The sequence below is a fragment of the Camelus dromedarius genome, chromosome 8 (genome assembly GCF_036321535.1).
Source record: "Camelus dromedarius isolate mCamDro1 chromosome 8, mCamDro1.pat, whole genome shotgun sequence".
Lineage (NCBI taxonomy): Eukaryota > Metazoa > Chordata > Mammalia > Artiodactyla > Camelidae > Camelus > Camelus dromedarius.
Window position 1 is genome coordinate 11881690 of NC_087443.1, and position 144179 is coordinate 12025868.

Sequence of the window (144179 nt, forward strand, 5' to 3'; positions counted from 1 at the left end):
CCCGTATGTCACCTAGATTGTAGAGAACACAAAGTTCCTTTTCAGTTGCAAACTACACTCCATACATATATATGGGGAATTACTAGCTCCAACTCGGTTTTACAGTGAAACCTGCAGGAACTTCAATTAGGCAGTAGGAAAAACACTGAGAAACCAGGGAAAAAGTTTCCCCTGCAAACCGTTCCCATTGTGCTAGAAGAACGAACATCTCTCCACATGCTCAGTTCTGAGTGATAATAGTGTGTGAAAGCCGTCCTTCACCTAGATTGTTGGAAACACAAAGTTCCTTTTCAGTTGCAAACTGCATTCCGTACATATATATATGGGGAGGTACTAGCTCCAACCCTGTTTTACAGTGAAAACTGCAGGAAATTCTAACCGGCAGTAGGAAACAGACTGAGAAACCAGAGTAAAAGTTTCTCCTGCAACCCGTTCCCGTTTTGCTAGATGAACGAACGTCTCTCCACATGCTCAGTTCTGGGAGATAAGTGTGTGTGAAAGCCGTCCTTCACCTAGATTGTTGGGAACACTAAGTTCCTTTTTAGTTGCAAACTAAATTACATACATATATATGGGGTGACACTAGCTCCATCTCTGTTTTACAGTGAAAACTGCAGGAATTTCATACCGGCACTAGGAAATAGACTAAGAAACTAGAGTAAATGTTTCTCCTGCAACCAATTCCCTTTGTGCTAGATGAACGAACGTCACTCCACATGCTCAGTTCTGAGAGATAATTGTGTGTGAAAGCCGTCCTTCACCTAGATTTTTGGGAACACAAAGTTCCTTTTCAGTTGCAAATTATATTCCTTACATATATATGGGGAGGTACAAGCTCCAACTCGGTTTTACCGTGAAGACTGCAGGAACTTCAAACCGGCACTAGGAAACAGACTGAGAAACCAGAGTAACAGTTGATCCTGCAACCCGTTCCCTTTGTGCTAGATGAACGAACTTCTCTCAACATGTTCATTTCTGAGAGATAATTGTGTGTGAAAGCCGTCCTTCACCTAGCTTGTTGGGAACACAAAGTTCCTTTTAAGTTACAAATTATAATCCATACATATATATGGGGACGTACTATCTCCAACACGGTTTTACAGTGAAAACTGCAGGAACTTTAAACCGACAATAGGAAAAATACCTAGAAACCTGAGTAAAAGTTTCCCCTGATACTTTTCCCGTTGTTCTAGATGAACGAACGTCTCTCCATATGCTCATTTCTGAGAGATAAGTGTGTGTGAAAGCCGTCCTTCAACTAGATTGTTGGGAACACAAAGTTCCTTATCATTTGCAAACTACAGTCCATACATATATATGGGGAGGTACTAGCTAAAACTCGGTTATACAGTGAAAACTGCAGGAATTTCAAACCGGCACTATAAAACACACTGAGAAACCAGAGTAAAAGTTTCCACTGCAAACCTGTCCCTTTGTGTTAGATGATCAAACGTCTTTCCACATGCTCAGTTCTGATAGATATGTGTGTGTGAAAGCCGTCCTTCACCTAGATTGTTGGGAACACAAAGTTCCTTTTCAGTTGCAAACTACATTCTATACATATATATAGGGAGGTAAGAGTTCCAACTCAGTTTTACAGTGAAAACTGTAGGAACTTCAAACCGGCACTAGGAAACGTACTGAGAAACCAGAGTAAAATTTCTCCTGCAACCCGTTCACTTTGTGCTGGATGCACGAACGTCACTCCACATGATCAGATCTGAGAGATAAATGTGTGTGAAAGCCGTCCTTCACCTAGAATGTTGGGAACACAAAGTTCTTTTTATTTGCAAACTAAATTCCATAAATATATATGGGGAGGTACTAGCTCCAACTCTGTTTTACAGTGAAAACTGCAGGAAGTTCAAACAGGCACTAGGAAATAGACTGAGAAACCAGAATAAAAGTTTCTCCTGCAACCCGTTCCATTTGTGCTAGATGAACGAACGTCTCTCCACATGCTCAGTTCTGAGAGATAAATGTGTGTGAAAGCCGTCCTTCACCTAGATTGTTGGGAACACAAAGTTCCTTTTCAGTTGCAAACTACAATCCATACATATATATTGGGAGGTACTAGCTCCAACTCGGTTTTACAGTGAAAACTGCAGGAAATTCAATCATGCGCTAGGAAAAACACTGAGAAACCAGGGTAAAAATTTCCCCTTCAAACCGTTCCCTTTGTGCTAGATGAACGAACGTCTCTCCACATGCTCAGTTCTGAGAGATAAGTGTGTGTGAAAGCCGTCCTTCACCTAGATTTTTGGGAACACAAAGTTCCTTTTCAGTTGCAAACTACAATCCATACATATATAAGGGAAGGTACTAGCTCCAACTCGGTTTTACAGTGAAAACTGCAGGAACTTCAAACCAGAACTAGGAAACACACTGAGAAACCAGAGTAAAATTTCTCCTGCAACCCCTTCCCTTTGTGCTAGATGAACGAAAGTCTCTCCACATGATCAGTTCTGAGAGGTAAGTGTGTGTGAAGCCGCCCATCTCCTGGATTGTTGGGAACACAAAGTTAATTTTCAGTTGCAAACTGTATTCAATACATATATATGGGAAGGTACTAGCTCCAAACCGATTTTACAGTGAAAACTGCAGGAACTTCAAAAAGGCCCTAGGAATAAGACTGAGAAACCAGAGTAAATTTTATCTTGCAAACCGTTCCCTTTGTGCTAGATGAACGAACGTCTCTCCACATGTTCAGTTCTAAGAGATAACTGTGTGTGAAAGCCGTCATTCACCTAGATTGTTGGGAACACAAAGTTCCTTTTCAGTTTAAACTACACTCCATACATATATATGGGGAGGTACTAGCTCCAACTCGGTTTTACAGTGTAAACTGCAGGAACTTCAATCAGGCACTAGGAAAAACTCTGAGAAACCAGGGTAATCTTTTCCCCTGCAAACCGTTCCCTTTGTGCTAGATGAACGAACGTCTCTCCACATGCTCAGTTCTGAGAGATATGTGTGTGTGAAAGCCGTCCTTCACAAAAATTGTTGGGAACACAAAGTTCCTTTTAGGTTGCAAACTACATTCCATACATATATATGGGGTGGTACTAGCTCCAACTCGGTTTTACAGTGAAAACTGCAGGATCTTCAAACCGGCATTAGGAAACAGGCTGAGAAAACAGAGTAAAAGTTTCTCCTGCATCGCATTCTCGTTGTGCTAGATGAACGAACGTCTCTCCACATGCACATTTCTGAGAGAAAGTGTGTATGAAAGCCGTCCTTCACCTAGATTGTTGGGAACTCAAAGTTACATTTCAGTTGCAAACTACACTCCATACATATATATGGGGAGGTTCTAGCTCCAACTCGGTTTTACAGTGAAAACTGCAGGAACTTCAAACCGGCAATAGTAAACAGACTGAGAAACCAGAGTAAAATTTTCCCCTGCGAACCGTTCCCTTTGTGCTAGATGAACAAACGTCTCTCCACATGCTCAGTTCTGAGAGATAAGTGTGTGTGAAAGCCGTCCTTCACAAAAATTGTTGGGAACACAAAGTTCCTTTTAGTTTGCAAACTACACTCCATACATATATATTTGGAGATACTAGCACCAAATCGGTTTTACAGTGAAAACTGCAGGAACTTCAAACCGGTCTAAGAAAGAGACTGAGATACCAGAGTAAAAGTTTCTCCTGCAACCAGTTCCCTTTGTTCTAGATGAACGAACGTCTCTCCACATGCTCAGTTCTGAGAGATATGTGTGTGTGAAAGCCGTCCTTCACAAAAATTGTTGGGAACACAAAGTTCCTTTTAGGTTGCAAACTACATTCCATACATATATATGGGGTGGTACTAGCTCCAACTCGGTTTTACAGTGAAAACTGCAGGTTCTTCAAACCGGCATTAGGAAACAGACTGAGAAACCAGAGTAAAAGTTTCTCCAGCATCGCTTTCTGGTTGTGCTAGATGAACGAACGTCTCTCCACATGCTCATTTCTGAGAGATAAGTGTGTATGAAAGCCGTCCTTCACCTAGATTGTTGGGAACTCAAAGTTACTTTTCAGTTGCAATCTACACTCCATACATATAAATGTTGAGGTTCTAGCTCCAACTCGGTTTAAAAGTGAAAACTGCAGGAACTTCAAACCGGCAATAGTAAACAGACTGAGAAACCAGAGTAAGAGTTTCCCCTGCGAACTTTTCCCTTTGTGCTAGATGAACAAACGTCTCTGCACATGCTCAGTTCTGAGAGATAAGTGTGTGTGAAAGCCGTCCTTCACAAAAATTGTTGGGAACACAAAGTTCCTTTTAGGTTGCAAACTACACTCCATACATATATATGGGGAGGTCCTAGCTCCAAATCGGTTTTACAGAGAAAACAGCAGGAACTTCAAACAGGCACTAGGAAACATACTGAGAAACAAGACTAAAAGTTTCTCCTGCAACCCGTTCCCTTTGTGCTAGATGAAGGAAAGTTTATCCACATGCTCAGTTCTGAGAGCTAAGAGTGTGTGAACGCCGTCCTTCACCTAGATTTTTGGGAACACAAAGTTCCTTTACAGTTGCAAACTACATTCCATACATATATATTGGGAGGTACTAGCACCAAATCGGTTTTACATTGCAAACTGCAGGAACTTAAAACCGGCATAGGAAAGAGACTGAGAAACCAGAGAAAAAGTTTCTCCTGCAACCAGTTCCCTTTGTGCTAGATGAACGAACGTCTCTCCACATACTCATTTCTGAGAGATAAGTGTGTGTGAATGCCGACCTTCACCTAAATTGTTGGGAACACAAAGTTCCTTTTCAGTTGCAAACTACACTCCATACATATATATGGGGAGTAACTAGCTCCAACTCGGTTTTACAGTGAAAACTGCAGGAAATTCAGTCATGTACTAGGAAAAACACTGAGAAACCAGGGTAAAATTTTCCCCTGCAAACCGTTCCCTTTGTGCTAGATGAACGAACGTCTCTCCACATACTCAGTTCTGAGAGATAAGTGTGTGTGAATCCCGTACGTCACCTAGATTGTAGAGAACACAAAGTTCCTTTTCAGTTGCAAACTACACTCCATACATATATATGGGGAATTACTAGCTCCAACTCGGTTTTACAGTGAAACCTGCAGGAACTTCAATTAGGCAGTAGGAAAAAAACTGAGAAACCAGGGAAAAAGTTTCCCCTGCAAACCGTTCCCATTGTGCTAGAAGAACGAACATCTCTCCACATGCTCAGTTCTGAGTGATAATAGTGTGTGAAAGCCGTCCTTCACCTAGATTGTTGGAAACACAAAGTTCCTTTTCAGTTGCAAACTGCATTCCGTACATATATATATGGGGAGGTACTAGCTCCAACTCTGTTTTACAGTGAAAACTGCAGGAAATTCTAACCGGCAGTAGGAAACAGACTGAGAAACCAGAGTAAAAGTTTCTCCTGCAACCCGTTCCCGTTTTGCTAGATGAACGAACGTCTCTCCACATGCTCAGTTCTGGGAGATAAGTGTGTGTGAAAGCCGTCCTTCACCTAGATTGTTGGGAACACTAAGTTCCTTTTTAGTTGCAAACTAAATTACATACATATATATGGGGTGACACTAGCTCCATCTCTGTTTTACAGTGAAAACTGCAGGAATTTCAAACCGGCACTAGGAAATAGACTAAGATACTAGAGTAAATGTTTCTCCTGCAACCAATTCCCTTTGTGCTAGATGAACGAACGTCACTCCACATGCTCAGTTCTGAGAGATAATTGTGTGTGAAAGCCGTCCTTCACCTAGATTTTTGGGAACACAAAGTTCCTTTTCAGTTGCAAATTATATTCCTTACATATATATGGGGAGGTACAAGCTCCAACTCGGTTTTACCGTGAAGACTGCAGGAACTTCAAACCGGCACTAGGAAACAGACTGAGAAACCAGAGTAACAGTTGATCCTGCAAGCCGTTCCCTTTGTGCTAGATGAACGAACTTCTCTCAACATGTTCATTTCTGAGAGTTAATTGTGTGTGAAAGCCGTCCTTCACCTAGCTTGTTGGGAACACAAAGTTCCTTTTAAGTTACAAATTATAATCCATACATATATATGGGGAGGTACTAGCTCCAACTCGGTTTTACAGTGAAACCTGCAGGAACTTCAAACCTGCACTAGGAAACAGACTGTTAAACCAGAGAAAAGTTTGTCCTGCAAACCTTTCCCGTTGTGCTAGATGTACAGACGTCTCTCCACATGCTAAATTTTGAGAGATAAGTTTGTGTGAAAGCCGTCCTTCACGTAGCTTGTTGGGAATAAATAGTTCATTTTCAGTTGAAAAATACACTCCGTACGTATATAAGGGGAGGTAATAGCCCCAACTCAGTTTTACAGTGAAAAATGCAGGAACTTCAAACCGGCACTAGGAAACAGACTGAGAAACCAGAGAAATAGTTTCCCCTGCAAACAGTTCCCTTTTTGCTAGATTAACGAACGTCTCTCCAAATGCTCAGTTATTAGAGAGAATTTTGTGTGAAAGCCGTCCTTCACCTAGCTTGTTGGGAACACAAAGTTCCTTTTCAGTTGCAAACTACACTCCATACATATATATTGGGAGGTACTAGCTCCATATCTGCTTTACAGTGAAAACTGCAGGAACTTCAAATCGGCACTAGGAAACAGACTGAGAAACCAGCGTAAAAGTTTCCCCTGCAACCCGTTCCCTTTGTGCTAGAGGAACGAACGTCTCTCCAAATGCTCAGTTCTGAGAGATATGTGTGTGTGAAAGCCGTCCTTCACCTAGATTGTTGGGAACACAAAGATCCTTTTCAGTTGCAAACTGCACTCCATGCATATATATGGGGAGGTACAAGCTCCAACTCTGTTTTACAGTGAAAACTGCAGGAACTTCAAACCGGCACTAGGAAAAAGACTGAGAAACCAGAGTAAAGTTTCTCCTGCAACCCATTCCCGTTTTGCTAGATGAACGAACGTCTCTCCACATGCTCAGTTCTGGGAGATAAGTGTGTGTGAAAGCCGTCCTTCACCTAGATTGTTGGGAACACTAAGCTCCTTTTTAGTTGCAAACTAAATTACGTACATATATATGGGGAGGTACTAGCTCCAACTCTGTTTTACAGTGAAAACTGCAGGAATTTCAAACCGGCACTAGGAAATAGACTATGTAACTAGAGTAAATGTTTCTCCTGCAACCAATTCCCTTTGTGCTAGATGAACGAACGTCACTCCACATGCTCAGTTCTGAGAGATAAGTGTGTGTGTGAGCCGTCCTTCACCTAGAGTGTTGGGAACACAAAGTTCCTTTAGTTGCAAATTACACTCCATACATATATATGGGGAGGTACTAGCTCCAACTCGGTTTTACAGTGAAATCTGCTTTAACTTCAAACAGGAAGTAGGAAACAGACTGAGAAACCAGAGTAAAATTTCTCCTGCAACCCGATCGCTTTCTGCTAGATGATCGAAAGTCTCTCCAAATGCTCAGATCTGAGAGATAAGTGTGTGTGAATGCCGTCCTTCACCTAGAATGTTGGGAACACAAAGTTCCCTTTCAGTTGCAAATTATAGTCCTTACATATATATGGGGATGTACTAGCTCCAACTCGGTTTTACAGTGAAAAATGCAGGAACTTCTAACCGGCACTAGGAAACAGACTGAGAAACCAGAGTAAAAGTTTCTCCTGCAACCCATTCCCGTTTTGCTAGATGAACGAACGTCTCTCCACATGCTCAGTTCTGGGAGATAAGTGTTTGTGAAAGCCGTCCTTCACCTAGATTGTTGGGAACACTAAGCTCCCTTTTAGTTGCAAACTAAATTACGTACATATATATGGGGAGGTACTAGCTCCAACTCTGTTTTACAGTGAAAACTGCAGGAATTTCAAACCGGCACTAGGAAATAGACTATGTAACTAGAGTAAATGTTTCTCCTGCAACCAATTCCCTTTGTGCTAGATGAACGAACGTCACTCCACATGCTCAGTTCTGAGAGATAAGTGTGTGTGTGAGCCGTCCTTCACCTAGAGTGTTGGGAACACAAAGTTCCTTTAGTTGCAAATTACACTCCATACATATATATGGGGAGGTACTAGCTCCAACTCGGTTTTACAGTGAAATCTGCATTAACTTCAAACAGGAAGTAGGAAACAGACTGAGAATCCAGAGTAAAAGTTTCCCCTGCAAACCGTTCCCTTTGTGCTAAATGAACGAACGTCTCTCCACATGCTCAGTTCTGAGAGATATGTGTGTGTGAAAGCCGTACTTCACCAAGCTTGTGGGGAACACAAAGTTCCTTTTCAGTTGCAAACTACACTCCTTACATATATATGGGGAGGTACTAGCTCCATCTCTGTTTTACAGTGAAAACTGCTTGAACTTCAAACCGACACTAGGAAACAGACTGAGAAAACAGAGTATAAGTTTCTCCTGCAAACATTTTTCCGTTGTGCTAGATGAACGAACGTCTTTCCACATGCTCATTTCTGAGAGATAATTGTGTGTGAAAGCCGTCCTTCACCTAGCTTGTTGTGAACACAAAGTTCCTATTCAGTTGCAAACTACATTCTATACATATATATAGGGAGGTAAGAGTTCCAACTCAGTTTTACAGTGAAAAATGTAGGAACTTCAACCCGGCAATAGGAAACAGACTGAGATACCAGAGTAAAATTTCTCCTACAACCCGTTCCCATTGTGCTAGATGCACGAACGTCACTCCACATGATCAGTTCTGAGAGATAACTGTGTGTGAAAGCCGTCCTTCACCTAGAATGTTGGGAGCACAAAGATCATATACAGTTGCAAACTGCACTCCATACATATATATGGGGAGGTACTAGCTCCAACACTGTTTTACAGTGAAAACTGCAGGAACTTCAAAACGGCACTAGGAAACACACTGAGAAACGAGAGTAAATGTTTCTCCTGCAACCCGTTCCCTTTTTGCTAGTTGAAGGAACGTCTCCCAAATGCTCAGTTCTGAGAGATAAGTGTGTGTGAAAGCCGCCCTTCACCTAGATTGTTGGGAACACAAACTTCCTTTCAGTTGCAAACTACACTCCATACATATATATGGGGAGGTACTAGCTCCAACTCGGTTTTACAGTGAAAACTGCAGGAAATTCAAACCGGCAATAGGAAACAGATTGAGAAACCAGGGAAAAAGTTTCTCCTGCTACGCGTTCCCTTTGTGCTAGATGAATAAACGTCTCCCCTCATGTTCAGTTCTGAGAGATAAGTGTGTTTGAAAGCCGTCCTTCACCTAGCTTGTTTGGAACACAAAGTTCCTTTCAGTTGCAAACTACACTCCATACATATATATGGGGAGGTACTAGCTCCAACTCGATTTTACATTGAAAACTGCAGGAACTTCAAACCGGCCCTAGGAAACACACTGAGAAACCAAATTAAAAGTTTTTCCTGCAAACCGTTCCTGTTGTGCTAGATGAACAAACGTCTCTTCACATGCTAATTTCTGAGAGAAATCTGTGTGTGAAAGCCGCCCTTCACCTAGCTTGTTGGGAACACTATGTTCCTTTTCAGTTGCAAACTACACTCCATATATATATATGGGGAGGTACTAGCTCCAAATCGGTTTACAGTGAAAACTACAGGAACTTCAATCCGGCACTAGGAAACAGACTGATAAACCAGAGTAAAAGTTTCTCCTGCAACCAGTTCCCTTTGTGCTAGATGAACGAACGTCTCTCCACATGCTCATTTCTGAGGGATAAGAGTGTGTGAAAGCCGTCCTTCACTTGGATTGTTGGTAACAAAAAGTTCCTTTTCAGTTACAAACTACACTACATACATATATATGGGGAGTTACTAGCTCCAACTCGGTTTTACAGTGAAAAACGCAGGAACTTCAATCAGGCACTAGGAAAAACACTGAGAATCCAGGGCAAAATTTTCCCCTGCAAACCGTTCCCATTTTGCTAGATGAACGAACGTCTCTCCACATGCTCAGTTCTGAGAGATAAGTGTGTGTGAAAGCCGTCCTTCACTAAAATTGTTGGGAACACATAGTTCCTTTTAGGTTGCAAACTACACTCCATACATATATATGGGGAGGTACTAGCTCCAACACGGTTTTACAGTGAAAACAGCAGGAACTTCAAACCGGCACTAGGAAACATACTGAGAAACAAGACTAAATGTTTCTCCTGCAACCCGTTCCCTTTGTTCTAGATGAAGGAACGTCTCTCCACATGCTCAGTTCTGAGAGATAAGAGTGTGTGAAAGCCGTCCTTCACCTAGATTTTTGGTAACACAATGTTCCTTTTAGGTTTCAAACTACACTCCATACATATATATGGGGAGGTACTAGCTCCAACTCGGTTTTACAGTGAAAACTGCAGGATCTTCAAACCGGCACTAGGAAACAGACTGAGAAACCAGAGTAAAAGTTTCTCCTGCATCGCTTTCCCGTTGTGCTGGATGAACGAACGTATCTCCACATGCTCATTTCTGAGAGATAAGTGTGTGTGAAAGCTGTCCTTCACCTAGAAGGTTGGGAACACCAAGTTCCTTTTCAGATGCAAACTACACTCCATACATATACATGGGGAGTTACAAGTTCCAACTCGGTTTTACACTGAAAACTGCAGGAACTTCAATCAGGCACTAGGAAATACACTGAGAAACCAGGGTAAAAGTTTCCCCTGCAAACCTTTCCATTTGTGCTAGATGAACGAACGTCTCTGCACATGCTAAGTTCTGAGAGATTAGTGTGTGTGAAAGCCGTACTTCACCTAGATTTTTGGGAACACAAAGTTCCTTTTCAGTTGCAAACTACACTCCATACATATATATGGGGAGGTACTAGCTCCAACTCGGTTTACAGTGTAAACTGCAGGATCTTCAAACCAGCACTAGGAAACACACTGAGAAACCAGAGTAAAAGTTTCTCCTGCAACTCGTTCCCTTTGTGCTAGATGAACGAACGTCTCTCCACATGCTCAGGTCTGAAAGATAAGTGTGTGTGAAGCCGTCCTTCACCTAGATTGTTGGGAACACAAAGTTAATTTTAAGTTGCAAACTGTATTCAATACATATATATGGGAAGGTACTAGCTCCAAACTGAATTTACTGTGAAAACTGCAGGAACTTCAAACAGGCCCTAGGAAGCAAACTGAGAAACCAGAGTAGAAGTTAAAATTGCAAACCGTTCCCTTTGTGCTAGATGAACGAACGTCTCTCCACATGCTCAGTTCTGAGAGATAAGTGTGTGTGAAAGCCGTCATTCACCTAGATTGTTGGGAACACAAAGTTCCTTTTCAGTATAAACTACACTCCATACATGTATATGGGGAGTTACTAGCTCCAACTCGGTTTTACAGTGAAAACTGCAGGAACTTCAATCATGCACTAGGAAAAACACTGAGAAACCAGGGTAAAAGTTTCCCCTGGAAACCGTTCCCTTTGTGCTAGATGAACGAACGTCTCTCCACATGCTCAGTTCTGAGAGATAAGTGTGTGTGAAAACCGTCCTTCAAAAAAATTGTTGGGAACACAAAGTTCCTTTTAGGTTGCAATCTACACTCCATACATATATATTGGGAGGTACTATCTCCAACTCGGTTTTACAGTGAAAACTGCAGGATCTTCAAACCGGCACTAGGAAACAGACTGAGAATCCAGAGTAAAAGTTTCTCCTGCATCGCTTTCCCGTTGTGCTAGATGAAGGAACGTCTCTCCACATGCTCATTACTGAGAAATAATTGTGTGTGAAAGCCGCCCTTCACCTAGATTGTTGGGAACACAAAGTTCCTTTTCAGTTGCAAACTACACTCCATATATAAATATGGGGAGGTACTAGCTCCAACTCGGTTTTACAGTGAAAACTGCAAGAACTTAAACCCGGCAATAGGAAACAGACTGAGAAACCAGACTAATAGTTTCCCCTGCAAACGGTTCCCTTTGTGCTAGATGAACGAACTTCTCTCCACATGCTCAGTTCTGAGAGATAAGGGTGTGTGGAAGCCGTCCTTCAGAAAAATCGTTGGGAACACAAAGTTCCTTTTAGGTTGCAAACTACACTCCATACATATATATGGGGAGGTACTAGCTCCAACTCGGTTTTACAGTGAAAACTGCAGGATCATCAAACCGGCAATAGGAAACAGACTGAGAAACCAGAGTAAAAGTTTCTCCTGCAACGCTTTCCCGTTGTGCTAGATGAACGAACATCTCTCCACATGCTCATTTCTGATAGATAAGTGTGTGTGAATGCCATCCTTCACCTAGATTGTTGGGAACACAAAGTTCCTTTTCAGTTGCAAACTACACTCCATACATATATATGGGGAGGTACTAGCTCCAACTCGGTTTTACAGTGAAAACTGCAGGAACTTCAACCCGGCAATAGGAAACAGACTGAGAAACCAGAGTAAAATTTTCCCCTGCAAACCGTTCCCTTTGTGCTAGATGAAGGAACGTCTCTCCACATGCTCAGTTCTGAGAGATAAGAGTGTGTGAAAGCCGTCATTCACCTAGATTTTTGGGAACACATAGTTCCTTTAACGTTGCAAACTACACTGCATACATATATATGGGGAGGTACTAGCTTCAAATCTGTTTTACAGTGAAAACTGCAGGAACTTCAAACCGGCACTAGGAAACAGACTGAGAAACCAGCGTAAAAGTTTCTCCTGCAACCACTTCCATTTGTGCTAGATGAACGAACGTCTCTCCACATGCTCATTTCTGAGAGATAAGTGTGTGTGAAAGCCGCCCTTCACCTAGATTGTTGGGAACACAAAGTTCCTTTTCAGTTGCAAACTACAATCCATACATATTTATGGGGACATACTAGCTTCAACTCGGTTTTACAGTGAAAACTGCAGGATCTTCAAACCGGCAATAGGAAACAAACTGAGAAACCAGAGTAAAAGTTTCTCCTGCATCGCTTTCCCGTTGTGCTAGATGAACGAACATCTCTCCACATGCTCAGTTCTGATAGATAAGTGTGTGTGAATGCCGTCCTTCACCTAGGTTGTTGGGAACACAAAGTTCCTTTTCAGTTGCAAACTACACTCCATACATATATATGGGGAGGTACTAGCTCCAACTCGGTTTTACAGTGAAAACTGCAAGAACTTCAACCCGGAAATAGGAAACAGACTGAGAAACCAGAGTAAAAGTTTCCCCTGCAAACCGTTCCCTTTGTGCTAGATGAAAAAACGTCTCTCCACATGCTCAGTTCTGAGAGATAAGTGTGTGTGAAAGCCGTCCTTCACAAAAATTGTTGGGAACACAAAGTTCCTTTTAGGTTGCAAACTACACTCCATACATATATATGGGGAAGTACTAGCTCCAACTCGGTTTTACAGTGAAAACAGCATGAACTTCAAACCGGCACTAGAAAACTTACTGATAAACAAGAGTAAAAGTTTCTCCTGCAACCCGTTCCCTTTTTGCTAGATGAAGGAACGTCTCTCCACATGCTCAGATCTGAGAGATAAGTGTGTGTGAAAGCCGTCCTTCACATAGATTTTTGGGAAAACAAATTTCCTTTTCAGTTGCAAAGTACAATCCATACATATATATGGGGAGGTACTAGTTCCAAATCGGTTTTACAGTGAAAACTGCAGGAACTTCAAACCGGCACTAGGAAACAGACTGAGAAACCAGAGTAAAAGTTTCTTCTGCAAACAGTTCCCTTTGTGCTAGATGAACGAACATCTATCCACATGCTCATTTCTGAGAGATATGTGTGTGTGAAAGCCGTCCTACACCTAGAATGTTGGGAACACAATGTTCCTTTTCAGATGCAAACTGTATTCTATACATATATATGGGAAGGTACTAGCTCCAAACCGATTTTACAGTGAAAACTGCAGGATCTTCAAACAGGCCCTAGGAAACAGCCTGAGAAACCAGAGTAAAAGTTTACCTTGCAAACCGTTCCCTTTGTGCTAGATGAACGAACGTCTCTCCACATGCTCAGTTCTGAGGGATAAGTGTGTGTGAAAGCCGTCATTCACAAAAATTGTTGGGAACACAAAGTTCCTTTTTTATTATAAACTACACTCCATACATATATATGGGGAGGTACTAGCTCCAACTCGGTTTTACAGTGAAAACTGCAGGATCTTCAAACCGGCACTAGGAAACAGACTGAGAAACCAGAGTAAAAGTTTCTCCTGCATCGCTTTCCCGTTGTGCTAGATGAAGGAACGTCTCTCCACATGCTCATTTCTGAGAGATAATTGTGTGTGGAAGCCGCCCTTCACCTAGATTGTTGGGAACACAAAGTTCCTTTCCAGTTGCAAACTACACTCCATAAATATATATGGGGAGGTACTAGCACCAACTCGGTTTTACAGTGAAAAGTGCAAGAACTTCAACCCGGCAATATGAAACAGACTGAGAAACCAGGGTAAAAGTTTCCCCTGCAAACCGTTCCCTTTGTGCTAGATGAACGAACGTCTCTCCACATGCTCAGTTCTGAGAGATAAGTGTGTGTGAAAGCCGTCCTTCTCAAAAATTGTTGAAACACAAAGTTCCTTTTAGGTTGCAAACTACACTCCATACATATATATGGGGAAGTACTAGTTCCAACTCGGTTTTACAGTGAAAACATGAGGATCTTCAAACCTGAACTAGGAAACATACTGAGAAACAAGACTAAAAGTTTCTCCTGCAACCCGTTCCCTTTGTGCTGGATGAAGGAACGTCTCTCCACATGCTCAGTTCTGAGAGATAAGAGTGTGTGAAAGCCGTCCTTCACCTAGATTTTTGGAAAAACAAAGTTCATTTACAGTTGCAAACTACACTCCATACATATATATGGGGAGGTACTAGCTCCAACTCGGTTTTACAGTGAAAACTGCAGGATCTACAAACCAGCACTAGGAAACAGACTGAGAATCCAGAGTAAAATTTCTCCTGCATCGCTTTCCCGTTGTGCTAGATGAAGGAAGTTCTCTCCACATGCTCATTTCTGAGAAATAATTGTGTGTGAAAACCGCCCTTCACCTAGATTGTTGGGAACACAAAGTTCCTTTTCAGTTGCAAACTACACTCCATACATATATATGGGGAGGTACTAGCTCCAAATCGGTTTTACAGTTTAAACTGCAGGAACTTCAAACCGGCACTAGGAAACAGACAGAGAAACCAGAGTAAAAGTTTCTCCTGCAACCACTTCCTTTTGTGCTAGATGAACGAACGTCTCTCCACATGCTCATTTCTGAGAGATATGTGTGTGTGAAAGCAGTCCTTCAAATAGATTGTTGGGAACACAAAGTTCCTTTTCACTTGCAAACTACACTCCATACATATTTAAGGGGACATACTAGCTTCTACTCGGTTTTACAGTGAAAACTGCAGGAACTTCAACCCGGCAATAGGAAACAGACTGAGAAACCAGAGTAAAAGTTTCCCCTGCAAACCGTTCCCTTTGTGCTAGATGAAAGAACTTCTCTCCACATGATCAGTTCTGAGAGATAAGTGTGTGTGAAAGCCGTCCTTCACAAAAATTGTTGGGAACACAAAGTTCATTTTAGATTGCAAACTACACTCCATACATATATATGGGGAGGTACTAGCTCCAACTCGGTTTTACAGTGAAAACTGCAGGAACTTCAAACCGGCACTAGGAAACATACTGAGAAACAAGACTAAATGTTTCTCCTGCAACCCGTTCCCTTTGTGCTAGATGAAGGAACGTCTCTCCACATGCTCAGTTCTGAGAGATAAGAGTGTGTGAAAGCCGTCCTTCACCTAGATTTTTGGGAAAACAAAGTTCATTTACAGTTGCAAACTACACTCCATACATATATATAGGGAGTTACTAGCTCCAACTCGGTTTTACAGTGAAACATGCAGGAACTTCAATCAGGAAGTAGGAAAAACTCTGAGAACCCAGGGTAAAAGTTTCGCCTGCAAGCCGTTCCCATTGTGCTAGATGAACGAACATCTCTCCACATGCTCAGTTCTGAGAGATAAGTGTGTGTGAAAACCGTCCGTCACAAAAATTGTTGGGAACACAAAGTTCCTTTTAGGTTGCAAACTACACTCCATACATATATATGGGGAGGTACTAGCTCCAACTCGGTTTTACAGTGAAAACTGCAGGATCTTCAAACCGGCACTAGGAAACAGACTGAGAATCCAGAGTAAAAGTTTCTCCTGCATCGCTTTCCCGTTGTGCTAGATGAAGGAAGGTCTCTCCACATGCTCATTTCTGAGAAATAATTGTGTGTGAAAGCCGCCCTTCACCTAGATTGTTGGGAACACAAAGTTCCTTTTAAGTTGCAAACTACACTCCATACATATATATGGGGAGGTACTAGCTCGAAATCGGTTTTACAGTGAAAACTGCAGGAACTTCAAACCGGCACTAGGAAACAGACTGAGAAACCAGACTAATAGTTTCACCTGCAAACGATTCCCTTTGTGCTAGATGAACGAACGTCTCTCCACATGCTCAGTTCTTAGAGATAAGTGTGTGTGAAAGCCGTCCTTCACAAAAATCGTTGGGAACACAAAGTTCCTTTTAGGTTGCAAAATACACTCCATACATATATATGGGGAGGTACTAGCTCCAACACTGTTTTACAGTGAAAACTGCAGGATCTTCAAACTGGCACTAGGAAACAGACTGAGAAACCAGAGTAAAAGTTTCTCCTGCATCGCTTTCCTGTTGTGCTAAATGAACGAACGTCTCTCCACATGCTCAGTTCTGAGAGATAAGTATGTGTGAAAGCTGCCCTTCACCTAGATTGTTGGGAACACAAAGTTCCTTTTCAGTTGCAAACTACACTCCATACATATATATGGGGAGGTACTAGCTCCAACTCGGTTTTACAGTGAAAACTGCAGGAACTTCAACCCGGCAATAGGAAACAGCCTGAGAAACCAGAGTAAATGTTTCCCCTGCAAACCGTTCCCTTTGTGCTAGATGAACAAACGTCTCTCCACATGCTCAGTTCTGAGAGATAAGTGTGTGTGAAAGCCGACATTCACAAAAATTGTTGGGAACACAAAGTTCCTTTTAGGTTGCAAACTACACTCCATACATATATATGGGGAGGTACTAGCTCCAACTCGGTTTTACAGTGAAAACTGCAGGAACTTCAAACCGGCACTAGTATACATACTGAGAAACAAGACTAAATGTTTCTCCTGCAACCCGTTCCTTTGTGCTAGATCAAGGAACGTCTCTCCACATGCTCAGTTCTGAGAGATAAGAGTGTGTGAAAGCCGTCCTTCACCTAGATTTTTGGGAACACAAAGTTCCTTTACAGTTGCAAACTACACTGCATACTTATATATGGGGAGGAACTAGCTCCAAATCGGTTTTACAGTTAAAACTGCAGGAACTTCAAACCGGCACTAGGAAACAGACAGAGAAACCAGAGTAAAAGTTTCTCCTGCAAACACAACCCTTTGTGCTAGATGAACGAACGTCTCTCCACATGCTCATTTCTGAGAGATAAGTGTTTGTGAAAGCCGTCCTTCACCTAGATTGTTGGGAACACAAAGTTCCTTTTCACTTGCAAACTACACTCCATACATATTTAAGGGGACATACTAGCTTCAACTCGGTTTTACAGTGAAAACTGCAGGAACTTCAACCCGGCAATAGGAAACAGACTGAGAAACCAGAGTAAAAGCTTCCCCTGCAAACCGTTCCCTTTGTGCTAGATGAACGAACTTCTATCCACATGCTCAGTTCTGAGAGATAAGTGTGTGTGAAATCCGTCCTTCACAAAAATTGTTGGGAACACAAAGTTCATTTTAGATTGCAAACTACACTCCATACATATATATGGGGAGGTACTAGCTCCAACTCGGTTTTACAGTGAAAACAGCAGGAACTTCAAACCGGCACTAGGAAACATACTGAGAAACAAGACTAAATGTTTCTCCTGCAACCCGTTCCCTTTGTGCTAGATGAAGGAACGTCTCTCCACATGCTCAGTTCTGAGAGATAAGAGTGTGTGAAAGCCGTCCTTCACCTAGATTTTTGGGAAAACAAAGTTCATTTACAGTTGCAAACTACACTCCATATATTTATAAGGGGAGGTACTAGCTCCAAATCGGTTTACAGTGAAAACTGCAGGAACTTAAATCCGGCACTAGGAAACAGACTGAGAAACCAGAGTAAAAGTTTCTCCTGCAACCAGTTCCCTTTGTGCTAGATGAACGAACGTCTCTCCACATGCTCATTTCTGAGGGATAAGTGTGTGTGAAAGCCGTCCTTCACCTAGATTGTTGGGAACACAAAGTTCCTTTTCAGTTGCAAACTACACTACATACATATATATGGGGAGTTACAAGCTCCAACTCGGTTTTACAGTGAAAACTGCAGGAACTTCAATCAGGCACAAGGAAAAACACTGAGAAACCAGGGTAAAAGTTTCCCCTGCAAACCGTTCCCTTTTTGCTAGATGAACGAATGTCTCTCCACATGCTCAGTTCTGAGAGATAATTGTGTGTGAAAGCCGTCCTTCACCTAGATTGTTGGGAACACAAAGTTCCTTTTCAGTTGCAAACTAAATCCATACATATATATGGGGAGGTACTAGCTCCAACTCGGTTTTACAGTGAAAACTGCAGGATCTTCAAACCGGCACTAGGAAACAGACTGAGAAACCAGAGTAAAAGTTTCTCCTACAACCAGTTCCCTTTGTGCTAGATGAACGAACGTCTCTCCACATGCTCATTTCTGAGAGGTAAGTGTGTGTGAAAGCCGTCCTTCACCTACATTGTTGGGAACACAAAGTTCTTTTTCAGTTGCAAACTACACTCCATACATATTTATGGGGACATACTAGCTCCAACACAGTTTTACAGTGAAAACAGCATGAACTTCAAACCGGCACTAGGAAACATACTGAGAAACAAGAGTAAAAGTTTCTCCTGCAACCCGTTCCCTTTGTGATAGATGAAGGAACGTCTCTCCACATGCTCAGTTCTGAGAGATAAGTGTGTGTGAAAGCCGTCATTCACTTAGTTTTTTGGGAACACAAATTTCATTTTCAGTTGCATACTACACTCCATTCATATATATGGGGAGGTACTAGTTCCAAATCGGTTTTACAGTGAAAACTGCAGGAACTTCAAACCGGCACTATGAAACAGACTGAGAAACGAGAGTAAAAGTTTCTCCAGCAACCCGTTCCCTTTGTGCTAGATGAACGAACGTCTCTCCACATGCTCAGTTCCGAGAGATAATTGTGTGTGAAAGCCGTCCTTCACCTAGATTGTTGGGAACACAAAGTTCCTTTTCAGTATAAACTACACTCCATACATATATATGGGGAGGTACTAGCTCCAACTCGTTTTTACAGTGAAAACTACAGGATCTTTAAACCGGCACTAGGAAACAGACTGAGAAACCAGAGTAAAAGTTTCTCCTGCATCGCTTTCTCGTTGTGCTAGATGAACGAACGTCTCTCCACATGCTCATTTCTGAGAGATAAGTGTGTGTGAAAGCCGTCGTTCACATAGATTGTTGGGAACACAAAGTTCCTTTTCAGTTGCAAACTACACTCCAAACATATATATGGGGAGGTAATAGCTCCAACTCGGTTTTACAGTGAAAACTGCAGGAACTTCAAACCGGCATTAGGAAACAGACTGAGAAACCAGAGTAAAAGTTTCCCCTGCAAACTGTTCCCTTTGTGCTAGATGAACAAATGTCTCTCCACATGCTCAGTTCTGAGAGACAAGTGTGTGTGAAAGCCGACCTTCACAAAAATTGTTGGGAACACAAAGTTCCTTTTAGGTTGCAAACTACACTCCATACATATATATGGGGAGGTACTAGCTCCAACTCGGTTTTACAGCGAAAACAGCAGGAACTTCAAACCGGCACTAGGAAACAGACTGAGAAACCAGTGTAAAAGTTTCTCCTACAACCAGTTCCATTTGTGCTAGATGAACAAATGTCTCTAAACATGCTCAGTTCTGAGAGACAAGTGTGTGTGAAAGCCGACCTTCACAAAAATTGTTGGGAACAGAAAGTTACTTTTCAGTTGCAAACTACACTCCATACATATATATGGGGAGTAACTAGCTCCAACACTGTTTTACAGTGAAAACTGCAGAAACTTCAATCATGCACTAGGAAAAACACTGAGAAACCAGGGTAAAAGTTTCCCCTGCAAACCGTTCCCTTTGTGCTAGATGAAGGAACGTCTCTCCACATGCTCAGTTCTGAGAGATAAGTGTGTGTGAAAGCCGTACTTCACCTAGATTTTAGGGAACACAAAGTTCCTTTTCAGTTGCAAACTACAATCCATACATATATATGGGGAGTTACTAGCTCCAACTCAATTTTACAGTGAAACCTGCAGGAACATTAATCAGGAAGTAGGAAAAACTCTGAGAAACCCGTGTAAAAGTTTCCCCTGCAAGCCGTTCCCATTGTGCTAGATGAACGAACATCTCTCCACATGCTCAGTTCTAAGAGATAAGTGTGTGTGAAAACCGTCCTTCACAAAAATTGTTGGGAACACAAAGTTCCTTTTAGGTTGCAAACTACACTCCATACATATACATGGGGAGGTACTAGCTCCAACACGGTTTTACAGTGAAAACTGCAGGATCTTCAAAACGGCACTAGGAAACAGACTGAGAATCCAGAGTAAAAGTTTCTCCTGCATCGCTTTCCCGTTGTGCTAGATGAAGGAACGTCTCTCCACATGCTCATTTCTGAGAAATAATTGTGTGTGAAAGCCGCACTTCACCTAGATTGTTGGGAACACAAAGTTCCTTTTCAGTTGCAAACTACACTCCATACATATATATGGGGAGGTACTAGCTCCAAATCGGTTTTACAGTGAAAACTGCAAGAACTTCAACCCGGCAATAGGAAACAGACTGAGAAACCAGACTAATAGTTTCCCCTGCAAATGGTTCCCTTTGTGCTAGATGAACGAACGTCTCTTCACATTCTCAGTTCTGAGAGATAAGTGTGTGTGAAAGCCGTCCTTCACAAAAATCGTTGGGAACACAAAGTTCCTTTTAGGTTGCAAACTACACTCCATACATATATATGGGGAGGTACTAGCTCCAACTCGGTTTTACAGTGAAAACTGCAGGATCTTCAAACCGGCACTAGGAAACATACTGAGAAACCAGAGTAAAAGTTTCTCCTGCATCGCTTTCCCGTTGTGCTAGATGAACGAACGTCTCTCCACATGCTCAGTTCTGATAGATAAGTATGTGTGAAAGCCGTCCTTCAACTAGATTTTTGGGAACACAAAGTTCCTTTTCAGTGGCAAACTACACTCCATACATATATATGGGGAGGTTCTAGCTCCAACTCGGTTTTACAGTGAAAACTGCAGGAACTTCAACCCGGCAATAGGAAACAGACTGAGAAACTAGAGTAAATGTTTCCCCTGCAACCCGTTCCCTTTGTGATAGATGAAGGAACGTCTCTCCACATGCTCAGTTCTGAGAGATAAGTGTGTGTGAAAGCCGTCCTTCACTTAGTTTTTTGGGAACACAAATTTCATTTTCAGTTGCAAACTACACTCCATACATATATATGGGGAGGTACTAGTTCCAAATCGGTTTTACAGTGAAAACTGCAGGAACTTCAAACCGGCACTATGAAACAGACTGAGAAACCAGAGTAAAAGTTTCTCCTGCAACCCGTTCCCTTTGTGCTAGATGAACGAATGTCTCTCCACATGCTCAGTTCCCAGAGATAATTGTGTGTGAAAGCCGTCCTTCACCTAGATTGTTGGGAACACAAAGTTCCTTTTCAGTATAAACTACACTCCATACATATATATGGGGAGGTACTAGCTCCAACTCGATTTTACAGTGAAAACTGCAGGATCTTTAAACCGGCACTAGGAAACAGACTGAGAAACCAGAGTAAAAGTTTCACCTGCATCGCTTTCTCGTTGTGCTAGATGAACGAACGTCTCTCCACATGCTCATTTCTGAGAGATAAGTGTGTGTGAAAGCCGTCGTTCACATAGATTGTTGGGAACACAAAGTTCCTTTTCAGTTGCAAACTACACTCCATACATATATATGGGGAGGTACTAGCTCCAACTCGGTTTTACAGTGAAAACTGCAGGAACTTCAAACCGGCATTAGGAAACAGACTGAGAAACCAGAGTAAAAGTTTCCCCTGCAAACAGTTCCCTTTGTGCTAGATGAACAAATGTCTCTCCACATGCTCAGTTCTGAGAGACAAGTGTGTGTGAAAGCCGACCTTCACAAAATTGTTGGGAACACAAAGTTCCTTTTAGGTTGCAAACTACACTCCATACATATATATGGGGAGGTACTAGCTCCAACTCGGTTTTACAGCGAAAACAGCAGGAACTTCAAACCGGCACTAGGAAACATACTGAGAAACAAGACTGAAAGGTTTTCCTGCAACCCCTTCCCTTTGTGCTAGATGAAGGAAAGTCTATGCAAATGCTCAGTTCTGAGAGATAATAGTGTGTGAAAGCCGTACTTCACCTAGATTTTTGGGAACACAAAGTTCCTTTACAGTTGCAAACTACACTCCATACATATATATGGGGAGGTACTAGCACCAAATCGGTTTTACAGTGAAAACTGCAGGAACTTCAAACCGGCACTAGGAAACAGACTGAGAAACCAGTTGTAAAAGTTTCTCCTACAACCAGTTCCATTTGTGCTAGATGAACGAAAGTCTCTCCACATGCTCATTTCTGAGAGATAAGTGTGTGTGAAAGCCGCCCTTCACCTAGATTGTTGGGAACAGAAAGTTACTTTTCAGTTGCAAACTACACTCCATACATATATATGGGGAGTAACTAGCTCCAACTCTGTTTTACAGTGAAAACTACAGGAACTTCAATCATGCACTAGGAAAAACACTGAGAAACCAGGGTAAAAGTTTCCCCTGCAAACCTTTCCCTTTGTGCTAGATGAAGGAACGTCTCCCCACATGCTCAGTTCTGAGAGATAAGTGTGTGTGAAAGCCGTACTTCACCTAGATTTTAGGGAACACAAAGTTCCTTTTCAGTTGCAAACTACAATCCATACATATATATGGGGAGTTACTAGCTCCAACTCAATTTTACAGTGAAACCTGCAGGAACATTAATCAGGAAGTAGGAAAAACTCTGAGAAACCCGTGTAAAAGTTTCCCCTGCAAGCCGTTCCCATTGTGCTAGATGAACGAACATCTCTCCACATGCTCAGTTCTAAGAGATAAGTGTGTGTGAAAACCGTCCTTCACAAAAATTGTTGGGAACACAAAGTTCCTTTTAGGTTGCAAACTACACTCCATACATATACATGGGGAGGTACTAGCTCCAACACGGTTTTACAGTGAAAACTGCAGGATCTTCAAACCGGCACTAGGAAACAGACTGAGAATCCAGAGTAAAAGTTTCTCCTGCATCGCTTTCCCGTTGTGCTAGATGAAGGAACGTCTCTCCACATGCTCATTTCTGAGAAATAATTGTGTGTGAAAGCCGCACTTCACCTAGATTGTTGGGAACACAAAGTTCCTTTTCAGTTGCAAACTACACTCCATACATATATATGGGGTGGTACTAGCTCCAAATCGGTTTTACAGTGAAAACTGCAAGAACTTCAACCCGGCAATAGGAAACAGACTGAGAAACCAGACTAATAGTTTCCCCTGCAAATGGTTCCCTTTGTGCTAGATGAACGAACGTCTCTTCACATTCTCAGTTCTGAGAGATAAGTGTGTGTGAAAGCCGTCCTTCACAAAAATCGTTGGGAACACAAAGTTCCTTTTAGGTTGCAAACTACACTCCATACATATATATGGGGAGGTACTAGCTCCAACTCGGTTTTACAGTGAAAACTGCAGGATCTTCAAACCGGCACTAGGAAACATACTGAGAAACCAGAGTAAAAGTTTCTCCTGCATCGCTTTCCCGTTGTGCTAGATGAACGAACGTCTCTCCACATGCTCAGTTCTGATAGATAAGTATGTGTGAAAGCCGTCCTTCAACTAGATTTTTGGGAACACAAAGTTCCTTTTCAGTGGCAAACTACACTCCATACATATATATGGGGAGGTTCTAGCTCCAACTCGGTTTTACAGTGAAAACTGCAGGAACTTCAACCCGGCAATAGGAAACAGACTGAGAAACTAGAGTAAATGTTTCCCCTGCAACCCGTTCCCTTTGTGATAGATGAAGGAACGTCTCTCCACATGCTCAGTTCTGAGAGATAAGTGTGTGTGAAAGCCGTCCTTCACTTAGTTTTTTGGGAACACAAATTTCATTTTCAGTTGCAAACTACACTCCATACATATATATGGGGAGGTACTAGTTCCAAATCGGTTTTACAGTGAAAACTGCAGGAACTTCAAACCGGCACTATGAAACAGACTGAGAAACCAGAGTAAAAGTTTCTCCTGCAACCCGTTCCCTTTGTGCTAGATGAACGAATGTCTCTCCACATGCTCAGTTCCCAGAGATAATTGTGTGTGAAAGCCGTCCTTCACCTAGATTGTTGGGAACACAAAGTTCCTTTTCAGTATAAACTACACTCCATACATATATATGGGGAGGTACTAGCTCCAACTCGATTTTACAGTGAAAACTGCAGGATCTTTAAACCGGCACTAGGAAACAGACTGAGAAACCAGAGTAAAAGTTTCACCTGCATCGCTTTCTCGTTGTGCTAGATGAACGAACGTCTCTCCACATGCTCATTTCTGAGAGATAAGTGTGTGTGAAAGCCCTCGTTCACATAGATTGTTGGGAACACAAAGTTCCTTTTCAGTTGCAAACTACACTCCATACATATATATGGGGAGGTACTAGCTCCAACTCGGTTTTACAGTGAAAACTGCAGGAACTTCAAACCGGCATTAGGAAACAGACTGAGAAACCAGAGTAAAAGTTTCCCCTGCAAACAGTTCCCTTTGTGCTAGATGAACAAATGTCTCTCCACATGCTCAGTTCTGAGAGACAACTGTGTGTGAAAGCCGACCTTCACAAAATTGTTGGGAACACAAAGTTCATTTTAGGTTGCAAACTACACTCCATACATATATATGGGGAGGTACTAGCTCCAACTCGGTTTTACAGCGAAAACAGCAGGAACTTCAAACCGGCACTAGGAAACATACTGAGAAACAAGACTGAAAGGTTTTCCTGCAACCCCTTCCCTTTGTGCTAGATGAAGGAAAGTCTATGCAAATGCTCAGTTCTGAGAGATAATAGTGTGTGAAAGCCGTACTTCACCTAGATTTTTGGGAACACAAAGTTCCTTTACAGTTGCAAACTACACTCCATACATATATATGGGGAGGTACTAGCACCAAATCGGTTTTACAGTGAAAACTGCAGGAACTTCAAACCGGCACTAGGAAACAGACTGAGAAACCAGTTGTAAAAGTTTCTCCTACAACCAGTTCCATTTGTGCTAGATGAACGAAAGTCTCTCCACATGCTCATTTCTGAGAGATAAGTGTGTGTGAAAGCCGCCCTTCACCTAGATTGTTGGGAACAGAAAGTTACTTTTCAGTTGCAAATTACACTCCATACATATATATGGGGAGTAACTAGCTCCAACTCTGTTTTACAGTGAAAACTACAGGAACTTCAATCATGCACTAGGAAAAACACTGAGAAACCAGGGTAAAAGTTTCCCCTGCAAACCTTTCCCTTTGTGCTAGATGAAGGAACGTCTCCCCACATGCTCAGTTCTGAGAGATAAGTGTGTGTGAAAGCCGTACTTCACCTAGATTTTAGGGAACACAAAGTTCCTTTTCAGTTGCAAACTACACTCCATACATATATATGGGGAGTTACTAGCTCCAACTCAATTTTACAGTGAAACCTGCAGGAACTTTAATCAGGAAGTAGGAAAAACTCTGAGAAACCCGTGTAAAAGTTTCCCCTGCAAGCCGTTCCCATTGTGCTAGATGAAGGAACGTCTCTCCACATGCTCATTTCTGAGAAATAATTGTGTGTGAAAGCCGCACTTCACCTAGATTGTTGGGAACACAAAGTTCCTTTTCAGTTGCAAACTACACTCCATACATATATATGGGGAGGTACTAGCTCCAACTCGGTTTTACAGTGAAAACTGCAAGAACTTCAACCCGGCAATAGGAAACAGACTGAGAAACCAGACTAATAGTTTCCCCTGCAAACGGTTCCCTTTGTGCTAGATGAACGAACGTCTCTTCACATTCTCAGTTCTGAGAGATAAGTGTGTGTGAAAGCCGTCCTTCACAAAAATCGTTGGGAACACAAAGTTCCTTTTAGGTTGCAAACTACACTCCATACATATATATGAGGAGGTACTAGCTCCATCTCGGTTTTACAGAGTAAACAGCAGGAACTTCCAACCGGCACTAGTATACATACTGAGAAACAAGACTAAATGTTTCTCCTGCAACCCGTTCCCTTTGTGCTAGATGAAGGAACGTCTCTCCACATGCTCAGTTCTGAGAGATAAGAGTGTGTGAAAGCCGTCCTTCACCTAGATTTTTGGGAAAACAAAGTTCATTTACAGTTGCAAACTACACTCCATACATATATAAGGGGAGGTACTAGCTCCAAATCGGTTTACAGTGAAAACTGCAGGAACTTCAATCCGGCACTAGGAAACAGACTGAGAAACCAGAGTAAAAATTTCTCCTGCAACCAGTTCCCTTTGTGCTAGATGAACGAACATCTCTCCACATGCTCATTTCTGAGGGATAAGTTTGTGTGAAAGCCGTCCTTCACCTAGATTGTTGGGAACACAAAGTTCCTTTTCAGTTGCAAACTACACTACATACATATATATGGGGAGTTACAAGCTCCAACTCGGTTTTACAGTGAAAACTGCAGGAACTTCAATCAGGCACAAAGAAAAACACTGAGAAACCAGGGTAAAAGTTTCCCCTGCAAACCGTTCCCTTTTTGCTAGATGAACGAACGTCTCTCCACATGCTCAGTTCTGAGAGTTAATTGTGTGTGAAAGCCGTCCTTCACCTAGATTGTTGGGAACACAAAGTTCCTTTTCTGTTGCAAACTAAATCCATACATATATATGGGGAGGTACTAGCTCCAACTCGGTTTTACAGTGAAAACTGCAGGATCTTCAAACCGGCACTAGGAAACAGACTGAGAAACCAGAGTAAAAGTTTCTCCTGCAACCAGTTCCCTTTGTGCTAGATGAACGAACGTCTCTCCACATGCTCATTTCTGAGAGGTAAGTGTGTGTGAAAGCCGTCCTTCACCTAGATTGTTGGGAACACAAAGTTCTTTTTCAGTTGCAAACTACACTCCATACATATTTATGGGGACATACTAGCTCCAACACGGTTTTACAGTGAAAACAGCATGAACTTCATACCGGCACTAGGAAACATACTGAGAAACAAGAGTAAAAGTTTCTCCTGCAACCCGTTCCCTTTGTGCTAGATGAAGGAACGTCTCTCCACATGCTCAGTTCTGAGAGATACGTGTGTGTGAAAGCCGTCCTTCACATAGTTTTTTGGGAACACAAATTTCCTTTTCAGTTGCTAACTACACTCCATACATATATGTGGGGAGGTACTAGTTCCAAATCGGTTTTACATTGAAAACTGCAGGAACTTCAAACCGGCACTAGGAAACAGACTGAGAAACCAGAGTAAAAGTTTCTTCTGCAAAGAGTTCCCTTTGTGCTAGATGAACGAACATCTATCCACATGCTCATTTCTGAGAGATAAGTGTGTGTGAAAGCCGTCCTTCACCTAGATTGTTGGGAACACAAAGTTAATTTTCAGTTGCAAACTGTATTCTATACATATATATGGGAAGGTACTAGCTCCAAACCGATTTTACAGTGAAAACTGCAGGAATATCAAACAGGCCCTAGGAAACAACCTGAGAAACCAGAGTAAAAGTTTAGCTTGCAAACCGTTCCCTTTTTGCTAGGTGAACGAACGTCTCTCCACATGCTCAGTTCTGAGGGATAAGTGTGTGTGAAAGCCGTCATTCACCTAGATTGTTGGGAACACAAAGTCCCTTTTCAGTATAAACTACACTCCATACATATATATGGGGAGGTACTAGCTCCAACGCGGTTTTACAGTGAAAACTGCAGGAACTTCAAACCGGCACTAGGAAACAGACTGAGAAACCAGTGTAAAAGTTTCTCCTACAACCAGTTCCATTTGTGCTAGATGAACAAATGTCTCTCCACATGCTCAGTTCTGAGAGAAAAGTGTGTGTGAAAGCCGACCTTCACAAAAATTGTTGGGAACAGAAAGTTCCTTTTCAGTTGCAAACTACACTCCATACATATATATGGGGAGTAACTAGCTCCAACTCTGTTTTACAGTGAAAACTGCAGAAACTTCAATCATGCACTAGGAAAAACACTGAGAAACCAGGGTAAAAGTTTCCCCTGCAAACCGTTCCCTTTGTGCTAGATGAAGGAACGTCTCTCCACATGCTCAGTTCTGAGAGATAAGTGTGTGTGAAAGCCGTACTTCACCTAGATTTTAGGGAACACAAAGATCCTTTTCAGTTGCAAACTACACTCCATACATATATATGGGGAGTTACTAGCTCCAACTCAATTTTACAGTGAAACCTGCAGGAACATTAATCAGGAAGTAGGAAAAACTCTGAGAAACCCGTGTAAAAGTTTCCCCTGCAAGCCGTTCACATTGTGCTAGATGAACGAACATCTCTCCACATGCTCAGTTCTAAGAGATAAGTGTGTGTGAAAACCGTCCTTCACAAAAATTGTTGGGAACACAAAGTTCCTTTTAGGTTGCAAACTACACTCCATACATATACATGGGGAGGTACTAGCTCCAACACGGTTTTACAGTGAAAACTGCAGGATCTTCAAACCGGCACTAGGAAACAGACTGAGAATCCAGAGTAAAAGTTTCTCCTGCATCGCTTTCCCGTTGTGCTAGATGAAGGAACGTCTCTCCACATGCTCATTTCTGAGAAATAATTGTGTGTGAAAGCCGCACTTCACCTAGATTGTTGGGAACACAAAGTTCCTTTTCAGTTGCAAACTACACTCCATACATATATATGGGGAGGTACTAGCTCCAACTCGGTTTTACAGTGAAAACTGCAGGAACTTCAAACCGGCATTAGGAAACAGACTGAGAAACCAGAGTAAAAGTTTCCCCTGCAAACAGTTCCCTTTGTGCTAGATGAACAAATGTCTCTCCACATGCTCAGTTCTGAGAGACAAGTGTGTGTGAAAGCCGACCTTCACAAAATTGTTGGGAACACAAAGTTCCTTTTAGGTTGCAAACTACACTCCATACATATATATGGGGAGGTACTAGCTCCAACTCGGTTTTACAGCGAAAACAGCAGGAACTTCAAACCGGCACTAGGAAACATACTGAGAAACAAGACTGAAAGGTTTTCCTGCAACCCCTTCCCTTTGTGCTAGATGAAGGAACGTCTATGCAAATGCTCAGTTCTGAGAGATAATAGTGTGTGAAAGCCGTACTTCACCTAGATTTTTGGGAACACAAAGTTCCTTTAGAGTTGCAAACTACACTCCATACATATATATGGGGAGGTACTAGCACCAAATCGGTTTTACAGTGAAAACTGCAGGAACTTCAAACCGGCACTAGGAAACAGACTGAGAAACCAGTGTAAAAGTTTCTCCTACAACCAGTTCCATTTGTGCTAGATGAACGAAAGTCTCTCCACATGCTCATTTCTGAGAGATAAGTGTGTGTGAAAGCCGCCCTTCACCTAGATTGTTGGGAACAGAAAGTTACTTTTCAGTTGCAAACTACACTACATACATATATATGGGGAGTTACAAGCTCCAACTCGGTTTTACAGTGAAAACTGCAGGAACTTCAATCAGGCACAAGGAAAAACACTGAGAAACCAGGGTAAAAGTTTCCCCTGCGAACCGTTCCCTTTTTGCTAGATGAACGAACGTCTCTCCACATGCTCAGTTCTGAGAGTTAATTGTGTGTGAAAGCCGTCCTTCACCTAGATTGTTGGGAACACAAAGTTCCTTTTCTGTTGCAAACTAAATCCATACATATATATGGGGAGGTACTAGCTCCAAACCGATTTTACAGTGAAAACTGCAGGAATATCAAACAGGCCCTAGGAAACAACCTGAGAAACCAGAGTAAAAGTTTACCTTGCAAACCGTTCCCTTTTTGCTAGGTGAACGAACGTCTCTCCACATGCTCAGTTCTGAGGGATAAGTGTGTGTGAAAGCCGTCATTCACCTAGATTGTTGGGAACACAAAGTCCCTATTCAGTATAAACTACACTCCATACATATATATGGGGAGGTACTAGCTCCAACTCGGTTTTACAGTGAAAACTGCAGGAACTTCAAACCGGCAATAGGAAACAGACTGAGAAACCAGAGTAAAAGTTTCCCCTGCAAACGGTTCCATTTGTGCTAGATGAACATACGTCTCTCCACATGCTCAGTTCTGAGAGATAAGAGTGTGTGAAAGCCGTCCTTCACCTAGATATTTGGGAACACAAAGTTCCTTTACAGTTGCAAACTACACTGCATACTTATATATGGGGAGGTAAGAGTTCCAAATCGGTTTTACAGTGAAAACTGCAGGAACTTCAAACCGGCACTAGGAAACAGACTGAGAAACCAGAGTAAAAGTTTCTCCGGCAACAACTTCCCTTTGTGCTAGATGAAAGACCGTCTCTCCACATGCTGATTTCTGAGAGATAAGTGTGTGTGAAAGCCTCCTTCACCTAGATTGTTGGGAACACAAAGTTCCTTTTCACTTGCAAACTACACTCCTTACATATTTAATGGGACATACTAGCTTCATCTCGGTTTTACAGTGAAAACTGCAGGAACTTCAACCCGGCAATAGGAAACAGACTGAGAAACCAGAGTAAAAGTTTCCCCTGCAAACCTTTCCCTTTGTGGTAGATGAACGAACTTCTCTCCACATGCTCAGTTCTGAGAGATAAGTGTGTGTGAAAGCCGTCCTTCACAAAAATTGTTGGGAACACAAAGTTCATTTTAGATTGCAAACTACACTCCATACATATATATGGGGAGGTACTAGCTCCAACTCGGTTTTACAGTGAAAACAGCAGGAACTTCAAACCGGCACTAGGAAACATACTGAGAAACAAGACTAAATGTTTCTCCTGCAACCCGTTCCCTTTGTGCTAGATGAAGGAACGTCTCTCCACATGTTCAGTTCTGAGAGATAAGAGTGTGTGAAAGCCGTCCTTCACCTAGATTTTTGGGAAAACAAAGTTCATTTACAGTTGCAAACTACACTCCATACATTTATAAGGGGAGGTACTAGCTCCAAATCGGTTTACAGTGAAAACTGCAGGAACTTCAATCCGGCACTAGGAAACAGACTGAGAAACCAGAGTAAAAATTTCTCCTGCAACCAGTTCCCTTTGTGCTAGATGAACGAACGTCTCTCCACATGCTCATTTCTGAGGGATAAGTGTGTGTGAAAGCCGTCCTTCACCTAGATTGTTGGGAACACAAAGTTCCTTTTCAGTTGCACACTACACTACATACATATATATGGGGAGTTACAAGCTCCAACTCGGTTTTACAGTGAAAACTGCAGGAACTTCAATCAGGCACAAGGAAAAACACTGAGAAACCAGGGTAAAAGTTTCCCCTGCAAACCGTTCCCTTTTTGCTAGATGAACGAACGTCTCTCCACATGCTCAGTTCTGAGAGATAATTGTGTGTGAAAGCCGTCCTTCACCTAGATTGTTGGGAACACAAAGTTCCTTTTCAGTTGCAAACTAAATCCATACATATATATGGGGAGGTACTAGCTCCAACTCGGTTTTACAGTGAAAACTGCAGGATCTTCAAACCGGCACTAGGAAACAGACTGAGAAACCAGAGTAAAAGTTTCTCCTGCAACCAGTTCCCTTTGTGCTAGATGAACGAACGTCTCTCCACATGCTCATTTCTGAGAGGTAAGTGTGTGTGAAAGCCGTCCTTCACCTAGATTGTTGGGAACACAAAGTTCTTTTTCAGTTGCAAACTACACTCCATACATATTTATGGGGACATACTAGCTCCAACACGGTTTTACTGTGAAAACAGCATGAACTTCATACCGGCACTAGGAAACATACTGAGAATCAAGAGTAAAATTTCTCCTGCAACCCGTTCCCTTTGTGCTAGATGAAGGAACGTCTCTCCACATGCTCAGTTCTGAGAGATACGTGTGTGTGAAAGCCGTCCTTCACATAGTTTTTTGGGAACACAAATTTCCTTTTCAGTTGCAAACTACACTCCATACATATATATGGGGAGGTACTAGTTCCAAATCGGTTTTACATTGAAAACTGCAGGAACTTCAACCCGGCACTAGGAAACAGACTGAGAAACCAGAGTAAAAGTTTCTTCTGCAAAGAGTTCCCTTTGTGCTAGATTAACGAACATCTATCCACATGCCCATTTCTGAGAGATAAGTGTGTGTGAAAGCCGTCCTTCACCCAGATTGTTGGGAACACAGAGTTAATTTTCAGTTGCAAACTGTATTCTATACATATATATGGGAAGGTACTAGCTCCAAACCGATTTTACAGTGAAAACTGCAGGAACATCAAACAGGCCCTAGGAAACAACCTGAGAAACCAGAGTAAAACTTTACCTTGCAAACCGTTCCATTTTTGCTAGGTGAACGAACGTCTCTCCACATGCTCAGTTCTGAGGGATAAGTGTGTGTGAAAGCCGTCATTCACCTAGATTGTTGGGAACACAAAGTTCCTTTTCAGTATAAACTACACTCCATATATATATATGGGGAGGTACTAGCTCCAACTCGGTTTTACAGTGAAAACTGCAGGAACTTCAAACCGGCAATAGGAAACAGACTGAGAAACCAGAGTAAAAGTTTCCCCTGCAAACGGTTCCCTTTGTGCTAGATGAACATACGTCTCTCCACATGCTCAGTTCTGAGAGATAAGTGTGTGTGAAAGCCGTCCTTCACAAAAATCGTTGGGAACACAAAGTTCCTTTTAGATTGCAAACTACACTCCATACATATATATGGGGAGGTACTAGCTCCAACTCGGTTTTACATTGAAAACTGCAGGATCTTCAAACCGGCACTAGGAAACAGACTGAGAAACCAGAGTAAAAGTTTCTCCTGCATCGCTTTCCCGTTGTGCTAGATGAACGAACGTCTCTCCACATGCTCAGTTCTGATAGATAAGTATGTGTGAAAGCCGTCCTTCACCTAGATTGTTGGGAACACAAAGTTCCTTTTCAGTTGCAAACTACACTCCATACATATATATGGGGAGGTACTAGCTCCAACTCGGTTTTACAGTGAAAACTGCAGGAACTTCAACCCGGCAATAGGAAACAGACTGAGAAACCAGAGTAAAAGTTTCCCCTGCAAACCTTTCCCTTTGTGGTAGATGAACGAACTTCTCTCCACATGCTCAGTTCTGAGAGATAAGTGTGTGTGAAAGCCGTCCTTCACAAAAATTGTTGGGAACACAAAGTTCATTTTAGATTGCAAACTACACTCCATACATATATATGGGGAGGTACTAGCTCCAACTCGGTTTTACAGTGAAAACAGCAGGAACTTCAAACCGGCACTAGGAAACATACTGAGAAACAAGACTAAATGTTTCTCCTGCAACCCGTTCCCTTTGTGCTAGATGAAGGATCGTCTCTCCACATGCTCAGTTCTGAGAGATAAGAGTGTGTGAAAGCCGTCCTTCACCTAGATTTTTGGGAAAACAAAGTTCATTTACAGTTGCAAACTACACTCCATACATATATAAGGGGAGGTACTAGCTCCAAATCGGTTTACAGTGAAAACTGCAGGAACTTCAATCCGGCACTAGGAAACAGACTGAGAAACCAGAGTAAAAATTTCTCCTGCAACCAGTTCCCTTTGTGCTAGATGAACGAACATCTCTCCACATGCTCATTTCTGAGGGATAAGTGTGTGTGAAAGCCGTCCTTCACCTAGATTGTTGGGAACACAAAGTTCCTTTTCAGTTGCACACTACACTACATACATACATATGGGGAGTTACAAGCTCCAACTCGGTTTTACAGTGAAAACTGCAGGAACTTCAATCAGGCACAAGGAAAAACACTGAGAAACCAGGGTAAAAGTTTCCCCTGCAAACCGTTCCCTTTTTGCTAGATGAACGAACGTCTCTCCACATGCTCAGTTCTGAGAGATAATTGTGTGTGAAAGCCGTCCTTCACCTAGATTGTTGGGAACACAAAGTTCCTTTTCAGTTGCAAACTAAATCCATACATATATATGGGGAGGTACTAGCTCCAACTCGGTTTTACAGTGAAAACTGCAGGATCTTCAAACCGGCACTAGGAAACAGACTGAGAAACCAGAGTAAAATTTTCTCCTGCAACCAGTTCCCTTTGTGCTAGATGAACGAACGTCTCTCCACATGCTCATTTCTGAGAGGTAAGTGTGTGTGAAAGCCGTCCTTCACCTAGATTGTTGGGAACACAAAGTTAATTTTCAGTTGCAAACTGTATTCTATACATATATATGGGAAGGTACCAGCTCCAAACCGATTTTACAGTGAAAACTGCAGGAACATCAAACAGGCCCTAGGAAACAACCTGAGAAACCAGAGTAGAAGTTTACCTTGCAAGCCGTTCCCTTTTTGCTAGGTGAACGAACGTCTCTCCACATGCTCAGTTCTGAGGGATAAGTGTGTGTGAAAGCCGTCATTCACCTAGATTGTTGGGAACACAAAGTTCCTTTTCAGTATAAACTACACTCCATACATATATATGGGGAGGTACTAGCTCCAACTCGGTTTTACAGTGAAAACTGCAGGAACTACAACCCGGCAATAGGAAACAGACTGAGAAACCAGAGTAAAAGTTTCCCCTGCAAACGGTTCCATTTGTGCTAGATGAACATACGTCTCTCCACATGCTCAGTTCTGAGAGATAAGTGTGTGTGAAAGCCGTCCTTCACATAAATCGTTGGGAACACAAAGTTCCTTTTAGGTTGCAAACTACACTCCATACATATATATGGGGAGGTACTAGCTCCAACTCGGTTTTACATTGAAAACTGCAGGATCTTCAAACATGCACTAGGAAACAGACTGAGAAACCAGAGTAAAAGTTTCTCCTGCATCGCTTTCCCGTTGTGCTAGATGAACGAACGTCTCTCCACATGCTCAGTTCTGATAGATAAGTATGTGTGAAAGCCGTCCTTCACCTAGATTGTTGGGAACACAAAGTTCATTTTCACTTGCAAACTACACTCCATACATATATATGGGGAGGTACTAGCTCCAACTCGGTTTTACAGTGAAAACTGCAGGAACTTCATACCGGCAATAGGAAACAGACTGAGAAACCAGAGTAAATGTTTCCCCTGCAAACAGTTCCCTTTGTGCTAGATGAACAAACGTCTCTCCACATGCTCAGTTCTGAGAGATAAGTGTGTGTGAAAGCCGACCTTCACAAAAATTGTTGGGAACACAAAGTTCCTTTTAGGTTGCAAACTACACTCCATACATATATATGAGGAGGTACTAGCTCCAACACGGTTTTACAGTGAAAAGAGCAGGAACTTCAAACCGGCACTAGGATACATACTGAGAAACAAGACAAAATGTTTCTCCTGCAACCCGTTCCCTTTGTGCTAGATGAAGGAACGTCTCTTCACATGCTCAGTTCTGAGAGATAAGAGTGTGTGAAAGCCGTCCTTCACCTAGATATTTGGGAACACAAAGTTCCTTTACAGTTGCCAACTACACTGCATAATTATATATGGGGAGGTAATAGTTCCAAATCGGTTTTACAGTGAAAACTGCAGGAACTTCAAACCGGCACTAGGAAACAGACTGAGAAACCAGAGTAAAAGTTTCTCCGGCAACAACTTCCCTTTGTGCTAGATGAAAGACCGTCTCTCCACATGCTAATTTCTGAGAGATAAGTGTGTGTGAAAGCCGTCATTCACCTAGATTGTTGGGAACACAAAGTTCCTTTTCACTTGCAAACTACACTCCTTACATATTTAATGGGACATACTAGCTTCATCTCGGTTTTACAGTGAAAACTGCAGGAACTTCAACCCCGCAATAGGAAACAGACTGAGAAACCAGAGTAAAAGTTTCCCCTGCAAACCTTTCCCTTTGTGGTAGATGAACGAACTTCTCTCCTCATGCTCAGTTCTGAGAGATAAGTGTGTGTGAAAGCCGTCCTTCACAAAAATTGTTGGGAACACAAAGTTCATTTTAGATTGCAAACTACACTCCATACATATATATGGGGAGGTACTAGCTCCAACTCGGTTTTACAGTGAAAACAGCAGGAACTTCAAACCGGCACTAGGAAACATACTGAGAAACAAGACTAAATGTTTCTCCTGCAACCCGTTCCCTTTGTGCTAGATGAAGGAACGTCTCTCCACATGCTCAGTTCTGAGAGATAAGAGTGTGTGAAAGCCGTCCTTCACCTAGATTTTTGGGAACACAAAATTCCTTTTCAGTTGCAAACTACACTACATACATATATATGGGGAGGTACTAGGTCCAACTCGGTTTTACAGTGAAATCTGCAGGAACTTCAAACCAGCACTAGGAAACAACCTGAGAAACCAGAGTAAAAGTTTACCTTGCAAACCGTTCCCTTTGTGCTAGATGAACGAACGTCTCTCCACATGCTCAGTTCTGAGAGATAAGTGTGTGTGAAGCCGTCCTTCACCTAGATTGTTGGGAACACAAAGTTAATTTTCAGTTGCAAACTGTATTCTATACATATATATGGGAAGGTACTAGCTCCAAACCGATTTTACAGTGAAAACTGCAGGAACATCAAACAGGTCCTAGGAAACAACCTGAGAAACCAGAGTAAAAGTTTACCTTGCAAACCGTTCCCTTTGTGCTAGATGAACGAACGTCTCTCCACATGCTCAGTTCTGAGGGATAAGTGTGTGTGAAAGCCGTCATTCACCTAGATTGTTGGGAACACAAAGTTCCTTTTCAGTATAAACTACACTCCATACATATATATGGGGAGGTATTAGCTCCAACTCGGTTTTACAGTGAAAACTGCAGGAACTTCAACCCGGCAATAGGAAACAGACTGAGAAACCAGAGTAAAAGTTTCCCCTGCAAACGGTTCCATTTGTGCTAGATGAACATACGTCTCTCCACATGCTCAGTTCTGAGAGATAAGTGTGTGTGAAAGCCGTCCTTCACATAAATCGTTGGGAACACAAAGTTCCTTTTAGGTTGCAAACTACACCCCATACATATATATGGGGAGGTACTAGCTCCAACTCGGTTTTACAGTGAAAACTGCAGGATCTTCAAACCGGCACTAGGAAACAGACTGAGTAACCAGAGTAAAAGTTTCTCCTGCATCGCTTTCCCGTTGTGCTAGATGAACGAACGTCTCTCCACATGCTCAGTTCTGATAGATAAGTATGTGTGAAAGCCGTCCTTCACCTAGATTTTTGGGAACACAAAGTTCCTTTTCAGTTGCAAACTACACTCCATACATATATATGGGGAGGTACTAGCTCCAACTCGGTTTTACAGTGAAAACTGCAGGATCTTCAAACCGGCACTAGGAAACAGACTGAGAAACCAGAGTAAAATTTTCTCCTGCAACCAGTTCCCTTTGTGCTAGATGAACGAACGTCTCTCCACATGCTCATTTCTGAGAGGTAAGTGTGTGTGAAAGCCGTCCTTCACCTAGATTGTTGGGAACACAAAGTTAATTTTCAGTTGCAAACTGTATTCTATACATATATATGGGAAGGTACCAGCTCCAAACCGATTTTACAGTGAAAACTGCAGGAACATCAAACAGGCCCTAGGAAACAACCTGAGAAACCAGAGTAGAAGTTTACCTTGCAAGCCGTTCCCTTTTTGCTAGGTGAACGAACGTCTCTCCACATGCTCAGTTCTGAGGGATAAGTGTGTGTGAAAGCCGTCATTCACCTAGATTGTTGGGAACACAAAGTTCCTTTTCAGTATAAACTACACTCCATACATATATATGGGGAGGTACTAGCTCCAACTCGGTTTTACAGTGAAAACTGCAGGAACTACAACCCGGCAATAGGAAACAGACTGAGAAACCAGAGTAAAAGTTTCCCCTGCAAACGGTTCCATTTGTGCTAGATGAACATACGTCTCTCCACATGCTCAGTTCTGAGAGATAAGTGTGTGTGAAAGCCGTCCTTCACATAAATCGTTGGGAACACAAAGTTCCTTTTAGGTTGCAAACTACACTCCATACATATATATGGGGAGGTACTAGCTCCAACTCGGTTTTACATTGAAAACTGCAGGATCTTCAAACATGCACTAGGAAACAGACTGAGAAACCAGAGTAAAAGTTTCTCCTGCATCGCTTTCCCGTTGTGCTAGATGAACGAACGTCTCTCCACATGCTCAGTTCTGATAGATAAGTATGTGTGAAAGCCGTCCTTCACCTAGATTGTTGGGAACACAAAGTTCATTTTCACTTGCAAACTACACTCCATACATATATATGGGGAGGTACTAGCTCCAACTCGGTTTTACAGTGAAAACTGCAGGAACTTCATACCGGCAATAGGAAACAGACTGAGAAACCAGAGTAAATGTTTCCCCTGCAAACAGTTCCCTTTGTGCTAGATGAACAAACGTCTCTCCACATGCTCAGTTCTGAGAGATAAGTGTGTGTGAAAGCCGACCTTCACAAAAATTGTTGGGAACACAAAGTTCCTTTTAGGTTGCAAACTACACTCCATACATATATATGAGGAGGTACTAGCTCCAACACGGTTTTACAGTGAAAAGAGCAGGAACTTCAAACCGGCACTAGGATACATACTGAGAAACAAGACAAAATGTTTCTCCTGCAACCCGTTCCCTTTGTGCTAGATGAAGGAACGTCTCTTCACATGCTCAGTTCTGAGAGATAAGAGTGTGTGAAAGCCGTCCTTCACCTAGATATTTGGGAACACAAAGTTCCTTTACAGTTGCCAACTACACTGCATAATTATATATGGGGAGGTAATAGTTCCAAATCGGTTTTACAGTGAAAACTGCAGGAACTTCAAACCGGCACTAGGAAACAGACTGAGAAACCAGAGTAAAAGTTTCTCCGGCAACAACTTCCCTTTGTGCTAGATGAAAGACCGTCTCTCCACATGCTAATTTCTGAGAGATAAGTGTGTGTGAAAGCCGTCATTCACCTAGATTGTTGGGAACACAAAGTTCCTTTTCACTTGCAAACTACACTCCTTACATATTTAATGGGACATACTAGCTTCATCTCGGTTTTACAGTGAAAACTGCAGGAACTTCAACCCCGCAATAGGAAACAGACTGAGAAACCAGAGAAAAGTTTCCCCTGCAAACCTTTCCCTTTGTGGTAGATGAACGAACTTCTCTCCTCATGCTCAGTTCTGAGAGATAAGTGTGTGTGAAAGCCGTCCTTCACAAAAATTGTTGGGAACACAAAGTTCATTTTAGATTGCAAACTACACTCCATACATATATATGGGGAGGTACTAGCTCCAACTCGGTTTTACAGTGAAAACAGCAGGAACTTCAAACCGGCACTAGGAAACATACTGAGAAACAAGACTAAATGTTTCTCCTGCAACCCGTTCCCTTTGTGCTAGATGAAGGAACGTCTCTCCACATGCTCAGTTCTGAGAGATAAGAGTGTGTGAAAGCCGTCCTTCACCTAGATTTTTGGGAACACAAAATTCCTTTTCAGTTGCAAACTACACTACATACATATATATGGGGAGGTACTAGGTCCAACTCGGTTTTACAGTGAAATCTGCAGGAACTTCAAACCAGCACTAGGAAACAACCTGAGAAACCAGAGTAAAAGTTTACCTTGCAAACCGTTCCCTTTGTGCTAGATGAACGAACGTCTCTCCACATGCTCAGTTCTGAGAGATAAGTGTGTGTGAAGCCGTCCTTCACCTAGATTGTTGGGAACACAAAGTTAATTTTCAGTTGCAAACTGTATTCTATACATATATATGGGAAGGTACTAGCTCCAAACCGATTTTACAGTGAAAACTGCAGGAACATCAAACAGGTCCTAGGAAACAACCTGAGAAACCAGAGTAAAAGTTTACCTTGCAAACCGTTCCCTTTGTGCTAGATGAACGAACGTCTCTCCACATGCTCAGTTCTGAGGGATAAGTGTGTGTGAAAGCCGTCATTCACCTAGATTGTTGGGAACACAAAGTTCCTTTTCAGTATAAACTACACTCCATACATATATATGGGGAGGTATTAGCTCCAACTCGGTTTTACAGTGAAAACTGCAGGAACTTCAACCCGGCAATAGGAAACAGACTGAGAAACCAGAGTAAAAGTTTCCCCTGCAAACGGTTCCATTTGTGCTAGATGAACATACGTCTCTCCACATGCTCAGTTCTGAGAGATAAGTGTGTGTGAAAGCCGTCCTTCACATAAATCGTTGGGAACACAAAGTTCCTTTTAGGTTGCAAACTACACCCCATACATATATATGGGGAGGTACTAGCTCCAACTCGGTTTTACAGTGAAAACTGCAGGATCTTCAAACCGGCACTAGGAAACAGACTGAGTAACCAGAGTAAAAGTTTCTCCTGCATCGCTTTCCCGTTGTGCTAGATGAACGAACGTCTCTCCACATGCTCAGTTCTGATAGATAAGTATGTGTGAAAGCCGTCCTTCACCTAGATTTTTGGGAACACAAAGTTCCTTTTCAGTTGCAAACTACACTCCATACATATATATTGGGAGGTACTAGCTCCAACTCGGTTTTACAGTGAAAACTGCAGGAACTTCAACCCGGCAATAGGAAACAGACTGAGAAACCAGAGTAAAAGTTTCCCCTGCAACCGTTCCCTTTGTGCTAGATGAACAAACGTCTCTCCACATGCTCAGTTCTGAGAGATAAGTGTGTGTGAAAGCCGTCCTTCACAAAAATTGTTGGGAACACAAAGTTCCTTTTAGGTTGCAAACTACACTCCATACATATATATGAGGAGGTACTTGCTCCAACTGGGTTTTACAGTGAAAAGAGCAGGAATTTCAAACCGGCACTAGGATACATACTGAGAAACAAGACAAAATGTTTCTCCTGCAACCCGTTCCCTTTGTGCTAGATGAAGGAACGTCTCTCCACATGCTCAGTTCTGAGAGATAAGAGTGTGTGAAAGCCGTCCTTCACCTAGATATTTGGGAACACAAAGTTCCTTTACAGTTGCAAACTACACTGCATACATATATATGGGGAGGTAATAGTTCCAAATCGGTTTTACAGTGAAAACTGCAGGAACTTCAACCCGGCAATAGGAAACAGACTGAGAAACCAGAGTAAAAGTTTCCCCTGCAAACCTTTCCCTTTGTGGTAGATGAACGAACTTCTCTCCACATGCTCAGTTCCGAGAGATAAGTGTGTGTGAAAGCCGTCCTTCACAAAAATTGTTGGGAACACAAAGTTCATTTTAGATTGCAAAATACACTCCATACATATATATGGGGAGGTACTAGCTCCAACTCGGTTTTACAGTGAAAACAGCAGGAACTTCAAACTGGCACTAGGAAACATACTGAGAAACAAGACTATATGTTTCTCCTGCAACCCGTTCCCTTTGTGCTAGATGAAGGAACGTCTCTCCACATGTTCAGTTCTGAGAGATAAGAGTGTGTGAAAGCCGTCCTTCACCTAGATTTTTGGGAAAACAAAGTTCATTTACAGTTGCAAACTACACTCCATACATATATAAGGGGAGGTACTAGCTCCAAATCGGTTTACAGTGAAAACTGCAGGAACTTCAATCCGGCACTAGGAAACAGACTTAGAAACCAGAGTAAAAATTTCTTCTGCAACCAGTTGCCTTTGTGCTAGATGAACGAACGTCTCTCCACATGCTCATTTCTGAGGGATAAGTGTGTGTGAAAGCCGTCCTTCACCTAGATTGTTGGGAACACAAAGTTCCTTTTCAGTTGCACACTACACTACATACATATATATGGGGGGTTACAAGCTCCAACTCGGTTTTACAGTGAAATCTGCAGGAACTTCAATCAGGCACAAGGAAAAACACTGAGAAACCAGGGTAAATGTTTCCCCTGCAAACCGTTCCCTTTTTGCTAGATGAACGAATGTCTCTCCACATGCTCATTTCTGAGAGATAATTGTGTGTGAAAGCCGTCCTTCACCTAGATTGTTGGGAACACAAAGTTCCTTTTCAGTTGCAAACTAAATCCATACATATATATGGGGAGGTACAAGCCCCAACTCGGTTTTACAGTGAAAACTGCAGGATCTTCAAACCGGCACTAGGAAACAGACTGAGAAACCAGAGTAAAAGTTTCTCCTGCAACCAGTTCCCTTTGTGCTAGATGAACGAACGTCTCTCCACATGCTCATTTCTGAGAGGTAAGTGTGTGTGAAAGCCGTCCTTCACCTACATTGTTGGGAACACAAAGTTCTTTTTCAGTTGCAAACTACACTCCATACATATTTATGGGGACATACTAGCTCCAACACGGTTTTACAGTGAAAACAGCATGAACTTCAAACCGGCACTAGGAAACATACTGAGAAACAAGTGTAAAAGTTTCTCCTGCAACCCGTTCCCTTTGTGCTAGATGAAGGAACGTCTCTCCACATGCTCAGTTCTGAGAGATAAATGTGTGTGAAAGCCGTCCTTCACATAGTTTTTTGGGAACACAAATTTCCTTTTCAGTTGCAAACTACACTCCATACATATATATGGGGAGGTACTAGTTCCAAATCGATTTTACAGTGAAAACTGCAGGAACTTCAAATCAGCACTAGGAAACAGACTGAGAAACCAGAGTAAAAGTTTCTTCTGCAAACAGTTCCCTTTGTGCTAGATTAACGAACATCTATCCACATGCTCATTTCTGAGAGATACGTGTGTGTGAAAGCCGTCCTACACCTAGAATGTTGGGAACACAAAGTTCCTTTTCAGATGCAAACTTCACTCCATACATATACATGGGGAGTTACAAGTTCCAACTCGGTTTTACACTGAATACTGCAGGAACTTCAATCAGGCACTAGGAACAACTCTGAGAAGTCAGGGTAAAAGTATCACCTGCAAACCGTTCCAATTGTGTTAGATGAACGAACGTCTCTCCACATGCTAACTTCTGACAGATAAGTGTGTGTGAAAGCCGTCCTTCACCTAGATTTTTGGGAACACAAAATTCCTTTTCAGTTGCAAACTACACTACATACATATATATGGGGAGGTACTAGCTCCAACTCGGTTTTACAGTGAAATCTGCAGGAACTTCAAACCAGCACTAGGAAACAAACTGAGAAACCAGAGTAAAAGTTTCTCCTGCAACCCGTTCCCATTGGTCTAGATGAACGAACGTCTCTCCACATGCTCAGTTCTGAGAGATAAGTGTGTGTGAAGCCGTACTTCACCTAGATTGTTGGGAACACAAAGTTCCTTTTCAGTATAAACTACACTCCATACATATATATGGGGAGGTACTAGCTCCAACTCGGTTTTACAGTGAAAAATGCATTAACTTCAATCAGGCACTAGGAAAAACTCTTAGAAACCAGGGTAATCATTTCCCCGGAAAACCGTTCCCTTTGTGCTAGATGAACGAACGTCTCTCCACATACTCATTTCTGAGAGATAAGTGGGTGTGAAAGCCGTCCTTCACAAAAATTGTTGGGAACACAAATTTCCTTTTAGGTTGCAAACTACAATCCATACATATATGTGGGGAGGTAATAGCTCCAACTCTGTTTTACAGTGAAAACTGCAGGATCTTCAAACCGGCACTAGGAAACAGACTGAGATACCAGAGTAAAAGTTTCTCCTGCATCGCTTTCTCGTTGTGCTAGATGAACGAAATTCTCTCCACATGCACATTTCTGAGAGATAAGTGTGTGTGAAAGCCGTCCTTCACCTAGATTGTTGGGAACTCAAAGTTCCTTTTCAGATGCAAACTACACTCCATACATATATAGGGGGAGGTACTAGCTCCAACTCGGTTTTATAGTGAAAACTGCAGGAACTTCAAAAAAGCAATAGGAAACAGACTGAGAAACCAGAGTAAAAGTTTCCCCTGCAAAACATTCCCTTTGTGCCAGATGAACAAACGTCTCTCCACATGCTCAGTTCTCAGAGATAAGTGTGTGTGAAAGCCGTCCTTCACAAAAAATGTTGGGAACACAAAGTTCCTTTTAGGTTGCAAACTACACTCCATACATATATATGGGGAGGTACTAGCTCCAAATCGGTTTTACAGTGAAATATGCAGGAACTTCAAACCAGCACTAGGAAACACACTGAGAAACCAGAGAAAAAGTTTCCCCTGCAAACCGTTCCATTTGTGCTAGATGAACGAACGTCTCTCCACATGCTCAGTTCTGAGAGATAAGTGTGTGTGAAGCCGTTCTTCACCTAGATTGTTGTGAACACAAAGTTAATTTTCAGTTGCATACTGTATTCTATACATATATATGGGAATGTACTAGCTCCAAACCGATTTTACAGTGAAAACTGCAGGAACATCAAACAGGCCCTAGGAAACAACCTGAGAAACCAGAGTAAAAGTTTACCTTGCAAACCGTTCCCTTTGTGCTAGATGAACGAACGTCTCTCCACATGCTCAGTTCTGAGGGATAAGTGTGTGTGAAAGCCGTCATTCACCTAGATTGCTGGGAACACAAAGTTCCTTTTCAGTATAAACTACACTCCATACATATATATGGGGAGGTACTAGCTCCAACTCGGTTTTACAGTGAAAACTGCAGGAACTTCAACCCGGCAATAGGAAACAGACTGAGAAACCAGAGTAAAATTTCCACTGCAAACGGTTCCCTTTGTGCTAGATGAACATACGTCTCTCCACATGCTCAGTTCTGAGAGATAAGTGTGTGTGAAAGCCGTCCTTCACAAAAATCGTTGGGAACACAAAGTTCCTTTTAGGTTGCAAACTACACTCCATACATATATATGAGGAGGTACTAGCTCCAACTGAGTTTCACAGTGAAAAGAGCAGGAACTTCAAACCGGCACTAGGATACATACTGAGAAACAAGACAAAATGTTTCTCCTGCAACCCGTTCCCTTTGTGCTAGATGAAGGAACGTCTCTCCACATGCTCAGTTCTGAGAGAAAAGAGTGTGTGAAAGCCGTCCTTCACCTAGATATTTGGGAACACAAAGTTCCTTTACAGTTGCAAACTACACTGCATACATATATATGGGGAGGTAATAGTTCCAAATCGGTTTTACAGTGAAAACTGCAGGAACTTAAAACCGGCACTAGGAAACAGACTGAGAAACCAGAGTAAAAGTTTCTCCGGCAACAAATTCCCTTTGTGCTAGATGAAAGACCGTCTCTCCACATGCTCATTTCTGAGAGATAAGTGTGTGTGAAAGCCGTCCTTCACATAGATTGTTGGGAACACAAAGTTCCTTTTCACTTGCAAACTACACTCCTTACATATTTAATGGGACATACTAGCTTCATCTTGGTTTTACAGTGAAAACAGCAGGAACTTCAAACCGGCACTAGGAAACATACTGAGAAACAAGACTAAATGTTTCTCCTGCAACCCGTTCCCTTTGTGCTAGATGAAGGAACGTCTCTCCACATGCTCAGTTCTGAGAGATAAGAGTGTGTGAAAGCCGTCCTTCACCTAGATTTTTGGGAAAACAAAGTTCATTTACAGTTGCAAACTACACTCCATAAATATATAAGGGGAGGTACTAGCTCCAAATCGGTTTACAGTGAAAACTGCAGGAACTTCAATCCGGCACTAGGAAACAGACTGAGAAACCAGAGTAAAACTTTCTCCTGCAACCAGTTCCCTTTGTGCTAGATGAACGAACGTCTCTCCACATGCTCATTTCTGAGGGATAAGTGTGTGTGAAAGCCGTCCTTCACCTAGATTGTTGGGAACACAAAGTTCCTTTTCAGTTGCAAACTACACTACATACATATATATGGGGAGTTACAAGCTCCAACTCGGTTTTACAGTGAAAACTGCAGGAACTTCAATCAGGCACAAGGAAAAACACTGAGAAACCAGGGTAAAAGTTTCCCCTGCAAACCGTTCCCTTTTTGCTAGATGAACGAACGTCTCTCCACATGCTCAGTTCTGAGAGATAATTGTGTGTGAAAGCCGTCCTTCACCTAGATTGTTGGGAACACAAAGTTCCTTTTCAGTTGCAAACTAAATCCATACATATATATGGGGAGGTACTAGCTCCAACTCGGTTTTACAGTGAAAACTGCAGGATCTTCAAACCGGCACTAGGAAACAGACTGAGAAACCAGAGTAAAAGTTTCTCCTGCAACCAGTTCCCTTTGTGCTAGATGAACGAACGTCTCTCCACATGCTCATTTCTGAGAGGTAAGTGTGTGTGAAAGCCGTCCTTCACCTACATTGTTGGGAACACAAAGTTCTTTTTCAGTTGCAAACTACACTCCATACATATTTATGGGGACATACTAGCTCCAACACGGTTTTACAGTGAAAACAGCATGAACTTCAAACCGGCACTAGGAAACAGACTGAGAAACCAGAGTAAAAGTTTCTTCTGCAAACAGTTCCCTTTGTGCTAGATGAACGAACATCTATCCACATGCTCATTTCTGAGAGATAAGTGTGTGTGAAAGCCGTCCTACACCTAGAATGTTGGGAACACAAAGTTCCTTTTCAGATGCAAACTTCACTCCATACATATACATGGGGAGTTACAAGTTCCAACTCGGTTTTACACTGAATACTGCAGGAACATCAATCAGGCACTAGGAAAATCTCTGAGAAATCAGGGTAAAAGTTTCACCTGCAAACCGTTCCATTTGTTTTAGATGAACGAACGTCTCTCCACATGCTAAGTTCTGACAGATAAGTGTGTGTGAAAGCCGTCCTTCACCTAGATTTTTGGGAACACAAAATTCCTTTTCAGTTGCAAACTACACTACATACATATATATGGGGAGGTACTAGCTCCAACTCGGTTTTACAGTGAAATCTGCAGGAACTTCAAACCAGCACTAGGAAACAAACTGAGAAACCAGAGTAAAAGTTTCTCCTGCAACCCGTTCCCTTTGTGCTAGATGAACGAACGTCTCTCCACATGCTCAGTTCTGAGAGATAAGTGTGTGTGAAGCCGTACTTCACCTAGATTGTTGGGAACACAAAGTTAATTTTCAGTTGCAAACTGTATTCTATACATATATATGGGAAGGTACTAGCTCCAAACCGATTTTACAGTGAAAACTGCAGGAACATCAAACAGGCCCTAGGAAACAACTTGAGAAACCAGAGTAAAAGTTTACCTTGCAAACCGTTCCCTTTGTGCTAGATGAACGAACGTCTCTCCACATGCTCAGTTCTGAGAGATAAGTGTGTGTGAAGCCGTCCTTCACCTAGATTGTTGGGAACACAAAGTTAATTTTCAGTTGCAAACTGTATTCTATACATATATATGGGAAGGTACTAGCTCCAAACCGATTTTACAGTGAAAACTGCAGGAACATCAAACAGGCCCTAGGAAACAACCTGAGAAACCAGAGTAAAAGTTTACCTTGCAAACCGTTCCCTTTGTGCTAGATGAACGAACGTCTCTCCACATGCTCAGTTCTGAGGGATAAGTGTGTGTGAAAGCCGTCATTCACCTAGATTGTTGGGAACACAAAGTTCCTTTTCAGTATAAACTACACCCCATACATATATATGGGGAGGTACTAGCTCCAACTCGGTTTTAAAGTGAAAACTGCAGGAACTTCAATCAGGCACTAGGAAAAACTCTGAGAAAACAGGGTAATCTTTTCCCCAGCAAACCGTTCCCTTTGTGCTAGATGAACGAACTTCTCTCCACATGCTCAGTTCTGAGAGATATGTGTGTGTGAAAGCCGTCCTTCACAAAAATTGTTGGGAACACAAATTTCCTTTTAGGTTGCAAACTACACTCCATACATATATATGGGGATGAAATAGCTCCAACTCGGTTTTACAGTGAAAACTGCAGGATCTTCAAACCGGCACTAGGAAACAGACTGAGAAACCAGAGTAAAAGTTTCCCCTGCATCGCTTTCTCGTTGTGCTAGATGAACGAAATTCTCTCCACATGCACATTTCTGAGAGATATGTGTGTGTGAAAGCCGTCCTTCACCTAGATTGTTGGGAACTCAAAGTTCCTTTTCAGTTGCAAACTACACTCCATACATATATATGGGGAGGTACTAGCTCCAACTCGGTTTTACAGTGAAAACTGCAGGATCTTCAAACCGGCACTAGGAAACAGACTGAGAAACCAGAGTAAAAGTTTCCCCTGCAACCAGTTCCCTTTGTGCTAGATGAACGAACGTCTCTCCACATGCTCATTTCTGAGAGGTAAGTGTGTGTGAAAGCCGTCCTTCACCTACATTGTTGGGAACACAAAGTTCTTTTTCAGTTGCAAACTACACTCCATACATATTTATGGGGACATACTAGCTCCAACACGGTTTTACAGTGAAAACAGCATGAACTTCAAACCGGCACTAGGAAACATACTGAGAAACAAGAGTAAAAGTTTCTCCTACAACCCGTTCCCTTTGTGCTAGATAAAGGAACGTCTCTCCACATGCTCAGTTCTGAGAGATAATTGTGTGTGAAAGCCGTCCTTCACATAGTTTTTTGGGAACACAAATTTCCTTTTCAGTTGCAAACTACACTCCATACATATATATGGGGAGGTACTAGTTCCAAATCGGTTTTACAGTGAAAACTGCAGGAACTTCAAACCGGCACTAAGAAACAGACTGAGAAACCAGAGTAAAAGTTTCTTCTGCAAACAGTTCCCTTTGTGCTAGATGAACGAACATCTATCCACATGCTCATTTCTGAGAGATAAGTGTGTGTGAAAGCCGTCCTACACCTAGAATGTTGGGAACACAAAGTTCCTTTTCAGATGCAAACTTCACTACATACATATATATGGGGAGGTACTAGCTCCAACTCGGTTTTACAGTGAAATCTGCAGGAACTTCAAACCAGCACTAGGAAACAAACTGAGAAACCAGAGTAAAAGTTTCTCCTGCAACCCGTTCCCTTTGTGCTAGATGAACGAACGTCTCGCCACATGCTCAGTTCTGAGAGATAAGTGTGTGTGAAGCCGTACTTCACCTAGATTGTTGGGAACACAAAGTTAATTTTCAGTTGCAAACTGTATTCTATACATATATATGGGAAGGTACTAGCTCCAAACCGATTTTACAGTGAAAACTGCAGGAACATCAAACAGGCCCTAGGAAACAACCTGAGAAACCAGAGTAAAAGTTTACCTTGCAAACCGTTCCCTTTGTGCTAGATGAACGAACGTCTCTCCACATGCTCAGTTCTGAGAGATAAGTGTGTGTGAAGCCGTCCTTCACCTAGATTGTTGGGAACACAAAGTTAATTTTCAGTTGCAAACTGTATTCTATACATATATATGGGAAGGTACTAGCTCCAAACCGATTTTACAGTGAAAACTGCAGGAACATCAAACAGGCCCTAGGAAACAACCTGAGAAACCAGAGTAAAAGTTTACCTTGCAAACCGTTCCCTTTGTGCTAGATGAACGAACGTCTCTCCACATGCTCAGTTCTGAGGGATAAGTGTGAGTGAAAGCCGTCATTCACCTAGATTGTTGGGAACACAAAGTTCCTTTTCAGTATAAACTACACCCCATACATATATATGGGGAGGTACTAGCTCCAACTCGGATTTACAGTGAAAACTGCAGGAAATTCAATCAGGCACTAGGAAAAACTCTGAGAAACCAGGGTAATCTTTTCCCCGGCAAACCGTTCCCTTTGTGCTAGATGAACGAACGTCTCTCCACATGCTCAGTTCTGAGAGATATGTGTGTGTGAAAGCCGTCCTTCACAAAAATTGTTGGGAACACAAATTTCCTTTTAGGTTGCAAACTACACTCCATACATATATATGTGGAGGTAATAGCTCCAACTCGGTTTTACAGTGAAAACTGCAGGATCTTCAAACAGGCACTTGGAAACAGACTGAGAAACCAGAGTAAAAGTTTCTCCTGCATCGCTTTCTCGTTGTGCTAGATGAACGAAATTCTCTCCACATGCACATTTCTGAGAGATAAGTGTGTGTGAAAGCCGTCCTTCACCTAGATTGTTGGGAACTCAAAGTTCCTTTTCAGTTGCAAACTACACTCCATACATATATATGGGGAGGTACTAGCTCCAACTCGGTTTTATAGTGAAAACTGCAGGAACTTCAAACCAGCAATAGGAAACAGACTGAGAAACCAGAGTAAAAGTTTCCCCTGCAAAACATTCCCTTTGTGCCAGATGAACAAACGTCTCTCCACATGCTCAGTTCTCAGAGATAAGTGTGTGTGAAACCGTCCTTCACAAAAATTGTTGGGAACACAAAGTTCCTTTTAGGTTGCAAACTACACTCCATACATATATATGGGGAGGTACTAGCACCAACTCGGTTTTACAGTGAAATCTGCAGGAACTTCAAACCAGCACTAGGAAACACACTGAGAAACCAGAGTAAAAGTTTCTCCTGCAACCCGTTCCCTTTGTGCTAGATGAACGAACGTCTCTCCACATGCTCAGTTCTGAGAGATAAGTGTGTGTGAAGCCGTCCTTCACCTAGATTGTTGGGAACACAAAGTTAATTTTCAGTTGCAAGCTGTATTCTATATATATATATGGGAAGGTACTAGCTCGAAACCGATTTTACAGTGAAAACTGCAGGAACTTCAAACAGGCCCTTGGAAACAAACTGAGAAACCAGAGTAAAAGTTTACCTTGCAAACCTTTCCCTTTGTGCTAGATGAACGAACGTCTCTCCACATGCTCATTTCTGAGGGATAAGTGTGTGTGAAAGCCGTCGTTCACCTAGATTGTTGGGAACACAAAGTTCCTTTTCAGTATAAACTACACTCCATACATATATATGGGGAGGAACGAGCTCCAACTCGGTTTTACAGTGAAAACTGCAGGAACTTCAATCAGGAACTAGGAAAAACTCTTAGAAACCAGGGTAAACTTTTCCCCTGCAAACCGTTCCCTTTGTGCTAGATGAATGAACGTCTCTCCACATGCTGAGTTCTGAGAGATAAGAGTGTGTGAAAGCCGTCCTTCACCAAAATTGTTGGGAACACAAATTTCCTTTTAGGTTGCAAACTACACTCCATACATATATAAGGGGAGGTACTAGCTCCAAATCGGTTTACAGTGAAAACTGCAGGAACTTCAATCCGGCACTAGGAAACAGACTGAGAAACCAGTGTAAAAATTTCTCCTGCAACCAGTTCCCTTTGTGCTAGATGAACGAACGTCTCTCCACATGCTCATTTCTGAGGGATAAGTGTGTGTGAAAGCCGTCCTTCACAAAAATCGTTGGGAACACAAAGTTCTTTTTCAGTTGCAAACTGCACTACATACATATATATGGGGAGTTACAAGCTCCAACTCGGTTTTACAGGGAAAACTGCAGGAACTTCAATCAGGCACAAGGAAAAACACTGAGAAACCAGGGTAAAAGTTTCCCCTGCAAACCGTTCCCTTTTTGCTAGATGAACGAACGTCTCTCCACATGCTCAGTTCTGAGAGATAATTGTGTGTGAAAGCCGTCCTTCACCTAGATTGTTGGGAACACAAAGTTCCTTTTCAGTTGCAAACTAAATCCATACATATATATGGGGAGGTACTAGCTCCAACTCGGTTTTACAGTGAAAACTGCAGGATCTTCAAACCGGCACTAGGAAACAGACTGAGAAACCAGAGTAAAAGTTTCTCCTGCAACCAGTTCCCTTTGTGCTAGATGAACGAACGTCTCTCCACATGCTCATTTCTGAGAGGTAAGTGTGTGTGAAAGCCGTCCTTCACCTACATTGTTGGGAACACAAAGTTCTTTTTCAGTTGCAAACTACACTCCATACATATTTATGGGGACATACTAGCTCCAACACGGTTTTACAGTGAAAACAGCATGAACTTCAAACCGGCACTAGGAAACATACTGAGAAACAAGAGTAAAAGTTTCTCCTGCAACCCGTTCCCTTTGCGCTAGATGAAGGAACGTCTCTCCACATGCTCAGTTCTGAGAGATAAATGTGTGTGAAAGCCGTCCTTCACATAGTTTTTTGGGAACACAAATTTCCTTTTCAGTTGCAAACTACACTCCATACATATATATGGGGAGGTACTAGTTCCAAATCAGTTTTACAGTGAAAACTGCAGGAACTTCAAACCGGCACTAGGAAACAGACTGAGAAACCAGAGTAAAAGTTTCTTCTGCAAACAGTTCCCTTTGTGCTAGATGAACGAACATCTATCCACATGCTCATTTCTGAGAGATAAGTGTGTGTGAAAGCCGTCCTACACCTAGAATGTTGGGAACACAAAGTTCCTTTTCAGATGCAAACTTCACTCCATACATATACATGGGGAGTTACAAGTTCCAACTCGGTTTTACACTGAATACTGCAGGAACTTCAATCAGGCACTAGGAAAAACTCTGAGAAATCAGGGTAAAAGTTTCACCTGCAAACCGTTCCATTTGTGTTAGATGAACGAACGTCTCTCCACATGCTAAGTTCTGACAGATAAGTGTGTGTGAAAGCCGTCCTTCACCTAGATTTTTGGGAACACAAAATTCCTTTTCAGTTGCAAACTACACTACATACATATATATGGGGAGGTACTAGCTCCAACTCGGTTTTACAGTGAAATCTGCAGGAACTTCAAACCAGCACTAGGAAACAAACTGAGAAACCAGAGTAAAAGTTTCTCCTGCAACCCGTTCCCTTTGTGCTAGATGAACGAACGTCTCTCCACATGCTCAGTTCTGAGAGATAAGTGTGTGTGAAGCCGTACTTCACCTAGATTGTTGGGAACACAAAGTTAATTTTCAGTTGCAAACTGTATTCTATACATATATATGGGAAGGTACTAGCTCCAAACCGATTTTACAGTGAAAACTGCAGGAACATCAAACAGGCCCTAGGAAACAACCTGAGAAACCAGAGTAAAAGTTTACCTTGCAAACCTTTCCCTTTGTGCTAGATGAACGAACGTCTCTCCACATGCTCAGTTCTGAGGGATAAGTGTGTGTGAAGCCGTCCTTCACCTAGATTGTTGGGAACACAAAGTTAATTTTCAGTTGCAAACTGTATTCTATACATATATATGGGAAGGTACTAGCTCCAAACCGATTTTACAGTGAAAACTGCAGGAACATCAAACAGGCCCTAGGAAACAACCTGAGAAACCAGAGTAAAAGTTTACTTTGCAAACCGTTCCCTTTGTGCTAGATGAACGAAAGTCTCTCCACATGCTCAGTTCTGAGGGATAAGTGTGTGTGAAAGCCGTCATTCACCTAGATTGTTGGGAACACAAAGTTCCTTTTCAGTATAAACTACACTCCATACATATATATGGGGAGGTACTAGCTCCAACTCGGTTTTACAGTGAAAACTGCAGGAACTTCAATCAGGCACTAGGAAAAACTCTTAGAAACCAGGGTAATCTTTTCCCCGGCAAACCGTTCCCTTTGTGCTAGATGAACGAACGTCTCTCCACATGCTCAGTTCTGAGAGATATGTGTGTGTGAAAGCCGTCCTTCACAAAAATTGTTGGGAATACAAATTTCCTTTTAGGTTGCAAACTACACTCCATACATATATATGGGGAGGTAATAGCACCAACTCGGTTTTACAGTGAAAACTGCAGGATATTCAAACCGGCACTAGGAAACAGACTGAGAAACCAGAGTAAAAGTTTCTCCTGCATCGCTTTCTCGTTGTGCTAGATGAACGAAATTCTCTCCACATGCACATTTCTGAGAGATAAGTGTGTGTGAAAGCCGTCCTTTACCTAGATTGTTGGGACCTCAAAGTTCCTTTTCAGTTCCAAACTACACTCCATACATATATATGGGGGGGTACTAGCTCCAACTCGGTTTTATAGTGAAAACTGCAGGAACTTCAAACCAGCAATAGGAAACAGACTGAGAAACCAGAGTAAAAGTTTCCCCTGCAAAACATTCCCTTTGTGCCAGATGAACAAACGTCTCTCCACATGCTCAGTTCTGAGAGATAAGTGTGTGTGAAAGCCGTCCTTCACAAAAATTGTTGGGAACACAAAGTTCCTTTTAGGTTGCAAACTACAATCCATACATATATATGGGGAGGTACTAGCTCCAACTCAGTTTTACAGTGAAATCTGCAGGAACATCATACCAGCACTAGGAAACACACTGAGAAACCAGAGTAATAGTTTCTCCTGCAACCCGTTCCCTTTGTGCTAGATGAACGAACGTCTCTCCACATGCTCAGTTCTGAGAGATAAGTGTGTGTGAAGCCGTCCTTCACCTAGATTGTTGGGAACACAAAGTTAATTTTCAGTTGCAAACTGTATTCTATATATATATATGGGAAGGTACTAGATCGAAACCGATTTTACAGTGAAAACTGCAGGAACTTCAAATAGGCCCTAGGAAACAAACTGAGAAACCAGGGTAAAAGTTTACCTTGCAAACCTTTCCCTTTGTGCTAGATGAACGAACGTCTCTCCACATGCTCATTTCTGAGGGATAAGTGTGTGTGAAAGCCGTCGTTCACCTAGATTGTTGGGAACACAAAGTTCCTTTTCAGTATAAACTACACTCCATACATATATATGGGGAGGAACGAGCTCCAACTCGGTTTTACAGTGAAAACTGCAGGAACTTCAATCAGGCACTAGGAAAAACTCTTAGAAACCAGGGTAATTTTTTCCCCTGCAAACCGTTCCCTTTGTGCTAGATGAACGAACGTCTCTCCACATGCTCAGTTCTGAGAGATATGTGTGTGTGAAAGCCGTCCTTCACCAAAATTGTTGGGAACACAAATTTCCTTTTAGGTTGCAAACTACACTACATACATATTTATGGTGTGGTACTAGCTCCAACTCGGTTTTACAGTGAAAGCTGCAGGATCTTCAAACCGGCACTAGGAAACAGACTGAGAAACCAGAGTAAAAGTTTCTCCTGCATCGCTTTCTCGTTGTGCTAGATGAACGAACTTCTCTCCACATGCACATTTCTGAGAGATAAGTGTGTGTGAAAGCCGTCCTTCACCTATATTGTTGGGAACTCAAAGTTCCTTTTTAGTTGCAAACTACACTCCATACATATATATGGGGAGTAACTAGCTCCAACTCGGTTTTACAGTGAAAACTGCAGGAACTTCAATCATGCACTAAGAAAAACACTGAGAAACCAGGGTAAAAGTTTCCCCTGAAAACCGTTCCCTTTTTGCTAGGTGAACGAACGTCTCTCCACATGCTAAATTCTGAGAGATATTTGTGTGTGAAAGCCGTACTTCACCTAGATTGTTGGGAACACAAAGTTCCTTTTCAGTTGCAAACTACACTCCATACATATATTTGGGGAGTTACTAGCTCCAACTCGGTTTTACAGTGAAACCTGCAGGAACTTCAATCAGGCAGTAGGAAAAACACTGATAATCCAGGGTAAAAGTTTCCCCTGAAAACGGTTCCCATTGTGCTAGATGAACGAAAATCTCTCCACATGCTCAGTTCTGAGAGATAAGTGTGTGTGAAAACCGTCCTTCACAAAAATTGTTGGGAACACAAAGTTACTTTTAGGTTGCAAACTACAATCCATACATATTTATGGGGACATACTAGCTATAACACGGTTTACAGTGAAAACTGCAGGAATTTTAAACAGGCCCTAGGAAACAGACTGAGAAACCAGAGTAAAAGTTTCCCCTGCAAACCGTTCCCTTTGTGCTAGATGAACGGACTTCTCTCCACATGCTCAGGTCTGAGAGATAAGTGTGTGTGAAAGCCGTCCTTCACTATAATTGTTGGGAACACAAAGTTCTTTTAGGTTGCAAACTACACTCCATACATATATATGGGGAGGTACTAGCTCCAACTCGGTTTTACAGTGAAAACAGCAGGAACTTCAAACCGGCACTAGGATACATACTGAGAAACAAGAATAAAGTTTCTCCTGCAACCCGTTCCCTTTGTGCTAGATGAAGGAACGTCTCTCCACATGCTCAGTTCTGAGAGATAAGTGTGTGTGAAAGCCGTCCTTCACCTAGATTTTTGGGAACACAAAGTTATTTTACAGTTGCAAACTACACTCCATACATATATATGGGGAGGTACTAGATCCAAATCGGTTTTACAGTGAAAACTGCAGGAACTTCAAACCTGCAATAGGAAACAGACTGAGAAACCAGAGTAAAAGTTTCTCCTGCAACCAGTTCCCTTTGTGCTAGATGAACGAACGTCTCTCCACATGCTCATTTCTGAAAGATAAGTTTGTGTGAAAGCCGTCCTTCACCTAGATTGTTGGGAACACAAAGTTTCTTTTCACTTGCAAACTACTTTCCATACAAATTTATGGGGACATACTAGCTTCAACTCGGTTTTACAGTGAAAACTGCAGGAACTTCAAACCTGCAATAGGAAACAGACTGAGAAACCAGAGTAAAAGTTTCTCCTGCAACCAGTTCCCTTTGTGCAAGATGAACGAACGTCTCTCCACATGCTCATTTCTGAAAGATAAGTTTGTGTGAAAGCCGTCCTTCACCTAGATTGTTGGGAACACAAAGTTTCTTTTCACTTGCAAACTACTTTCCATACAAATCTATGGGGACATACTAGCTTCAACTCGGTTTTACAGTGAAAACTGCAGGAACTTCAAACCGGCACTAGGATACATACTGAGAAACAAGACTAAATGTTTCTCCTGCAACCCGTTCCCTTTGTGCTAGATGAATGAACGTCTCTCCACATGCTCAGTTCTGAGAGATAAGAGTGTGTGAAAGCCGTCCTTCACCTAGATTTTTGGTAACACAATGTTCCTTTTAGTTTGCTAACTACACTCCTTACATATATATGAGGAGTTACTAGCTCCAACTCTGTTTTACAGTGAATACTGCAGGATTTTCAAACCGGCACTAGGAAACAGACTGAGAAACCAGAGTAAAAGTTTCTCCTGCATCGCTTTCCAGTTGTGATAGATGAAAGAACATCTCTCCACAAGCTCATTTCTGAGAGATAATTGTTTGTGAAAGCCGCCCTTCACCTAGATTGTTGGGAACACAAAGTTCCTTTTCAGTTGCCAACTACACTCCATACATATATATGGGGAGGTTCTAGCTCCAACTCGGTATTACAGTAAAGACTGCAAGAACTTCAACCCGGCAATATGAAACAGACTGAGAAACCAGAGTAAAAGTTTCCCCTGCAAACCGTTCCCTTTGTGCTAGATGAACGAACGTCTCTCCACATGCTCAGTTCTGCCAGATAAGTGTGAGTGAAAGCCGTCCTTCTCAAAAATTGCTGGGAACAGAAAATTCCTTTTAGGTTGCAAACTACACTCCATACATATATATTGGGAAGTACTAGTTCTAACTCAGTTTTAGAGTGAAAACAGCAGGATCCTCAAACCGGAACTAGGAAACATAATAAGAAACAAGACTAAAAGTTTCCCCTGCAACCCGTTCCCTATGTGCTAGATGAAGGAACGTCTCTCCACATGCTCAGTTCTGAGAGATAAGAGTGTGTGAAAGCCGTCCTTCACCTAGATTTTTGGGAAAACAAAGTTCATTTACAGTTGCAAACTACACTCCATACATATATATGGGGAGGTATTAGCTCCAAATCCGTTTATAGTGAAAATTGCAGGAACTTCAATCCGGCACTAGGAAACAGACTGAGAAACCAGAGTAAAAGTTTCTCCTGCAACAAGTTCCCTTTGTGCTAGATGAACGAACGTCTCTCCACATGCTCATTTCTGATGTATAAGTGTGTGTGAAAGCCGTCCTTCACCTAGATTGTTGGGAACACAAAGTTCCTGTCCAGTTGCAAACAACACTACATACATATATATGGGGAGTTACTAGCTCCAACTCGGTTTTACAGTGAAAACTGCAGGAACTTCAATCAGGCACTAGGAAAAACACTGAGAAAACAGGGTAAAATTTCCCCTGCAAACCGTTCCCTTTATGCTAGATGAACGAACGTCTCTCCACATGCTCAGTTCTGAGAGTTAATTGTGTGTGAAAGCCGTCCTTCACCTAGATTGTTGGGAACACAAAGTTTCTTTTCAGTTGCAAACTAAATCCATACATATATATGGGGATGTACTAGCTCCAACTCGGTTTTACAGTGAAAACTGCAGGATCTTCAAACCGGCACTAGGAAACAGACTGAGAAACCAGAGTAAAAGTTTCTCCTGCAACCAGTTCCCTTTGTGCTAGATGAACGAACGTCTCTCCACATGCTCATTTCTGAGAGGTAAGTGTGTGTGAAAGCCGTCCTTCACCTAGATTGTTGGGAACACAAAGTACTTTTTCAGTTGCAAACTACACTCCATACATATTTATGGGGACATACTAGCTATAACACTGTTTACAGTGAAAACTGCAGGAACTTTAAACAGTCCCTAGGAAACAGACTGAGAAACCAGTGTAAAAGTTTCCCCTGCAAACCGTTCCCTTTGTGCTAGATGAACAGACTTGTCTCCACATGCTCAGTTCTGAGAGATAAGTGTGTGTGAAAGCCGTCCTTCACTATAATTGTTGGGAACACAAAGTTCTTTTAGGTTGCAAACTACACTCCATACATATATATGGGGAGGTACTAGCTCCAACTCGGTTTTACAGTGAAAACTGCAGGAACTTCAAACCGGCACTAGGAAACATACTGAGAAACAAGAGTAAAAGTTTCTCCTGCAACCCGTTCCCTTTGTGCTAGATGAAGGAACGTCTGTCCACATGCTCAGTTCTGAGAGATAAGTGTGTGTGAAAGCCGTCCTTCACATAGATTTTTGGGAACACAAATTTCCTTTTCAGTTGCAAACTACACTCCATACATATATATGGGGAGGAACTAGTTCCAAATCGGTTTTACAGTGAAAACTGCAGGAACTTCAAACCGGCACTAGGAAACAGACTGAGAAACCAGAGTAAAAGTTTCTTCTGCAAACAGTTCCCTTTGTGCTAGATGAACGAACAGCTCTCCACATGCTCATTTCTGAGAGATAATTGTGTGTGAAAGCCGTCCTTCATAATAGAATGTTGGGAACACAAAGTTCCTTTTCAGATGCAAACTACACTCCATACATATACATGGGGAGTTACAAGTTCCAACTCGGTTTTACATTGAAAACTGCAGGAACTTCAATCAGGCACTAGGAAAAACACTGAGAAACCAGTGTAAAAGTTTCCCCTGCAAACCGTTCCATTTGTGCTAGATGAACGAAAGTCTCTCCACATGCTAAGTTCTGAGAGATAAGTGTGTGTGAAAGCCGTCCTTCACCTAGATTTTTGGGAACACAAAGTTCCTTTTCAGTTGCAAAATACACTCTATACATATATATGGGGAGGTACTAGCTCCAATTCGGTTTTACAGTGAAAACTGCAGGAACTTCAAACCAGCACTAGGAAACACACTGAGAAACCAGAGTAATAGTTTCTCCTGCAACCCGTTCCCTTTGTGCTAGATGAACGAACGTCTCTCCACATGCTCAGTTCTGAGAGATAAGTGTGTGTGAAGCCGTCCTTCACCTAGATTGTTGGGAACACAAAGTTAATTTTCAGTTGCAAACTGTATACAATAAATAAATATGGGAAGGTACTTGCTCCAAACCGATTTTACAGTGAAAACTGCAGGAAATTCAAACAGGCCCTAGGAAACAAACTGAGAAACCAGAGTCAAAGTTTACTTGCAAACCGTTCCATTTGTGCTAGATGTACGAACGTCTCTCCACATGCTCAGTTCTGAGAGATAATTGTGTGTGAAAGCCGTCATTCACCTAGATAGTTGGGAACACGAAGTTCCTTTTCAGTATAAACTACATTCCATACATATATATGGGGAGGTACTAGCTCCAACTCGGTTTTACAGTGAAAACTGCAGGAACTTCAATCAGGCACTAGGAAAAACTCTGAGAAACCAAGGTAATCTTTTCCCCTGCAAACCGTTCCCTTTGTGCTAGATGAACGAACGTCTCTCCACATGCTCAGTTCTGAGAGATATGTGTGTGTGAAAGCCGTCCTTCAAAAAATTGTTGAGAACACAAAGTTCCTTTTAGGTTGCAAACTGCAATCCATACATATATATGGGGTGGTACTAGCTCCAACTCGATTTTACAGTGAAAACTGCAGGATCTTCAAACCGGCACTAGGAAACACACTGAGAAACCAGAGTAAAAGTTTCTCCTGCATTGCTTTCTCGTTGTGCTAGATGAACGAACGTCTCTGCACATGCTCATTTCTGAGAGATAAGTGTGTGTGAAAGCCGTCCTTCACCTAGATTGTTGGGAACTCAAAGTTCCTTTTAGGTTGCAAACTACACTCCATATATATATATGGGGAGGTACTAGCTCCAAATCGGTTTTACAGTGAAAACAGCAGAAACTTCAAACCGGCAATAGGAATCATACTGAGAAACAAGACTAAAAGTTTCTCCTGCAATTCTTTCCCTTTGTGCTAGATGAAGGAACGTATATCTACATTCTCAGTTCTGAGAGATAAGAGTGTGTGAAAGCCGTCCTTCAACTAGATTTTTGGGAACACAAAGTTCCTTTACAGTTGCAAACTACACTCCATACATATATATGGGGAGGTACTAGCACCAAATCGGTTTTACAGTGAAAACTGCAGGATCTTCAAACCGGCACTAGGAAACAGACTGAGAAACCAGAGTAAAAGTTTCCCCTGCAACCAGTTCCCTTTGTGCTAGATGAACGAATGTCTCTCCACATGCTAATTTCTGAGAGATAAGTGTGTGTGAAAGCCGCCCTTCACCTAGATTGTTGGGAAGACAAAGTTCAGTTTCAGTTGCAAACTACACTCCATACATATATATGGTGAGTAACTAGCTCCAACTCGGTTTTACAGTGAAAACTGCAGGAACTTCAATCATGCACTAGGAAAAACACTGAGAAACCAGTGTAAAATTTTCACCTGCAAACCGTTCCCTTTGTGCTAGATGAACGAACGTCTCTCCACATGCTCAGTTCTTAGAGATAAGGGTGTGTGAAAGCCGTACTTCACTTAGATTTTTGGGAAACAATGTTCCTTTACAGTTGCAAACTACACTCCATACATATATATGGGGAGGTAAAAGCTCCAAATCGGTTTACAGTGAAAACTGCTGGATCTTCAAACCGGCACTAGGAAACAGAATGAGAAACCAGAGTAAAAGTTTCTCCTGCAAACAGTTCCCTTTGTGCTAGATGAATGAACTTCTCTCCACAAGCTCATTTCTGAGGGATAAGTGTGTGTGAAAGCCGTCCTTCACCTAGATTGTTGGGAACACAAAGTTCCTTTGCAGTTGCAAACTACACTCCATACATATATATGGGGAGGTACTAGCTCCAACTCTGTTTTACAGTGAAAAATGCAGGATCTTCAAACCTGCACTATTAAACAGACTGAGGAACAAGGGTAAAAGTTTCTCCTGCATCCCTATCCCGTTGTGCTAGGTGAACGAACGTCTCTCCACATGCTCATTTCTGAGAGGTAAGTGTGTGTGAAAGCCGTCCTTCACATAGATTGTTGGGAACAGAAAGATCTTTTTCAGTTGGAAACTACACTCCATACATATTTATGGGGAAGTACTAGCTCCAAACCGATTTTACAGTGAAAACTGCAGGAACTTCAACCCGGCAATAGGAAACAGACTGAGAAACCAGAGTAAAAGTTTCCCCTGCAAACTGTTCCCTTTGTGCTAGATGAACGAACTTCTCTCCACATGCTCAGCTCTGAGAGATAAGTGTGTGTGAAAGCCGTCCTTCACATAGATTTTTGGGAACACAAATTTCGTTTTCAGTTGCAAACTACACTCCATACATATATATGGGTAGGTACTAGCTCCAAATCGGTTTTACAGTGAAAACTGCAGGAATTTCAAACCGGCACTAGAAAACAGACTGAGAAACCAGAGTAAAAGTTCCATCTGCAAACAGTTCCCTTTGTGCTAGATGAACGAACATCTCTCCACATGCTCATTTCTGAGAGATAAGTGTGTGTGAAAGCCGTTCTTCACCTAGAATGTTGGGAACACAAAGTTACTTTTCAGATGCAAACTACACTCCATACATATATATATGGGGAGTTACAAGTTCCAACTCGGTTTTACACTGAAAACTGCAGGAATTTCAATCAGGCACTAGGAAAAACACTGAGAAACCAGGGTAAAATTACCCCTGCGACCCGTTCCCTTTGTGCTAGATGAACGAACGTCTCTCCACATGCTCAGTTCTGAGAGATAAGTGTGTGTGAAGCCGTACTTCACCTAGATTGTTGGGAACACAAAGTTAATTTTCAGTTGCAAACTGTATTCAATACATATATATTGGAAGGTACTAGCTCCAAAACGATTTTACAGTGAAAACTGCAGGAAATTCAAACAGGCCCTAGGAAACAGACTGAGAAACCAGAGGAAAAGTTTATCTTGCAAACCGTTCCATTTGTGCTAGATGAACGAACGTCTCTCCACATGCTCAGTTCTGAGAGATAAGTGTGTGTGAAAGCCGTCATTCACCTAGATTGTTTGGAACACAAAGTTCCTTTTCAGTTTAAACTACACTCCATACATATATATGGGGAGGTATTAGCTCCAACTCGGTTTTACAGTGAAAACAGCAGGAACTTCAACCCGGCAATTTGAAACAGACTGAGAAACCAGAGTAAAAGTTTCTCCTGCATCGCTTTCCCGTTGTGCTAGATGAACGAACGTCTCTCCACATGCTCATTTCTGAGAGATATGTGTGTGTGAAAGCCGCCCTTCACCTAGATTGTTGGGAACACAAAGTTCCTTTTCAGTTGCAAACTACACTCCATATATATGTATGGGGAGGTACTAGCTCCAACTCGGTTTTACAGTGAAAACTGCAGGAACTTCAACCCGGCATTAGGAAACAGACTGAGAATCCAGAATAAAAGTTTACCCTTCAAACCGTTCCCTTTATGCTAGATGAACGAACGTCTCTCCACATGCTCAGTTCTGAGAGAAAAGTGTGTGTGAAAGACGTCCTTCACAAAAATTGTTGGGAACACAAAGTTCCTTTTAGGTTGCAAACTACACTCTATACATATATATGGAGAGGTACTAGCTCCAAATCGGTTTTACCCTGAAAACTGCAGGAACTTCAAACCGGCACTAGGAAACAGACTGTGAAACCAGAGTAATGGTTCCTCCTGCAACCAGTTCCCTTTGTGCTAGATGAACGAACGTCTCTCCACATGCTCATTTCTGAGAGATAAGTGTGTGTGAAAGCCGTCCTTCACCTAGATTGTTGGGAACACAAAGTTACTTTTCAGTTGTAAACTACACTACATACATATATATGGGGCGTTAATATCTCCAACTCGGTTTTACAGTGAAAACTGAAGGAACTTCAATCAGGTACTAGGAAAAACACTGAGAAACCAGGGTAAAAGTTTCCCCTGCAAAACGTTCCCGTTGTGCTAGATGAACGAACGTCTCTCCACATACTCAGTTCTGAGAGATAATTTTGTTTTAAAGCCGTCCTTCACCTACATTGTTGGGAACACAAAGTTCCTTTCCAGTTGCAAACTAAATCCATACATATATATGGGGAGGTACTAGCTCCAACTCGGTTTTACAGTGAAAATTTCAGGAACTTCAAACCGTCACTAGGAATCATACTGAGAATCCAGAGTAAAAGTTTCTCCTGCAAACCGTTCCTTTTCTGCTAGATGAACGAACATCTCTCCACATGCTCAGTTCTGAGAGATAATTGTGTGTGAAAGCCATACTACACAGAGCCTGTTGGGAATAAAAAGTTCCTTTTATTTGCAAACAACACTCCATACATATATATGGGGAGGTACTAACCCCAACTCGGTTTTACAGTGAAAACTGCAGGAACTTCTTACCGGCACTAGGAAACAGACTGAGAAACCAGAGTAAAAGTTTCCCCTGCAATCCTTTCCCTTTGTGCTAGATGAACGAACTTCTCTCCAAATGCTCAGTTCTGAGAGATAAGTGTGTGTGAAAGCCGTCCTTCACAAAAATTATTGGGAACACAAAGTTCCTTTTAGGTTGCAAACTACACTCCATACATATATATGGGGAGGTACTAGCTCCAACTCGGTTTTACAGTGAAAACTGCAGGAACTTCAAACCAGCACTAGGAAACACACTGAGAAACCAGAGTAAAAGTTTCTCCTGCAAACCTTTCCCTTTGTGCTAGATGAACGAACGTCTCTCCACATACTCAGTTCTGAGAGATAAGTGTGTGTGAAGCCGAACTTCACCTAGATTGTTGGGAACACAAAGTTCCTTTTCAGTTGCAAACTGTATTCAATACATATATATGGGAAGGTACTAGCTCCAAACCGATTTTACAGTGAAAACTGCAGGAATTTCCAACCGGCAATAGGAAACAGACTGTGAAACCAGGGTAAAACTTTCCCCTTCAAACCGTTCCCTTTGTGCTAGATAAACGAATGTCTCTCCACATGCTCAGTTCTGAGAGATAAGTGTGTGTGAAAGCCGTCCTTCAACTAGATTGTTGGGAACACAAAGTTCCTTTTCAGTTGGAAACTACACTCCATACATATATATGGGGAGCTACTAGCTCCAACTAGGTTTTACAGTGAAAACTGCAGGATCTTCAAACCGGCAGTAGGAAACAGACTGAGAAACCGGAGTAAAAGTTTCTCCTGCAACCAGTTCCCTTTTTGCTAGATGAACGAACGTCTCTCCACATGCTCATTTCTGAGAGGTAAGTGTGTGTGAAAGCCGTCCTTCACCTAGATTGTTGGGAACACAAAGTTCTTTTTCAGTTGCAAACTACACTCCATACATATTTATGGGGACATATTAGCTCCAACTCGGTTTTACAGTGAAAACTGCAGGAACTTCAACCCGGCAATAGGAAAAAGACTGAGAAACCAGAGGAAAAGTTTCCCCTGCAAACCGTTCCCTTTGTGCTAGATGAACGAACTTCTTTCCACATGCTCAGTTCTGAGTGATAAGTGTGTGTGAAAGCCGTCCTACACAAAAATTATTGGGAACACAAAGTTCCTTTTTGGTTGCAAACTACACTCCATACATATATATGGGGAGGTACTAGCTCCAACTCGGTTTTACAGTGAAAACAGCAGGAACTTCAAACCGGCACTAGGAAACATACTGAGAAACAAGAGTAAAAGTTTCTCCTGCAACCCTTTCCCTTTGTGCTAGATGAAGGAACGTCTCTCCACATGCTCATTTCTGAGAGATAAGAGTGTGTGAAAGCCGTCCTTCAACTAGATTTTTGGGAACACAAAGTTCTTTTTCAGTTGCAAACTACAATCCATACATATATATGGGGAGGTACCTGCTCCAACTCGGTTTTAGAGTGAAAACTGCAGGAACTTCAAACCGGCACAAGGAAACAGACTGAAACGAGAGTAAAAGTTTCTCCTGCAACCAGTTCCCTTTGTGCTAGATGAACGAACGTCTCTCCACATGCTCATTTCTGAGAGATAAGTGTGTGTGAAAGCCGTACTTCACCTAGATTGTTGGGAACACAAAGTTCCTTTTCACTTGCAAACTACACTCAATACATATATATGGGGAGTATCTAGCTCCAACTCGGTTTTTCAGTGAAAACTGCAGGAACTTCAATCATGCACTATGAAAAACCCTGAGAAACCAGGGTAAAAGTTTCCCCTTCAAACCGTTCCCTTTGTGCTAGATAAACGAATGTCTCTCCACATGCTCAGTTCTGAGAGGTAAGTGTGTGTGAAAGCCGTCCTTCACCTAGAATGTTGGGAACATAAAGTTCCTTTTCAGATGCAAACTACACTCCATACTTATTCATGGGGAGTTACAAGTTCCAACTCGGTTTTACACTGAAAACTGCATGAACTTCAACCCGGCAATAGGAAACAGACTGAGAAACCAGAGTAAAAATTTCCCCTGCAAACCGTTCCCTTTGTGCTAGATGAACGAACTTCTTTCCACATGCTCATTTCTGAGAGATAAGTGTGTGTGAAGGCCGTCCTTCTCCTAGATTTTTGGGAACACAAAGTTCCTTTTCAGTTGCAAACAACATGCCATACATATATATGGGGAGGTACTAACTCCAACTCGGTTTAACAGTGAAAAATGCAGGAACTTCAAACCAGCACTAGGAAACAGACTGAGAAACCAGAGTAAAAGATTCCCCTGCAAACCGTTCCCTTTGTGCTAGATGAACGAACTTCTTTCCACATGCTCAGTTCTGAGAGACAAGTGTGTGTGAAAGCCGTCCTTCACAAAAACTATTGGGAACACAAAGTTCCTTTTAGGTTGCAAACTACACTCCATACATATATATGGGGAGGTACTAGCTCCAACTCGATTTTACAGTGAAAACAGCAGGAACTTCAAACCGGCACTAGGAATCATACTGAGAAACAAGTGTAAAAGATTCTCCTGCAACCCGTTCCCTTTGTGCTAGATGAAGGAACGTCTCTCCACATGCTCAGTTCTGAGAGATAAGTGTGTGTGAAAGCCGTCCTTCACATAGATTTTTGGGAACACAAATTTCCTTTTCAGTTGCAAAATACACTGCATACATATATATGGGGAGGTATTAGATCCAAATCGGTTTTACAGTGAAAACTGCAGGAACTTCAAACCGGCACTAGGAAACAGACTGAGAAACCAGAGTAAAAGTTTCTTCTGCAAACAGTTCCCTTTGTGCTAGATGAACGAACATCTATCCACATGCTCATTTCTGAGAGATAAGTGTGTGTGAAAGCCGTCCTTCACCTAGAATGTTGGGAACATAAGGTTACTTTTCAGATGCAAACTACACTCCATACATATACATGGGGAGTTACAAGTTCCAACTCGGTTTTACACTGAAAACTGCAGGTACTTCAATCAGGCACTAGGAAAAACAATGAGAAACCAGGGTAAAAGTTTCCCCTGCAAACCTTTCCATTTGTGCTAGATGAACGAACGTCTCTCTCCATGCTACTTTCTGAGAGATAAGTGTGTGTGAAAGCCGTCCTTCACCTAGATTTTTGGGAACACAAAGTTCCTTTTCAGTTGCAAAATACACTCCATACATATATATGGGGAGGTACTAGCTGCAACTCGGTTTTACAGTGAAAACTGCAGGAACTTCAAACCAGCACTAGGAAACACACTGAGAAACCAGAGTAAAAGTTTCTCCTGCAACCCGTTCCCATTGTGCTAGATGAACGAACGTCTCTCCACATGCTCAGTTTTTAGAGATAAGTGTGTGTGAAGCCGTCCTTCACCTAGATTGTTGGGAACACAAAGTTAATTTTCATTTGCAAACTGTATTCAATACATATATATGGGAAGGTACTAGCTCCAAACGGATTTTACAGTGAAAACTGCAGGAACTTCAAACAGGCCCTAGGAAACAGACTGAGAAACCAGAGTAAAAGTTTACCTTGCAAACCGTTCCCTTTGTGCTAGATGAACGAACGTCTCTCCACATGCTCAGTTCTAAGAGATAAGTGTGTGTGAAAGCCGTCATTCACCTAGATTTTTGGGAACACAAAGTTACTTTTCAGTTTAAACAACACTCCATATATATATATGGGGAGGTACTAGCTCCAACTCGGTTTTACAGTGAAAACTGCAGGAACTTCAAACCAGCAATAGGAAACAGACTGGGAAACGAGAGTAAAAGTTTCCCCTGCGAAACGTTCCCTTTGTGCTAGATGAACAAACGTCTCTCCACATGCTCAGTTCTGAGAGATAAGTGTGTGTGAAAGCCGTTCTTCACAAAAATTGTTGGGAACACAAAGTTCCTTTTAGGTTGCAAACTACACTCCATACATATATATGGGGAGGTACTAGCTCCAAATCCGTTTTACAGTGAAAACACAGGAACTTCAAACCGGCACTAGGAAACATACTGAGAAACAAGACTAAAAGTTTCTCCTGCAACCTGTTCCCTTTGTGCTAGATGAAGGAACGTCTATCCACATGCTCAGTTCTGAGAGAGAAGAGTTTGTGAAAGCCGTACTTCACCTAGATTTTTGGGAACACAAAGATCCTTTACAGTTTCAAACTACACTCCATACATATATATGGTAATGTACTAGCACCAAATCGGTTTTACACTGAAAACTGCAGGAACTTCAAACCGGCACTGGGAAACAGACTGAGAAACCAGAGTAAAATTTCTCCTGCAACCAGTTCCCTTTGTGCTAGATGAAGGAACGTCTCTCCACATGCTCATTTCTGAGAGATATGTGTGTGTGAAAGCCGCCCTTCACCTTGATTGTTGGGAACACAAAGTTCCTTTTCAGTTGCAAACTACACTCCATACATATATATGGGGAGTAACTAGCTCCAACTCGGTTTTACACTGAAAACTGCAGGAACTTCAATCATGCACTAGGAAAAACACTGAGAAACCAGGGTAAAAGTTTCCACTGCAAACCGTTCCCTTTGTGCTAGATGAACGAACGTCTCTCCACATGCTCAGTTCTGAGAGATAAGTGTGTGTGAAAGCCGTACTTCACCTAGATTGTTGGGAACACAAAGTTCCTTTTAGGTTGCAAACTAGACTCCATACATATATATGGGTAGGTACTAGCTCAATCTCGGTTTTACAGTGAAAACTGCAAGAATTTCAACCCGGCAATATGAAACAGACTGAGAAACCAGAGTAAAAGTTTCCCCTGCAAACCGTTAACTTTGTGCTAGATGAACGAACGTCTCTTCACATGCTCAGTTCTGTGAGATAAGAGTGTGTGAAAGCCGTCCTTCACCTAGATTTTTGGGAAAACAAAGTTCCTTTACAGTTGCAAACTACACTCCATGCATATATATGGGGAGGTACTAGCTCCAAATCGGTTTACAGTGAAAACTGCAGGAACTTCAATCCGGCACTAGGAAACAGCCTGAGAAACCAGAGTAAAAGTTTCTCCTGCAACCAGTTCCCTTTGTGCTAGATGAACGAACGTCTGTCCACATGCTCATTTCTGAGAAATAATTGTGTGTGAAAGCCGCCCTTCACCTAGATTGTTGGGAACACAAAGTTCCTTTTCAGTTGCAAACTACACTCCATACATATATATGGGGAGGTACTAGCTCCAACTCGGTTTTACAGTGAAAACTGCAAGAACTTCCACACGGCAATAGGAAACAGACTGAGAAACCAGAGTAAAAGTTTCCCCTTCAAACCGTTCCCTTTGTGCTAGATGAACGAACGTCTCTCCACATGCTCAGTTCTGAGAGATAAGTGTGTGTGAAAGCCGTCCTTCACAAAAATTGTTGGGAACACAAAGTTCCTATTAGGTTGCAAACTACACTCCATACATATATATGGGGAGGTACTAGCTCCAACTCGGTTTTACAGTGAAAACTGCACGATCTTAAAACCGGCACTAGGAAAAAGACTGAGAAACCAGAGTAAAAGTTCCTCCTGCATCGCTATCCCGTTGTGCTAGATGAACGAACGTCTCTCCACATGCTCAGTTCTGAGAGATAAGTGTGTGTGAAAGCCGTCCTTCACAAAAATTGTTGGGAACACCAAGTACCTTTTAGGTTGCAATCTACACTCCTTACATATATATGGGGAGGTACTAGCACCAAATCGGTTTTACAGTGAAAACTGCAGGAACTTCAACCCGGCAATAGGAAACAGACTGAGAAACCAGAGTAAAAGTTTCCCCTGCAAAACGTTCCCTTTGTGCTAGATGAACAAACGTCTCTCCACATGCTCAGTTCTGAGAGATAAGTGTGTGTGAAGGCCGTCTTTCACAAAAATTGTTGGGAACACAAAGTTCCTTTTAGGTTGCAAACTACACTCCTTACATATATATGGGGAGGTACTAGCTCCAACTCGGTTTTACAGTGAAAACTGCACGATCTTAAAACCGGCACTAGGAAAAAGACTGAGAAACCAGAGTAAAAGTTTCTCCTGCATCGCTATCCCGTTGTGCTAGATGAACGAACGTCTCTCCACATGCTCAGTTCTGAGAGATAAGTGTGTGTGAAAGCCGTCCTTCACAAAAATTGTTGGGAACACCAAGTACCTTTTAGGTTGCAATCTACACTCCTTACATATATATGGGTAGGTACTAGCACCAAATCGGTTTTACAGTGAAAACTGCAGGAACTTCAACCGGGAATAGGAAACAGACTGAGAAACCAGAGTAAAAGTTTCCCCTGCAAAACGTTCCCTTTGTGCTAGATGAACAAACGTCTCTCCACATGCTCAGTTTTGAGAGATAAGTGTGTGTGAAAGCCGTCTTTCACAAAAATTGTTGGGAACACAAAGTTCCTTTTAGGTTGCAAACTACACTCCTTACATTTATATGGGGAGGTACTAGCTCCAACTCGGTTTTACAGTGAAAACAGCAGGAACTTCAAACCGGCACTAGGATACATACTGAGAAACAAGACTAAATGTTTCACCTGCAACCCGTTCCCTTTGTGCTAGATGAATGAACGTCTCTCCACATGCTCATTTCTGAGGGAAAAGTGTGTGTGAAAGCCGTCCTTCACCTAGATTGTTGGGAACACAAAGTTCCTTTTTAGTTGCAAACTACACTACATACATATATATGGGGAGTTACTAGCTCCAACTCGGTTTTACAGTGAAAACTGCAGGAAATTCAATCAGGCACTAGGAAAAACACTGAGAAACCAGGGTAAAAGTTTCCCCTGCAAACCGTTCCCTTTGTGCTAGATGAATGAACGTCTCTCCACATGCTCAGATCTGATACATAATTGTGTGTGAAAACCTTCCTTCACCTAGATTGTTGGGAACACAAAGTTCCTTTTCAGTTGTAAACTAAATCCATACATATATATGGGGAGGTACTAGCTCCAACTCGGTTTTACAGTGAAAACTGCAGGATCTTCAAACCGGCACTAGGAAACAGACTGAGAAACCAGAGTAAATGTTTCTCCTGCAAACAGTTCCCTTTGTGCTAGATGAACGAAAGTCTATCCACATGCTCATTTCTGAGAGATAATTGTGTGTGAAAGCAACCCTTCACCTAGATTGTTGGGAACACAAAGTTCCTTTTCAGTTGCAAACTACTCTCCATACATATATATGGGGAGGTACTAGCTCCAACTCTGTTTTACAGTGAAAACTGCAGGATCTTCAAACCTGCACTAGGAAACAGACTGAGAAACAAGAGTAAACGTTTCTCCTGCATCCCTTTCCCGTTGTGCTAGATGAACGAACGTCTCTCCACATGCTCTTTTCTGAGAGGTTAGTGTGTGTGAAAGCCGTCCTTCACATAGATTGTTGGGAACACAAAGTTCTTTTTCAATTGCAAACTACAATCCTTACATATTTATGGGGAAGTACTAGCTCCAAACCGATTTTACAGTGAAAACTGCAGGAACAACTACCCGGCAATAGGAAACAGACTGAGAAACCAGAGTAAAAGTTTCCCCTGCAAACAGTTCCCTTTTTGCTAGATGAACGAACTTCTCTCCACATGCTCAGCTCTGAGAGATAAGTGTGTGTGAAAGCCGTCCTTCACAAAAATTGTTGGGAACACAAAGTTCATTTTAGGTTGCAAACTACACTCCATACATATATATGGGGAGGTACTAGCTCCAAATCGGTTTTACAGTGAAAACATCAGGAACTTCAAACCGGCACTAGGAAAATGACTGAGAAACCAGAGTAAAAGTTTCTCCTGCATCGCTATCCCGTTGTGCTAGATGAACGAACGTCTCTCCACATGCTCAGTTCTGAGAGATAAGTGTGTGTGAAAGCCGTCCTTCACAAAAATTGTTGGGAACACCAAGTACCTTTTAGGTTGCAATCTACACTCCTTACATATATATGGGGAGGTACTAGCACCAAATCGGTTTTACAGTGAAAACTGCAGGAACTTCAACCCGGCAATAGGAAACAGACTGAGAAACGAGAGAAAAAGTTTCTCCTGCAAAACGTTCCCTTTGTGCTAGATGAACAAACGTCTCTCCACATGCTCAGTTCTGAGAGATAAGTGTGTGTGAAAGCCGTCCTTCACAAAAATTGTTGGGAACACAAAGTTCCTTTTAGGTTGCAAAATACACTCCTTACATATATATGGGGAGGTACTAGCTCCAACTCGGTTTTACAGTGAAAACAGCAGGAACTTCAAACCGGCACTAGGATACATACTGAGAAACAAGACTAAATGTTTCTCCTGCAACCCGTTCCCTTTGTGCTAGATGAAAGAACGTCTCTTCACATGCTCAGATCTGTGAGATAAGAGTGTGTGAAAGCCGTTCTTCACCTAGATTTTTGGGAAAACAAAGTTCATTTACAGTTGCAAACTAAACTCCATACATATATATGGGGAGGTACTAGCTCCAAATCGGTTTACAGTGAAAACTGCAGGAACTTCAATCCGGCACTAGGAAACAGACTGAGAAACCAGAGTAAAAGTTTCTCCTGCAACCAGTTCCCTTTGTGCTAGATGAATGAACGTCTCTCCACATGCTCATTTCTGAGGGAAAAGTGTGTGTGAAAGCCGTCCTTCACCTAGATTGTTGGGAACACAAAGTTCCTTTTTAGTTGCAAACTACACTACATACATATATATGGGGAGTTACTAGCTCCAACTCGGTTTTACACTGAAAACTGCAGGAACTTCTATCAGGCACTAGGAAAAACACTGAGAAACCAGGGTAAAAGTTTCCCCTGCAAACCGTTCCCTTTGTGCTAGATGAATGAACGTCTCTCCACATGCTCAGTTCTGATACATAATTGTGTGTGAAAACCTTCCTTCACCTAGATTGTTGGGAACACAAAGTTCCTTTTCAGTTGTAAACTAAATCCATACATATATATGGGGAGGTACTAGCTCCAACACGGTTTTACAGTGAAAACTGCAGGATCTTCAAACCGGCACTAGGAAACAGACTGAGAAACCAGAGTAAATGTTTCTCCTGCAAACATTTCCCTTTGTGCTAGATGAACGAAAGTCTATCCACATGCTCATTTCTGAGAGATAATTGTGTGTGAAAGCAACCCTTCACCTAGATTGTTGGGAACACAAAGTTCCTTTTCAGTTGCAAACTACTCTCCATACATATATATGGGGAGGTACTAGCTCCAACTCTGTTTTACAGTGAAAACTGCAGGATCTTCAAACCTGCACTAGGAAACAGACTGAGAAACAAGAGTAAACGTTTCTCCTGCATCCCTTTCCCGTTGTGCTAGATGAACGAACGTCTCTCCACATGCTCTTTTCTGAGAGGTTAGTGTGTGTGAAAGCCGTCCTTCACATAGATTGTTGGGAACACAAAGTTCTTTTTCAATTGCAAACTACACTCCATACATATTTATGGGGAAGTACTAGCTCCAAACCGATTTTACAGTGAAAACTGCAGGAACATCTACCCGGCAATAGGAAACAGACTGAGAAACCAGAGTAAAAGTTTCCCCTGCAAACAGTTCCCTTTTTGCTAGATGAACGAACTTCTCTCCACATGCTCAGCTCTGAGAGATAAGTGTGTGTGAAAGCCGTCCTTCACCTAGAATGTTGGGAACACAAAGTTCCTTTTCAGATGCAAACTACTCTCCATACATATATATGGGGAGTTACATGTTCCAACTCGGTTTTACACTGAAAACTGCAGGAACTTCAATCAGGCAGTAGGAAAAACACTGAGAAACCAGGGTAAATGTTCCCCCTGCAACCCGTTCCCTTTGTGCTAGATGAATGAACGTCTCTCCACATGCTCAGTTCTGATACATAATTGTGTGTGAAAACCTTCCTTCACCTAGATTGTTGGGAACACAAAGTTCCTTTTCAGTTGTAAACTAAATCCATACATATATATGGGGAGATACTAGCTCCAACTCGGTTTTACAGTGAAAACTGCAGGATCTTCAAACCGGCACTAGGAAACAGACTGAGAAACCAGAGTAAATGTTTCTCCTGCAAACATTTCCCTTTGTGCTAGATGAACGAAAGTCTATCCACATGCTCATTTCTGAGAGATAATTGTGTGTGAAAGCAACCCTTCACCTAGATTGTTGGGAACACAAAGTTCCTTTTCAGTTGCAAACTACTCTCCATACATATATATGGGGAGGTACTAGCTCCAACTCTGTTTTACAGTGAAAACTGCAGGATCTTCAAAGCTGCACTAGGAAACAGACTGAGAAACAAGAGTAAACGTTTCTCCTGCATCCCTTTCCCGTTGTGCTAGATGAACGAACGTCTCTCCACATGCTCTTTTCTGAGAGGTTAGTGTGTGTGAAAGCCGTCCTTCACATAGATTGTTGGGAACACAAAGTTCTTTTTCAATTGCAAACTACACTCCATACATATTTATGGGGAAGTACTAGCTCCAAACCGATTTTACAGTGAAAACTGCAGGAACATCTACCCGGCAATAGGAAACAGACTGAGAAACCAGAGTAAAAGTTTCCCCTGCAAACAGTTCCCTTTTTGCTAGATGAACGAACTTCTCTCCACATGCTCAGCTCTGAGAGATAAGTGTGTGTGAAAGCCGTCCTTCACCTAGAATGTTGGGAACACAAAGTTCCTTTTCAGATGCAAACTACTCTCCATACATATATATGGGGAGTTACATGTTCCAACTCGGTTTTACACTGAAAACTGCAGGAACTTCAATCAGGCAGTAGGAAAAACACTGAGAAACCAGGGTAAATGTTCCCCCTGCAACCCGTTCCCTTTGTGCTAGATGAACGAACGTCTCTCCACATGCTCAGTTCTGAGAGATAAGTGTGTGTGAAGCCGTCCTTCACCTAGATTGTTGGGAACACAAAGTTAATTTTCAGTTGCAAACTGTATTCAATACATATATATTGGAATGTACTAGCTCCAAAACGATTTTACAGTGAAAACTGCAGGAAATTCAAACAGGCCCTAGGAAACAGACTGAGAAACCAGAGGAAATGTTTATCTTGCAAACCGTTCCCTTTGTGCTAGATGAACGAACGTCTCTCCACATGCTCAGTTCTGATAGTTAAGTGTGTGTGAAAGCCGTCATTCACCTAGATTGTTGGGAACACAAAGTTCCTTTTCAGTATAAACTATACTCCATACATAAATATGGGGAGGTACTAGCTCCAACTCGGTTTTACAGTGAAAACTTCAGGAATTTCAACCCGGCAATATGAAACAGACTGAGAAACCAGAGTAAAAGTTTCCACTGCATACAGTTCCCTTTGTGCTAGATGAATGAACGTCTCTCCACATGCTCAGTTCTGAGAGATAAGTGTGTGTGAAAGCCGTCCTTCACAAAAATTGTTGGGAACACAAAGTTCCTTTTAGGTTGCAAACTACACTCCATACATATATATGGGTAGGTACTAGCTCCAAATCGGCTTTACAGTGAAAACTGCAGGAAGTTCAATCAGGCACTAGGAAAAACACTGAGAAACCAGGGAAATAGTTTCCCCTGCAAACCGTTCCCTTTGTGCTAGATGAACGAACGTCTCTCCACATGCTCATTTCTGAGAGATAAGTGTGTGTGAAAGCCATCCTTCACCTAGATTGCTGGGAACACAAAGTTAATTTTCTGTTGCAAACTGTATTGCGTACATATATATGGGAAGGTACTAGCTCCAAACAAATTTTACAGTGAAAACTGCAGGAACTTCAAACAGGCCTTAGGAAACAGACTGAGAAACCAGTGTAAAAGTTTAACTTGCAAACCGTTCCCTTTGTGCTGTATGAACGAACGTCTCTCCACATGCTCAGTTCTGAAAGATAAGTGTGTGTGAAAGCCGTCCTTCACCTTGATTGTTGGGAACACAAAGTTCCTTTTCAGTTTAAACTACACTCCATACATATATATGGGGAGGTACAAGCTCCAAATCGTGTTTACAGTGAAAACTGCAGGAACTTCAATCAGGCACTAGGAAACACACTAAGAAACCAGAGTAAAAGTTTCTCCTTCAACCCATTCCCTTTGTGCTAGATCAACGAACGTATCTCCACATGCTCATTTCTGAGTGATAATTTTGTGTGAAAGCCATACTTCACCTAGCATGTTGGGAATACTAAGTTCCTTTTCAGTTGCAAACTGCACTCCATACATATATATGGGGAGGTACTAGCTCCAACTCGGTTTTACAGTGAAAACTGCTGGAGCTTCAAACCTGCACTAGGAAACACACTGAGAAACCACAGTAAAAGTTTCCCCTGCAACCCGTTCCATTTTTGCTTGATGATCGAACGTCTCTACACATGCTCATTTCTGAGAGATAAGTGTGTGTGAAAGCCGTCCTTCACCTAGATTGTTGGGAACTCAAAGTTCCTTTTAGGTTGCAAACTACACTCCATATATATATATGGGGAGGTACTAGCTCCAACTCGGTTTTACAGTGAAAACAGCAGGATCTTCAAACCGGCAGTAGGAAATATACTGAGAAAAATGGTAAAAGTTTCTCCTGCAACCCGTTCCCTTTGTGCTAGATGAACGAACGTCTCTCCACATACTCACTTCTGAGTGATAAGTGTGTGTGAAAGCCGTCCTTCACATAGATTTTTGGGAACACAAATTTCGTTTTCAATTGCAAACTACACTCCATACATATATATGGGTAGGTACTAGCTCCAAATCGGTTTTACAGTGAAAACTGCAGGAATTTCAAACCGGCACTAGAAAACAGACTGAGAAACCAGAGTAAAAGTTCCTTCTGCAAACAGTTCCCTTTGTGCTAGATGAACGAACATCTCTCCACATGCTCATTTCTGAGAGATAAGTGTGTGTGAAAGCCGACCTTCACCTAGAATGTTGGGAACACAAAGTTACTTTTCAGATGCAAACTACACTCCATACATATATATATGGGGAGTTACAAGTTCCAACTCGGTTTTACACTGAAAACTGCAGGAATTTCAATCAGGCACTAGGAAAAACACAGAGAAACCAGGGTAAAATTTCCCCTGCAACCCATTCCATTTGTGCTAGATGAACGAACGTCTCTCCACATGCTCAGTTCTGAGAGATAAGTGTGTGTGAAGCCGTCCTTCACCTAGATTGTTGGGAACACAAAGTTAATTTTCAGTTGAAAACTGTATTCAGTACATATTTATTGGAAGGTACTAGCTCCAAAACGATTTTACAGTGAAAACTGCAGGAAATTCAAACAGGCCCTAGGAAACAGACTGAGAAACCAGAGGAAAAGTTTATCTTGCAAACCGTTCCCTTTGTGCTAGATGAACGAACGTCTCTCCACATGCTCAGTTCTGAGAGATAAGTGTGTGTGAAAGCCGTAATTCACCTAGATTGTTGGGAACACAAAGTTCCTTTTCAGTTTAAACTACACTCCATACATATATATGGGGAGGTACTAGCTCCAGCTCGGTTTTACAGTGAAAACTGCAGGAACTTCAACCCGGCAATATGAAACAAACTGAGAAACCAGAGTAAAATTTTCTCCTGCATCGCTTTCCCGTTGTGCTAGATGAACGAACGTCTCTCCACATGCTCATTTTTGAGAGATATGTGTGTGTGAATGCCGCCCTTCACCTAGATTGTTGGGAACACAAAGTTCCTTTTCAGTTGCAAACTACACTCCATACATATGTAAGGGGAGGTACAAGCTCCAACTCATTTTTACACTGAAAACTGCAGGAACATAAACCCGGCATTAGGAAACAGACTGAGAAACCAGAGTAAAAGTTTACCCTTCAAACCGTTCCCTTTATGCTAGATGAACGAACGTCGCTCCACATGCTCAGTTCTGAGAGAAAAGTGTGTGTGAAATCCGTCCTTCACAAAAATTGTTGGGAACACAAAGTTCCTTTTAGGTTGCAAACTACACTCCATATGTATATGTGGGGAGGTACTAGCTCCAAATCGGTTTTGCACTGAAAACTGCAGGAACTTCAAACCGGCACTAGGAAACAGACTTTGAAACCAGAGTAATGGTTCCTCCTGCAACCAGTTCCCTTTGTGCTAGATGAACGAACGTCTCTCCACATGCTCATTTCTGAGAGATAAGTGTGTTTGAAAGCCGTCCTTCACCTAGATTGTTGGGAACACAAAGTTACTTTTCAGTTGCAAACTAAACTACATACATATATATGGGGCGTTAATAGCTCCAACTCGGTTTTACAGTGAAAACTGCAGGAACTTCAATCAGGTACTAGGAAAAACACTGAGAAACCAGGGTAAAAGTTTCCCCTGCAAACCGTTCCCTTTGTGCTAGATGAACGAACGTCTCTCCACATGCTCAGTTCTGAGAGATAAGTGTGTGTGAAAGCCGTAATTCACCTAGATTGTTGGGAACACAAAGTTCCTTTTCAGTTTAAACTACACTCCATACATATATATGGGGAGGTACTAGCTCCAGCTCGGTTTAACAGTGAAAACTGCAGGAACTTCAACCCGGCAATATGAAACAAACTGAGAAACCAGAGTAAAATTTTCTCCTGCATCGCTTTCCCGTTGTGCTAGATGAACGAACGTCTCTCCACATGCTCATTTTTGAGAGATATGTGTGTGTGAAAGCCGCCTTTCACCTAGATTGTTGGGAACACAAAGTTCCTTTTCAGTTGCAAACTACACTCCATACATATGTATGGGGAGGTACAAGCTCCAACTCATTTTTACACTGAAAACTGCAGGAACATAAACCCGGCATTAGGAAACAGACTGAGAAACCAGAGTAAAAGTTTACCCTTCAAACCGTTCCCTTTATGCTAGATGAACGAACGTCGCTCCACATGCTCAGTTCTGAGAGAAAAGTGTGTGTGAAATCCGTCCTTCACAAAAATTGTTGGGAACACAAAGTTCCTTTTAGGTTGCAAACTACACTCCATATGTATATGTGGGGAGGTACTAGCTCCAAATCGGTTTTACACTGAAAACTGCAGGAACTTCAAACCGGCACTAGGAAACAGACTTTGAAACCAGAGTAATGGTTCCTCCTGCAACCAGTTCCCTTTGTGCTAGATGAACGAACGTCTCTCCACATGCTCATTTCTGAGAGATAAGTGTGTTTGAAAGCCGTCCTTCACCTAGATTGTTGGGAACACAAAGTTACTTTTCAGTTGCAAACTAAACTACATACATATATATGGGGCGTTTATAGCTCCAACTCGGTTTTACAGTGAAAACTGCAGGAACTTCAATCAGGTACTAGGAAAAACACTGAGAAACCAGGGTAAAAGTTTCCCCTGCAAAACGTTCCCGTTGTGCTAGATGAACTAACGTCTCTCCACATACTCAGTTCTGAGAGATAATTTTGTGTTAAAGCCGTCCTTCAGCTAGATTGTTGGGAACACAAAGTTCCTTTTCAGTTGCAAACTACACTACATACATATATATGGGGAGGTACTAGCTCCAACTCGGTTTTACAGTGAAAATTTCAGGAACTTCATACCGGCACTAGGAATCATACTGAGAATCCAGAGTAAAAGTTTCTCCTGCAAACCGTTCCTTTTCTGCTAGATGAACGAACGTCTCTCCACATGCTCATTTCTGAGAGATAATTGTGTGTGAAATCCATACTACACAGAGCCTGTTGGGAATAAAATGTTCCTTTTATTTTTAAACTACACTCCATACATATATATGGGGAAGTACTAACTCCAACTAGGTTTTACAGTGAAAACTGCAGGAACTTCTTACCGGCACTAGAAAACAGACTGAGAAACCAGAGTAAAATTTCCCCTGCAATCCGTTCATTTTGTGCTAGATGAACGAAATTCTCTCCACATGCTCAGTTCTGAGAGATAATTGTGTGTGAATGCCGTCCTTCACCTAGATTGTTGGGAACACAAAGTTCCTTTTCAATTGCAAATTGCACTCCATAAATATATATGGGTTTGTACTAGCTCCATCACGGTTTTACAGTGAAAACTGCAGGAAATTCAAACCGACAATAGGAAACAGACTGAGAAACAAGAGTAAAAGTTTCTCCTACAAACCTTTCCCGTTGTGCTAGATGAACGAACGTCTCTCCACATGCTGAGTTCTGAGAGATAAGTGTGTGTGAAAGCCGTCCTTCAACTAGCTTGTTGAGAATACAAAGTTCCTTTTTAGTTGCAAACTTCATTCCATACATATATATTGGGAGGTACTAGCTACAACTCGGTTTTAGAGTGAAACCTGCAGGAACTTCAAACCGGCACTAGGAAACACACAGAGAAACCAGAGTAAAAGTTTCTCCTTCAACCCTTTCCCTTTGTGCAAGATGAACGAACGTCTCTCCACATGCTTAGTTCTGAGAGGTATGAGTGTGTGGAAGCCGTACTTCACATAGATTGTTGGGAACACAAAGTTCTTTTTCAATTGCAAACTACACTCCATACATATTTATGGGGAAGTACTAGCTCCAAACCGATTTTACAGTGAAAACTGCAGGAACATCTACCCGGCAATAGGAAACAGACTGAGAAACCAGAGTAAAAGTTTCCCCTGCAAACAGTTCCCTTTTTGCTAGATGAACGAACTTCTCTCCACATGCTCAGCTCTGAGAGATAAGTGTGTGTGAAAGCCGTCCTTCACCTAGAATGTTGGGAACACAAAGTTCCTTTTCAGATGCAAACTACTCTCCATACATATATATGGGGAGTTACATGTTCCAACTCGGTTTTACACTGAAAACTGCAGGAAATTCAATCAGGCAGTAGGAAAAACACTGAGAAACCAGGGTAAATGTTCCCCCTGCAACCCGTTCCCTTTGTGCTAGATGAACGAACGTCTCTCCACATGCTGAGTTCTGAAAGATAAGTGTGTGTGAAGCCGTCCTTCACCTAGATTGTTGGGAACACAAAGTTAATTTTCAGTTGCAAACTGTATTCAATACATATATATTGGAATGTACTAGCTCCAAAACGATTTTACAGTGAAAACTGCAGGAAATTCAAACAGGCCCTAGGAAACAGACTGAGAAACCAGAGGAAATGTTTATCTTGCAAACCGTTCCCTTTGTGCTAGATGAACGAACGTCTCTCCACATGCTCAGTTCTGATAGTTAAGTGTGTGTGAAAGCCGTCATTCACCTAGATTGTTGGGAACACAAAGTTCCTTTTCAGTATAAACTACACTCCATACATAAATATGGGGAGGTACTAGCTCCAACTCGGTTTTACAGTGAAAACTTCAGGAATTTCAACCCGGCAATATGAAACAGACTGAGAAACCAGAGTAAAAGTTTCCACTGCATACAGTTCCCTTTGTGCTAGATGAATGAACGTCTCTCCACATGCTCAGTTCTGAGAGATAAGTGTGTGTGAAAGCCGTCCTTCACAAAAATTGTTGGGAACACAAAGTTCCTTTTAGGTTGCAAACTACACTCCATACATATATATGGGGAGGTACTAGCTCCAAATCGGCTTTACAGTGAAAACTGCAGGAAGTTCAATCAGGCACTAGGAAAAACACTGAGAAACCAGGGAAATAGTTTCCCCTGCAAACCGTTCCCTTTGTGCTAGATGAACGAACGTCTCTCCACATGCTCATTTCTGAGAGATAAGTGTGTGTGAAAGCCATCCTTCACCTAGATTGCTGGGAACACAAAGTTAATTTTCTGTTGCAAACTGTATTGCGTACATATATATGGGAAGGTACTAGCTCCAAACAAATTTTACAGTGAAAACTGCAGGAACTTCAAACAGGCCCTAGGAAACAGACTGAGAAACCAGTGTAAAAGTTTAACTTGCAAACCGTTCCCTTTGTGCTGTATGAACGAACGTCTCTCCACATGCTCAGTTCTGAAAGATAAGTGTGTGTGAAAGCCGTCCTTCACCTTGATTGTTGGGAACACAAAGTTCCTTTTCAGTTTAAACTACACTCCATACATATATATGGGGAGGTACAAGCTCCAAATCGTGTTTACAGTGAAAACTGCAGGATCTTCAATCAGGCACTAGGAAACACACTAAGAAACCAGAGTAAAAGTTTCTCCTTCAACCCATTCCCTTTGTGCTAGATCAACGAACGTATCTCCACATGCTCATTTCTGAGTGATAATTGTGTGTGAAAGCCATACTTCACCTAGCATGTTGGGAATACTAAGTTCCTTTTCAGTTGCAAACTGCAATCCATACATATATATGGGGAGGTACTAGCTCCAACTCGGTTTTACAGTGAAAACTGCTGGAGCTTCAAACCTGAACTAGGAAACACACTGAGAAACCACAGTAAAAGTTTCCCCTGCAACCCGTTCCATTTTTGCTTGATGATCGAACGTCTCTACACATGCTCATTTCTGAGAGATAAGTGTGTGTGAAAGCCGTCCTTCACCTAGATTGTTGGGAACTCAAAGTTCCTTTTAGGTTGCAAACTACACTCCATATATATATATGGGGAGGTACTAGCTCCAACTCGGTTTTACAGTGAAAACAGCAGGATCTTCAAACCGGCAGTAGGAAATATACTGAGAAAAATGGTAAAAGTTTCTCCTGCAACCCGTTCCCTTTGTGCTAGATGAACGAACGTCTCTCCACATACTCACTTCTGAGTGATAAGTGTGTGTGAAAGCCGTCCTTCACATAGATTTTTGGGAACACAAATTTCGTTTTCAATTGCAAACTACACTCCATACATATATATGGGTAGGTACTAGCTCCAAATCGGTTTTACAGTGAAAACTGCAGGAATTTCAAACCGGCACTAGAAAACAGACTGAGAAACCAGAGTAAAAGTTCCTTCTGCAAACAGTTCCCTTTGTGCTAGATGAACGAACATCTCTCCACATGCTCATTTCTGAGAGATAAGTGTGTGTGAAAGCCGACCTTCACCTAGAATGTTGGGAACACAAAGTTACTTTTCAGATGCAAACTACACTACATACATATATATGGGGAGGTACTAGCTCCAACTCGGTTTTACAGTGAAAATTTCAGGAACTTCATACCGGCACTAGGAATCATACTGAGAATCCAGAGTAAAAGTTTCTCCTGCAAACCGTTCCTTTTCTGCTAGATGAACGAACGTCTCTCCACATGCTCATTTCTGAGAGATAATTGTGTGTGAAATCCATACTACACAGAGCCTGTTGGGAATAAAATGTTCCTTTTATTTTTAAACTACACTCCATACATATATATGGGGAAGTACTAACTCCAACTAGGTTTTACAGTGAAAACTGCAGGAACTTCTTACCGGCACTAGAAAACAGACTGAGAAACCAGAGTAAAATTTCCCCTGCAATCCGTTCATTTTGTGCTAGATGAACGAAATTCTCTCCACATGCTCAGTTCTGAGAGATAATTGTGTGTGAATGCCGTCCTTCACCTAGATTGTTGGGAACACAAAGTTCCTTTTCAATTGCAAATTGCACTCCATAAATATATATGGGTTTGTACTAGCTCCATCACGGTTTTACAGTGAAAACTGCAGGAAATTCAAACCGACAATAGGAAACAGACTGAGAAACAAGAGTAAAAGTTTCTCCTACAAACCTTTCCCGTTGTGCTAGATGAACGAACGTCTCTCCACATGCTGAGTTCTGAGAGATAAGTGTGTGTGAAAGCCGTCCTTCAACTAGCTTGTTGAGAATACAAAGTTCCTTTTTAGTTGCAAACTTCATTCCATACATATATATTGGGAGGTACTAGCTACAACTCGGTTTTAGAGTGAAACCTGCAGGAACTTCAAACCGGCACTAGGAAACACACAGAGAAACCAGAGTAAAAGTTTCTCCTTCAACCCTTTCCCTTTGTGCAAGATGAACGAACGTCTCTCCACATGCTTAGTTCTGAGAGGTATGAGTGTGTGGAAGCCGTACTTCACATAGATTGTTGGGAACACAAAGTTCTTTTTCAATTGCAAACTACACTCCATACATATTTATGGGGAAGTACTAGCTCCAAACCGATTTTACAGTGAAAACTGCAGGAACATCTACCCGGCAATAGGAAACAGACTGAGAAACCAGAGTAAAAGTTTCCCCTGCAAACAGTTCCCTTTTTGCTAGATGAACGAACTTCTCTCCACATGCTCAGCTCTGAGAGATAAGTGTGTGTGAAAGCCGTCCTTCACCTAGAATGTTGGGAACACAAAGTTCCTTTTCAGATGCAAACTACTCTCCATACATATATATGGGGAGTTACATGTTCCAACTCGGTTTTACACTGAAAACTGCAGGAACTTCAATCAGGCAGTAGGAAAAACACTGAGAAACCAGGGTAAATGTTCCCCCTGCAACCCGTTCCCTTTGTGCTAGATGAACGAACGTCTCTCCACATGCTGAGTTCTGAAAGATAAGTGTGTGTGAAGCCGTCCTTCACCTAGATTGTTGGGAACACAAAGTTAATTTTCAGTTGCAAACTGTATTCAATACATATATATTGGAATGTACTAGCTCCAAAACGATTTTACAGTGAAAACTGCAGGAAATTCAAACAGGCCCTAGGAAACAGACTGAGAAACCAGAGGAAATGTTTATCTTGCAAACCGTTCCCTTTGTGCTAGATGAACGAACGTCTCTCCACATGCTCAGTTCTGATAGTTAAGTGTGTGTGAAAGCCGTCATTCACCTAGATTGTTGGGAACACAAAGTTCCTTTTCAGTATAAACTACACTCCATACATAAATATGGGGAGGTACTAGCTCCAACTCGGTTTTACAGTGAAAACTTCAGGAATTTCAACCCGGCAATATGAAACAGACTGAGAAACCAGAGTAAAAGTTTCCACTGCATACAGTTCCCTTTGTGCTAGATGAATGAACGTCTCTCCACATGCTCAGTTCTGAGAGATAAGTGTGTGTGAAAGCCGTCCTTCACAAAAATTGTTGGGAACACAAAGTTCCTTTTAGGTTGCAAACTACACTCCATACATATATATGGGGAGGTACTAGCTCCAAATCGGCTTTACAGTGAAAACTGCAGGAAGTTCAATCAGGCACTAGGAAAAACACTGAGAAACCAGGGAAATAGTTTCCCCTGCAAACCGTTCCCTTTGTGCTAGATGAACGAACGTCTCTCCACATGCTCATTTCTGAGAGATAAGTGTGTGTGAAAGCCATCCTTCACCTAGATTGCTGGGAACACAAAGTTAATTTTCTGTTGCAAACTGTATTGCGTACATATATATGGGAAGGTACTAGCTCCAAACAAATTTTACAGTGAAAACTGCAGGAACTTCAAACAGGCCCTAGGAAACAGACTGAGAAACCAGTGTAAAAGTTTAACTTGCAAACCGTTCCCTTTGTGCTGTATGAACGAACGTCTCTCCACATGCTCAGTTCTGAAAGATAAGTGTGTGTGAAAGCCGTCCTTCACCTTGATTGTTGGGAACACAAAGTTCCTTTTCAGTTTAAACTACACTCCATACATATATATGGGGAGGTACAAGCTCCAAATCGTGTTTACAGTGAAAACTGCAGGAACTTCAATCAGGCACTAGGAAACACACTAAGAAACCAGAGTAAAAGTTTCTCCTTCAACCCATTCCCTTTGTGCTAGATCAACGAACGTATCTCCACATGCTCATTTCTGAGTGATAATTGTGTGTGAAAGCCATACTTCACCTAGCATGTTGGGAATACTAAGTTCCTTTTCAGTTGCAAACTGCAATCCATACATATATATGGGGAGGTACTAGCTCCAACTCGGTTTTACAGTGAAAACTGCTGGAGCTTCAAACCTGAACTAGGAAACACACTGAGAAACCACAGTAAAAGTTTCCCCTGCAACCCGTTCCATTTTTGCTTGATGATCGAACGTCTCTACACATGCTCATTTCTGAGAGATAAGTGTGTGTGAAAGCCGTCCTTCACCTAGATTGTTGGGAACTCAAAGTTCCTTTTAGGTTGCAAACTACACTCCATATATATATATGGGGAGGTACTAGCTCCAACTCGGTTTTACAGTGAAAACAGCAGGATCTTCAAACCGGCAGTAGGAAATATACTGAGAAAAATGGTAAAAGTTTCTCCTGCAACCCGTTCCCTTTGTGCTAGATGAACGAACGTCTCTCCACATACTCACTTCTGAGTGATAAGTGTGTGTGAAAGCCGTCCTTCACATAGATTTTTGGGAACACAAATTTCGTTTTCAATTGCAAACTACACTCCATACATATATATGGGTAGGTACTAGCTCCAAATCGGTTTTACAGTGAAAACTGCAGGAATTTCAAACCGGCACTAGAAAACAGACTGAGAAACCAGAGTAAAAGTTCCTTCTGCAAACAGTTCCCTTTGTGCTAGATGAACGAACATCTCTCCACATGCTCATTTCTGAGAGATAAGTGTGTGTGAAAGCCGACCTTCACCTAGAATGTTGGGAACACAAAGTTACTTTTCAGATGCAAACTACACTCCATACATATATATATGGGGAGTTACAAGTTCCAACTCGGTTTTACACTGAAAACTGCAGGAATTTCAATCAGGCACTAGGAAAAACACAGAGAAACCAGGGTAAAATTTCCCCTGCAACCCATTCCATTTGTGCTAGATGAACGAACGTCTCTCCACATGCTCAGTTCTGAGAGATAAGTGTGTGTGAAGCCGTCCTTCACCTAGATTGTTGGGAACACAAAGTTAATTTTCAGTTGAAAACTGTATTCAGTACATATTTATTGGAAGGTACTAGCTCCAAAACGATTTTACAGTGAAAACTGCAGGAAATTCAAACAGGCCCTAGGAAACAGACTGAGAAACCAGAGGAAAAGTTTATCTTGCAAACCGTTCCCTTTGTGCTAGATGAACGAACGTCTCTCCACATGCTCAGTTCTGAGAGATAAGTGTGTGTGAAAGCCGTAATTCACCTAGATTGTTGGGAACACAAAGTTCCTTTTCAGTTTAAACTACACTCCATACATATATATGGGGAGGTACTAGCTCCAGCTCGGTTTTACAGTGAAAACTGCAGGAACTTCAACCCGGCAATATGAAACAAACTGAGAAACCAGAGTAAAATTTTCTCCTGCATCGCTTTCCCGTTGTGCTAGATGAACGAACGTCTCTCCACATGCTCATTTTTGAGAGATATGTGTGTGTGAAAGCCGCCCTTCACCTAGATTGTTGGGAACACAAAGTTCCTTTTCAGTTGCAAACTACACTCCATACATATGTATGGGGAGGTACAAGCTCCAACTCATTTTTACACTGAAAACTGCAGGAACATAAACGCGGCATTAAGAAACAGACTGAGAAACCAGAGTAAAAGTTTACCCTTCAAACCGTTCCCTTTATGCTAGATGAACGAACGTCGCTCCACATGCTCAGTTCTGAGAGAAAAGTGTGTGTGAAATCCGTCCTTCACAAAAATTGTTGGGAACACAAAGTTCCTTTTAGGTTGCAAACTACACTCCATATGTATATGTGGGGAGGTACTAGCTCCAAATCGGTTTTACACTGAAAACTGCAGGAACTTCAAACCGGCACTAGGAAACAGACTTTGAAACCAGAGTAATGGTTCCTCCTGCAACCAGTTCCCTTTGTGCTAGATGAACGAACGTCTCTCCACATGCTCATTTCTGAGAGATAAGTGTGTTTGAAAGCCGTCCTTCACCTAGATTGTTGGGAACACAAAGTTACTTTTCAGTTGCAAACTACACTACATACATATATATGGGGCGTTAATAGCTCCAACTCGGTTTTACAGTGAAAACTGCAGGAACTTCAATCAGGTACTAGGAAAAACACTGAGAAACCAGGGTAAAAGTTTCCCCTGCAAAACGTTCCCGTTGTGCTAGATGAACGAACGTCTCTCCACATACTCAGTTCTGAGAGATAATTTTGTGTTAAAGCCGTCCTTCAGCTAGATTGTTGGGAACACAAAGTTCCTTTTCAGTTGCAAACTACACTACATACATATATATGGGGAGGTACTAGCTCCAACTCGGTTTTACAGTGAAAATTTCAGGAACTTCATACCGGCACTAGGAATCATACTGAGAATCCAGAGTAAAAGTTTCTCCTGCAAACCGTTCCTTTTCTGCTAGATGAACGAACGTCTCTCCACATGCTCATTTCTGAGAGATAATTGTGTGTGAAATCCATACTACACAGAGCCTGTTGGGAATAAAAAGTTCCTTTTATTTTTAAACTACACTCCATACATATATATGGGGAAGTACTAACCCCAACTAGGTTTTACAGTGAAAACTGCAGGAACTTCTTACCGGCACTAGGAAACAGACTGAGAAACCAGAGTAAAATTTCCCCTGCAATCCGTTCGTTTTGTGCTAGATGAACGAAATTCTCTCCACATGCTCAGTTCTGAGAGATAATTGTGTGTGAATGCCGTCCTTCACCTAGATTGTTGGGAACACAAAGTTCCTTTTCAATTGCAAATTGCACTCCATAAATATATATGGGTTTGTACTAGCTCCATCACGGTTTTACAGTGAAAACTGCAGGAAATTCAAACCGACAATAGGAAACAGACTGAGAAACAAGAGTAAAAGTTTCTCCTACAAACCTTTCCCGTTGTGCTAGATGAACGAACGTCTCTCCACATGCTGAGTTCTGAGAGATAAGTGTGTGTGAAAGCCGTCCTTCAACTAGCTTGTTGAGAATACAAAGTTCCTTTTTAGTTGCAAACTTCATTCCATACATATATATTGGGAGGTACTAGCTACAACTCGGTTTTACAGTGAAACCTGCAGGAACTTTAAACCGGCACTAGGAAACACACAGAGAAACCAGAGTAAAAGTTTCTCCTTCAACCCTTTCCCTTTGTGCAAGATGAACGAACGTCTCTCCACATGCTTAGTTCTGAGAGGTATGAGTGTGTGGAAGCCGTACTTCACCTAGATTGTTGGGAACACAAAGTTCCTTTTCAATTGCAAATTGCACTCCATAAATATATATGGGTTTGTACTAGCTCCAACTCGGTTTTACAGTGAAAACTGCAGGAATTTCAAACCGGCACTAGGAAACACACTGAGAAACCAGAGAAATAGTTTACCCTGCAAACCGTTCCTTTTGTGCTAGATGAACGAACTTCTCTCCACATGCTCAGTTCTGAGAGATAAGTGTGTGTGAAAGCCGTCATTCACCTAGATTGTTGGGAACACAAAGTTCCTTTTCAGTTTAAACTACACTCCATACATATATATGGGGAGGTACTAGCTCCAACTCGGTTTTACAGTGAAAACTGCAGGAACCTCAACCCGGCAATATGAAACAGACTGAGAAACCAGAGTAAAAGTTTCCACTGCAAACAGTTCCCTTTTTGCTAGATGAACGAACCTTTCTCCACATGCTCAGTTCTGAGAGATAAGTGTGTGAGAAAGCCGACCTTCACAAAAATTGTTGGGAACACAAAGTTCCTTTTAGGTTGCAAACTACACTCCATACATATATATGGGGAGGTACTACCTCCAAATCGGTTTTACAGTGAAAACTGCAGGAAATTCAAACATGCACTAGGAAACAGAGTGAGAAACCAGAGTAAAAGTTTCTCCTGCAACCAGTTCCCTCTGTGCTAGATGAACGAACGTCTCTCCACATACTTAGTTCTGAGAGATAATTGTGTGTGAAAACCGTCCTTCAACTAGATTGTTGGGAACACAAAGTTCCTTTTCAGTTGCAAACTAAATCCATACATATATATGGGGAGGTGCTAGCTCCAACTCGGTTTTACAGTGAAAACTTCAGGAACTTCAAACCGGCACTAGGAAACAGACTGAGAAACCAATGTAGAACTTTATCTTGCAAACGGTTCCCTTTGTGCTATATGAACGAACGTCTCTCCACATGCTCAGTTCTGAGAGATAAGTGTGTGTGAAAGCCTTCCTTCAACTAGATTGTTGGGAACACAAGGTTCCTTTTCAGTTTAAACTACACACCATACATATATATCGGGAGGTACTAGCTCCAACTCGTGTGTACAGTAAAAACTGCAGGAACTTCAATCAGGCACTAGGAAACACACTAGGAATCCATAGTAAAAGTTTCCCCTGCAACCCGTTCCATTTTTGCTTGATGATCGAAAGTCTCTCCACATGCTGAGTTCTGACAGATATGTGTGTTTGAAAGCCGACATTCACCTAGATTGTTGGGAACACAAAGTTCCTTTTCAGTTGCAAACTACACTCCGTACATATATATGGGGAGGTACTAGCTCCAACTCGGTTTTACAGTGAAATCTGCAGGAACTTCAAACCGGCACTAGGAAACACACAGAGAAACCAGAGTAAAAGTTTCTCCTTCAACCCTTTCCCTTTGTGCTAGATGAACGAACGTCTCTCCACATGCTTAGTTCTGAGATGTATGAGTGTGTGGAAGCCGTCCTTCACATATATTGTTGGGAACACAAAGTTCCTTTTCAATTGCAAATTGCACTCCATAAATATATATGGGTTTGTACTAGCTCCAACTCGGTTTTACAATGAAAACTGCAGGAATTTCAAACCGGCACTAGGAAACACACTGAGAAACCAGAGTAAAAGTTTACCCTGCAAACCGTTCATTTTGTGCTAGATGAACGAACGTCTCTCCACATGCTCAGTTCTGAGAGATAAGTGTGTGTGAAAGCCGTCCTTCACCTAGATTGTTGGGAACACTAAGTTCCTTTTCAGTTTAAACTACACTCCATACATATATATGGGGAGGTTCTAGCTCCAACTCGGTTTTACTGTGAAAACTGCAGGAACTTCAACCCGGCAATATGAAACAGACTGAGAAACCAGAGTAAAAGTTTCCACTGCAAACAGTTTCCTTTTTGCTAGATGAACGAACGTTTCTCCACATGCTAAGTTCTGAGAGATAAGTGTGTGAGAAAGCCGTCCTTCACAAAAATTGTTGGGAACACAAAGTTCCTTTTAGGTTGCAAACTACACTCCATACATATATATGGGGAGGTACTACCTCCAAATCGGTTTTACAGTGAAAACTGCAGGAAATTCAAACATGCACTAGGAAACAGACTGAGAAACCAGAGTAAAAGTTTCCCCTGCAACCAGTTCCCTCTGTGCTAGATGAACGAACGTCTCTCCACATACTCAGATCTGAGAGATAATTGTGTGTGAAAACCGTCCTTCAACTAGATTGTTGGGAACACAAAGTTCCTTTTCATTTGCAAACTATATCCATACATATATATAGGGAGGTACTAGCTCCAACTCGGTTTTACAGGGAAAACTTCAGGAACTTCAAACCGGCACTAGGAATCATACTGAGAATCCAGAGTAAAAGTTTCTACTGCAAACCGTTCCTTTTGAGCTAGATGAACGAACGTCTCTCCACATGCTCAGTTCTGAGGGATAATTGTGTGTTAAAGCCATACTACACAGAGCCTGTTGGGAATACAAAGTTCCTTTTATTTGCAAACTACACTCCATACATATATATGGGGAGGTACTAGCTCCAACTCGGTTTTACTGTGAAAACTGCAGGAACTTCAACCCGGCAATATGAAACAGACTGAGAAACCAGAGTAAAAGTTTCCACTGCAAACAGTTTCCTTTTTGCTAGATGAACGAACGTTTCTCCACATGCTAAGTTCTGAGAGATAAGTGTGTGAGAAAGCCGTCCTTCACAAAAATTATTGGGAACACAAAGTTCCTTTTAGGTTGCAAACTACACTCCATACATATATATGGGGAGGTACTACCTCCAAATCGGTTTTACAGTGAAAACTGCAGGAAATTCAAACATGCACTAGGAAACAGACTGAGAAACCAGAGTAAAAGTTTCTCCTGCAACCAGTTCCCTCTGTGCTAGATGAACGAACGTCTCTCCACATACTCAGATCTGAGAGATAATTGTGTGTGAAAACCGTCCTTCAACTAGATTGTTGGGAACACAAAGTTCCTTTTCATTTGCAAACTATATCCATACATATATATAGGGAGGTACTAGCTCCAACTCGGTTTTACAGGGAAAACTTCAGGAACTTCAAACCGGCACTAGGAATCATACTGAGAATCCAGAGTAAAAGTTTCTACTGCAAACCGTTCCTTTTGAGCTAGATGAACGAACGTCTCTCCACATGCTCAGTTCTGAGGGATAATTGTGTGTTAAAGCCATACTACACAGAGCCTGTTGGGAATACAAAGTTCCTTTTATTTGCAAACTACACTCCATAAATATATATGGGGAGGTACTAACCCCAACTCGGTTTTACAGTGAAAACTGCAGGAAATTCATACCGGCACTAGGAAACACACTGAGAAAAAGAGTAAAAGTTTCCCCTGCAACCCGTTCCCTTTGTTCTAAATGAACGAACGTCTCTGCAAATGCTCATTTCTGAGAGATAATTGTGTGTGAAAACCGTACTTCACCAAGATTGTTGGGAACACAAAGTTCCTTTTCAGTTGCAAACTACACTCCATAAATTTATATGGGGAGGTACTAGCTCCATCTCTGTTTTACAGTGAAAACTGCAGGATCTTCAAACCGGCACTAGGAAACAGACTGAGAAACCAGAGTAAAAGTTTCTCCTGCATCCCTTTCCCGTTGTGCTAGAACACCGAACGTCTCTCCACATGCTCATTTCTGAGAGATAAGTGTGTGTTAAAGCCGTCCTTCACCTAGATTGTTGGGAACGCAAAGTTCCTTTTCAGTTGCAAACTACACTCCATACATATATATGGGGAGGTACTAGCTCCAACTCTCTTTTACAGTGAATACTGAAGGAAATTCAACCCGGCAATTGGAAACAGACTGAGAAACCAGAGTAAAAGTTTCCCCTGCAAACCGTTCCCTTTGTGCTAGATGAACGAAATTCTCTCCACATGCTCAGTTCTGAGAGATAAGTGTGTGTGAAAGCCGTCCTTCAACTTGATTGTTGGGAACACAAAGTTCCTTTTCAGTTGCAAACTACACTCCATACATATATATGGGGAAGTACTAGCTCCAACTCGGTTTTACAGTGAAAACTGCAGGAAATTCAATCAGGCACTAGGAAAAACTCTGAGAAACCAGGGAAATAATTTCCCCTGCAAACCGTTCCCTTTGTGCTAGATGAACGAACGTCTCTCCACATGCTCATTTCTGAGAGATAAGTGTGTGTGAAATCCGTCCTTCACCTAGATTGTTGGGAACACAAAGTTAATTTTCTGTTGCAAAATGTATTCCATACATATATATGATTAGGTACTAGCTCCAAACCCATTTTACAGTGAAAACTGCAGGAACTTCAAACAGGCCCTAGGAAACAGTCTGAGAAACCAGTGTAAAAGTTTATCTTGCAAACGGTTCCCTTTCTGCTATATGAACGAACGTCTCTCCACATGCTCAGTTCTGAGAGATATGTGTGTGTGAAAGCCGTCCTTCATCTAGATTGTTGGGAACACAAAGTTCCTTTTCAGTTTAAACTACACTCCATACATATATATGGGGTAGTACTAGCTCCAACTCGGTTTTACAGTGAAATCTGCAGGAACTTCAAACCGGCACTAGGAAACAGACTGAGAAAGAAGAGTAAATGTTTCTCCTGCAAACCGTTCCAGTTGTGCTAGATGAACGAACGTCTCTCCACATGCTCATTTCTGAGAGATAAGTGTGTGTGAAATCCGTCCTTCACCTAGATTGTTGGGAACACAAAGTTCCTTTTAAATTGCAAATTGCACTCCATAAATATATATGGGTTTGTACTAGCTCCAACACGGTTTTACAGTGAAAACTGCAGGAACTTCAAACAGGCCCTAGGAAACAGACTGAGAAACCAGTGTAAAAGTTTGTCTTGCAAACGGTTCCCTTTGTGCTATATGAACGAAAGTCTCTCCACATGCTCAGTTCTGAGAGTTAAGTGTGTGTGAAAGCCGTCCTTCACCTAGATTGTTGGGAACACAAAGTTCCTTTTCAGTTTAAACTACTCTCCATACATATATATGGGGAGGTACTAGCTCCAACTCGTGTTTACAGTGAAAACTGCAGGAAATTCAATCAGGCACTAGGAAACACACTAAGAAACCAGAGTAAATGTTTCTCCTTCAACCCATTCCCTTTGTGCTAGATCAATGAACGTATCTCCACATGCTCATTTCTGAGTGATAATTGTGTGTGAAAGCCTTACTTCACCTAGCATGTTGGGAATACTAAGTTCCTTTTCAGTTGCAAACTGCACTCCATACATATATATAGGGAGGTACTAGCTCCAACTCGGTTTTACAGTGAAAACTGCTGGAGCTTCAAACCTGCACTAGGAAACACACTGAGAATCCACAGTAAAATTTTCCCCTGCAACCCGTTCCATTTTTGCGTGATGATCGAACGTCTCTCCACATGCTGAGTTCTGACAGATATGTGTGTTTGAAAGCCGACATTCACCTAGATTGTTGGGAACACAAAGTTCCTTTTCAGTTGCAAACTACACTCCGTACATATATAAGGGGAGGTACTAGCTCCAACTCGGTTTTACAGTGAAATCTGCAGGAACTTCAAACCGGCACTAGGAAACAGACTGAGAAACAAGAGTAAAAGTTTCTCCTGCAATCTGTTCCCGTTGTGCTAGATGAACGAAAGTCTCTCCACATGCTCATTTCTGAGAGATAATTGTGTGTGAAAGCCGTACTTCACCTAGATTGTTGGGAACACAAAGTTCCTTTTCAATTGCAAATTGCACTCCATAAATATATATGGGTTTATACTAGCTCCAACACGGTTTTACAGTGAAAACTGCAGGAACTTCAAACAGGCCCTAGGAAACAGACTGAGAAACCAGTGTAAAAGTTTATCTTGCAAACGGTTCCCTTTGTGCTGTATGAAAGAACGTCTCTCCACATGCTCAGTTCTGAGAGATAAGTGTGTGTGAAAGCCGTCCTTCACCTAGACTGTTGGGAACACAAAGTTCCTTTTCAGTTAAAACTACTCTCCATACATATATATGGGGAGGTACTAGCTCCAACTCGTGTTTACAGTGAAAACTGCAGGAAATTCAATCAGGCACTAGGAAACACACTAAGAAACCAGAGTAAATGTTTCTCCTTCAACCCATTCCCTTTGTGCTAGATCAATGAACGTATCTCCACATGCTCATTTCTGAGTGATAATTGTGTGTGAAAGCCTTACTTCACCTAGCATGTTGGGAATACTAAGTTCCTTTTCAGTTGCAAACTGCACTCCATACATATATATAGGGAGGTACTAGCTCCAACTCGGTTTTACAGTGAAAACTGCTGGAGCTTCAAACCTGCACTAGGAAACACACTGAGAATCCACAGTAAAATTTTCCCCTGCAACCCGTTCCATTTTTGCGTGATGATCGAACGTCTCTCCACATGCTGAGTTCTGACAGATATGTGTGTTTGAAAGCCGACATTCACCTAGATTGTTGGGAACACAAAGTTCCTTTTCAGTTGCAAACTACACTCCGTACATATATATGGGGAAGTACTAGCTCCAACTCGGTTTTACAGTGAAATCTGCAGGAACTTCAAACCGGCACTAGGAAACAGACTGAGAAACAAGAGTAAAAGTTTCTCCTGCAATCTGTTCCCGTTGTGCTAGATGAACGAACGTCTCTCCACATGCTCATTTCTGAGAGATAATTGTGTGTGAAAGCCGTACTTCACCTAGATTGTTGGGAACACAAAGTTCCTTTTCAATTGCAAATTGCACTCCATAAATATATATGGGTTTATACTAGCTCCAACACGGTTTTACAGTGAAAACTGCAGGAACTTCAAACAGGCCCTAGGAAACAGACTGAGAAACCAGTGTAAAAGTTTATCTTGCAAACGGTTATTTTGTGCTGTATGAAAGAACGTCTCTCCACATGCTCAGTTCTGAGAGATAAGTGTGTGTGAAAGCCGTCCTTCACCTAGATTGTTGGGAACACAAAGTTCCTTTTCAGTTTAATCTACACTCCATACATATATATGGGGAGGTACAAGCTCCAACTCGTGTTTACAGTGAAAACTGCAGGAACTTCAATCAGGCACTAGGAAACACACTAAGAAACCAGAGTAAAAGTTTCTCCTTCAACCAATTCCCTTTGTGTTAGATCATTGAACGTATCTCCACATGCTCATTTCTGAGTGATAATTGTGTGTGAAAGCCTTACTTCACCTAGCATGTTGGGAATACTAAGTTCCTTTTCAGTTGCAAACTGCACTCCATACATATATATGGGGAGGTACTAGCTCCAACTCGGTTTTAAAGAGAAAACTGCTGGAGCTTCAAACCTGCACTAGGAAACACACTGAGAAACCACAGTAATAGTTTCCCCCGCAACCCGTTCCATTTTTGCTTGATGATCGAACGTCTCTCCACATGCTGAGTTCTGACAGATATGTGTGTTTGAAAGCCGACATTCACCTAGATTGTTGGGAACACAAAGTTCCTTTTCAGTTGCAAACTACACTCCGTACATATATATGGGGAAGTACTAGCTCCAACTCGGTTTTACAGTGAAATCTGCAGGAACTTCAAACCGGCACTAGGAAACAGACTGAGAAACAAGAGTAAAAGTTTCTCCTGCAATCTGTTCCCGTTGTGCTAGATGAACGAACGTCTCTCCACATGCTCATTTCTGAGAGATAATTGTGTGTGAAAGCCGTACTTCACCTAGATTGTTGGGAACACAAAGTTCCTTTTCAATTGCAAATTGCACTCCATAAATATATATGGGTTTATACTAGCTCCAACACGGTTTTACAGTGAAAACTGCAGGAACTTCAAACAGGCCCTAGGAAACAGACTGAGAAACCAGTGTAAAAGTTTATCTTGCAAACGGTTATTTTGTGCTGTATGAAAGAACGTCTCTCCACATGCTCAGTTCTGAGAGATAAGTGTGTGTGAAAGCCGTCCTTCACCTAGATTGTTGGGAACACAAAGTTCCTTTTCAGTTTAATCTACACTCCATACATATATATGGGGAGGTACTAGCTCCAACTCGTGTTTACAGTGAAAACTGCAGGAACTTCAATCAGGCACTAGGAAACACACTAAGAAACCAGAGTAAAAGTTTCTCCTTCCACCAATTCCCTTTGTGTTAGATCATTGAACTTATCTCCACATGCTCATTTCTGCGTGATAATTGTGTGTGAAAGCCTTACTTCACCTAGCATGTTGGGAATACTAAGTTCCTTTTCAGTTGCAAACTGCACTCCATACATATATATGGGGAGGTACTAGCTCCAACTCGGTTTTAACGTGAAAACTGCTGGAGCTTCAAACCTGCACTAGGAAACACACTGAGAAACCACAGTAATAGTTTCCCCCGCAACCCGTTCCATTTTTGCTTGATGATCGAACGTCTCTCCACATGCTGAGTTCTGACAGATATTTGTGTTTGAAAGCCGACATTCACCTAGATAGTTGGGAACACAAAGTTCCTTTTCAGTTACAAACTACACTCCGTACATATATATGGGGAGGTACTAGCTCCAAGTCGGTTTTACAGTGAAATCTGCAGGAACTTCAAACCGGCACTAGGAAACAGACTGAGAAACAAGAGTAAAGTATCTCCTGCAACCCGTTCCCGTTGTGCTAGATGAACGAACGTCTCTCCACATGCTCAGTTATGAGAGATAATTGTGTGTGAAAGCCGTCCTTCACCTAGATTGTTGGGAACACCAAGTTCCTTTTCAATTGCAAATTGCACTCCATAAATATATATGGGTTTGTACTAGCTCCAACACGGTTTTACAGTGAAAACTGCAGGAAATTCAAACCGGCAATAGGAAACAGACTGAGAAACCAGAGTAAAAGTTTCTCCTGCAAACCGATCCTGTAGTGCTAGATGAACGATCGCCTCTCCACATGCTCAGTTCTGAGAGATAAGTGTGTGTGAAAGCCGTCCTTCAACTAGCTTTTTGGGAATGCAAAGTTCCTTTTTAGTTGCAAATTTCACTCCATACATATATATTGGGAGGTACTAGCTCCAACTCGAGTTTACAGTGAAAACTGCAGGAACTTCTAACCGGCACTAGGAAACACACTGAGAAACCAGAGTAAAAGTTTCTCCTGCAACCCGTTCCCTTTGTGCTAGATGAACGAACGTATCTCCACATGTTCATTTCTGAAAGATATCTGTGTGTGAAAGCCTTACTTCACCTAGCTTGTTGGGAATACAAAGTTCCTTTTCAGTTACAAACTACACTCCATACATTTATATGGGGATGTACTAGCTCCAACTCGGATTTACAGTGAAAACTGCAGGAAATTCAAACCGGCACTAGGAAACAGAATGAGAAACCAGAGTAAAAGTTTTTCCTGCAGCCCGTTACAGTTATGCTAGATGAACGAAAGTCTCTCCACATGCTCAGTTCTGAGAGATAACTGTGTGTGAAAGCCGTCCTTCAACTAGCTTGTTGGGAATACAAAGTTCCTTTTCAGTTTCAAACTACATTCCATACATATATATGGGGAGGTAATAGCTCCAACTCGATTTTACAGGGGAAAACTGCAGGAAATTCAAACCGGCACTAAGAAACCCACTGAGAAACCAGAGTAAAAATTTCTCCTTCAACCCGTTCCCTTTGTGCTAGATGAACGAACGTCTCTCCACATGCTTAGTTCTGAGAGTTATGAGTGTGTGGAAGCCGTCCTTCACCTAGATTGTTGGGAACACAAAGTTCCTTTTCAATTGCAAATTGCACTCCATTAATATATATGGGTTTGTACTAGCTCCAACTCGGTTTTACAGTGAAAACTGCAGGAATTTCAAACCGGCACTAGGAAACACACTGAGAAACCAGAGTAAAATTTTCTCCTGCAAACCGTTCCATTTCTGCTAGATGAACGAACGTCTCTCCACCTGCTCAGTTCTGAGAGGTATGAGTGTGTGGAAGCCGTCCTTCACCTAGATTGTTGGGAACACAAAATTCCTTTTCAGTTGCAAAATACACTCCATACATATATATGGGGAGGTACTAAATCCAACTCGGTTTTACAGTGAAAACTGCAGGAATTTTAAACCGTCACTAGGAAACAGACTGAGAAACCAGAATAAAAGTTTCACATGCAACGCTTTCCCTTTGTGCTAGATGAATGAACGTCTCTCCATATGCTCATATCTGAGAGATAATTGTGTGTGAAAGCCGTCCTTCACTTAGATTGTTGGGAACACAAAGTTCCTTTTCAATTGCAAATTGCACTCCATAAATATATATGGGTTTGTAGTAGGTCCAACTCGGTTTTACAGTGAAAACTGCAGGAACTTCAAACCGGCAATAGGAAACAGACTGAGAAACAAGAGTAAAAGTTTCTCCTGCAACCCGTTCCCGTTGTGCTAGATGAACGATCGTCTCTCCACATGCTCAATTCTGAGAGATAAGTGCGTGTGAAAGCCGTCCTTCAACTAGTTTGTTGGGAACACAAAGTTCCTTTTCAGTTGCATACTACACTCCATACATATACAAGGGAAGGTACTAGCTCCATCTCCGGTTTACAGTGAAAACTGCAGGAACTTCAAACCTGCACTAGGAAACACACTGAGAAACCAGAGTAAAAGTTTCTCCTGGAACCCGTTCACTTTGTGCTAGTTGAACGAACGTATCTCCACATGCTCATTTCTGAAAGATTATTGTGTGTGAAAGCCTTATTTCAAATAGCTTGTTGGGAATACAAAGTTCCTTTTCAGTTACAAACTACACTCCATACATATATATGGGGAGGTACTAGCTCCAACTCGGTTTTACAGTGAAAACTGCAGGAAATTCAATCCGGCACTAGGAAACAGACTGAGATAAAAGGGTAAAAGTTTCTCCTGCAAACCGTTCCCTTTGTGCTAGATGAACGAAAGTCTCTCCACATGCTCAGTTCTGAGAGATAAGTGTGTGTGAAAGCCGTAATTCACCTAGATTGTTGGGAACACAAAGTTCCTTTTCAGGTGCAAACTACACTCCATACATATATATGGGGAGGTACTAGCTCAAAATCGGTTTTACAGTGAAAACTGCAGGATCTTCAAACCGGCACTAGGAAACAGACTGACAAACCAGAGTAAAAGTTTCTCGTGCATCCTTTTCCGGTTGTGCTAGATGAACGAACTTCTCTCCACATGCTCAGTTCTGAGAGATAAGTGTGTGTGAAAGCCGTCCTTCACCTAGATTGTTGGGAACAAAAAGTTCCTTTTCAGTAGCAAACTACACTCCATAAATATATATGGGGAGTTACTAGTTCCAACTCTGTTTTACAGTGAAAACAGCAGGAACTTCAAACCGGCACAAGGAAACATACTGAGAAACAAGAGTAAAATTTCCCCTGCAACCCGTTCCCTTTGTGCTAGATGAAGGAACGTCTCTCCACATGCTCAGTTCTGAGAGATAAGTGTGTGTGAAAGCCCTCCTTCACCTAGATTTTTGGGAACACAAAGTTCCTTTACAGTTGCAAACTACACTCCATACATATATATGGGGAGGTACTAGCCCCAAATCGGGTTTACAGTGAAAACTGCAGGAACTTCAAACCGGCACTAGGAAAAAGACTGAGAAACCAGAGTAAAAGTATCTCCTGCAAACCTTTCCAGTTATGCTAGATGAACGAACGTCTCTCCACATGCGCATTTCTGAGAAATAAGTGTGTGTGAAAGCCGTCCTTCAACTAGCTTGTTGGGAATACAAAGTTCCTTTTCAGTTGCAAACTACATTCCATACATATATATGGGGAGGTACTAACTCCAACTCTGTTTTACAGGGGAAAACTGCAGGAACTTCAAACCGGAACTAGGAAACACACTGAGAAACCAGAGTAAAATTTTCTCCTGCAACCCGTTCCCTTTGTGCTAGATGAACGAACGTCTCTCCACATGCTAATTTCTTAGAGGTATGAGTGTGTGGAAGCCGTCCTTCACCTAGATTTTGGGGAACACAAAGTTCCTTTTCAGTTGCAAACTACACTCCATACATATATATGGGGAGGTACTAGATCCAACTCTGTTTTACAGGGGAAAACTGCAGGAACTTCAAGCCGGCACTAGGAAACACACTGAGAAACCAGAGTAAAAGTTTCTCCTGCAACCAGTTCCCTTTGTGCTAGATGAACGAACGTCTCTCCACATAATAATATCTGAGAGATAAGTGTGTGTGAAAGCCGTCCTTCACTTAGATGGTTGGGAAAACAAAGATCCTTTCAATTGCAAATTGCACTCCATAAATATATATGGGTTTGTACTAGCTCCAACTCGGATTTACAGTGAAAACTGCAGGAAATTCCTCCCGGCAATATGAAACAGACTGAGAAACCAGAGTAAAAGTTTCTCCTGCAACCCGTTCCCATTGTACTAGATGAACGAACGTCTCTCCACATGCTCAGTTCTGAGACATAAATGTGTGTGAAAGCCGTCCTTAACCTAGCTTGTTGGGAACACAAAGTACTTTTTTAGATGCAAACTACACTCCATACATATATATGGGAAGGTACTAGCTCCAACTTGGGTTTACAGTGAAAACTGCAGGAACTTCAAACAGGCACTAGGAAACACACTGAGAAACCAGAGTATTAGTTTCTCCTGCAACCCGTTCCAATTATGCTAGATGAACGAACGTCTCTCCACATGCTCAGTTCTGAGAGATAAGTGTGTGTGAAAGCCGTCCTTCAACAAGCTTGATGGGAATACAAAGTTGCTTTTCAGTTGCAAACTACACTCCATACATATATATGGGGAGGTACTAGCTCCAACTCGGTTTTACAGTGAAAACTGCAGGAACGTCAAACCGGCACTAGGAAACAGACTGAGAACCCAGAGTAAAAGTTTCTCCTGCAACGCATTCCCATTGTGCTAGATGAACGAACGTCTCTCCACATGCTGAGTCCTGAGATATAAGTGCGTGTGAAAGCAGTCCTTCAACTAGCTTGTTGGGAATACAAAGTTCCTTTTCAGTTGCAAAATACAATCCATACATATATATGGGGAAGTACTAACTCCAACTCGGGTTTACAGTGAAAACTGCAGGATCTTCAAACCGGCACTTGGAAACACACTTAGAAACCAGAGTAAAAGTTTCTCCTGCAACCCGTTCCCTTTTTGATAGATGAACGAACTTCTCTCAACATGCTCACTTCTGAGTGGTAAGTGCGTGTGAATGCCGCCTTCACCTAGCTTGTTGGGAACACAAAGTTCCTTTTCAGCTGCTAACTACACTCCATACATATATATGGGGAGGTACTACCTCCAACTCGGGTTTACAGTGAAAACTGCAGGAACTTGAAACCGGCATTAGGAAACACACTGAGAAACCAGAGTAAAAGTTTCTCCTGCAACCCATTCCCTTTGTGCTAGATGAACGAACGTAACTCCAAATGCTCATTTCTGAAAGATAAGTGTGTGTGAAAGCCTTACTTCACCTAGCTTGTTGGGAATACAAAGTTCCATTTCAGTTGCAAAATACACTCCATACATATATATGCGGAGGTACTAGCTCCAACCCTGTTTTACAGTGAAAACTGCAGGAACTTCAAAACGGCACTAGGAAACAGACTGAGAAACCAGCGTAATAGTTTCTCCTGCAACCCGTTCAAATTGTGCTAGATGAACGAACGTCTCTCCAAATGCTCAGTTCTGAGAGATAATTGTGTGTGAAATCCGTCCTTCAACTAGCTTGTTGGGAATACTAAGTTCCTTTTCAGTTGCAAACTACACTCCATACATATATATGGGGAGGTACTAGCTCCAACTCGGTTTTACAGTGAAAACTGCAGGAACTTCAATCAGGCACTAGGAAAAACACTGAGAAACCAGGGTAAAAGTTTCCCCTGCAAGCCGTTCCGTTTTTGCTAGATGAACCAACGTCTCTCCACATGCTCAGTTCGGAGAGATAATTGTGTGTGTAAGCCGTCCTTCACCTTCATTGTTGGGAACACAAAATTCCTTTTCAGTTGCAAACTACACTCCATACATGTATATGGGGATGTACAAGCTCCAACTCTGTTTTACCGTTAAAACTGCAGGAACTTCAAACCGGCACTAGGAAACAGAATGAGAATCCAGAGTAAAAGTTTCTCCTGCAACCCGTTCCAGATATGCTAGATGAACGAACGTCTCTCCACATGCGTAGTTCTGAGTGATAAGTGTTTGTGAAAGCCGTCCTTCAACTAGCTTTTTGGGAATACAAAGTTCCTTTTCAGTTACAAACTACATTCCATACATATTTATGGGGAGGTACTAACTCCAACTCTGTTTTACAGGGGAAAACTGCAGGAACTTGAAACCGGCACTAGGAAACACACTGAGAAACCAGAGTAAAAGTTTCTCCTGCAACCCTTTCCCTTTGTGCTAGATGAACGAAAGTCTCTCCACATGCTAAGTTCTGAGAGGTATGAGTGTGTGGAAGCCGTCCTTCACCTAGATTGTTGGGAACACAAAGTTCCTTTTCAGTTGCAAACTACACTCCATAATATATATGGGGAGGTACTAGCTCCAACAATGTTTTACAGGGGAAAACTGCAGGAACTTCAAGACGGCACTAGGAAACACACTGAAAAACCAGAGTAAAAGTTTTTCCTGCAACCCGTTCCCTTTGTGCTAGATGAACGAACGTCTCTCCACATGCTCAGTTCTGAGAGGTATGAGTGTGTGGAAGTCGTACTTCACCTACATTGTTGGGAACACAAAGTTCCTTTTCCGTTGCAAACTACAATCCATACATATATATGGGGAGGTACTAGCTCCAACTCTGTTTTACAGTGAAAACTGCAGGAACTTTAAACCGTCACTAGGAAACAGACTGAGAAACCAGAGTAAAAGTTTCTCCTGCAACGCGTTCCCTTTTTGCTAGATGAACGAACGTCTCTCCACATGCTAATATCTGAGAGATAAGTGTGTGTGAAAGCCGTCCTTCACTTAGATTGTTGGGAACACAAAGTTCCTTTTCAATTGCAAATTGAACTCCATAAATATATATGGGTTTGTACTAGCTCCAACTCAGTTTTACAGTGAAAACTGCAGGAACTTCAACCCGGAAATAGGAAACAGCCTGAGAAACCAGAGTAAAAGTTTCACATGCAACCCGTTCCCTTTGTACTAGATGAACGAACGTCTCTCCACATGCTCAGTTCTGAGAGATAAGTGTGTGTGAAAGCCGTCCTTCAACTAGCTTGTTGGGAATACAAAGTTCCTTTTCAGTTGCAAACTACACTCCATACATATATATTGGGAGGTACTAGCTCCAACTCGTTTTTACAGTGAAACCTGCAGGAATATCAAACCGGCACTAGGAAACACAATGAGAAACCCGAGTATAAGTTTCTCCTCCAACCCGTTCCCTTTGTGCTAGATGAACGAATGTCTCTCCACATGCTCAGTTCTGAGAGTTAAGGGCGTGTGAAAGCCGTACTTCACCTAGCTTGGTGGGAACACAAAGTTCTTTTTCAGTTGCAAACTACACTCCATACATATATATGGGTATGTACTAGCTCCAACTCGGTTTTACAGTGAAAACTGCAGGAACTTCAAACCGGCACTAGGAAACAGACTGAGAATCCAGAGTAAAAGTTTCTCCTGAAACCCGTTCCAGTTATGCTAGATGAACGAACGTCTCTCCACATGCGTAGTTCTGAGAGATAAGTGTTTGTGAAAGCCGTCCTTCAACTAGCTTGTTGGGAATACAAAGTTCCTTTTCAGTTGCAAACTACATTCCATACATATATATGGGGAGGTACTAACTCCAACTCTGTTTTACAGGGGAAAACTGCAGGAAATTCAAACCGGCACTAGGAAACACACTGAGAAACCAGAGTAAAAGTTTCTCCTGCAACCCGTTCCCTTTGTGCTAAATGAACGAAAGTCTCTTCACATGCTAATTTCTGAGAGTTATGAGTGTGTGGAAGCCGTCCTTCACCTAGATTGTTGGGTACACAAAGTTCCTTTTCAGTTGCAAACTACACTCCATACATATATATGGGGAGGTACTAGCTCCAACACTGTTTTACAGGGGAAAACTGCAGGAACTTCAAGCCGGCACTAGGAAACACACTGAAAAACCAGAGTAAAAGTTGCTCCTGCAACCCGTTCCCATTGTGCTAGATGAACGTACGTCTCTCCACATGCTCAGTTCTGAGAGGTATGAGTGTGTGAAAGCCGTCCTTCACTTAGATTGTTGGGAACACAAAGTTCCTTTTCAATTGCAAATTGCAATTCATAAATATATATGGGTTTGTACTAGCTCCAACTCGGTTTTACAGTGAAAACTGCAGGAACTTAAAACCGGCAATAGGAAACAGACTGAGAAACCAGAGTAAAAGTTTCTCCTGCAACCCGTTCCCTTTGTACTAGATTAACGAACGTCTCTCCACATGCTCAGTTCTGAGACATAAGTGTGTGTGAAAGCCGTCCTTCAACTAGCTTGTTGGGAATACAAAGTTCCTTTTCAGTTGCAAACTACACTCCATACATATATATTGGGAGGTACTAGCTCCAACTCGTTTTTACAGTGAAAACTGCAGGAACATCAAACCGGCACTAGGAAACACACTGAGAATTCAGAGTATAAGTTTCTCCTGCAACCCGTTCCCTTTGTGCTAGATGAACGAACGTCTCTCCACATGCTCAATTCTGAGAGATAAGTGCGTGTGAAAGCCGTTCTTCACCCAGCTTCTTATGAACACAAAGTTCCTTTTCAGTTGCAAACTACACTCCCTACATATATATGGGGAGGTACTAGCTCCAACCCGGGTTTACAGTGAAAACTGCAAGTACATCAAACCGGCACTTGGAAACACACTGAGAAAACAGAGTAAAAGTTTCTCCTGCAAATGGTACCTTTGTGCTAGGTAAATGAACGTATATCCACATGCTCATTTCTGAAAGATAATTGTGTGTGAAAGCCTTACTTCAACTACATTGTTTGGAATACAAAGTTCCTTTTCAGTTGCAAACTACACTCCATAAATATATATGGGGAGGTACTACCTCCAACTCGGTTTTACAGTGAAAACTGCAGGAACTTCAAACCGGCACTAGGAAACAGACTCAGAAACCAGAGTAAAAGTTTCTCCTGCAATGCATTCCCATTGTGCTAGATGAACGAACGTCTCTCCACATGCTCAGTCCTGAGAGATAAGTGCGTGTGAAAGCAGTCCTTCAAATAGCTTGTTGGGAATAGAAAGTTCCTTTTCAGTTGCAAACTACAATCCATATATTTATATGGGGAGATATGAGCTCCAACTCGGTTTAAAAGTGAAAACTGCAGGAACATCAAACCGGCACTATTAAACACACTGAGAAACCAGAGTAAAAGTTTCTCCTGCAAACCGTTCCGTTTGTGCTAGATGAACGAACGTCTCTCAACATGATCACTTCTGAGAAGTAATTGCGTGTTAATGCCACCCTTCACCTAGCTTGTTGGGAACACAAAGTTCCTTTTCAGTTGCCAACTACAATCCATACATATATATGGGGAGGTACTAGCTACAACTCGTGTTTACAGTGAAAACTGCAGGAACTTCAAATCGGCACTAGGAAACATACTGAGAATCCAGAGTAAAAATTTCTCCAGCAACCCGTTCCCTTTTTGCTAGATGAAAGAACGTATCTCCAAATGCTCATTTCTGAAAGATAAGTGTGTGTGAAAGCCTTACTTCACCTAACTTGTTGGGAATACAAAGTTCCTTTTCAGTTGCAAACTACACTCCATACATATATATGGGGAGGTACTAGCTCCAAACCGGTTTTACAGTGAAAACTGCAGGAATTTCAAACCGGCACTAGGAAACAGTCTGAGAAAACAGAGTAAAAGTTTCTCCTGCAACCCTTTCCAATTATGCTAGATGAAAGAACGTCTCTCCAAATGCTCAGTTCTGAGAGATAATTGTGTGTGAAAGCCGTCCTTCAACTAGCTTGTTGGGAATACAAAGTTCCTTTTCAGTTGCAAACTACACTCCATATATATAAATGGGGAGTTACTAGCTCCAACTCGGTTTTACAGTGAAAACTGCAGGAACTTCAAACCGGCACTAGGAAACATACTGAGAATCCAGAGTAAAAATTTCTCCTGCAACCCGTTCCCTTTTTGCTAGATGAACGAACGTCTATCCACATGCTCAATTCTGACAGATATGTGTGTTTAAGCCGCCCTTCAACTAGATTGTTGGGAACACAAAGTTCCTTTTCAGTTGCAAACTACACTCCATACATTTATATGTGGAGGTACTAGCTCCAACTCGGTTTTACAGTGAAAACTGCAGGAACTTCAAACTGGCACTAGGAAACAGACTGAGAAACCAGAGTAAAAGTTTCTCCTGCAACGCGTTCCTTTTGTGCTAGATGAACGAACGTCACGCCACATGCTCAGTTCTGAGAGATAAGTGTGTGTGAAAGCCGTCCTTCAACTAGCTTGTTGGGAATACAATGTCCCTTTTCAGTTGCAAACTACATTACATACATACATATGGGGAGGTACTATCTCCAACTCTGTTTTACAGGGGAAAACTGCAGGAACTTCAAACCGGCACTAGGAAACGCACTGAGAAACCAGAGTAAAAGTTTCCCCTGCAACCCGTTCCCTTTGTGCTAGATGAACGAACGTATCTCCAAATGCTCATTTCTGAAAGATAAGTGTGTGTGAAAGCCTTACTTCACCTATCTTGTTGGGAATACAAAGTTCCTTTTCAGTTGCAAACTACACTCCATACATATATATGGGGAGTTACTAGCTCCAACTCGGTTTTACAGTGAAAACTGCAGGAACTTAAAACCGGCACTAGAAAACATACTGAGAATCCAGAGTAATAATTTCTCCTGCAACCCGTTCCCTTTTTGCTAGATGAACGAACGTCTATCCACATGCTCAATTCTGACAGATATGTGTGTTTAAGCCGCACTTCACCTAGATTGTTGGGAACACAAAGTTCCTTTTCAGTTGCAAACTACACTCCATACATATATATGAGGAGGTACTAGCTCCAACTCGGTTTTACAGTGAAAACTGCAGGAACTTCAAACTGGCACTAGGAAACAGACTGAGAAACCAGAGTAAAAGTTTCTCCTGCAACGCGTTCCTTTTTTGCTAGATGAACGAACGTCACGCCACATGCTCAGTTCTGAGAGATAAGTGTGTGTGAAAGCCGTCCTTCAACTAGCTTGTTGGGAATACAAAGTCCCTTTTCAGTTGCAAACTACATTCCATACATATATATGGGGAGGTACTAACTCCAACTCTGTTTTACAGGGGAAAACTGAAGGAACTTCAAACTGGCACTAGGAAACACACTGAGAAACCAGAGTAAAAGTTTCTCCTGCAACCCGTTCCCTTTGTGCTAGATGAACGAAAGTCTCTCCACATGCTAGTTTCTGAGAGGTATGAGTGTGTGGAAGCCGTCCTTCACCTAGATTGTTGGGAACACAAAGTTCCTTTTCAGTTGCAAACTACACTCCATACATATATATGGGGAGGTACTAGCTCCAACACTGTTTTACAGGGGAAAACTGCAGGAACTTCAAGCCGGCACTAGGAAACACACTGAAAAACCAGAGTAAAAGTTGCTCCTGAAACCCGTTCCCTTTGTGCTAGATGAACGAAAGTCTCTCCACATTCTCATATCTGAGAGATAAGTGTGTGTGAAAGCCGTCCTTCACTTAGATTGTTGGGAACACAAAGTTCCTTTTCAATTGCAAATTGCACTCCATAAATATATTTGGGTTTGTACAAGCTCCAACTCGGTTTTACAGTGAAAACTGCAGGAACTTCAAACCGGCAATAGGAAACAGACTGAGAAAACAGAGTAAAAGTTTCTCCTGCAAACCGTTCCCTTTGTACTAGATAAACGAACGTCTCTCCACATGCTCAGTTCTGAGAGATAAGTGTGTGTGAAAGCCGTCCTTCAACTAGCTTGTTGGGAATACAAAGATCCTTTTCAGTTGCAAACTACAGTCCATACATATATATTGGGAGGTTCTAGCTCCAACTCGTTTTTACAGTGAAAACTGCAGGAACTTCAAACCGGCACTAGGAAACACAATGAGAATTCAGAGGAAAAGTTTCTCCTGCAAACCGTTCCCTTTGTGCTAGATGAACGAACGTCTCTCCACATGCTCAGTTCTGAGTGATAAGTGCGTGTGAAAGCCTTACTTCAACTAGATTGTTTGGAATACAAAGTTCCTTTTCAGTTGCAAACTACACTCCATACATATATATGGGGAGGTACTAGCTACAACTCGGGTTTACAGTGAAAACTGCAGGAACTTCAAACCGGCACTAGGAAACACAATGAGAATTCAGAGGAAAAGTTTCTCCTGCAAACCGTTCCCTTTGTGCTAGATGAACGAACGTCTCTCCACATGCTCAGTTCTGAGTGATAAGTGCGTGTGAAAGCCTTACTTCAACTAGATTGTTTGGAATACAAAGTTCCTTTTCAGTTGCAAACTACACTCCATACATTTATATGGGGAGGTACTAGCTCCAACTCGGTTTTACAGTGAAAACTGCAGGAACTTCAAACTGGCACTAGGAAACAGACTGAGAAACCAGAGTAAAAGTTTCTCCTGCAACGCGTTCCTTTTGTGCTAGATGAACGAACGTCACGCCACATGCTCAGTTCTGAGAGATAAGTGTGTGTGAAAGCCGTCCTTCAACTAGCTTGTTGGGAATACAAAGTCCCTTTTCAGTTGCAAACTACATTACATACATATATATGGGGAGGTACTATCTCCAACTCTGTTTTACAGGGGAAAACTGCAGGAACTTCAAACCGGCACTAGGAAACACACTGAGAAACCAGAGTAAAAGTTTCTCCTGCAACCCTTTCCCTTTGTGCTAGATGAACGAACGTATCTCCAAATGCTCATTTCTGAAAGATAAGTGTGTGTGAAAGCCTTACTTCACCTAGCTTGTTGGGAATACAAAGTTCCTTTTCAGTTGCAAACTACACTCCATACATATATATGGGGAGTTACTAGCTCCAACTCGGTTTTACAGTGAAAACTGCAGGAACTTAAACCCGGCACTAGAAAACATACTGAGAATCCAGAGTAAAAATTTCTCCTGCAACCCGTTCCCTTTTTGCTAGATGAACGAACGCCTATCCACATGCTCAATTCTGAGAGATATGTGTGTTTAAGCCGCCCTTCACCTAGATTGTTGGGAACACAAAGTTCCTTTTCAGTTGCAAACTACACTCCTTACATATATATGGGGAGGTACTAGCTCCAACTCGGTTTTACAGTGAAAACTGCAGGAACTTCAAACTGGCACTAGGAAACAGACTGAGAAACCAGAGTAAAAGTTTCTCCTGCAACGCGTTCCTTTTTTGCTAGATGAACGAACGTCACGCCACATGCTCAGTTCTGAGAGATAAGTGTGTGTGAAAGCCGTCCTTCAACTAGCTTGTTGGGAACACAAAGTCCCTTTTCAGTTGCAAACTACATTCCATACATATATATGGGGAGGTACTAACTCCAACTCTGTTTTACAGGGGAAAACTGAAGGAACTTCAAACCGGCACTAGGAAACACACTGAGAAACCAGAATAAAAGTTTCTCCTGCAACCCGTTCCCTTTGTGCTAGATGAACGAATGTCTCTCCACATGCTAATTTCTGAGAGGTATGAGTGTGTGGAAGCCGTCCTTCACCTAGATTGTTGGGAACACAAAGTTCCTTTTCAGTTGCAAACTACACTCCATACATATATATGGGGAGGTACTAGCTCCAACACTGTTTTACACGGGAAAATTGCAGGAACTTCAACCCGGCACTAGGAAACACACTGAAAAACCAGAGTAAAAGTTGCTCCTGCAACCCGTTCCCTTTGTGCTAGATGAACGAACGTCTCTCCACATTCTCATATCTGAGAGATAAGTGTGTGAAAGCCGTCCTTCAACTAGATTGTTGGGAACACAAAGTTCCTTTTCAATTGCAAATTGCACTCCATAAATATATTTGGGTTTGTACTAGCTCCAACTCGGTTTTACAGTGAAAACTGCAGGAACTTCAAACCGGAAATAGGAAACAGACTGAGAAAACAGAGTAAAAGATTCTCCTGCAACCCGTTCCCTTTGTACTAGATAAACGAACGTCTCTCCACATGCTCAGTTCTGAGAGATAAGTGTGTGTGAAAGCCGTCCTTCAACTAGCTTGTTTGGAATACAAAGTTCCTTTTCAGTAGCAAACTACAGTCCATACATATATATTGGGAGGTACTAGCTCCAAATCGTTTTTACAGTGAAAACTGCAGGAACTTCAAACCGGCACTAGGAAACACACTGAGAATTCAGAGTAAAAGTTTCTCCTGCAAACCGTTCCCTTTGTGCTAGATGAACGAACGTCTCTCCACATGCTCAGTTCTGAGAGATAAGTGCGTGTGAATGCCGTTCTTCACCTAGCTTCTTGGGAACACAAAGTTCCTTTTCAGTTGCAAACTACACTCCATACATATATATGCGGAGGTACTAGCTCCAACACGGGTTTACAGTGAAAACTGCAAGAACATCAAACCGGCACTTGGAAACACACTGAGAAAACAGAGTAAAAGTTTCTCCTTCAAACCGTACCTTTGTGCTAGGTAAATGAACGTATATCCACATGCTCATTTCTGAAAGATAATTGTGTGTGAAAACCTTACTTCAACTAGATAGTTTGGAATACAAAGTTCCTTTTCAGTTGCAAACTACACTCCATAAATATATATGGGGAGGTACTACCTCCAACTCGGTTTTACAGTGAAAACTGCAGGAACTTCAAACCGGCACTAGGAAACAGACTCAGAACTCAGAGTAAAAGTTTCTCCTGCAATGCATTCCCATTGTGCTAGATGAACGAACGTCTCTCCACATGCTCAGTCCTGAGAGATAAGTGCGTGTGAAAGCAGTCCTTCAAATAGCTTGTTGGGAATACAAAGTTCCTTTTCAGTTGCAAACTACAATCCATACATTTATATGGGGAGATATGAGCTCCAACTCGGTTTAACAGTGAAAACTGCAGGAACATCAAACCGGCACTATTAAACACACTGAGAAACCAGAGTAAAATTTTCTCCTGCAACCCGTTCCCTTTGTGCTAGATGAACGAAAGTCTCTCAACATGATCACTTCTGAGAGGTAAGTGCGTGTGAATGCCACCCTTCACCTAGCTTGTTGGGAACACAAAGTTCCTTTTCAGTTGCCAACTACACTCCATACATATATATGGGGAGGTACTAGCTACAACTTTGTTTTACAGTGAAAACTGCAGGAACTTCAAACCGGCACAGGAAACACACTGAGAATTCAGAGTAAAAGTTTCTCCTGCAACCCGTTCCCTTTGTGCTAGATGAACGAAAGTCTCTCCACATGCTCAGTTCTGAGAGATAAGTGCGTGTGAAAGCCGTTCTTCACCTAGCTTCTTGGGAACACAAAGTTCCTTTTCAGTTGCAAACTACACTCCATACATATATATGGGGAGGTACTAGCTCCAACCCGGGTTTACAGTGAAATCTGCAAGAACATCAAACCGGCACTTGGAAACACACTGAGAAAACAGAGTAAAAGTTTCTCCTGCAAACCGTACCTTTGTGCTAGGTAAATGAACGTATATCCACATGCTCATTTCTGAAAAATAAGTTTGTGTGAAAGCCTTACTTCACCTAGCTTGTTGGGAATACATAGTTCCTTTTCAATTGCAAACTACACTCCATACATATATATGGGGATGTACTAGCTCCAACTCGGTTTTACAGTGAAAACTGCTGGAACATCAAACCGGCAGTAGGAAATATACTGATAATCCATAGTAAAAGTTTCTCGTGCAACCGGTTCTGTTTGTGCTAGATGAACGAACGTCTCTCCACATGCTCAGTTCTGAGAGATATGTGTGTGAAAGCCGTCCTTCACATAGATTGTTGGGAACACAATGTTCCTTTTCAGTTGCAAACTACACTCCATACATATATATGGGGAGGTACTAGCTCCAAATCGGTTTTACAGTGAAAACTGCAGGATCTTCAAACCGGCACTAGGAAAAAGACTGAGAAACCAGAGTAAAAGTTTCTCCTGCAACGCGTTCCGTTTGTGCTAGATGAACGAAAGTCTCTCCACATATTCAGTTCTGAGAGATATGTGTGTGTGGAAGCCATCCTTCACCTAGATTGTTGGGAAAACCAAGTTCCTTTTCAGTTGCCTACTACACACCATACATATATATGGGGAGGTACAAACTCCAACTCGTTTTTACAGTGAAAACTGCAGGATCTTCAAACCGGCACTAGGAAACAGATTGAGAATCCAGAGTACAACTTTCTCCTGCATCCCTTTCCCGTTGTGCTAGATGAAAGAACGTCTCTACACATGCTCATTTCTGAGAGATATGTGAGAGTCAAAGCCGTCCATCACCTAGCTGGTTGGGAACACAAAGTTCCTTTTCAGTTGCCAACTACAATCCATACATATATATGGGGAGGTACTACCTACAACTCGGTTTTACAGTGAAAACTGCAGGAACTTCAAACCGGCACTAGGAAACACACTCAGAACCTAGAGTAAAAGTTTCTCCTGCAATGCATTCCCATTGTGCTAGATGAACGAACGTCTCTCCACATGCTCAGTCCTGAGAGGTAAGTGCGTGTGAAAGCAGTCCTTCAAATAGCTTGTTGGGAATACAAAGATCCTTTTCAGTTGCAAACTACAATCCATACATTTATATGGGGAGATATGAGCTCCAACTCGGTTTAACAGTGAAAACTGCAGGAACTTCAAACCGGCACTATTAAACACAAGGAGAAACCAGAGTAAAAGTTTCTCCTGCAACCCGTTCCCTTTGTGCTAGATGAACGAACGTCTCTCAACATGATCACTTCTGAGAGGTAAGTGCGTGTGAATGCCACCCTTCACCTAGCTTGTTGGGAAAACAAATTTCCTTTTCAGTTGCAAACTACATTCCATACATATATATGGGGAGGTACTAACTCCAAATCGGTTTTACAGGGGAAAACTGCAGGAACTTCAAACCGGCACTAGGAAACACACTGAGAAACCAGAGTAAAAGTTTCTCCTGCAACACGTTCCCTTTGTGCTAGATGAACGAACGTCTATCCACATGCTCAATTCTGACAGATATGTGTGTTTAAGCCGCCCTTCACCTAGATTGTTGGGAACACAAAGTTCCTTTTTAGTTGCAAACTACACTCCATACATTTATATGGGGAGGTACTAGCTCCAACTCGGTTTTACAGTGAAAATTGCAGGAACTTCAAACTGGCACTAGGAAACAGACTGAGAAACCAGAGTAAAAGTTTCTCCTGCAACGCGTTCCTTTTGTGCTAGATGAACGAACGTCACGCCACATGCTCACTTCTGCGAGATAAGTGTGTGTGAAACCCGTCCTTCAACTAGCATGTTGGGAATACAAAGTCCCTTTTCAGTTGCAAACTACATTACATACATATATATGGGGAGGTACTATCTCCAACTCTGTTTTACAGGGGAAAACTGCAGGAACTTCAAACCGGCACTAGGAAACACACTGAGAAACCAGAGTAAAAGTTTCTCCTGCAACCCGTTCCCTTTGTGCTAGATGAACGAACGTATCTCCAAATGCTCATTTCTGAAAGATAAGTGTGTGTGAAAGCCTTACTTCACCTAGCTTGTTGGGAATACAAAGTTCCTTTTCAGTTGCAAACTACACTCCATACATATATATGGGGAGTTACTAGCTCCAACTCGGTTTTACAGTGAAAACTGCAGGAACTTAAAACCGGCACTAGAAAACATACTGAGAATCCAGAGTAAAAATTTCTCCTGCAACCCGTTCCCTTTTTGCTAGATGAACGAACGTCTATCCACATGCTCAATTCTGAGAGATATGTGTGTTTAAGCCGCCCTTCACCTAGATTGTTGGGAACACAAAGTTCCTTTTCAGTTGCAAACTACACTCCATACATATATATGGGGAGGTACTACCTACAACTCGGTTTTACAGTGAAAACTGCAGGAACTTCAAACCGGCACTAGGAAACACACTCAGAACCTAGAGTAAAAGTTTCTCCTGCAATGCATTCCCATTGTGCTAGATGAACGAACGTCTCTCCACATGCTCAGTCCTGAGAGGTAAGTGCGTGTGAAAGCAGTCCTTCAAATAGCTTGTTGGGAATACAAAGATCCTTTTCAGTTGCAAACTACAATCCATACATTTATATGGGGAGATATGAGCTCCAACTCGGTTTAACAGTGAAAACTGCAGGAACTTCAAACCGGCACTATTAAACACAAGGAGAAACCAGAGTAAAAGTTTCTCCTGCAACCCGTTCCCTTTGTGCTAGATGAACGAACGTCTCTCAACATGATCACTTCTGAGAGGTAAGTGCGTGTGAATGCCACCCTTCACCTAGCTTGTTGGGAAAACAAATTTCCTTTTCAGTTGCAAACTACATTCCATACATATATATGGGGAGGTACTAACTCCAAATCGGTTTTACAGGGGAAAACTGCAGGAACTTCAAACCGGCACTAGGAAACACACTGAGAAACCAGAGTAAAAGTTTCTCCTGCAACACGTTCCCTTTGTGCTAGATGAACGAACGTCTATCCACATGCTCAATTCTGACAGATATGTGTGTTTAAGCCGCCCTTCACCTAGATTGTTGGGAACACAAAGTTCCTTTTTAGTTGCAAACTACACTCCATACATTTATATGGGGAGGTACTAGCTCCAACTCGGTTTTACAGTGAAAATTGCAGGAACTTCAAACTGGCACTAGGAAACAGACTGAGAAACCAGAGTAAAAGTTTCTCCTGCAACGCGTTCCTTTTGTGCTAGATGAACGAACGTCACGCCACATGCTCACTTCTGCGAGATAAGTGTGTGTGAAACCCGTCCTTCAACTAGCATGTTGGGAATACAAAGTCCCTTTTCAGTTGCAAACTACATTACATACATATATATGGGGAGGTACTATCTCCAACTCTGTTTTACAGGGGAAAACTGCAGGAACTTCAAACCGGCACTAGGAAACACACTGAGAAACCAGAGTAAAAGTTTCTCCTGCAACCCGTTCCCTTTGTGCTAGATGAACGAACGTATCTCCAAATGCTCATTTCTGAAAGATAAGTGTGTGTGAAAGCCTTACTTCACCTAGCTTGTTGGGAATACAAAGTTCCTTTTCAGTTGCAAACTACACTCCATACATATATATGGGGAGTTACTAGCTCCAACTCGGTTTTACAGTGAAAACTGCAGGAACTTAAAACCGGCACTAGAAAACATACTGAGAATCCAGAGTAAAAATTTCTCCTGCAACCCGTTCCCTTTTTGCTAGATGAACGAACGTCTATCCACATGCTCAATTCTGAGAGATATGTGTGTTTAAGCCGCCCTTCACCTAGATTGTTGGGAACACAAAGTTCCTTTTCAGTTGCAAACTACACTCCATACATATATATGGGGAGGTACTAGCTCCAACTCGGTTTTACAGTGAAAAATGCAGGAACTTCAAACTGGCACTAGGAAACAGACTGAGAAACCAGAGTAAAAGTTTCTCCTGCAACCCGTTCCCTTTTTGCTAGATGAACGAACGTCTCTCCACATGCTCAGTTCTGAGAGATAAGTGCGTGTGAAAGCCGTCCTTCACCTAGCTTCTTATGAACACAAAGTTCCTTTTCAGTTGCAAACTACACTCCATACATATATATGGGGAAGTACTAGCTCCAACCCGGGTTTACAGTGAAAACTGCAAGTACATCAAACCGGCACTTGGAAACACACTGAGAAAACAGAGTAAAAGTTTCTCCTGCAAACGGTACCTTTGTGCTAGGTAAATGAACGTATATCCACATGCTCATTTCTGAAAGATAATTGTGTGTGAAAGCCTTATTTCAACTAGATTGTTTGGAATACAAAGTTCCTTTTCAGTTGCAAACTACACTCCATAAATATATATGGGGAGGTACTACCTCCAACTCGGTTTTACAGTGAAAACTGCAGGAACTTCAAACCGGCACTAGGAAACAGACACAGAACCCGGAGTAAAAGTTTCTCCTGCAATGCATTCCATTGTGCTAGATGAACGAACGTCTCTCCACATGCTCAGTCCTGAGAGATAAGTGCGTGTGAAAGCAGTCCTTCAAATAGCTTGTTGGGAATAGAAAGTTCCTTTTCAGTTGCAAACTACAATCCATATATTTATATGGGGAGATATGAGCTCCAACTCGGTTTAACAGTGAAAACTGCAGGAACTTCAAACCGGCACTATTAAACACACTGAGAAACCAGAGTAAAAGTTTCTCCTGCAAACCGTTCCATTTGTGCTAGATGAACGAACGTCTCTCCACATGCTCAGTTCTGAGTGATAAGTGCGTGTGAAAGCCTTACTTCAACTAGATTGTTTGGAATACAAAGTTCCTTTTCAGTTGCAAACTACACTCCATACATTTATATGGGGAGGTACTAGCTCCAACTCGGTTTTACAGTGAAAACTGCAGGAACTTCAAACTGGCACTAGGAAACAGACTGAGAAACCAGAGTAAAAGTTTCTCCTGCAACGCGTTCCTTTTGTGCTAGATGAACGAACGTCACGCCACATGCTCAGTTCTGAGAGATAAGTGTGTGTGAAAGCCGTCCTTCAACTAGCTTGTTGGGAATACAAAGTCCCTTTTCAGTTGCAAACTACATTACATACATATATATGGGGAGGTACTATCTCCAACTCTGTTTTACAGGGGAAAACTGCAGGAACTTCAAACCGGCACTAGGAAACACACTGAGAAACCAGAGTAAAAGTTTCTCCTGCAACCCTTTCCCTTTGTGCTAGATGAACGAACGTATCTCCAAATGCTCATTTCTGAAAGATAAGTGTGTGTGAAAGCCTTACTTCACCTAGCTTGTTGGGAATACAAAGTTCCTTTTCAGTTGCAAACTACACTCCATACATATATATGGGGAGTTACTAGCTCCAACTCGGTTTTACAGTGAAAACTGCAGGAACTTAAACCCGGCACTAGAAAACATACTGAGAATCCAGAGTAAAAATTTCTCCTGCAACCCGTTCCCTTTTTGCTAGATGAACGAACGCCTATCCACATGCTCAATTCTGAGAGATATGTGTGTTTAAGCCGCCCTTCACCTAGATTGTTGGGAACACAAAGTTCCTTTTCAGTTGCAAACTACACTCCTTACATATATATGGGGAGGTACTAGCTCCAACTCGGTTTTACAGTGAAAACTGCAGGAACTTCAAACTGGCACTAGGAAACAGACTGAGAAACCAGAGTAAAAGTTTCTCCTGCAACGCGTTCCTTTTTTGCTAGATGAACGAACGTCACGCCACATGCTCAGTTCTGAGAGATAAGTGTGTGTGAAAGCCGTCCTTCAACTAGCTTGTTGGGAACACAAAGTCCCTTTTCAGTTGCAAACTACATTCCATAAATATATATGGGGAGGTACTAACTCCAACTCTGTTTTACAGGGGAAAACTGAAGGAACTTCAAACCGGCACTAGGAAACACACTGAGAAACCAGAATAAAAGTTTCTCCTGCAACCCGTTCCCTTTGTGCTAGATGAACGAATGTCTCTCCACATGCTAATTTCTGAGAGGTATGAGTGTGTGGAAGCCGTCCTTCACCTAGATTGTTGGGAACACAAAGTTCCTTTTCAGTTGCAAACTACACTCCATACATATATATGGGGAGGTACTAGCTCCAACACTGTTTTACACGGGAAAATTGCAGGAACTTCAACCCGGCACTAGGAAACACACTGAAAAACCAGAGTAAAAGTTGCTCCTGCAACCCGTTCCCTTTGTGCTAGATGAACGAACGTCTCTCCACATTCTCATATCTGAGAGATAAGTGTGTGAAAGCCGTCCTTCAACTAGATTGTTGGGAACACAAAGTTCCTTTTCAATTGCAAATTGCACTCCATAAATATATTTGGGTTTGTACTAGCTCCAACTCGGTTTTACAGTGAAAACTGCAGGAACTTCAAACCGGAAATAGGAAACAGACTGAGAAAACAGAGTAAAAGATTCTCCTGCAACCCGTTCCCTTTGTACTAGATAAACGAACGTCTCTCCACATGCTCAGTTCTGAGAGATAAGTGTGTGTGAAAGCCGTCCTTCAACTAGCTTGTTTGGAATACAAAGTTCCTTTTCAGTAGCAAACTACAGTCCATACATATATATTGGGAGGTACTAGCTCCAAATCGTTTTTACAGTGAAAACTGCAGGAACTTCAAACCGGCACTAGGAAACACACTGAGAATTCAGAGTAAAAGTTTCTCCTGCAAACCGTTCCCTTTGTGCTAGATGAACGAACGTCTCTCCACATGCTCAGTTCTGAGAGATAAGTGCGTGTGAATGCCGTTCTTCACCTAGCTTCTTGGGAACACAAAGTTCCTTTTCAGTTGCAAACTACACTCCATACATATATATGCGGAGGTACTAGCTCCAACACGGGTTTACAGTGAAAACTGCAAGAACATCAAACCGGCACTTGGAAACACACTGAGAAAACAGAGTAAAAGTTTCTCCTGCAAACCGTACCTTTGTGCTAGGTAAATGAACGTATATCCACATGCTCATTTCTGAAAGATAATTGTGTGTGAAAACCTTACTTCAACTAGATAGTTTGGAATACAAAGTTCCTTTTCAGTTGCAAACTACACTCCATAAATATATATGGGGAGGTACTACCTCCAACTCGGTTTTACAGTGAAAACTGCAGGAACTTCAAACCGGCACTAGGAAACAGACTCAGAACTCAGAGTAAAAGTTTCTCCTGCAATGCATTCCCATTGTGCTAGATGAACGAACGTCTCTCCACATGCTCAGTCCTGAGAGATAAGTGCGTGTGAAAGCAGTCCTTCAAATAGCTTGTTGGGAATACAAAGTTCCTTTTCAGTTGCAAACTACAATCCATACATTTATATGGGGAGATATGAGCTCCAACTCGGTTTAACAGTGAAAACTGCAGGAACATCAAACCGGCACTATTAAACACACTGAGAAACCAGAGTAAAATTTTCTCCTGCAACCCGTTCCCTTTGTGCTAGATGAACGAAAGTCTCTCAACATGATCACTTCTGAGAGGTAAGTGCGTGTGAATGCCACCCTTCACCTAGCTTGTTGGGAACACAAAGTTCCTTTTCAGTTGCCAACTACACTCCATACATATATATGGGGAGGTACTAGCTACAACTCTGTTTTACAGTGAAAACTGCAGGAACTTCAAACCGGCACAGGAAACACACTGAGAATTCAGAGTAAAAGTTTCTCCTGCAACCCGTTCCCTTTGTGCTAGATGAACGAAAGTCTCTCCACATGCTCAGTTCTGAGAGATAAGTGCGTGTGAAAGCCGTTCTTCACCTAGCTTCTTGGGAACACAAAGTTCCTTTTCAGTTGCAAACTACACTCCATACATATATATGGGGAGGTACTAGCTCCAACCCGGGTTTACAGTGAAATCTGCAAGAACATCAAACCGGCACTTGGAAACACACTGAGAAAACAGAGTAAAAGTTTCTCCTGCAAACCGTACCTTTGTGCTAGGTAAATGAACGTATATCCACATGCTCATTTCTGAAAAATAAGTTTGTGTGAAAGCCTTACTTCACCTAGCTTGTTGGGAATACATAGTTCCTTTTCAATTGCAAACTACACTCCATACATATATATGGGGATGTACTAGCTCCAACTCGGTTTTACAGTGAAAACTGCTGGAACATCAAACCGGCAGTAGGAAATATACTGATAATCCATAGTAAAAGTTTCTCGTGCAACCGGTTCTGTTTGTGCTAGATGAACGAACGTCTCTCCACATGCTCAGTTCTGAGAGATATGTGTGTGAAAGCCGTCCTTCACATAGATTGTTGGGAACACAATGTTCCTTTTCAGTTGCAAACTACACTCCATACATATATATGGGGAGGTACTAGCTCCAAATCGGTTTTACAGTGAAAACTGCAGGATCTTCAAACCGGCACTAGGAAAAAGACTGAGAAACCAGAGTAAAAGTTTCTCCTGCAACGCGTTCCGTTTGTGCTAGATGAACGAAAGTCTCTCCACATATTCAGTTCTGAGAGATATGTGTGTGTGGAAGCCATCCTTCACCTAGATTGTTGGGAAAACCAAGTTCCTTTTCAGTTGCCTACTACACACCATACATATATATGGGGAGGTACAAACTCCAACTCGTTTTTACAGTGAAAACTGCAGGATCTTCAAACCGGCACTAGGAAACAGATTGAGAATCCAGAGTACAACTTTCTCCTGCATCCCTTTCCCGTTGTGCTAGATGAAAGAACGTCTCTACACATGCTCATTTCTGAGAGATATGTGAGAGTCAAAGCCGTCCATCACCTAGCTGGTTGGGAACACAAAGTTCCTTTTCAGTTGCCAACTACAATCCATACATATATATGGGGAGGTACTACCTACAACTCGGTTTTACAGTGAAAACTGCAGGAACTTCAAACCGGCACTAGGAAACACACTCAGAACCTAGAGTAAAAGTTTCTCCTGCAATGCATTCCCATTGTGCTAGATGAACGAACGTCTCTCCACATGCTCAGTCCTGAGAGGTAAGTGCGTGTGAAAGCAGTCCTTCAAATAGCTTGTTGGGAATACAAAGATCCTTTTCAGTTGCAAACTACAATCCATACATTTATATGGGGAGATATGAGCTCCAACTCGGTTTAACAGTGAAAACTGCAGGAACATCAAACCGGCACTATTAAACACAAGGAGAAACCAGAGTAAAAGTTTCTCCTGCAACCCGTTCCCTTTGTGCTAGATGAACGAACGTCTCTCAACATGATCACTTCTGAGAGGTAAGTGCGTGTGAATGCCACCCTTCACCTAGCTTGTTGGGAAAACAAATTTCCTTTTCAGTTGCAAACTACATTCCATACATATATATGGGGAGGTACTAACTCCAAATCGGTTTTACAGGGGAAAACTGCAGGAACTTCAAACCGGCACTAGGAAACACACTGAGAAACCAGAGTAAAAGTTTCTCCTGCAACACGTTCCCTTTGTGCTAGATGAACGAACGTCTATCCACATGCTCAATTCTGACAGATATGTGTGTTTAAGCCGCCCTTCACCTAGATTGTTGGGAACACAAAGTTCCTTTTTAGTTGCAAACTACACTCCATACATTTATATGGGGAGGTACTAGCTCCAACTCGGTTTTACAGTGAAAATTGCAGGAACTTCAAACTGGCACTAGGAAACAGACTGAGAAACCAGAGTAAAAGTTTCTCCTGCAACGCGTTCCTTTTGTGCTAGATGAACGAACGTCACGCCACATGCTCACTTCTGCGAGATAAGTGTGTGTGAAACCCGTCCTTCAACTAGCATGTTGGGAATACAAAGTCCCTTTTCAGTTGCAAACTACATTACATACATATATATGGGGAGGTACTATCTCCAACTCTGTTTTACAGGGGAAAACTGCAGGAACTTCAAACCGGCACTAGGAAACACACTGAGAAACCAGAGTAAAAGTTTCTCCTGCAACCCGTTCCCTTTGTGCTAGATGAACGAACGTATCTCCAAATGCTCATTTCTGAAAGATAAGTGTGTGTGAAAGCCTTACTTCACCTAGCTTGTTGGGAATACAAAGTTCCTTTTCAGTTGCAAACTACACTCCATACATATATATGGGGAGTTACTAGCTCCAACTCGGTTTTACAGTGAAAACTGCAGGAACTTAAAACCGGCACTAGAAAACATACTGAGAATCCAGAGTAAAAATTTCTCCTGCAACCCGTTCCCTTTTTGCTAGATGAACGAACGTCTATCCACATGCTCAATTCTGAGAGATATGTGTGTTTAAGCCGCCCTTCACCTAGATTGTTGGGAACACAAAGTTCCTTTTCAGTTGCAAACTACACTCCATACATATATATGGGGAGGTACTAGCTCCAACTCGGTTTTACAGTGAAAAATGCAGGAACTTCAAACTGGCACTAGGAAACAGACTGAGAAACCAGAGTAAAAGTTTCTCCTGCAACCCGTTCCCTTTTTGCTAGATGAACGAACGTCTCTCCACATGCTCAGTTCTGAGAGATAAGTGCGTGTGAAAGCCGTCCTTCACCTAGCTTCTTATGAACACAAAGTTCCTTTTCAGTTGCAAACTACACTCCATACATATATATGGGGAAGTACTAGCTCCAACCCGGGTTTACAGTGAAAACTGCAAGTACATCAAACCGGCACTTGGAAACACACTGAGAAAACAGAGTAAAAGTTTCTCCTGCAAACGGTACCTTTGTGCTAGGTAAATGAACGTATATCCACATGCTCATTTCTGAAAGATAATTGTGTGTGAAAGCCTTATTTCAACTAGATTGTTTGGAATACAAAGTTCCTTTTCAGTTGCAAACTACACTCCATAAATATATATGGGGAGGTACTACCTCCAACTCGGTTTTACAGTGAAAACTGCAGGAACTTCAAACCGGCACTAGGAAACAGACACAGAACCCGGAGTAAAAGTTTCTCCTGCAATGCATTCCATTGTGCTAGATGAACGAACGTCTCTCCACATGCTCAGTCCTGAGAGATAAGTGCGTGTGAAAGCAGTCCTTCAAATAGCTTGTTGGGAATAGAAAGTTCCTTTTCAGTTGCAAACTACAATCCATATATTTATATGGGGAGATATGAGCTCCAACTCGGTTTAACAGTGAAAACTGCAGGAACTTCAGACCGGCACTATTAAACACACTGAGAAACCAGAGTAAAAGTTTCTCCTGCAACCCGTTCCATTTGTGCTAGATGAACGAACGTCTCTCAACATGATCACTTCTGAGAGGTAAGTGCGTGTGAATGCCACCCTTCACCTAGCTTTTTGGGAACACAAAGTTCCTTTTCAGTTGCAAACTACACTCCATATATATAAATGGGGAGTTACTAGCTCCAACTCGGTTTTACAGTGAAAACTGCAGGAACTTCAAACCGGCACTAGGAAACATACTGAGAATCCAGAGTAAAAATTTCTCCTGCAAACCGTTCCCTTTTTGCTAGATGAAAGAACGTATCTCCAAATGCTCATTTCTGAAAGATAAGTGTGTGTGAAAGCCGTCCTTCAACTAGCTAGTTGGGAATACAAAGTTCCTTTTCAGTTGCAAACTACACTCCATATATATAAATGGGGAGTTACTAGCTCCAACTCGGTTTTACAGTGAAAACTGCAGGAACTTCAAACCGGCACTAGGAAACATACTGAGAATCCAGAGTAAAAATTTCTCCTGCAACCCGTTCCCTTTTTGCTAGATGAACGAACGTCTATCCACATGCTCAATTCTGACAGATATGTGTGTTTAAGCCGCCCTTCACCTAGATTGTTGGGAACACAAAGTTCCTTTTCAGTTGCAAACTACACTCCATACATTTATATGGGGAGGTACTAGCTCCAACTCGGTTTTACAGTGAAAACTGCAGGAACTTCAAACTGGCACTAGGAAACAGACTGAGAAACCAGAGTAAAAGTTTCTCCTGCAACGCGTTCCTTTTGTGCTAGATGAACGAACGTCACGCCACATGCTCACTTCTGCGAGATAAGTGTGTGTGAAACCCGTCCTTCAACTAGCATGTTGGGAATACAAAGTCCCTTTTCAGTTGCAAACTACATTACATACATATATATGGGGAGGTACTATCTCCAACTCTGTTTTACAGGGGAAAACTGCAGGAACTTCAAACCGGCACTAGGAAACACACTGAGAAACCAGAGTAAAAGTTTCTCCTGCAACCCGTTCCCTTTGTGCTAGATGAACGAACGTATCTCCAAATGCTCATTTCTGAAAGATAAGTGTGTGTGAAAGCCTTACTTCACCTAGCTTGTTGGGAATACAAAGTTCCTTTTCAGTTGCAAACTACACTCCATACATATATATGGGGAGTTACTAGCTCCAACTCGGTTTTACAGTGAAAACTGCAGGAACTTAAAACCGGCACTAGAAAACATACTGAGAATCCAGAGTAAAAATTTCTCCTGCAACCCGTTCCCTTTTTGCTAGATGAACGAACGTCTATCCACATGCTCAATTCTGAGAGATATGTGTGTTTAAGCCGCCCTTCACCTAGATTGTTGGGAACACAAAGTTCCTTTTCAGTTGCAAACTACACTCCATACATATATATGGGGAGGTACTAGCTCCAACTCGGTTTTACAGTGAAAAATGCAGGAACTTCAAACTGGCACTAGGAAACAGACTGAGAAACCAGAGTAAAAGTTTCTCCTGCAACCCGTTCCCTTTTTGCTAGATGAACGAACGTCTCTCCACATGCTCAGTTCTGAGAGATAAGTGCGTGTGAAAGCCGTCCTTCACCTAGCTTCTTATGAACACAAAGTTCCTTTTCAGTTGCAAACTACACTCCATACATATATATGGGGAAGTACTAGCTCCAACCCGGGTTTACAGTGAAAACTGCAAGTACATCAAACCGGCACTTGGAAACACACTGAGAAAACAGAGTAAAAGTTTCTCCTGCAAACGGTACCTTTGTGCTAGGTAAATGAACGTATATCCACATGCTCATTTCTGAAAGATAATTGTGTGTGAAAGCCTTATTTCAACTAGATTGTTTGGAATACAAAGTTCCTTTTCAGTTGCAAACTACACTCCATAAATATATATGGGGAGGTACTACCTCCAACTCGGTTTTACAGTGAAAACTGCAGGAACTTCAAACCGGCACTAGGAAACAGACACAGAACCCGGAGTAAAAGTTTCTCCTGCAATGCATTCCATTGTGCTAGATGAACGAACGTCTCTCCACATGCTCAGTCCTGAGAGATAAGTGCGTGTGAAAGCAGTCCTTCAAATAGCTTGTTGGGAATAGAAAGTTCCTTTTCAGTTGCAAACTACAATCCATATATTTATATGGGGAGATATGAGCTCCAACTCGGTTTAACAGTGAAAACTGCAGGAACTTCAAACCGGCACTATTAAACACACTGAGAAACCAGAGTAAAAGTTTCTCCTGCAACCCGTTCCATTTGTGCTAGATGAACGAACGTCTCTCAACATGATCACTTCTGAGAGGTAAGTGCGTGTGAATGCCACCCTTCACCTAGCTTGTTGGGAACACAAAGTTCCTTTTCAGTTGCAAACTACACTCCATATATATAAATGGGGAGTTACTAGCTCCAACTCGGTTTTACAGTGAAAACTGCAGGAACTTCAAACCGGCACTAGGAAACATACTGAGAATCCAGAGTAAAAATTTCTCCTGCAAACCGTTCCCTTTTTGCTAGATGAAAGAACGTATCTCCAAATGCTCATTTCTGAAAGATAAGTGTGTGTGAAAGCCGTCCTTCAACTAGCTTGTTGGGAATACAAAGTTCCTTTTCAGTTGCAAACTACACTCCATATATATAAATGGGGAGTTACTAGCTCCAACTCGGTTTTACAGTGAAAACTGCAGGAACTTCAAACCGGCACTAGGAAACATACTGAGAATCCAGAGTAAAAATTTCTCCTGCAACCCGTTCCCTTTTTGCTAGATGAACGAACGTCTCTCAACATGATCACTTCTGAGAGGTAAGTGCGTGTGAATGCCACCCTTCACCTAGCTTGTTGGGAACACAAAGTTCCTTTTCAGTTGCAAACTACACTCCATATATATAAATGGGGAGTTACTAGCTCCAACTCGGTTTTACAGTGAAAACTGCAGGAACTTCAAACCGGCACTAGGAAACATACTGAGAATCCAGAGTAAAAATTTCTCCTGCAAACCGTTCCCTTTTTGCTAGATGAAAGAACGTATCTCCAAATGCTCATTTCTGAAAGATAAGTGTGTGTGAAAGCCGTCCTTCAACTAGCTTGTTGGGAATACAAAGTTCCTTTTCAGTTGCAAACTACACTCCATATATATAAATGGGGAGTTACTAGCTCCAACTCGGTTTTACAGTGAAAACTGCAGGAACTTCAAACCGGCACTAGGAAACATACTGAGAATCCAGAGTAAAAATTTCTCCTGCAACCCGTTCCCTTTTTGCTAGATGAACGAACGTCTATCCACATGCTCAATTCTGAAAGATATGTGTGTTTAAGCCGCCCTTCACCTAGATTGTTGGGAACACAAAGTTCCTTTTCAGTTGCAAACTACACTCCATACATTTATATGGGGAGGTACTAGCTCCAACTCGGTTTTACAGTGAAAACTGCAGGAACTTCAAACTGGCACTAGGAAACAGACTGAGAAACCAGAGTAAAAGTTTCTCCTGCAACGCGTTCCTTTTGTGCTAGATGAACGAACGTCACGCCACATGCTCAGTTCTGAGAGATAAGTGTGTGTGAAAGCCGTCCTTCAACTAGCTTGTTGGGAATACAAAGTCCCTTTTCAGTTGCAAACTACATTACATACATATATATGGGGAGGTACTATCTCCAACTCTGTTTTACAGGGGAAAACTGCAGGAACTTCAAACCGGCACTAGGAAACACACTGAGAAACCAGAGTAAAAGTTTCTCCTGCAACCCTTTCCCTTTGTGCTAGATGAACGAACGTATCTCCAAATGCTCATTTCTGAAAGATAAGTGTGTGTGAAAGCCTTTCTTCACCTAGCTTGTTGGGAATACAAAGTTCCTTTTCAGTTGCAAACTACACTCCATACATATATATGGGGAGTTACTAGCTCCAACTCGGTTTTACAGTGAAAACTGCAGGAACTTAAAACCGGCACTAGAAAACATACTGAGAATCCAGAGTAAAAATTTCTCCTGCAACCCGTTCCCTTTTTGCTAGATGAACGAACGTCTATCCACATGCTCAATTCTGAGAGATATGTGTGTTTAAGCCGCCCTTCACCTAGATTGTTGGGAACACAAAGTTCCTTTTCAGTTGCAAACTACACTCCTTACATATATATGGGGAGGTACTAGCTCCAACTCGGTTTTACAGTGAAAACTGCAGGAACTTCAAACTGGCACTAGGAAACAGACTGAGAAACCAGAGTAAAAGTTTCTCCTGCAACGCGTTCCTTTTTTGCTAGATGAACGAACGTCACGCCACATGCTCAGTTCTGAGAGATAAGTGTGTGTGAAAGCCGTCCTTCAACTAGCTTGTTGGGAATACAAAGTCCCTTTTCAGTTGCAAACTACATTCCATACATATATATGGGGAGGTACTAACTCCAACTCTGTTTTACAGGGGAAAACTGAAGGAACTTCAAACCGGCACTAGGAAACACACTGAGAAACCAGAATAAAAGTTTCTCCTGCAACCCGTTCCCTTTGTGCTAGATGAACGAATGTCTCTCCACATGCTAATTTCTGAGAGGTATGAGTGTGTGGAAGCCGTCCTTCACCTAGATTGTTGGGAACACAAAGTTCCTTTTCTGTTGCAAACTACACTCCATACATATATATGGGGAGGTACTAGCTCCAACACTGTTTTACACGGGAAAATTGCAGGAACTTCAACCCGGCACTAGGAAACACACTGAAAAACCAGAGTAAAAGTTGCTCCTGCAACCCGTTCCCTTTGTGCTAGATGAACGAAAGTCTCTCCACATGCTCAGTTCTGAGAGATAAGTGCGTGTGAAAGCCGTTCTTCACCTAGCTTCTTGGGAACACAAAGTTCCTTTTCATTTGCAAACTACACTCCATACATATATATGGGGAGGTACTAGCTCCAACCCGGGTTTACAGTGAAATCTGCAAGAACATCAAACCGGCACTTGGAAACACACTGAGAAAACAGAGTAAAAGTTTCTCCTGCAAACCGTACCTTTGTGCTAGGTAAATGAACGTATATCCACATGCTCATTTCTGAAAAATAAGTTTGTGTGAAAGCCTTACTTCACCTAGCTTGTTGGGAATACATAGTTCCTTTTCAATTGCATACTACACTCCATACATATATATGGGGATGTACTAGCTCCAACTCGGTTTTACAGTGAAAACTGCTGGAACATCAAACCGGCAGTAGGAAATATACTGATAATCCATAGTAAAAGTTTCTCGTGCAACCGGTTCTGTTTGTGCTAGATGAACGAACGTCTCTCCACATGCTCAGTTCTGAGAGATATGTGTGTGTGGAAGCCATCCTTCACCTAGATTGTTGGGAAAACCAAGTTCCTTTTCAGTTGCTTACTACACACCATACATATATATGGGGAGGTACAAACTCCAACTCGTTTTTACAGTGAAAACTGCAGGATCTTCAAACCGGCACTAGGAAACAGACTGAGAATCCAGAGTACAACTTTCTCCTGCATCCCTTTCCCGTTGTGCTAGATGAAAGAACGTCTCTACACATGCTCAGTTCTGAGAGATATGTGAGATTCAAAGCCGTCCATCACCTAGCTGGTTGGGAACACAAAGTTCCTTTTCAGTTGCCAACTACAATCCATACATATATATGGGGAGGTACTACCTACAACTCGGTTTTACAGTGAAAACTGCAGGAACTTCAAACCGGCACTAGGAAACACACTCAGAACATAGAGTAAAAGTTTCTCCTGCAATGCATTCCCATTGTGCTAGATGAACGAACGTCTCTCCACATGCTCAGTCCTGAGAGGTAAGTGCGTGTGAAAGCAGTCCTTCAAATAGCTTGTTGGGAATACAAAGTACCTTTTCAGTTGCAAACTACAATCCATACATTTATATGGGGAGATATGAGCTCCAACTCGGTTTAACAGTGAAAACTGCAGGAACTTCAAACCGGCACTATTAAACACAAGGAGAAACCAGAGTAAAAGTTTCTCCTGCAACCCGTTCCCTTTGTGCTAGATGAACGAACGTCTCTCAACATGATCACTTCTGAGAGGTAAGTGCGTGTGAATGCCACCCTTCACCTAGCTTGTTGGGAAAAAAAATTTCCTTTTCAGTTGCAAACTACATTCCATACATATATATGGGGAGGTACTAACTCCAAATCGGTTTTACAGGGGAAAACTGCAGGAACTTCAAACCGGCACTAGGAAACACACTGAGAAACCAGAGTAAAAGTTTCTCCTGCAACACGTTCCCTTTGTGCTAGATGAACGAACGTCTATCCACATGCTCAATTCTGACAGATATGTTTGTTTAAGCCGCCCTTCACCTAGATTGTTGGGAACACAAAGTTCCTTTTTAGTTGCAAACTACACTCCATACATTTATATGGGGAGGTACTAGCTCCAACTCGGTTTTACAGTGAAAATTGCAGGAACTTCAAACTGGCACTAGGAAACAGACTGAGAAACCAGAGTAAAAGTTTCTCCTGCAACGCGTTCCTTTTGTGCTAGATGAACGAACGTCACGCCACATGCTCACTTCTGCGAGATAAGTGTGTGTGAAACCCGTCCTTCAACTAGCATGTTGGGAATACAAAGTCCCTTTTCAGTTGCAAACTACATTACATACATATATATGGGGAGGTACTATCTCCAACTCTGTTTTACAGGGGAAAACTGCAGGAACTTCAAACCGGCACTAGGAAACACACTGAGAAACCAGAGTAAAAGTTTCTCCTGCAACCCGTTCCCTTTGTGCTAGATGAACGAACGTATCTCCAAATGCTCATTTCTGAAAGATAAGTGTGTGTGAAAGCCTTACTTCACCTAGCTTGTTGGGAATACAAAGTTCCTTTTCAGTTGCAAACTACACTCCATACATATATATGGGGAGTTACTAGCTCCAACTCGGTTTTACAGTGAAAACTGCAGGAACTTAAAACCGGCACTAGAAAACATACTGAGAATCCAGAGTAAAAATTTCTCCTGCAACCCGTTCCCTTTTTGCTAGATGAACGAACGTCTATCCACATGCTCAATTCTGAGAGATATGTGTGTTTAAGCCGCCCTTCACCTAGATTGTTGGGAACACAAAGTTCCTTTTCAGTTGCAAACTACACTCCATACATATATATGGGGAGGTACTAGCTCCAACTCGGTTTTACAGTGAAAAATGCAGGAACTTCAAACTGGCACTAGGAAACAGACTGAGAAACCAGAGTAAAAGTTTCTCCTGCAACCCGTTCCCTTTTTGCTAGATGAACGAACGTCTCTCCACATGCTCAGTTCTGAGAGATAAGTGCGTGTGAAAGCCTTCCTTCACCTAGCTTCTTATGAACACAAAGTTCCTTTTCATTTGCAAACTACACTCCATACATATATATGGGGAAGTACTAGCTCCAACCCGGGTTTACAGTGAAAACTGCAAGTACATCAAACCGGCACTTGGAAACACACTGAGAAAACAGAGTAAAAGTTTCTCCTGCAAACGATACCTTTGTGCTAGGTAAATGAACGTATATCCACATGCTCATTTCTGAAAGATAATTGTGTGTGAAAGCCTTATTTCAACTAGATTGTTTGGAATACAAAGTTCCTTTTCAGTTGCAAACTACACTCCATAAATATATATGGGGAGGTACTACCTCCAACTCGGTTTTACAGTGAAAACTGCAGGAACTTCAAACCGGCACTAGGAAACAGACACAGAACCCAGAGTAAAAGTTTCTCCTGCAATGCATTCCATTGTGCTAGATGAACGAACGTCTCTCCACATGCTCAGTCCTGAGAGATAAGTGCGTGTGAAAGCAGTCCTTCAAATAGCTTGTTGGGAATAGAAAGTTCCTTTTCAGTTGCAAACTACAATCCATATATTTATATGGGGAGATATGAGCTCCAACTCGGTTTAACAGTGAAAACTGCAGGAACTTCAAACCGGCACTATTAAACACACTGAGAAACCAGAGTAAAAGTTTCTCCTGCAACCCGTTCCGTTTGTGCTAGATGAACGAACGTCTCTCAACATGATCACTTCTGAGAGGTAAGTGCGTGTGAATGCCACCCTTCACCTAGCTTGTTGGGAACACAAAGTTCCTTTTCAGTTGCAAACTACACTCCATATATATAAATGGGGAGTTACTAGCTCCAACTCGGTTTTACAGTGAAAACTGCAGGAACTTCAAACCGGCACTAGGAAACATACTGAGAATCCAGAGTAAAAATTTCTCCTGCAACCCGTTCCCTTTTTGCTAGATGAACGAACGTCTATCCACATGCTCAATTCTGACAGATATGTGTGTTTAAGCCGCCCTTCACCTAGATTGTTGGGAACACAAAGTTCCTTTTCAGTTGCAAACTACACTCCATACATTTATATGGGGAGGTACTAGCTCCAACTCGGTTTTACAGTGAAAACTGCAGGAACTTCAAACTGGCACTAGGAAACAGACTGAGAAACCAGAGTAAAAGTTTCTCCTGCAACGCGTTCTTTTTGTGCTAGATGAACGAACGTCACGCCACATGCTCAGTTCTGAGAGATAAGTGTGTGTGAAAGCCGTCTTTCAACTAGCTTGTTGGGAATACAAAGTCCCTTTTCAGTTGCAAACTACATTACATACATATATATGGGGAGGTACTATCTCCAACTCTGTTTTACAGGGGAAAACTGCAGGAACTTCAAACCGGCACTAGGAAACACACTGAGAAACCAGAGTAAAAGTTTCTCCTGCAACCCTTTCCCTTTGTGCTAGATGAACGAACGTATCTCCAAATGCTCATTTCTGAAAGATAAGTGTGTGTGAAAGCCTTACTTCACCTAGCTTGTTGGGAATACAAAGTTCCTTTTCAGTTGCAAACTACACTCCATACATATATATGGGGAGTTACTAGCTCCAACTCGGTTTTACAGTGAAAACTGCAGGAACTTAAACCGGCACTAGAAAACATACTGAGAATCCAGAGTAAAAATTTCTCCTGCAACCCGTTCCCTTTTTGCTAGATGAACGAACGTCTATCCACATGCTCAATTCTGAGAGATATGTGTGTTTAAGCCGCCCTTCACCTAGATTGTTGGGAACACAAAATTCCTTTTCAGTTGCAAACTACACTCCATACATATATATGGGGAGGTACTAGCTCCAACTCGGTTTTACAGTGAAAACTGCAGGAACTTCAAACTGGCACTAGGAAACAGACTGAGAAACCAGAGTAAAAGTTTCTCCTGCAACGCGTTCCTTTTTTGCTAGATGAACGAACGTCACGCCACATGCTCAGTTCTGAGAGATAAGTGTGTGTGAAAGCCGTTCTTCACCTAGCTTCTTGGGAACACAAAGTTCCTTTTCAGTTGCAAACTACACTCCATACATATATATGCGGAGGTACTAGCTCCAACACGGGTTTACAGTGAAAACTGCAAGAACATCAAACCGGCACTTGGAAACACACTGAGAAAACAGAGTAAAAGTTTCTCCTGCAAACCGTACCTTTGTGCTAGGTAAATGAACGTATATCCACATGCTCATTTCTGAAAGATAATTGTGTGTGAAAACCTTACTTCAACTAGATAGTTTGGAATACAAAGTTCCTTTTCAGTTGCAAACTACACTCCATAAATATATATGGGGAGGTACTACCTCCAACTCGGTTTTACAGTGAAAACTGCAGGAACTTCAAACCGGCACTAGGAAACAGACTCAGAACTCAGAGTAAAAGTTTCTCCTGCAATGCATTCCCATTGTGCTAGATGAACGAACGTCTCTCCACATGCTCAGTCCTGAGAGATAAGTGCGTGTGAAAGCAGTCCTTCAAATAGCTTGTTGGGAATACAAAGTTCCTTTTCAGTTGCAAACTACAATCCATAAATTTATATGGGGAGATATGAGCTCCAACTCGGTTTAACAGTGAAAACTGCAGGAACATCAAACCGGCACTATTAAACACACTGAGAAACCAGAGTAAAATTTTCTCCTGCAACCCGTTCCCTTTGTGCTAGATGAACGAAAGTCTCTCAACATGATCACTTCTGAGAGGTAAGTGCGTGTGAATGCCACCCTTCACCTAGCTTGTTGGGAACACAAAGTTCCTTTTCAGTTGCCAACTACACTCCATACATATATATGGGGAGGTACTAGCTACAACTCTGTTTTACAGTGAAAACTGCAGGAACTTCAAACCGGCACAGGAAACACACTGAGAATTCAGAGTAAAAGTTTCTCCTGCAACCCGTTCCCTTTGTGCTAGATGAACGAAAGTCTCTCCACATGCTCTGTTCTGAGAGATAAGTGCGTGTGAAAGCCGTTCTTCACCTAGCTTCTTGGGAACACAAAGTTCCTTTTCATTTGCAAACTACACTCCATACATATATATGGGGAGGTACTAGCTCCAACCCGGGTTTACAGTGAAATCTGCAAGAACATCAAACCGGCACTTGGAAACACACTGAGAAAACAGAGTAAAAGTTTCTCCTGCAAACCGTACCTTTGTGCTAGGTAAATGAACGTATATCCACATGCTCATTTCTGAAAAATAAGTTTGTGTGAAAGCCTTACTTCACCTAGCTTGTTGGGAATACATAGTTCCTTTTCAATTGCAAACTACACTCCATACATATATATGGGGATGTACTAGCTCCAACTCGGTTTTACAGTGAAAACTGCTGGAACATCAAACCGGCAGTAGGAAATATACTGATAATCCATAGTAAAAGTTTCTCGTGCAACCGGTTCTGTTTGTGCTAGATGAACGAACGTCTCTCCACATGCTCAGTTCTGAGAGATATGTGTGTGAAAGCCGTCCTTCACATAGATTGTTGGGAACACAATGTTCCTTTTCAGTTGCAAACTACACTCCATACATATATATGGGGAGGTACTAGCTCCAAATCGGTTTTACAGTGAAAACTGCAGGATCTTCAAACCGGCACTAGGAAAAAGACTGAGAAACCAGAGTAAAAGTTTCTCCTGCAACGCGTTCCGTTTGTGCTAGATGAACGAAAGTCTCTCCACATATTCAGTTCTGAGAGATATGTGTGTGTGGAAGCCATCCTTCACCTAGATTGTTGGGAAAACCAAGTTCCTTTTCAGTTGCTTACTACACACCATACATATATATGGGGAGGTACAAACTCCAACTCGTTTTTACAGTGAAAACTGCAGGATCTTCAAACCGGCACTAGGAAACAGACTGAGAATCCAGAGTATAACTTTCTCCTGCATCCCTTTCCCGTTGTGCTAGATGAAAGAACGTCTCTACACATGCTCAGTTCTGAGAGATATGTGAGAGTCAAAGCCGTCCATCACCTAGCTGGTTGGGAACACAAAGTTCCTTTTCAGTTGCCAACTACAATCCATACATATATATGGGGAGGTACTACCTACAACTCGGTTTTACAGTGAAAACTGCAGGAACTTCAAACCGGCACTAGGAAACACACTCAGAACCTAGAGTAAAAGTTTCTCCTGCAATGCATTCCCATTGTGCTAGATGAACGAACGTCTCTCCACATGCTCAGTCCTGAGAGGTAAGTGCGTGTGAAAGCAGTCCTTCAAATAGCTTGTTGGGAATACAAAGATCCTTTTCAGTTGCAAACTACAATCCATACATTTATATGGGGAGATATGAGCTCCAACTCGGTTTAACAGTGAAAACTGCAGGAACTTCAAACCGGCACTATTAAACACAAGGAGAAACCAGAGTAAAAGTTTCTCCTGCAACCCGTTCCCTTTGTGCTAGATGAACGAACGTCTCTCAACATGATCACTTCTGAGAGGTAAGTGCGTGTGAATGCCACCCTTCACCTAGCTTGTTGGGAAAACAAATTTCCTTTTCAGTTGCAAACTACATTCCATACATATATATGGGGAGGTACTAACTCCAAATCGGTTTTACAGGGGAAAACTGCAGGAACTTCAAACCGGCACTAGGAAACACACTGAGAAACCAGAGTAAAAGTTTCTCCTGCAACACGTTCCCTTTGTGCTAGATGAACGAACGTCTATCCACATGCTCAATTCTGACAGATATGTGTGTTTAAGCCGCCCTTCACCTAGATTGTTGGGAACACAAAGTTCCTTTTTAGTTGCAAACTACACTCCATACATTTATATGGGGAGGTACTAGCTCCAACTCGGTTTTACAGTGAAAATTGCAGGAACTTCAAACTGGCACTAGGAAACAGACTGAGAAACCAGAGTAAAAGTTTCTCCTGCAACGCGTTCCTTTTGTGCTAGATGAACGAACGTCACGCCACATGCTCACTTCTGCGAGATAAGTGTGTGTGAAACCCGTCCTTCAACTAGCATGTTGGGAATACAAAGTCCCTTTTCAGTTGCAAACTACATTACATACATATATATGGGGAGGTACTATCTCCAACTCTGTTTTACAGGGGAAAACTGCAGGAACTTCAAACCGGCACTAGGAAACACACTGAGAAACCAGAGTAAAAGTTTCTCCTGCAACCCGTTCCCTTTGTGCTAGATGAACGAACGTATCTCCAAATGCTCATTTCTGAAAGATAAGTGTGTGTGAAAGCCTTACTTCACCTAGCTTGTTGGGAATACAAAGTTCCTTTTCAGTTGCAAACTACACTCCATACATATATATGGGGAGTTACTAGCTCCAACTCGGTTTTACAGTGAAAACTGCAGGAACTTAAAACCGGCACTAGAAAACATACTGAGAATCCAGAGTAAAAATTTCTCCTGCAACCCGTTCCCTTTTTGCTAGATGAACGAACGTCTATCCACATGCTCAATTCTGAGAGATATGTGTGTTTAAGCCGCCCTTCACCTAGATTGTTGGGAACACAAAGTTCCTTTTCAGTTGCAAACTACACTCCATACATATATATGGGGAGGTACTAGCTCCAACTCGGTTTTACAGTGAAAAATGCAGGAACTTCAAACTGGCACTAGGAAACAGACTGAGAAACCAGAGTAAAAGTTTCTCCTGCAACCCGTTCCCTTTTTGCTAGATGAACGAACGTCTCTCCACATGCTCAGTTCTGAGAGATAAGTGCGTGTGAAAGCCGTCCTTCACCTAGCTTCTTATGAACACAAAGTTCCTTTTCAGTTGCAAACTACACTCCATACATATATATGGGGAAGTACTAGCTCCAACCCGGGTTTACAGTGAAAACTGCAAGTACATCAAACCGGCACTTGGAAACACACTGAGAAAACAGAGTAAAAGTTTCTCCTGCAAACGGTACCTTTGTGCTAGGTAAATGAACGTATATCCACATGCTCATTTCTGAAAGATAATTGTGTGTGAAAGCCTTATTTCAACTAGATTGTTTGGAATACAAAGTTCCTTTTCAGTTGCAAACTACACTCCATAAATATATATGGGGAGGTACTACCTCCAACTCGGTTTTACAGTGAAAACTGCAGGAACTTCAAACCGGCACTAGGAAACAGACACAGAACCCAGAGTAAAAGTTTCTCCTGCAATGCATTCCATTGTGCTAGATGAACGAACGTCTCTCCACATGCTCAGTCCTGAGAGATAAGTGCGTGTGAAAGCAGTCCTTCAAATAGCTTGTTGGGAATAGAAAGTTCCTTTTCAGTTGCAAACTACAATCCATATATTTATATGGGGAGATATGAGCTCCAACTCGGTTTAACAGTGAAAACTGCAGGAACTTCAAACCGGCACTATTAAACACACTGAGAAACCAGAGTAAAAGTTTCTCCTGCAACCCGTTCCGTTTGTGCTAGATGAACGAACGTCTCTCAACATGATCACTTCTGAGAGGTAAGTGCGTGTGAATGCCACCCTTCACCTAGCTTGTTGGGAACACAAAGTTCCTTTTCAGTTGCAAACTACACTCCATATATATAAATGGGGAGTTACTAGCTCCAACTCGGTTTTACAGTGAAAACTGCAGGAACTTCAAACCGGCACTAGGAAACATACTGAGAATCCAGAGTAAAAATTTCTCCTGCAACCCGTTCCCTTTTTGCTAGATGAACGAACGTCTATCCACATGCTCAATTCTGACAGATATGTGTGTTTAAGCCGCCCTTCACCTAGATTGTTGGGAACACAAAGTTCCTTTTCAGTTGCAAACTACACTCCATACATTTATATGGGGAGGTACTAGCTCCAACTCGGTTTTACAGTGAAAACTGCAGGAACTTCAAACTGGCACTAGGAAACAGACTGAGAAACCAGAGTAAAAGTTTCTCCTGCAACGCGTTCTTTTTGTGCTAGATGAACGAACGTCACGCCACATGCTCAGTTCTGAGAGATAAGTGTGTGTGAAAGCCGTCTTTCAACTAGCTTGTTGGGAATACAAAGTCCCTTTTCAGTTGCAAACTACATTACATACATATATATGGGGAGGTACTATCTCCAACTCTGTTTTACAGGGGAAAACTGCAGGAACTTCAAACCGGCACTAGGAAACACACTGAGAAACCAGAGTAAAAGTTTCTCCTGCAACCCTTTCCCTTTGTGCTAGATGAACGAACGTATCTCCAAATGCTCATTTCTGAAAGATAAGTGTGTGTGAAAGCCTTACTTCACCTAGCTTGTTGGGAATACAAAGTTCCTTTTCAGTTGCAAACTACACTCCATACATATATATGGGGAGTTACTAGCTCCAACTCGGTTTTACAGTGAAAACTGCAGGAACTTAAACCGGCACTAGAAAACATACTGAGAATCCAGAGTAAAAATTTCTCCTGCAACCCGTTCCCTTTTTGCTAGATGAACGAACGTCTATCCACATGCTCAATTCTGAGAGATATGTGTGTTTAAGCCGCCCTTCACCTAGATTGTTGGGAACACAAAATTCCTTTTCAGTTGCAAACTACACTCCATACATATATACGGGGAGGTACTAGCTCCAACTCGGTTTTACAGTGAAAACTGCAGGAACTTCAAACTGGCACTAGGAAACAGACTGAGAAACCAGAGTAAAAGTTTCTCCTGCAACGCGTTCCTTTTTTGCTAGATGAACGAACGTCACGCCACATGCTCAGTTCTGAGAGATAAGTGTGTGTGAAAGCCGTTCTTCACCTAGCTTCTTGGGAACACAAAGTTCCTTTTCAGTTGCAAACTACACTCCATACATATATATGCGGAGGTACTAGCTCCAACACGGGTTTACAGTGAAAACTGCAAGAACATCAAACCGGCACTTGGAAACACACTGAGAAAACAGAGTAAAAGTTTCTCCTGCAAACCGTACCTTTGTGCTAGGTAAATGAACGTATATCCACATGCTCATTTCTGAAAGATAATTGTGTGTGAAAACCTTACTTCAACTAGATAGTTTGGAATACAAAGTTCCTTTTCAGTTGCAAACTACACTCCATAAATATATATGGGGAGGTACTACCTCCAACTCGGTTTTACAGTGAAAACTGCAGGAACTTCAAACCGGCACTAGGAAACAGACTCAGAACTCAGAGTAAAAGTTTCTCCTGCAATGCATTCCCATTGTGCTAGATGAACGAACGTCTCTCCACATGCTCAGTCCTGAGAGATAAGTGCGTGTGAAAGCAGTCCTTCAAATAGCTTGTTGGGAATACAAAGTTCCTTTTCAGTTGCAAACTACAATCCATAAATTTATATGGGGAGATATGAGCTCCAACTCGGTTTAACAGTGAAAACTGCAGGAACATCAAACCGGCACTATTAAACACACTGAGAAACCAGAGTAAAATTTTCTCCTGCAACCCGTTCCCTTTGTGCTAGATGAACGAAAGTCTCTCAACATGATCAATTCTGAGAGGTAAGTGCGTGTGAATGCCACCCTTCACCTAGCTTGTTGGGAACACAAAGTTCCTTTTCAGTTGCCAACTACACTCCATACATATATATGGGGAGGTACTAGCTACAACTCTGTTTTACAGTGAAAACTGCAGGAACTTCAAACCGGCACAGGAAACACACTGAGAATTCAGAGTAAAAGTTTCTCCTGCAACCCGTTCCCTTTGTGCTAGATGAACGAAAGTCTCTCCACATGCTCTGTTCTGAGAGATAAGTGCGTGTGAAAGCCGTTCTTCACCTAGCTTCTTGGGAACACAAAGTTCCTTTTCATTTGCAAACTACACTCCATACATATATATGGGGAGGTACTAGCTCCAACCCGGGTTTACAGTGAAATCTGCAAGAACATCAAACCGGCACTTGGAAACACACTGAGAAAACAGAGTAAAAGTTTCTCCTGCAAACCGTACCTTTGTGCTAGGTAAATGAACGTATATCCACATGCTCATTTCTGAAAAATAAGTTTGTGTGAAAGCCTTACTTCACCTAGCTTGTTGGGAATACATAGTTCCTTTTCAATTGCAAACTACACTCCATACATATATATGGGGATGTACTAGCTCCAACTCGGTTTTACAGTGAAAACTGCTGGAACATCAAACCGGCAGTAGGAAATATACTGATAATCCATAGTAAAAGTTTCTCGTGCAACCGGTTCTGTTTGTGCTAGATGAACGAACGTCTCTCCACATGCTCAGTTCTGAGAGATATGTGTGTGAAAGCCGTCCTTCACATAGATTGTTGGGAACACAATGTTCCTTTTCAGTTGCAAACTACACTCCATACATATATATGGGGAGGTACTAGCTCCAAATCGGTTTTACAGTGAAAACTGCAGGATCTTCAAACCGGCACTAGGAAAAAGACTGAGAAACCAGAGTAAAAGTTTCTCCTGCAACGCGTTCCGTTTGTGCTAGATGAACGAAAGTCTCTCCACATATTCAGTTCTGAGAGATATGTGTGTGTGGAAGCCATCCTTCACCTAGATTGTTGGGAAAACCAAGTTCCTTTTCAGTTGCTTACTACACACCATACATATATATGGGGAGGTACAAACTCCAACTCGTTTTTACAGTGAAAACTGCAGGATCTTCAAACCGGCACTAGGAAACAGACTGAGAATCCAGAGTATAACTTTCTCCTGCATCCCTTTCCCGTTGTGCTAGATGAAAGAACGTCTCTACACATGCTCAGTTCTGAGAGATATGTGAGAGTCAAAGCCGTCCATCACCTAGCTGGTTGGGAACACAAAGTTCCTTTTCAGTTGCCAACTACAATCCATACATATATATGGGGAGGTACTACCTACAACTCGGTTTTACAGTGAAAACTGCAGGAACTTCAAACCGGCACTAGGAAACACACTCAGAACCTAGAGTAAAAGTTTCTCCTGCAATGCATTCCCATTGTGCTAGATGAACGAACGTCTCTCCACATGCTCAGTCCTGAGAGGTAATTGCGTGTGAAAGCAGTCCTTCAAATAGCTTGTTGGGAATACAAAGATCCTTTTCAGTTGCAAACTACAATCCATACATTTATATGGGGAGATATGAGCTCCAACTCGGTTTAACAGTGAAAACTGCAGGAACTTCAAACCGGCACTATTAAACACAAGGAGAAACCAGAGTAAAAGTTTCTCCTGCAACCCGTTCCCTTTGTGCTAGATGAACGAACGTCTCTCAACATGATCACTTCTGAGAGGTAAGTGCGTGTGAATGCCACCCTTCACCTAGCTTGTTGGGAAAACAAATTTCCTTTTCAGTTGCAAACTACATTCCATACATATATATGGGGAGGTACTAACTCCAAATCGGTTTTACAGGGGAAAACTGCAGGAACTTCAAACCGGCACTAGGAAACACACTGAGAAACCAGAGTAAAAGTTTCTCCTGCAACACGTTCCCTTTGTGCTAGATGAACGAACATCTATCCACATGCTCAATTCTGACAGATATGTGTGTTTAAGCCGCCCTTCACCTAGATTGTTGGGAACACAAAGTTCCTTTTTAGTTGCAAACTACACTCCATACATTTATATGGGGAGGTACTAGCTCCAACTCGGTTTTACAGTGAAAATTGCAGGAACTTCAAACTGGCACTAGGAAACAGACTGAGAAACCAGAGTAAAAGTTTCTCCTGCAACGCGTTCCTTTTGTGCTAGATGAACGAACGTCACGCCACATGCTCACTTCTGCGAGATAAGTGTGTGTGAAACCCGTCCTTCAACTAGCATGTTGGGAATACAAAGTCCCTTTTCAGTTGCAAACTACATTACATACATATATATGGGGAGGTACTATCTCCAACTCTGTTTTACAGGGGAAAACTGCAGGAACTTCAAACCGGCACTAGGAAACACACTGAGAAACCAGAGTAAAAGTTTCTCCTGCAACCCGTTCCCTTTGTGCTAGATGAACGAACGTATCTCCAAATGCTCATTTCTGAAAGATAAGTGTGTGTGAAAGCCTTACTTCACCTAGCTTGTTGGGAATACAAAGTTCCTTTTCAGTTGCAAACTACACTCCATACATATATATGGGGAGTTACTAGCTCCAACTCGGTTTTACAGTGAAAACTGCAGGAACTTAAAACCGGCACTAGAAAACATACTGAGAATCCAGAGTAAAAATTTCTCCTGCAACCCGTTCCCTTTTTGCTAGATGAACGAACGTCTATCCACATGCTCAATTCTGAGAGATATGTGTGTTTAAGCCGCCCTTCACCTAGATTGTTGGGAACACAAAGTTCCTTTTCAGTTGCAAACTACACTCCATACATATATATGGGGAGGTACTAGCTCCAACTCGGTTTTACAGTGAAAAATGCAGGAACTTCAAACTGGCACTAGGAAACAGACTGAGAAACCAGAGTAAAAGTTTCTCCTGCAACCCGTTCCCTTTTTGCTAGATGAACGAACGTCTCTCCACATGCTCAGTTCTGAGAGATAAGTGCGTGTGAAAGCCGTCCTTCACCTAGCTTCTTATGAACACAAAGTTCCTTTTCAGTTGCAAACTACACTCCATACATATATATGGGGAAGTACTAGCTCCAACCCGGGTTTACAGTGAAAACTGCAAGTACATCAAACCGGCACTTGGAAACACACTGAGAAAACAGAGTAAAAGTTTCTCCTGCAAACGGTACCTTTGTGCTAGGTAAATGAACGTATATCCACATGCTCATTTCTGAAAGATAATTGTGTGTGAAAGCCTTATTTCAACTAGATTGTTTGGAATACAAAGTTCCTTTTCAGTTGCAAACTACACTCCATAAATATATATGGGGAGGTACTACCTCCAACTCAGTTTTACAGTGAAAACTGCAGGAACTTCAAACCGGCACTAGGAAACAGACACAGAACCCAGAGTAAAAGTTTCTCCTGCAATGCATTCCATTGTGCTAGATGAACGAACGTCTCTCCACATGCTCAGTCCTGAGAGATAAGTGCGTGTGAAAGCAGTCCTTCAAATAGCTTGTTGGGAATAGAAAGTTCCTTTTCAGTTGCAAACTACAATCCATATATTTATATGGGGAGATATGAGCTCCAACTCGGTTTAACAGTGAAAACTGCAGGAACTTCAAACCGGCACTATTAAACACACTGAGAAACCAGAGTAAAAGTTTCTCCTGCAACCCGTTCCGTTTGTGCTAGATGAACGAACGTCTCTCAACATGATCACTTCTGAGAGGTAAGTGCGTGTGAATGCCACCCTTCACCTAGCTTGTTGGGAACACAAAGTTCCTTTTCAGTTGCCAACTACAATCCATACATATATATGGGGAGGTACTAGCTACAACTCGGGTTTTCTGTGAAAACTGCAGGAACTTCAAATCGGCACTAGGAAACATACTGAGAATCCAGAGTAAAAATTTCTCCTGCAACCCGTTCCCTTTTTGCTAGATGAAAGAACGTATCTCCAAATGCTCATTTCTGAAATATAAGTGTGTGTGAAAGCCTTACTTCACCTAGCTTGTTGGGAATACAAAGTTCCTTTTCAGTTGCAAACTACACTGCATACATATATATGGGGAGGTACTAGCTCCAAACCGGTTTTACAGTGAAAACTGCAGGAAATTCAAACCGGCACTAGGAAACAGTCTGAGAAACCAGAGTAAAAGTTTCTCCTGCAACCCTTTCCTATTATGCTAGATGAAAGAACGTCTCTCCAAATGCTCAGTTCTGAGAGATATTTGTGTGTGAAAGCCGTCCTTCAACTAGCTTGTTGGGAATACAAAGTTCCTTTTCAGTTGCAAACTACAATCCATACATTTATATGGGGAGGTACTAGCTCCAACTCTGTTTTACAGGGGAAAACTGCAGGAACTTCAAACCGGCACTAGGAAACACACTGAGAAACCAGAGTAAAAGTTTCTCCTGCAACCCGTTCCCTTTGTGCTAGATGAACGAACGTATCTCCAAATGCTCATTTCTGAAAGATAAGTGTGTGTGAAAGCCTTACTTCACCTAGCTTGTTGGGAATACAAAGTTCCTTTTCAGTTGCAAAGTACACTCCATACATATATATGGGGAGTTACTAGCTCCAACTCGGTTTTACAGTGAAAACTGCAGGAACTTAAAACCGGCACTAGAAAACATACTGAGAATCCAGAGTAAAAATTTCTCCTGCAACCCGTTCCCTTTTTGCTAGATGAACGAACGTCTATCCACATGCTCAATTCTGAGAGATATGTGTGTTTAAGCCGCCCTTCACCTAGATTGTTGGGAACACAAAGTTCCTTTTCAGTTGCAAACTACACTCCATAAATATATATGGGGAGGTACTAGCTCCAACTCGGTTTTACAGTGAAAACTGCAGGAACTTCAAACTGGCACTAGGAAACAGACTGAGAAACCAGAGTAAAAGTTTCTCCTGCAACGCGTTCCTTTTTTGCTAGATGAACGAACGTCACGCCACATGCTCAGTTCTGAGAGATAAGTGTGTGTGAAAGCCGTCCTTCAACTAGCTTGTTGGGAAAACAAAGTCCCTTTTCAGTTGCAAACTACATTCCATACATATATATGGGGAGGTACTAACTCCAACTCTGTTTTACAGGGGAAAACTGAAGGAACTTCAAACCGGCACTAGGAAACACACTGAGAAACCAGAGTAAAAGTTTCCCTGCAACCCGTTCCCTTTGTGCTAGATGAACGAAAGT